This window comes from Pleuronectes platessa, chromosome 11, assembly GCF_947347685.1.
Source record: "Pleuronectes platessa chromosome 11, fPlePla1.1, whole genome shotgun sequence".
Lineage (NCBI taxonomy): Eukaryota > Metazoa > Chordata > Actinopteri > Pleuronectiformes > Pleuronectidae > Pleuronectes > Pleuronectes platessa.
This window is the reverse complement of record NC_070636.1, coordinates 14,365,716-14,506,068: the sequence shown is the minus strand read 5'-3', so window position 1 is coordinate 14,506,068 and position 140,353 is coordinate 14,365,716. Positions and strand designations below refer to the sequence as shown.

General features: G+C 41.7%; 12 protein-coding genes and 1 long non-coding RNA gene across 22 annotated transcripts in view; 4 read left to right on the top strand and 9 right to left on the bottom strand.

The window, feature by feature from the left end:
* Positions 1–1,723, bottom strand: part of LOC128450509 (kelch-like protein 28) — a 9,261-nt gene extending 7,538 nt beyond the window's left edge. Inside the window, exons 1-3 of the mRNA XM_053434004.1 lie at positions 1,566–1,723; positions 543–803; positions 1–465 (exon numbers count right to left, since the gene is read on the bottom strand). The exon at positions 1–465 is cut by the window's left edge and continues 173 nt beyond it. Of these exons, the coding sequence (XP_053289979.1) occupies positions 1–465; positions 543–803 (726 nt within the window). The 5' untranslated portion in view covers positions 1,566–1,723. The remainder of the gene's footprint in view (positions 466–542; positions 804–1,565) is intronic.
* A 1,739-nt stretch (positions 1,724–3,462) lies between these two features.
* Positions 3,463–24,655, top strand: LOC128450506 (TOG array regulator of axonemal microtubules protein 1). 2 transcript variants are annotated; one of them, XM_053434002.1, is made up of 23 exons: positions 3,463–3,481; positions 6,972–8,133; positions 9,776–9,842; positions 11,561–11,689; positions 11,843–12,106; positions 14,549–14,829; positions 14,964–15,169; positions 15,450–15,535; positions 15,614–15,772; positions 15,859–15,927; positions 16,185–16,318; positions 16,440–16,602; positions 17,349–17,579; positions 17,994–18,120; positions 18,394–18,499; positions 18,656–18,891; positions 18,984–19,142; positions 21,507–21,633; positions 21,724–21,839; positions 22,604–22,787; positions 22,900–23,119; positions 23,221–23,307; positions 23,399–24,655. In XM_053434002.1, exons 2-23 carry the CDS (start codon positions 7,102–7,104, stop codon positions 23,644–23,646), a joined length of 4,431 nt encoding a protein of 1,476 aa, XP_053289977.1. In that variant the 5' UTR covers positions 3,463–3,481; positions 6,972–7,101; the 3' UTR covers positions 23,647–24,655. The 2 variants fall into 2 exon arrangements, with proteins under 2 accessions (XP_053289977.1, XP_053289976.1); XM_053434001.1 differs by lacking the exon at positions 3,463–3,481 and adding an exon at positions 4,570–4,717.
* Positions 24,656–25,246: 591 nt separating this feature from the next.
* On the bottom strand, positions 25,247–31,971 carry ccdc28b (coiled-coil domain containing 28B). The gene is made up of 6 exons (XM_053434003.1): positions 31,842–31,971; positions 30,409–30,828; positions 29,649–29,818; positions 29,279–29,433; positions 27,397–27,419; positions 25,247–27,263 (listed from the first exon to the last, which is right to left on the bottom strand). The coding sequence occupies exons 2-6, from the start codon at positions 30,642–30,644 to the stop codon at positions 27,209–27,211; spliced, it is 639 nt and encodes a 212-aa protein (XP_053289978.1). The 5' UTR covers positions 30,645–30,828; positions 31,842–31,971; the 3' UTR covers positions 25,247–27,208.
* A 3,684-nt stretch (positions 31,972–35,655) lies between these two features.
* On the bottom strand, positions 35,656–40,502 carry tmem39b (transmembrane protein 39B). Its single transcript, XM_053434472.1, has 9 exons — positions 40,312–40,502; positions 38,727–38,946; positions 38,391–38,610; positions 38,083–38,166; positions 37,725–37,879; positions 36,954–37,278; positions 36,677–36,864; positions 36,460–36,580; positions 35,656–36,031 (listed from the first exon to the last, which is right to left on the bottom strand). The coding sequence occupies exons 2-9, from the start codon at positions 38,855–38,857 to the stop codon at positions 35,798–35,800; spliced, it is 1,458 nt and encodes a 485-aa protein (XP_053290447.1). The 5' UTR covers positions 38,858–38,946; positions 40,312–40,502; the 3' UTR covers positions 35,656–35,797.
* Positions 40,503–42,084: 1,582 nt separating this feature from the next.
* On the bottom strand, positions 42,085–47,042 carry khdrbs1a (KH domain containing, RNA binding, signal transduction associated 1a). 2 transcript variants are annotated; one of them, XR_008340036.1, is made up of 10 exons: positions 46,648–47,042; positions 45,949–46,076; positions 45,462–45,578; positions 45,211–45,357; positions 44,983–45,107; positions 44,553–44,820; positions 44,378–44,454; positions 44,216–44,277; positions 43,922–44,097; positions 42,085–42,149 (listed from the first exon to the last, which is right to left on the bottom strand). XR_008340036.1 is itself a non-coding variant. In XM_053434468.1 (9 exons), the coding sequence occupies exons 1-9, from the start codon at positions 46,811–46,813 to the stop codon at positions 43,988–43,990; spliced, it is 1,200 nt and encodes a 399-aa protein (XP_053290443.1). In that variant the 5' UTR covers positions 46,814–47,041; the 3' UTR covers positions 43,101–43,987. The 2 variants fall into 2 exon arrangements, 1 of the variants encoding a protein (XP_053290443.1); XM_053434468.1 differs by lacking the exon at positions 42,085–42,149 and having other exon boundaries at positions 43,101–44,097; positions 46,648–47,041.
* A 661-nt stretch (positions 47,043–47,703) lies between these two features.
* Positions 47,704–50,680, bottom strand: zbtb8os (zinc finger and BTB domain containing 8 opposite strand). Its single transcript, XM_053434471.1, has 7 exons — positions 50,483–50,680; positions 50,249–50,273; positions 50,025–50,146; positions 49,833–49,915; positions 49,137–49,189; positions 48,325–48,361; positions 47,704–48,213 (listed from the first exon to the last, which is right to left on the bottom strand). Exons 1-7 carry the CDS (start codon positions 50,562–50,564, stop codon positions 48,127–48,129), a joined length of 489 nt encoding a protein of 162 aa, XP_053290446.1. The 5' UTR covers positions 50,565–50,680; the 3' UTR covers positions 47,704–48,126.
* Positions 50,680–55,359, top strand: LOC128450790 (histone-binding protein RBBP4). Its single transcript, XM_053434467.1, has 11 exons — positions 50,680–50,839; positions 51,408–51,555; positions 51,657–51,802; positions 52,086–52,259; positions 52,348–52,463; positions 52,555–52,715; positions 52,836–52,962; positions 53,065–53,142; positions 53,952–54,086; positions 54,186–54,296; positions 54,794–55,359. The coding sequence occupies exons 1-11, from the start codon at positions 50,824–50,826 to the stop codon at positions 54,854–54,856; spliced, it is 1,275 nt and encodes a 424-aa protein (XP_053290442.1). The 5' UTR covers positions 50,680–50,823; the 3' UTR covers positions 54,857–55,359.
* Positions 54,916–60,363, bottom strand: LOC128450792 (syncoilin). The gene is made up of 6 exons (XM_053434469.1): positions 59,423–60,363; positions 58,103–58,180; positions 57,336–57,827; positions 56,324–56,734; positions 56,129–56,253; positions 54,916–56,043 (listed from the first exon to the last, which is right to left on the bottom strand). The coding sequence occupies exons 3-6, from the start codon at positions 57,807–57,809 to the stop codon at positions 55,998–56,000; spliced, it is 1,056 nt and encodes a 351-aa protein (XP_053290444.1). The 5' UTR covers positions 57,810–57,827; positions 58,103–58,180; positions 59,423–60,363; the 3' UTR covers positions 54,916–55,997.
* On the top strand, positions 59,479–92,314 carry LOC128450788 (uncharacterized protein KIAA1522 homolog). Of its 4 annotated transcripts, XM_053434464.1 has the most exons (9): positions 59,479–59,788; positions 64,909–64,991; positions 68,855–69,161; positions 84,733–84,876; positions 85,061–85,104; positions 85,199–85,334; positions 85,487–85,594; positions 86,007–90,128; positions 91,323–92,314. In XM_053434464.1, exons 3-9 carry the CDS (start codon positions 68,879–68,881, stop codon positions 91,385–91,387), a joined length of 4,902 nt encoding a protein of 1,633 aa, XP_053290439.1. In that variant the 5' UTR covers positions 59,479–59,788; positions 64,909–64,991; positions 68,855–68,878; the 3' UTR covers positions 91,388–92,314. The 4 variants fall into 4 exon arrangements, with proteins under 4 accessions (XP_053290439.1, XP_053290438.1, XP_053290441.1 ...); XM_053434463.1 differs by lacking the exon at positions 64,909–64,991; XM_053434466.1 differs by lacking the exons at positions 59,479–59,788; positions 64,909–64,991 and adding an exon at positions 60,448–60,587.
* A 422-nt stretch (positions 92,315–92,736) lies between these two features.
* Positions 92,737–95,533, bottom strand: si:ch211-67f13.7 (uncharacterized protein LOC565426 homolog). The gene is made up of 8 exons (XM_053434880.1): positions 95,078–95,533; positions 94,883–94,995; positions 94,683–94,789; positions 94,034–94,208; positions 93,828–93,942; positions 93,676–93,755; positions 93,505–93,593; positions 92,737–93,362 (listed from the first exon to the last, which is right to left on the bottom strand). The coding sequence occupies exons 1-8, from the start codon at positions 95,531–95,533 to the stop codon at positions 92,737–92,739; spliced, it is 1,761 nt and encodes a 586-aa protein (XP_053290855.1).
* An 870-nt stretch (positions 95,534–96,403) lies between these two features.
* Positions 96,404–112,223, bottom strand: LOC128450723 (sodium-dependent lysophosphatidylcholine symporter 1-B). Its single transcript, XM_053434347.1, has 14 exons — positions 111,953–112,223; positions 110,212–110,340; positions 109,456–109,580; positions 104,666–104,789; positions 104,505–104,583; positions 104,266–104,417; positions 104,072–104,162; positions 102,709–102,827; positions 102,401–102,484; positions 100,515–100,598; positions 100,305–100,417; positions 99,597–99,740; positions 98,562–98,738; positions 96,404–97,945 (listed from the first exon to the last, which is right to left on the bottom strand). Exons 1-14 carry the CDS (start codon positions 112,034–112,036, stop codon positions 97,891–97,893), a joined length of 1,560 nt encoding a protein of 519 aa, XP_053290322.1. The 5' UTR covers positions 112,037–112,223; the 3' UTR covers positions 96,404–97,890.
* On the top strand, positions 105,421–121,959 carry LOC128450724 (cilia- and flagella-associated protein 251). Of its 5 annotated transcripts, XM_053434350.1 has the most exons (5): positions 105,421–105,662; positions 105,781–105,834; positions 107,443–107,527; positions 119,551–119,695; positions 120,802–121,959. In XM_053434350.1, exon 5 carries the CDS (start codon positions 120,905–120,907, stop codon positions 121,793–121,795), a length of 891 nt encoding a protein of 296 aa, XP_053290325.1. In that variant the 5' UTR covers positions 105,421–105,662; positions 105,781–105,834; positions 107,443–107,527; positions 119,551–119,695; positions 120,802–120,904; the 3' UTR covers positions 121,796–121,959. The 5 variants fall into 5 exon arrangements, 4 of the variants coding, with proteins under 4 accessions (XP_053290325.1, XP_053290326.1, XP_053290324.1 ...); XM_053434351.1 differs by lacking the exon at positions 107,443–107,527; XM_053434349.1 differs by lacking the exon at positions 119,551–119,695 and having other exon boundaries at positions 105,422–105,662.
* A 2,029-nt stretch (positions 121,960–123,988) lies between these two features.
* Positions 123,989–125,324, bottom strand: LOC128451460 (uncharacterized). Its single transcript, XR_008340107.1, has 3 exons — positions 124,618–125,324; positions 124,319–124,474; positions 123,989–124,232 (listed from the first exon to the last, which is right to left on the bottom strand). It is a non-coding gene; the product is annotated as an uncharacterized LOC128451460 (long non-coding RNA).
* Positions 125,325–140,353: the final 15,029 nt, after the last annotated feature.

Below are 140,353 nucleotides of genomic sequence, written 5' to 3'. Positions count from 1 at the left end.
GTGGTTGGCTTCATATAGGCGAGTGAGGAATTTGACGCTGAGGAGTGGAAGGCGAACGCAGTGCAGCAGCTGTGCCAGATGCTGCTGTCTCTCAGTTACATCATATTTGATCCACGATTCCAGGGCGTAGAATACAGTCTCCTCCGTGACCACCTTAAGGCAGTCATTGGACACAATTTCGTCCAACTCGGCCCTCGTCAGTTCAAAAAACTCCTCCGTCTGACAGACGTCCTCAAAGTTCTCACAGATGAACTTAGTTGCAGCCAGGCACAGATCGTGACAGCCATACGTCTCTGCAAAGCGAGAGATGCCTATACAGTTCCCAGCATCGAGCTGGCTCTCCAAGAAGGAGCAGCACTCCTTAAGCACTAGCTTAACCTGGAGTAAGTTGGCAGCCGGGAGCAAAGATTCCACCGTTTCCTGGGAGATAAACACAGTACCAGTGTAGGCGTACTCTACGATGGCCTGCCACAGAAAGAGTAAACATGTCACATAAATAAAAACCAGTGAGTGCAGTTAATGACCGGCGGCTCCGAACATACCTGCAAGGCAGTCTCGTCGATGCACTGGAACTCCACCTCAGAGGTCTCCTTCTCGGACAGGTTACCCGTGAACATGGCCTTGAAGTAAGGACTTATGCTGGCCAGCACTACTTTGTGGGCATGGATCTTGGCATCGCCCACACGCAGGACAATGTCACATAGTTCATGATCCTGCCGCAGGAGCTGGAGGCCTTGCAGCAGCTGCTCCGAGTGGGGCCGCGTGAGACTGGCAAACATATAGGATTGGTCCTGCTGGTCCATCTGCGAGGAGGGGTCCACACGTTAGTGCAGTGTTGACATTGTGGTTTAGTGAGATCTGTTAGATTTACTGACATGTAGCTGGAAATTAAGCAGCCGTCATCCCGACCACAAGCTCAAAGTAAACACAGATCTGTGCGACATGACACAATAACAACACGTGTATGACTCATTCAGGGATGTTTTGAAGTAACACGGTGGTGAATCAGACGTGTACTGCTCGCTGTCTTCTAGGGAGCATGATCTTTCTTAATCCAATGCTAACGGGGCTTAAAGTTAAACAGTCGTACCGGCCAGAAAGCAAATAACTAACCGGTTAGCCTCAAATCTACGGTCTATGTGCATGTATGCTTAATGACGTCCAGAAACAGAACGGTAAGGGTTTGTTGTCTGGGGCCTTGGCTTGATTTCTGTACACGGCTGGTCCACAACTCGCTAGCTACCACTTAGCTTCGCATCAGCGGACAGTTAATGCAGCCACCACACTTTTTCCCCAGAAACAAAATCCCGCGGATGTCATGTCTACATTAACATTCATGTCGCCGTCATAATGTCAACAACGTCCGACTCAAGCAAATACACGGCGCCGACATCTGCTCCATTGCATTGCAGTGAGCGCACGTTAGCTGCTAAAAATAAACACGGTTACTGTGGCTAGCTGCATCATTGATTGATATACAGTAACATGGCTGACAGGCACTGTACGGGACTCCACAGCTCGGCTTCACGTCACATGTACACAGCGCCACACGCAGAGGGACAAACCTGTAGCCTGTGGTCCGTCTTTAGCGCCGCTGGAAAAGTAACGACGGGTTTTGCAGCGGCGGAGTTCAGCGGCGGCGACGACGAGTGGGGACCCCGGGCGGCGATGAGGAAAACAACCAGCTACCACTGTGAAGCTAAGCTCAGCGCTACTGAGAAGCTTTTATACGAAGCAGCCATTACAGGAGCACACGCACTTCCGCTGCGTTCAAAATAAAACCACGCTGTCACTGCTCCATGTTTCACACGCAGAAGAAGTGTCAGAATCCGTTGATGATCATTGGTTCTAATGTACAAACTTCAGCAGTGTTTTCATTCTTAGAGGCAGAACAACACTGTCCGTTAGACCTGATTCATAACAACAGTGTAATGGTGTACGAGTCCCAAATGCACATTTATTTTAAAGTAAAAGTTCAAGATAAGGAGATAAAATATCTCTAGATGTTGTACAGTGGAGTAAAAATGTGGACACAGAAATAACAAAAATAATACAAGTATTATGTTTGAAAGTAAGTGAAGGATATCGGAAGTGGGCTTTCACAAAAGTTATTTAATAACAACATGAATGATATGATATTAATAATAATACAATATTATTAACAATAACTAAATAAAACTCTCTAATAAGTTACATGTTTTTAATGACAATATAGATACATATCGGATTATTGACGATATAATATCATATATTTATAATATTTAATATTATATATCAGTAGTTATAAATGTATTAACATTATTTATCAAATATGAATAATTTATAATGTTATGATATCATATACAATATAAATATGAATGAAGGTGTTACATATAATACGATTTATATGATAGGTTTTATCGTGTTGTATTATTATATTGAACAAAATTTGAATATTAATTCTACAGTACAAATTGGAAATATTAACATAAAATATTTAAATGTAACATGTCCTGCTTTAATAAATATATTTTGCAAACGTAGCAATTACTCTAGATGCTAAGCAGTGGAGTAAAATGTTAAATGTATTTAATTAACATTTTCTGAAACAATAACAAAGATTGGAATTTTTTCATTTACATTTTTTTTTATGAACTTAGGTATTGGTACCCCTAAGATGATATAGCAGTGGTTTAAAGTCGAAAAAACTCTTGCTTCGTTAAGTATTTATGAGGCCCTCTTTGAGTGATATGCGACCAGGCCTATCAATCAATCAATCACATTTTATTTATATAGCCCATATTCACAAATCACAATTCGTCTCATAGGGACAGAGGATGTTACCCCATATTAAAGATGGGGTGACATCCTCTGTCCTTAACCCTCAGCAAGAGTAAGAAAAAACTACTAAAAAAACCTTTAACAGGTAAAAATATGTAGAAACCTCAGAGAGAGACACATGTGAGGGATCCCTCTCCCAGGACGGACAGAAGTGCAATAGTGATATAAATATAAATGTCAAGTGTAGGACAACATCATCAAGATTAAAGTTATCACTGGTCTCATTCTGGAGCATTGAAGACCTCTCCGGTAAACACAAATGGAGACGACCACAGCTGAGAGTCACATTATTATGTTTGGATACAGCTGTAGAAGACCAGGTTTACAGTCCTCTTTCCTCTCCAGGTGCAGCTGTAGTAATGATGCCATGATGACAACAGAAAGAGAGAATGTGCTGTAGGGAGACACACACAGTAGATTCTCAAATAATAATAATAATAGTAACCTTTACTGTAACCTTTTTTACTCTAGTCTTTACGTTGTGGTACCCAAGTTTCCTATTTTTTCTGCAATCAGGTTCTTAGGAGAATGAAGCAGCTTCAGTCCCCCACAAACTGCATGACAGAGCATCCTGGCATGGAAACTGTGTGCTTGAATCTCTGCAAAATGCACGCAACATTTATCGGGCTGACTATTGGCCTTTGAGGCTCAGGCTTCAGTGGTAAGTGAGTAATTATTTCAAAATTAATAATTCAACTTAATTTGTAAAGAACTTTTCATACAAAAATGCAGCTCAAAGTGCTTTACACATACAAAATAGATACAAAACAAAACAAAATTCAAATGTATTTCATATAAGAGAGATTTTATAAAACATAAGAGGTTAAATTATGTTTAAAAGAAAAGGACATAAAATGTATTTTAAAATGCATTAAAACAGAAAAATAAACTGATAAAAAAAAGCCTATAAACTGATTATTATTTATGGTAACTTCACTTGATGAAATGAAACATTTGAGATACTTGTATTCAGTAGAAAACATACTTTATTACAGAAAAGAAATGGTGGTCTGATCTAAATGTCGAAAATTTAATAATAATAAAAAATAAATTTTGTTTATCTTACACGTTGTTGGCCCTGTTCTGACTGTCTTTGCTGTGCAGTGCCTCTTCTTTGCCTTCAGGTATTTACTTTTTTAGATCTCAATTAGAGCTCTAGATTTAAATTAATTCATTGATTATCAGATGAAATTCTTTATAAATGTGGTCACATGCTTCTTACATTCTAAAAGTCCCCCCGTAAAATATAGATTTACAAATATTTCGGATTAAACTGACATTAACTATCCCATACATAGTAGATTTCTTATCTGCAAAACATCCGATGAAAAGGAGGATGACAGCCTTTGAGGCAAAAGTAGGACAACACTGTGGAATTCTTCCAAAAGATAAGGGGGGAGTTCTGAGGCTGGACTGGTCCCAGCTGGGTTGGGCTCAGAGAAGAGTGTAGGTCCTACTCGGCCGGAAGTATGAAAAGAGCCGTTTCAATTAAATATTTCTTGGAATGGACCAAGTGAAAAAGTCCGTGGACTGATTTCATACTTTGAGGGTCCCTGCTGACCCCCTTCAAGGAAGTCGTACAAGCCTTTAAGTAATTCACTCTCCTCCCGCAGCTGTGTGACGGTGATGCCGCCTGGAGGAGCCTGGAGCTCGCGTCACCATGGAAGCGCTCAGTTTGCGACGTGCATTCGCCATTTTGCTGCCTCGGTGTGTGCTCGTGTCTCTATGCGCGTACATGTGTGTACCCCTCAGTCCGTTCACCAGCTCCAGCAACCGGAGGGGAAACATGTCCTCACCCGGGGAACAGCCGTAGCGGCCGCAGTACGACATGGGCATTCGGACGACGTAGCGTGTAGTCTCCTCGAGCGTCGACGTAGAGGACCGAGAGAAATGCGGGGTCTGTGTTCTCTCTGTTTTTCTAACTTTGCTAGCTCAGTCCGTCAGCACCGAACACTACAACGCAATTAGCGGAGTTAGCTTAGCACCGCTTCACCGCTGTTGTACTTAGCAAATGTTTCTAGTTGCTAGCTAACTAATGAGGCTGCTTAGCGGTAACTTGTCGTTAAGAAGCTAATTGAAGACATTGTTAGGTGTCGTATACCTGACGACACTTTTTATATTAACTACGACAGCAGGGAGTCGTGTAACGTACAGCAGTGATGGTGATCTCCATCGGTGTGCTGATAACCGCCGACAGCCACAAGTGGTTGTGTCCATTCACTGCTGTGGGGATCGATCAGGATGTGGTGGTGGAGCAAGTTCCCAATCCCACTTAAAATGGTCAGAATAGGCAGTTCCAAAGCAAAGGTGACACTGACACAAAGGTGTCAGTGTCACCTTTGCTGCCCCCCTGTCTAAAGACAACTACCGCTGTTAGTGACTTATTCCCTGAGATCTATACCTAGTTTATGAATGTTTATCAGCGTGTTACTGTTCTGAGCACCACGAATAATTGATCTGTATTTCTCTTCACTTCACTCGTGTTGTGAAACATGCTCGTTTATGTGGCTTATTTCTTTGTCATGTTTTTTTTTTTTTTTTTTTACCGATTCTGCTTAAATGCTTTAAATGTGTCGCCTGTGCTTTGTGTCATTGAACTGAAACTTGAAATCCCACTGCTGCCAGGCTGCATTATGGCACCTGCCGCGGCAGCTCCCACCTTTGTTTGGAGGCAGCTGCCTTTGCTGCAACACTGTCTGAGAGCAACTACCGCTGTTTGTGCCTTACTCAGGGAGATTTGGACTAGTTCGTGATCGTTCACTTTTTATTATTATTATCAATTATTATTGTCTCGGGAATGGATGGTTGAGTCGCTGCGTAAAGCTATGGTGTCATCCCTTCACATCTGCTTTATTCTTTTCTACTTTCTGTGCTCATATATACTATATTTTAATACGGCCGAATTCCCAAATCAATATTTTCTCTACTAAATATATAGGTTTTTATCTGATTAAAATGTTTTAAGGGTTTAGTTAAACATTAACAATATTTTTTGCGCATTTTATGGGTCCATGCCACGTTAATTATTTTATTTTAGTTTACTGATCATTCATAAGCTGTGCCTGTGCCACCCTCCAGACTCTTAACAGTGACACAGAGCAAATAACATCATAACATTTTAGTCAGTGCCAAAGAAATCCAGTCTCCATGGAAAAAGCAGTTGACTAGTCGGCACATAATGTAGATGAGTGCTTGGGATACCTAGGTTTCCCTAAAGATCAGGGAGAACAAGATAAAGATGTTTTTTTCCCCTCTGTAGTATTGTGTCCTCATATTGCTTAGTAATATTTTTTTCAACTCCATTAAAAAATAAAATGATATCACTCTTGGATACATGAAGGCTATATTACATGCATTTCTGTACATTACATTTAAGGACATCGTTATAACTTTGCACTGTAACAATGTGCAAAAAGTGACAAGTGGACACTTCACTGCATCACAGTCTGTACATTACGGTATTTACATATGTATATTTATGTAGCCTATTGCACATATTTTAATGTGGTAGGACTTGGCAGTTATGTCAATGGAACATGATGCTTAATGACTAAAACTTGAACCCTGCTTTCTTTTCAATGAGATGCATAAAAATACTCAAATTTGCTCTGACTTTACTCTTCTGTCTGAAATGATGATGGTGAGAAGCTGTTATTAATCTATCATTTGCCATGAATTCATGTTTGTACATTAGTCACACTGTAACTGATGAATACAATCTTTGAGTTCTTACCTGTCCATAGACACCAAGATCATGCTTATGGATCTGATAGCTCTGGAGCTTGATTCATTTTGAGTCAAACCCCCAGAGAGCTAACAAACTATCCAATAAACCATCATAAACCAGTATATCTCATTGCATAAATTGCAAACAGCTTTAGTTGCTCTCAAACAGTGTCCCCAAACACTTGTGGCAACTGTGACAGCTGCCTCCAAACAGTGCCAAAAAAGGCAGCTAGATGCCTTGGTTGTCACACTGTTTGGCATCTGCTTCCAAACAGTGTTGCTTCAAAGGCATCTGCCTCCAACAGTTAGGCAACAAAGGCAGTTGCCTCCAAATAGTATGACAGCTTCTGTTGACACAGGAAGTGCCTCTAGGAGTAACCGTTGCCATGATTTCAGCTTTCCCTTACTGTGTTTTACATCCACAGGTTGACAAACAGCAGAGTGGTTTTCCATCACCAACCACTCCGACTAAAGAAGAGGAAAAGTATTGTCCTTGCAGAGTTGTCTTTCATCTTAGTATTCTCAGTTTTGACCACATCCATCACACCATCAATAATGATCCCTGGATTGATCTCCCAGGAGTTACACAAGCAGCTTCTGGATCCAAAGAATTACCTAAACCGCACAGATGGCGTGGAAGAACTTAAACGCGTCCTCTCAGGGGTGGACATCAAGTCAATCCCCTCTGCGAGCATTGAGGACTTCATAAATTTTCTCCCTCGACTCCTGGATGACAGTAATTTCAAAGTGCTGTATGGTACCTTACAGGTTTTAAACATTCTCATTCAGAGGCTAGGCACGAGTGTAGAGAAATATTTCAAACTGTTACTCTTGGTGGCCTTCAAGGCCCTCGGGGATGCTCGCACCATCACCAGGAGTGAATACATGAATGCGTTTCAAAGGCTGATGGAAACTGTTGCGCCGCAACAAGTGTTAAATCTTCTTGTCAGCAACTTGAAGCACAAGAATTCAAGGATTAGGGAAGATGTCCTTAACATCATTATGGCAGCTATGCTTACTCATCCTAGGAGAGATTTCAACATCCCTAAGCTTTGTAATGAGGTTGCACCATATCTGGCAGACAGCAAGAAGAAAGTCCGCCATGCTGCCCTAGAGCTGTTTGCTGTTTTTGACTACTGCCTTGACACCGGGAAAAAGCAGACTCTGATGAAAGCTGTGGACATGGTTGAGCTGAACGATGATGCAGAGGGTTTAATGGCAGCTGTACAGGCAAGACGAGCAAGGCGTGTCCTCCCTAAACTCTCCTCAGACGGAATAGTGGAGTATGGCTTAGTTGTGCCCAAACCAGGACAGAGGTGCTCACTGCAGTACGGTTCTGGAGCTGATATGGACTGGGTGATGAACAGAGGGCGCATCAGCAGTGCAGGGAGCCACCGAACCGAAACAGACTGTAACCGATTGTATGGCTACGGCAGCTTAGGCTCCCTTACTGATGACCTTCCATTCCAAAGGAGGATTGTCAGCGCGGGCAAAGGGAAAAACAAACTACCCTGGGAGATGTCGAGCTTCTCATCCACTGAGAATCACCAGCAATGCAATTCACCAAATCGAACATGCTCAGAACAGGTGGGGTCTTTCATCCTGTCAACCTCCCATATTCTTACTTATCTGTTGTTATAATTAACCTTCCCTGACTTAGCATATGCTTCTACTAATTTCGTGTTCAGTGTTTGATATTAATGAATCAGCTTTTGACACAGGAAGCAGTGTTCACCTCTTTTATTGAATTGACTTCTAAAAATACTCCTCGACATCCAAAGCATTTAGAGTGTAAATCTCAGGCATCTCAGTGGCCAGTTGGTTATATTTATTTGCCCCTGATCTTGTGATGGGGATGCAGACATTGCAAGGAGCATAGGAGTAGGTATTAGTTGTGCACTAGATTTCTCTGCCTCCATTTTAGAAATTATTCACCGTAAAAAATCTGTTATCCTTCTAGTTTCTCCCATAATTTATGCCTTTCACCTTGTTGTTCAAACAAGCTGAGTCACAACCAAAGGCACCGGTCCAAAGAGACTAAAAATATCGTAGAGGTGTAGCTGTCCTTAGAGACAGTTTAGGGGAATCTCTCATAATGCAAAATGGAGAGGGTGCAGCTGAGAGGAACACAGTTAAATCTTCCATATCTATGTATACCATATTGCTTCAACCATCGCTCACTGTATATAACATCATAATATTATTAAATACACATTTCCATTGGGACATATTCTCCATTATGCTCAATGCCTGGCTTCTTTTCATGTGTTGGCAGGGTAACAATAGGCTAAACTGTATCACTGAATAACTATTTATAAGTTGTCACAGGGGGGCTAGAGCCAATCCCAGCCAATGCTGAGTGAGAGATGGGGTATACCTTCAACAGTTGTTACTGAATATGTGGTTCTTAATTCTTTATAAGCAGATATGTATACAGAGAGAGGTATAGATGGGTGAACTCAAGGAACACTGATGTTATTTGCAGAAGAAATGCAGTAGGTGACTCAATTCCCTGCAAAATGACACTGTCCCTGCAAAGATGTGTATTGTCTTGAAAAGTCAGCTTCCCACGAATAAATGCAGAACGCATACTGCGTCACATGTTCTTACCTTACAAACACAAATGATTTGTTTATTCTAATAATAAACAATCAAGTTGCTTTGTTAGGAGAGCTGTTAATTGACCATATTGGTTCTGGAAGCTATCATCCTGCTTGGAACCTCAATTTGAAATACGTTCTGTTTACTGCAGCGTCTCGTATCCCAGCAACCTCATAATCACACAGTGCTCTTACTGAAAGGAACGTCAAACATAATTGGCAACACCTCAGCCTTATTGCTTGTAAAACATGCCTTACTTACTGCTCTGGTGTTGATTGCAATCACACCAAGTGGTCTGCAGTGAGTGTTTGTGATTGTAGAGGGAGGGGGCTGTAAAATCTATTATGACCCTCTCTCGCTTTTTGTGTTTCATTAATTTATCTCTGACCACTGTAAGATGATAGAAAAACTAAAATATGAACAGTAAACATCATGTACATTAAGTTAAGATCCACTCAAAGGCCAGTGTCTCATGTCTGAGCTGGCTAAATATCTGTTGCATCCCTTTGTTCAGGTCATTGGATGGAATTACACTGAAGTTCTTGTTATGGTTAATAGTTGTGATACTGAACTTTTATCCTCTATTGTTGCTATTAAAATAAATAATTTTCTGCCCATGCGCGTTTAGGTGGTTAGCAAGGATTTCCTTCCCCTGTCCAGGAGACTGAGTCCAGAGACCTACATACCCAGTTTTAGTAAGTGCCAACGTTTGCTCATCTCAACCTGACACCCACATTATTTCCAGATAAGTTGACGACTACAGTTGAATGGATGTCCCGGTCAAATTCAGCTGGACTCGAATTAGAGCGGCTGTAAATTGGATTGGCATGCTGAGTCATTGGAGTCACCACGCCACATGTCACCAGATGCCCTGCGTTGAGCACAGTTGTAAAGCAGATAAGTGTCACAGCAGTCTCACAAGAAGCCAAGACACTGTTGTCAGTGGTTTAGTCATCTAATTATCACTTTGTATGTGTTAAATGAGCAGATTTACAGGACCCAATAGTTTCCACTATTTAATGCTTAAATGGATGTTTTTCTAGGATATGAATGTTGTAAAAACATTTTACTATTAACCAACATTTAATGAGTGCGAAAATCTTTTATCATGATTATATTGACCAAATTACCTCGGTTATCAGTATTATTGCAATATTGTTCATATGTGTTGAAAACGTTAAAGTGCTTTATAGGCAAATTTAAGTAATATTAAGATTTAGTATCAATATAAATATTTTAGCACCGTATAACACCATTTCAAATGTGCTACATTAACATTTAAGAAGAAGCTTTAGCTTCCTAAAGAAGCTTTTTGTTTTACAATAAGTAAATCAAATGTGCATATAAAAGCATCCATTATGAATAATGTATCAGCGTATAAGAACAGCCCAACCATATGTAAATACATTTGATTTGAGCTGTTGACGACATAAAGGAGAACATAAAACGGAATAGAGCAGAGAAGATTGACAACTTGTTATGATTAGTGCAGACTTCGACCCTAAATGCCTTAGGGTCAGTGCAAAATATCAGCGTTTGTTAAACGTACATAATTTGGTGACAGTGGATGCTAGCCATAGCCAGAGCACTAGCTCATGCTGTTACAGTTAAACACAGTAATTGTAGATTGAAACGGTTCTATGTATCGTCAAGAATTTTACCATAATATACTGGGTAACTGGTAACCATTTCATCCCTGGAATTTAGTAGAGAATCAGAGAATCTTGCATAGAAAATGTGAAGCATTACTGCTGTTGTAACTTTAGCAAGGCTTTGTAGCAGGCTATTAATGCAGTCATGTTAAAGATGACCTGCCTGCAGCTGTCCCTAACTGACTCCTCCTCAGTGTCTGCAAGAGAATTAAAAAGAAGAAACTCAGTGATGTAAAGAAAATAATTTGTATAGTATTTTCAGTAAGAGAAAATACATTTTTGACTGTTTAGTAATTTGTTTCTCACATCAGATTTTAAATTGGATTGTATCTATTTGAATCATTGGCTGCTTGATGTCAACTACAAGACGAAAAAGGGATAAGACTCACTACTCCTACTATATCTTGTGTAATCTGGACACATGCTTGTGCTAATCCTAAAAAGGAGACTACCATTGTAGTATTTTTCTAGAATATTTCACTGTAGTGTTGTTTTCTGTACCCTGTGTTACTGTGATCACAGGCAAGACTGGGCTTAAAATATATATTGAGCTTCTTTGGCTGCAAAGTGAGCAAGAAGTAGTTACCAATGCAGTTCAATGTAATAATTAATTTAAACTGTTTGTGTAAGTTTTATCTAAACTTACTTACTTACTGTGTCTATAACATCTTACAAAGGACTTTGTTGCTGCCATGTTTATCATGATAAAGTATTTTATAAGACGTTTGTAATCAAAATGGAAAAATATACTTCCCATCTAGCTTCTGCAACTCCACAGAAGCAAAACGACTCCAGAAGTATGGGGCCTCCTGGTCGCCTCAGAAGAAGTGGAAGCCTCAACCTGGAACCTGACATCTTTAAAACCACCAAATTCTGTGACCCAGATGTTGGTAAGAACTTTAAGTTGCACTAAGAGCTCCAGTCACAATTAAAAGTTTGAAGGTTTTTAATCTTTAGCCAGGCATCAACCATATCTCTACCTTACTGCCCACCAATACACCCAGTTTTTCAATGTTCCTGATGTGTGATCACCTGTCTCATAGTGGCACCCAAAGGGCGCATGCTCCAGAGGAACCCCAGTGTTGAGCGCACAGTTTCCCTTCCCTCTAACCCCACCACATCTGGCTCGTTCCTACTGCCCTCCTACCCACTGGCTACACTCCCAGGAGGCATGCTTACCCCAACACTGTCCCGTCGCCATGGAGGTACCGCCCTGTCTATGTCCAACACCTGGCCCAACAAGAGGGAGAGCAGCCCTCACCAGCGAGACACCAGCCCCTGGAGTGACACAGCAGGCACAGCAAAGGGTAAATTTGTAGAATAGATTTAAGTTGATAACAGGGTTCCCACGGTACCTGGAAACCATGGAAAACATGGAATTTATTTGTTCATTTTCCAGGTTTGGAAAAGTCATGGAAACTGAGCAAAAGTTAACACTCACATTGAAATTGAAACAGTTGTCCTGGAAAATGTTATCGATGTGTAAAATAGTAATATAGTTAAACTATTGAGCACAGAATTAAGATGAATTTATAAAAACCCTTTACATGTGAACAGCTTTTCACTGTAGATAGAAATGGATGATCCCATGTTGTAGAACATGCTCTTGGCATCCTATCTGGTATATTTGATGTTGGAATTCGATGCAGGAAACCTGGTGATATGGACTTTAAAAGTATAGTTTCGGATTGGTGGACTTCGGGAATAATAACCGAGAAACATTACTCGCAATCTCAATAGAAGGGTCAAATACATGCATTTCCAGCCAACACGAAAGCCTTGACATCTACAGTGAAACTTCTTATGCAAGTTTATCCTCAAAATGTAAGTAGCTGTGTTGTAACTGTGTGGTAAACCTGGGTTTATCAACGTTAGTTAGTAAGCAGTGCAATCTTCCTAACTAGCTAACTGCAACTTGCTAGCTAGCAGCTTACACTATAATTGTTTAGGTAATTTTTACCTTGCTTTTAAAATACTAGAACTATGTTTGATCCCCATCTGTATCTCACTCATTGACTTTTCCTAAAACCGTGTTATTGACCACATTTAGGGGATTTTGTTTTGAATTTGGATTCATTAATGATGGTTAGCAAGCACATGCAGTGCAATCTTCGTAGTTGGTATTGGTAGTTAGCTTGCATTGCTAGCTAACTACCAATACATTTTCACATTAGGCTGTGACATTACTTCTATACTAGTTGACTTGACCAGTCTAGTCTTGATACATTTTTTAACATTCAATCTTATATCTACTTTTAGCTATTTTGTGATTTTTCGTTTTTTTCTTTAAAAAAAATGATACTACTAAATAGGAACATTTGGGGTGAGACATTTTTGAAAAATCATTGATCATGACCAGACTGATTCTATACATCTATACTGTTAAGCTAAGCTTACTAGTGAGGTTGCTGTACTGAGGAACCACAGGGGAACCAGCCTTATGTTTTCCCTTTTAGGTTCATTAGTTTGATTTACAAAAGCTTTTACAGAGTAAGAGTAGGCATACTACAGCCCTTCTACGTAAGACTCATAATCTCAAAAGCATTTACAATGTAGACTTGACTGTCACATCTTTTAAATCAAGTAAGTACTCAGGCAGTGTTGCCAACTCCTCAGTAAGGAAAGTAGCTATTGGCTGTCCTAAAAGTCGCTAGAAGTCGCTAAATGACGTCATAGCCTAATTTGCATAATCGTAAAAAAGTGAGGGAAAAAAAGCCTAAATATGTTTGAACTAAAAATGAGCTTTCTTCTACGGAAGCGTATTTCATTCACGTATTTCCTATTTCAAACAAACTGTTTTTTGAATGCAATACGCTTCCGTTGTCTTCTGTTGATTCTTGTTTTTTTATTTTTTATCTTGCCATTGAAATAGGCCATCACTTCTCAAAATAACGTCATGACTTAATGCTGTATCTAGACCCATATATGTAAATCAATTTTGTCCTGTATTGTTAAATGTTAGAATATCAAATTTAATCAAAAGGCTGTTAAGTGGGGTGGAATTGCGAGCTCTACATCCAAGCCTCCTTTATCCGGGCTTGGGACCAGCAAAATTATCCAAAAGAGACACTCTGGTAGATGCATCGCGATGTGGACTCTGCATCGATGAAGAGACTGAACTCAATGATCCATGTTTTCCAGTGACAGTGAAGATACATTGACACTTACATCCCGCTCTGTAAGCGCGATTCATTTGCAGTCTGGAGAACGCGGAGTGTGGGTCTCCTCTCTGCTCTGACTGCAGCTGGGACTGCTGCGCAAGGCTACTGGGAGACTGACCGCCTGTGAGTGCGTTGTGACGGCGGAGGGGCTCACGGCAGCTGCTCGTTGAGGACAGTCACTGCAGAACGATACGTGCTTTCACGTCAGTCTCCAAAACACCAGAAAGTCTCCAATATCACCGGAAAAAGTCGCTAGATTTGTCGCTAGTAGATTTTAACAAAAAAAGTCGCCATGAGGATCTGGAAAGTCCCCAGATTTAGCGACAAAGTCGCCAAGTTGGCAACACTGTAGTCAGGTGTCCTAGGGGGTTGTCTGTGTGTGAGGAAGGGGGCGCGGATGGGGGCGGAAAGCTTCAGGGGCCTATAGATCATCACTTAATATGGTACCTGGAAAATCAGGAAGTAGCATGGAATTTTTTTTCAAGGCAAGCGTGGGAACCCTGGATAAGTTTTGTGCTATATGTGAAAATGTCGTGACCTCTTTCTTTTATAATCTTTTTGTCTTTCCTCCCTGTCCTTCCCCTCCAGGAGACCTCTCCAGCAGATGCTCTCCCAGGCCTCTCCGTGCCACCCTAATGAGTTCCTCTTCCACTTCATCTTTCCGCCGGGCTCTGAGCAGCACCAGGGCAACCCTCTCTATCTCACCAGTAGTCCCTCCAGGAGAGCAGGCCCAGTCTCATAACGGCCAGAGGTACAATGCTCCAAGCAGCCCTCAGAACCAACATCTAGAAAACAGCCTTCAACTGGACCCCGATGATTTCAGTGCAGTGCAGGATCCTCAAGAAGATGATCCTCTGGACAAGCAGGAGGTCAGGATATTGTCTATTTATGGACCCTTATTCCAGTACATGAGGACACTGTTTGCTTGTTCAGGGGTTGAAGCTTGGCTCCAACCGTTTTTCCTTTCCATGTTCATATGTGCTGATTTGTGTGTTCCTCACAGATGCAGAACTCTCTGCGCTCATTGCACAATAGTGCAGCCAAGAAGAGGGCCAAAGTGAGCCTTAGCAGTCCAGATCCAGGCAGCCCTGACTCTGCTGTGAGATTAGATCTGGATTCATTATCACACACCTCTCCAAAGCTTACCAGCTCAGCCAGTGAAAGTGGTCTCTCAACTCTGAGCTTAGTGGCGAATGGCTTCAAAACCAGGTAAAAGACCTGCATTTGATGCATTTTGTTAATGTTGGGATCTTGGATAATATATAATAATTTTAGCTTTGAGTAAGCTCATACTTGATATAGAATAACTGAAGATCATGATACTACGGTAGGTTTCTCCAATAGACTAAATCATTAATTTGAAAGACTTTAAACCTCTCAGAAGCCTGTTGACAGTTGAAATGGAATAAACTGGTACTTATCTGTTGTTGTGTGATGGCAGTGTTGGGAAGTTGCACCATAATTTATCACTTGTCGCATCTGTCAACAGTCCTGAAAACTCTACAGGAATTAAACCTCGCATCGCAAGAGTGCCTTCTGCCCAACTGAAGTCCATGTACTTCAGCAGCCTTCAAGGTATAAAAGGGATAAAGAAGTGTTTTCCCCACTTCGTTAAATTGGGTTGAAACAACTTTTGTCTTTTGCTTTTTCAAGGATTAAGAAATGAACTGTCATCTGAGGTGGGTGTTGTTGGGCAGAGAGTGACTTATTCCAATGGGAAAATCCAAACTGAGATGGAGACAACAGGCACGTCCCCTCCTTTGGTCAAACCTGACTTTCGTGAAGCAGTTAGGGGTCTGGAGCCTACAAAAGGTCAGCTATTGTTGAAAATGGATTTACATGCTAATGTTTAGTGTGCTTGCATAATTAATTCAAAAATGCTCTGCATTAATCTTTAGGGTCACAGAACCATTGCAGTAGCAGACACTCACCAGGCAAAGACATGCCTGAAGGAGTCGTTGGAAAAGGTCAGTGTGTAAAGGCCATAAATCATTGTTCATCTGTCCAGTATTCTGCTTTCTTAATGATTTGGTGTTGTACATTAGTGCTGTTTTACAACAGACTCAAAGGGATGACGTCCAGTTTTTATGGTCCCAATTTTATGACCCTAAAAAGTATTTTAGATCTTATAACTGATAATCTTATTTAGACTTTAAGTCATGTACATTATTCTGGTCATATATTTCAATTACCTGCACTTATCTCTTATCTGCCTGCCGCCCAGGAGTCGTCTTGTCACTTGAGCAGGGTGAATCTATGGCCAAACCCCCCACTTATCCCTCAGCTGGTGTCTACAACCACACTCTGTATGACAATCAGATGGATAGTGATGACAGGCCACTTCCTGATGAATTTAAGGTTAGTTGTACTTTTGTCATAGTACGCCATGTAAAGGGTCCTGTTACCAAAGTAACACCTTGTGTGTGTGTGTGTTTTATTTTTTTATTATTTAATTATTTTTTAATGGATGTATGTTCAGGAGAAGGTGATAAACGCAGGCTTCAGCCGGGACAGGATGCAGCTTAATCAGCAGGAGTGGCAGTGTGGTCAGGGGAACAGCACACAAGAGAAGATTCGCCACCGTGTCAGACAGATGTTGTCTGACTCACCAACTGAGGAGAACAGACCATTAATCATCAAAGGTGATAGAAACTCTGAAAACATTACCAACAATATGCAATTTTTCAGAAATTGGATTATTGGATAAATTTTGAAACGAAAAAAGGACACAAACAATCCCGCCCCCACTCACTCACACACTGACACGCGGACAGTGAAGCAGAGATGAGAGAAGAGGCGGTGATCAAGGGAGGAAATGATAAACCATTGGGACAAAAAATGTGTGAATACTGTATTTCCATCGCAGACTGCTAACAGGAAATGATTAGCGCCGCTGGCTCAGGATAAAAAATGAAAAGATTTGGCGCAACCAATGTAAAAAGTTAGTTTGGTGCCCTGTGGTTCACTGGCCTTCATCACAGTAACTAATCCAGTAGTGAAGATTGAACAAGACACATAAAGGCCTGAGAGGTATCAGGAAACTACATTGTAGTTCATTATCACAATAAAAGGTGCAGGTGATTCAAGTGCCTTTCTATATTTGATCAATTTATTTGAGTTCCAAAAACGGGTTTAGATTTTCAGATAGTAAAAAGAAGCTTTTCAAAGTAATATTTTGCTCCTCACATAAGTAATCATTTCTTGGTTGCTTTAAAATGCATGTAAGTGTACTTTTATTCACTTTTAAGCTTTTTGTCGGTCTATATATTAAATTGTCAGATAATAGTGTAAACATTAAAATTTTATATTCATATAATAACATAGGCCGAGAATATGGTTTTAGTTGTTTGCAGCCCTAAACATGACATTTTGATCCTCTGTGTTGTAGATCTGCATTTAAACGGCAGCACGCTGTCTTCCTACAAAGAAGACTACCTCTCTACCCCTCTTAGCCCCAGCAGCCCCGTCAGCCCACTGGGTCCCAAAAGCCCCCTCAAGGGCTTCACACTGCCCCTCCAGCCGAGCCCCCCTACAGTGCCCCCAAACCCTAAAAGCCTCTCGCGGCTCCGGAGGGCTCCCAGCCTCAGCAGGACACGACCTTCACTGTCACATAGCACAGGTTGGTGGATTTCTAAAGCCAACATCTCAGCTTCATGCTGTCTCTAATGTCGAGTTCATCTGATTTAATAAACCAACTAATATCCATGTGAATTTTTTTTGATTATGTTGCTATGTGTAATCTGTTGGTCTTACATGCAATTTAGCTGTACTCCACTGCTTTATAAATAGTTCAGCCAGAGCTTAAACAGGAAAAAAAGCTGGTACGCCAATTAATTTAACTGTCAGAGCCATCAGAGCATGGTTGAATAAGATGTTTGCTTTGGCTAATGTGCCACAGTGCTTTGTTTTGACAACCTACCGTTAATGCATCGCCACCCACCCACACATACAGCATGTTTTCAGACAGATAGAGATGTAACATGAAACCTAATCTCCGGCTCTCTGTGTTGTGTGGTGTCTGATGTGCCATTAGATGAGCTTGATTCCCTCGGCACCACGGACCACAGGAAAAATAGTTCTGAGCCACCAGAGCTGTGTACGTTTTCCAAACCCAACCTGGCGCTGACGGAAAGCTTCGACCTGCTGAATTCTGTGGAATGGTGAGAAACACTCCATCCATCATAAGCATAAATTAAAACTAGGGATCTTTCATATGTTCAAGATATGAAGAATAGTTACAAAATCTGAAACTATGCAACTTTAAATCACCATCATCACAAATGTTTTGATATTTGTTATGCAACAAAATCTTAAAGCTATAGATGTATCCCTCTATATACAGTATCTACATCAAGTTCAACAAAAATCAATATATGTGAATTATGAATATATAAAAATTATGTTTCTAACTTTTGTCCTTTTTTTAACTATAGGGAGAAGAAGATTAAGGGTCTGATGTTCCTGCGCTCTCTTGCCCACTACCACTCAGACACACTCCAGGCCAGGCTTCATGATGTCTGCATTTCTCTCATTCAAGAGGTAGCATAACTTGTTGGAAAACATTCCCACATGATTTTTACATGCTTTCATTGTGCTGATGTCATCACTCCATTTGCTCATCAACAGCATCTAATTAATTAAGCGGCATATATTCTGTGCTTTGACTGCCTGTATCTTGATTTCCATCATCCTCAGGTGAAGAACTTGCGGTCAACCGTGTCCAGGCTTGCAGTGTGCACACTGGGCAATCTGTACACCAACCTGCAGAAGGGGATGGACCAGGAGCTGGAGGGGACAGTTATGGCTTTACTGCATAAAGCTGCGGAGTCCAACGCCTTCATCAGGCAAGATATTGATGTAGCCCTTGATTGCATGGTGCAGCACTGCAGCCCCTCTCGTGGCATCCACGCTCTACTCACTGGAGGACTCAGGTTTGCATATATTTGTTATATTCCTGTGGGTACATTAAGTCTAACTCACAATTTCAAATATTTGATTGCATTCATTTTACCTCCACCGATAGTCACGTCAATGCAGTGGTGAGAAAATTCACTGCTCAGCATCTGGCCAATGTGGTAGAGAAGGCTGGTGCTGCCCGTCTCCTCTCTGGGAATAAAGATGTCACTGAGAGGATTTTACCTGCTGTCACAAAACTCACACAAGACACCTCACAGGAAGTCAGGTAAAGTTTAAATTTTATTATGTGATCTTGCATTGCTCAGATTAACTTTTTTTTTTTTTAACATTATTATAAATTGCTGTAACTTCAGTGTTCATGGTTGTATCTCACTCAAACAACATGTGTGCAACAACATCCCCCCCCCTGAAGATATTCATATGGTTTTAAGGAATGGGCGTGGCAAAATAACTGACTAGCGCCCCCTAACGGGCAGCCCCGGCACTACGATTGGCCGACATGTACAAAAATCGATTTGGGCATGTGTCTTTTCATAACAATCAATTAAGTCTCTTGGATAGATATGCATGTATCTCTGACATAAACGGTCCAATCGAGTCCAAACCAGACATGTAAGACAAGAGTCCCAGCCTGATGACATCTACACAGAAATTATTACTTGATATCACAGCGCCCCCTGGTGGCTACAGGAAGTGACATGTTTTATACTTTGATGAACTGCTCCTGGCTGCTTTACGATATACAGCTCAAAAAAGCTCAGTCAAGTCATTGGATCATAGTCAGAATTGTGACTTTTCCACAAACCGTGTAAACATTGATGTGCGGCGAAGGATTTTCCTTCGCCAAACGACACGATGTTGTCATAACTCCAGTGTTCATTGTCCTATCACTACCAAATTTCTGTCACATGATTAGAGTACAAGCCTGAACAGCTTTATGTGTCAATATTTCCTCAGTATCACAGCGCCACCTACTGATTATCCATGAAACAGGAAGTACTTTGTTAATCCACTCTGCCTTATCCAACCGGCTCCAAATTTCTGACCTATGGTCACAATCGTGACCTGAACAGCTCCATATGTAAACATTAGTTCAGGGTCATAGCGCCACCTACTGATCAGTGTGAAAATTACGTTGTGGTAAAATTGTCCAATTGACACAAAATTGCTCACGCTACATCAGAGCGGCTACTTGAACAGATCTATATGTCTGTGTGTAATAATAGTGATGGCGCCACCTACTGGCAAACCTACTGCCGCAGAGTGCAAAATGGATGCAACCCGGAGACATGCGCTTGGTCATCGATAGCTCTCTCCACCGACCGCAACAGGCTTCAACGTGCGGGTGCTCGGGCCCGCCAGTGCTACAACGTAGCCCTAGTTATTATAGAAATACATCAGAGATGACAGTAGGAAAAACACAATATGAATATTTCCACCAGAATTGAACCAGAATAATAGAAAACCCTGAATAATACAATGCTGAACCACTCTCCGTTTTAGACAGAGCCGACTCAGCTCTGTGAGTTTTCATGTCATAGTTTATGGTGGTGGTACTGTATTGTTCTGGTGCTGGGTATATATATATATATATTATTGGTGCACCGATGTATCGGCCGACATTGGTAGGGGCCGATATTCACCTTGTTTACTGCCATCGGCGCATCTGTAAGAAACTTGACTTTCACCGATGGCATTGGCCGATGTTCATTGGTATTGTAACGTCCCCGCCTCGAAGACGACACGGAACTTCTTCTCTTATTTGTTACTTTATTAAAGTCAACACGAACATGTCACACTCCTTGTTCCTACTCCGACACACTCACGTCAACAACCGTCTTCGACACTGACTTCCTCATTCACCCCTGACCCCCAACAAACCAGCCAATGAGAACCTGTCATCCCACACAACCCCACCCCATTGGTCTAGAACTGTCACATGCCCACCCCATTCACTGACCCTCAGGACATCTCAATACTCCTTTAACACGGTGTCGTAACTGAACATAAGTCATAACAAAACATAAGCATAACAGGTCAATCTGAGGAGGGCTGTCTTAGACAGGGTAAAAAGGTGCTGTTTTAAATGATTCTTGTGGTATTTTGACCAAAATATGTTACAGACATTTCATTAAGACCCCAAGGAACCATATCAACTGTGGTAAAATGGGCATAATACTTCTCCTTTAAATAAGGTTTAGTTAAACTAAAGATTGTTTCATAAATCTGATTGAATTTGTGCTCATTAAAAGATAAAAGTGATAAAGGGCTGAGATAATTTAAAATAGTGCTTTTTAAATACTGATTTAATTATTTTCCTAGTACAAAGGTGTGAATGAATAGCAAAATAAACAAATATCAGTATCGGCTATCGGCTAGATTGTTGTTTTAAACATCGGTATCCGCCAACAATGTCCATATCGGTGCATCCCTAATAAATATATATATATATATATATTTCACAACACAGCACTGTGATTGCTCAGGTTGCACGACTTTGGAAAAAGTAGTTAGATCCAAAGTAGGTTTCATGCTTTCTTTTACTGCTGAGGAGTCAGAAGTCATAACTACAATCTCTTAACATTGGCCGTCAGTGTCCGAGTTGTGATTACACTGGTTCAACACACAGGTACTTTGGGCGTCGGATGTTGCTGACCCTGTCATCCCATCCTGACTTTGACAATATCCTGAAGAAATGCATCCCCACCAATGACCTGCCAACCGTTAGAGATACTGTCATCAGTCTCCAGACAAAGGTGCTCCATTTGTTTCTCTGTTTTTATAAGATTGATGTTATTGCTCAAGGCCAGGCTGTCATCTTACCTAGAGATTGTGGGTTATTTTAGGGTTGTGGCGAGATGCCCCAAGAAACCCAGTCAGCAAGGTGCAGACGCTCGCTCCAAGGCAGTGGCACATTGAGAAGCTCGTCTCTCACCAGGAAGCCTCTAAACCAGACCAACAGGTGGGTGTGACTATCAAGCAGTACAGCAGATGTGCCTGTAAACACTGATTTAGCCTTTTAAGCAGAGCTGTAGCTTTCACAATTAGTTTGATTCATATGGAAAACAATTGTTTCTAATTTGATGTTCATTATTAACTGTTAACTGACAGTATCAATCTGTCAGTTAATCGCTTAAAAAAATCCTTTGACATTGGCACCATCCAAGCAGGCAGTCTCCTCTGTGGGTCTCACAGTTCACAGACTGACCCCACAGCATGTGGACATGTTGCTATTTCTGAAAAAAATAAAATGTAGAAAAGTTGTTTGTGGAGGACTGAGTAGACTTTGCCTGTTATTGACAGGTGATAACCATGATTGCCCATAAAGTACGCACGCACTCTCATGTGCAACAAAGTGACTGCATGTCCATTGTGGCTGAGGGAGCAGCGCACAGCTTAATGCTTGATGCGTGCATGCCTGCGTTTGTGTGAGAGAGAGAAAGCACAACAGCACTATAGGTGTGTGCTATTGAATGAAACCTTATTTACTCCTGCTTAGGCTGATGTTAACAATTAACTCCTTGTAAAACAAACGCGTTGCCATTTTTCCAATGTGTCCGACACTCGTCCCTTATATACAATTTTAGTCCTGTCAGTAAATTGATAATAATCGATAAAAGAGTCCCACTTATCATTGAAAAGAAAATTCAAAAGGTACATCCCTTATTTATTTTCCCTTAGGTTTATAAGGGAAAATGTATTTGATGTATTTTGCTTCTTCTACAGGGAGTCTAATAGACAATATAGCTGTAGATCTCAGACTCAGAGTATTGCAGACAAGACTGAATACATCAAGCAGATCTCAGGTCTGCTGGGTTCAAAAGACTTCAGAGAGAGGATAAAGGGAATCAACCAGCTTGTGGACGACTGCCAGCACAACCCCAACATGGTCATCAATAGTATATTCCCGGTTAGTACAAGCCTTTGTCAAAGATTCCAGATACCAACATACTATTTGTTTCATAACATAACTGTGTCTCTTTCACCTTCTTGTTGTTCATCCTTCATTTCCCTACCGTCAGCTGTTTGATGCCTTCAAGGCCCGGCTGCTGGAGTCCAACAGTAAAGTCAACCTGCATGCCCTCGAGTCACTGCAGAAAATCATCCTCATGATGAAGGACAACTTGTCCCAAGTGGTCAACATCCTGGTCCCTGCAATCGTGGACAATCACCTCAACTCCAAAAGCAATGCCATCTACTCTGCTGCTGTTGCAGCCATTGATTCACTTATCTTAAATCTCGGTAAACACGTCAAGCCTTCAGATTATTTTATTAAAGGTGAATTTTCATGTTTGATTTAAAGAATTTATTTCATATTGTGATGTTCCTTGTTTCCATGACAGATAATATACTTCTCCTTCAGCCTCTCTGCACCAAGGCTAAATTTTTAAATGGCAAAGCAAAGGTGGATCTTATTGAAAAGGTTTCAGGTATGTGAGTTGTAATCTGTTCACTGTAGTACATTCTGACCTCCACTGTCTTATTGGATTGTATGTCTCACTTCTTCTTTTTCATTTCTAGGCATTGTGACAGAGCTCTATCCTCGCAAACCTCAGATGGTGGAGCAGAAAGTGCTGCCTTTGCTGTGGCACCTCCTCGGCACCACCACCCACAGCGGCACCATTCGTGGCCGCAGCGTGCGGGCAGCTACCGCCAACCTGTGCCAAGCCCTCTACACCCAGATGGGGACCAGCCTGAGCGACTGTGCCGCCTCGCAGACTGCCAACATCCAAATGGATTTAAACGAGTTCCTGAGGGGCTTTTCGTAAAAGGCCGAATCCAAACACAACGAAATGTTGGAAGGGAAGAACATTGACACTGACCTTACTTGAAGACAGAGATGCGCCGCATTTCTCACAGTGCCTGCACTTTTGTATCGCAACAGACAAAGTCCTTAAAGAATTCCTATCTCAGTGAGATTTCCTCTGGTACAGAAACATGAACAATCGAAACACACACTCAACCTGCTCTCTCTTGCACTTTGAAAAGGTAGCTCATCATCATGATAAACGTAGCTCAGCATCATGATAAACGTCAATTCATTATTGTCATTGCTTCTTTTTTTCCATAATCTAAACGTGTACTGTAGACAAATCAGAAACACTATCGTAGAATGTACGAATGAAATGCACAAAAAGTCGAGGAAGAAGACAGGGAATTGAAAGGTGTATATTTTTGCTGTTTCACCAGATGTGATGTTGATACTTTTTAAATGTCTCATATAGTTGTTTTAAACGTTTGTGAATTCAGAATAACAAGAATGGAACAAAATATTTTTGTACAGCTCTAAAGTGTATTTGCACAGTATTAATCGTTTGCTGTTTGATGGTACAGTTATAATTTATCTATCATGTAATGGTTTCAAAGTCATAATAATATTATGATGAGTTGATGTCTTTTTCCTTTTTGCATGACCAAATCTTACTGGCAAGATCAAATAGTTTCTATTTTTGTTAAGTAGATATATAAAGATATATATATATATATGTGTGTGCGTGTGTGTGTGTGTGTGTACACTGATGCCTCGATCACACTTGGGTTCTGACTCATGCTTCTGGATGGGGATGGCGTGAAAGAATAAAGGAGTGCAGTGTTACTCCTGCACCAGCGTGAGAAACAGTGACGCCCCCAATCTGAATCTGTCTCAGAAAAGTGCCATGCTGTGTCTTCATGTAGCCTTTTCATTCATTTATTGTTAAATTATATCAAACTTGTTTGTGAACAAGAGCAAAGATGTACTGATGTTTAAATAAAGTGTTTTATTTATGTACATTTAAACTGCAGGTGTCTCATTCAAATATTTAAGGGAAAAGACCACAGTTACATTTGAGTTTTTATGCCTTTGCAATGGCGTAAGCCAGAATCGGAAAACATTATGCTTTTGGGTTGGCCGTATTTCACTTTTGCGAACATAATATTTCAAGAGCGCCCAGAGGGAATTACTTAAAATGCGGTACAAATTTAGAGTTGGACTCAAGAATTAACTGTTTCGATTTTTGTGGTCAATGTCACTGGTCCTCACAAAACCCATTTTCTGCCTTGTGAACACATCTCAGGAACACCTTGAAAAATCCTCTAAAATTTAGTACAAACATTCACTTGGACTCACAAATCAATTGAGAAATGAAGGTCAAAGGTCACTGTGACCTTACAAAATCCATTATTTGCCCCTTTAATAATACCTCAAGTCTGCCTCACATTTTGACCAGTTGTCACTTGGACTCGAAGATTAATTGATAAGATTTCAGCGGTAAAAGGTCAAATGTTACTGTGACCTTATATGAGTCTGGGGAGAAATTCTAGCCTCAAGAAGAACTTAGAAATTTGCCCTGTCAAAGAAACACACGTCATTCTGTCTTTAACCTGATTTGCCTTTATTCATGGATACAGTTGGTGACACACATAATACACAAGTTTTGGGGTTGTTTTAACTGTGTCCAATTCATATGGCATGATGTGTAAAGCTAAGGTTGAATAAATAAATGTGAAACAACAGAAAAAGGCTCGCTTAAGGATCTTTGATGTACAAACCCAACGAGAGGTTTCACATATTCTATGGCCTTGTAGAAGAGGTAGGCTTAGCAAGCAGTGTAAAAGACTTAGATTATGATTTAATTAACAAATGTGCCAACACTTTGACATGCTATAATGTTTCAGATTAAACACTAAAATCATGCTGCAGATGTCTTGTCAAGGATTATATATCAAAGCCAAGATACATTGATGCCAGGTTTGGAATTTAATGAATCAAAGCCCCTTAATCTTAAAACTATGAAAGTAGCTGCCATTTTGAAATAGTTCTGCTCAAAGGCTTATGCTAGCTGCACTACTCTGTGGATGTGGTATCCAACACAGTGTCAAACTGCAGATTCTCTTTGTGATCTACAGGTTGCAAGAAGTGGCTTTTACAGCATCTCAGTAGCAGTGGGGACTAGTTTGTGCTTGCAGGGACGCTGCTACTGGCCGTCATTCACAAAAAATGGCAATCCTAAAGAAGCACTGACATAATCGCCGTACTTCAATTATTTCAAACCGTCAGTGTAAGCAAATACAGTAGCTGAACTGCACATTGGTGAAACCTTATCAACTATATTACATACATTTACATATAAGTTAATCAAACATACATTTTGTACACAGGTCTACTCACACTGTCCCTTTTAAAATGCACCTTTTTTCAAGAAAGGATCGTCCAGATATTGTTGAAATCCAGTCGGTATTAAACGTTTTAGCAAATATATAAAATGAGAGAGTGCATCCAGAATAATAGCAAAAGGTGAAAACTTCCTCTAAACTTTAGAGTTAACCACAGTGGTTCTGTCAAAAAACGGCCGAATACATTTTTTACTCGATACGAAAGGATGGTTCACATTTCACACCTTTACTGGCAGACGAGTTCCGTCGAAGGCCCCGTTCAGACCTGGTGTTCACATCCGTCCTGAGGGCTCTGATGGTAAGAGGTGTGACCGTACCCAGATGTGTCCTCAAGACCCCATTCTGAGGTGGTCTGAGCCCCTTTCTTTTCGTTGTGTGAACGCAAATCTATATTTGATACGAAGCACCACCTACTGACCCGCTACACTATCACAATAAATCAAACAAATTTTTTGTCTACTCACCGACCATAACTTGATTTTTCTGTAGCCACAATATCAACAATGCTTACCCCATCACGATTTCTATGTTTCTCACTCAAACATACAAAAAGAGACACAAAAGACGTAAGGGTGATTTATGCCTAGAGCGGGGAAGTGAGATCTGATCACAAGTGGTCACAGGGGACACACTTTCATACCAGGTGTGATCAGACAAACTTGACTCTGTCCACCTGTGATCAGATCCCTCAGGACGGATGTGAATACCAGGTCTGAACTGGCTCTAAAATTGAGCAAAACTCCAGGCATATGATGAAATAAAGAGACACAGTATAAGGTCTTCAACTCTCATAAAATGTGCTTTTTGTAAAGGAAAAAGGAAGCAACAACTTCACTCGCTTGGATTCGGCTGTTACCATATGATGTAACTAGTAACTGATGTTAGCTGGAAAATGTTCATGTTCTTCTTCCACTGTGAAGTCCCCCCTCTGATCATTCAGCGATTCATGAAGGAGGGGATGATGTTTTGGTTTATTTAATGCTCTGCTGCTTTCAGCTACTGTATCGTTCCCTTGGTTTCACTGACCAAATGGGCCGGGAGATGGCTCCTCCTCCTCCTGTGGGTCTTTCCATTCTGTTACTAAGGCAGCTGGATCAACGCCATGGCAACCCGGCCATGGTTAGATGCTGGGAGACGATGAGTGTGCTGTCGCCGCCCTCCACGCCTCCGCTCCTGTCAGGGGCCAGATGTCTTGGGCAGGTCCTGGTTCTCGGCCAAGTGGAGCTTTTGTCTGAACACGGACACGTTAAGGATTCGCAAGGAGGGACTAAAGTGAAAAGGGATTATCTAAATCAAGAGTTTGCTCACCTTGGAGTGCTGGCCGACTCCCATAAATAAACACACATTCAATTAGGAAAGGATACATGGAGGTGCTGAGCTCCTCCAGCTGCGGAAACAAATGGAACAGATGACATGGGAGAAAATATGAACAGCCACAAATAGCAGCGGATGTGACACTACAGGGCACTAATCACTAAACACGATCATATGACATAACAGCCAGTGTGTGGCGCTTCGATATGAACTCAATTCCCATCAACACTACAGTGCTCACGAAGGGAAATGAATCGGATTTCCTCATCTGCACAGAGATAAGTCACTTCACAGCCCGTCTGCTCTGAGGCACAGTTATCCACTCGCTTCACGTTATTCCTGGCAAGTGAGGTCTTATTGTCACCTCCCTCACACACAGCACCGCAGCTTCCCCACAGAGAGCAGAGCAGCCCCAGGCGTGAGTAACCAGGAGCCACACCACGCGCTAACAATAGAAACCCTTTACACATCAGTGTTTGTGTTGGATACTATTTAACACAGGGACACACTGGCCGTGCAGTAAAGCATATACCACTGTTAATTTATGTACTCTAGTGTTCTTCATAACATTAACTATGAGCCAAAAAAATTCATTTCACTGTACCTGTGATTTTCCTACAGTCACATGTCAAATGGACAGCCTTAAGTGATGACACTCAGATCGGATTTTTTCTCTTGATGTGATTATGACCACGGCCACAATATCAACACTGATCACCACAGAATGGTCAAATCTTTTCATTCACACTCTCCCGACTCTACCTCTCTTTCGCTCGCTTGTGCCGACACACACACACCATCAGACCCAGAAACAGACCCTAAAAACAAATTTTTAGTCTATTCACCGACCATAACTTGGTTTGTCTGTAGCCACAATATCAACACTGTTTACCCCATCACGATTTCTATGTTTCTCACTCAAACATACAAAAAGAGACACAAAAGACGTAAGTGTGACTTATGCCTAGAGCGGGGAAGTGAGATCTGATCACAAGTCTGACACAGGGGACACACTTTCATACCAGGTATGAACAATAGAAACCCTTATCGTGATGGGGTAAACAGGGTAAAGCATATACCACTGTTCACTTATGTACTCTAGTGTTCCTCATAACATTAACTATGAGCCAAACAAATTCATTTCACTGTACCTGTGATTTTCCTACAGTCACATGTCAAATGGACAGCCTTAAGTGATGACACTCAGGTCGAATTTTTTGAGTATTGCAGTCTTTCAGCACTGACCTAATAATCACTTACCTGACATAACTGTCCCTGAGATTACACAGTTTTTAAATAAATAAGTTCACCCTTGTAAACCATTGACTTTATTCCCTCTTGATTTTAGACTATATTCTTCCAAAGGGGGGAACTAAGCACTTTGGTGTTGAGCAAAGCGGAGGATCAAACCAAAAACTGAATGTAAGCAGTGAGTAGTAAAAAGTGACCTGTGGCTGTATTAAAAAATCCCTCCAGATATACTGCTGTACTGTGTCTAACAATGTGATGATAAATATATAAATATATATATTGTTATTGATATTTAAATCTGTACTCCAGGTTTCTATTATGTTACAGTTGAAGCCTGCGTTATGTTATCCACATTTTTTGTCAAATTCCCAGATCAATTGCTCTTAAATTTCCCATAATGCATCTTCCACCTAAGGTAAAAAAAATGTATGTCCAAAACTTTTAGATAGTTATGGAATCGTCCACACCTTTAGTTTTAACATATTTAAGTCATACCTGATGACATAACCCTGATGACCTCATCAATCTTATAGACACCAACTTATTTCTTGAGGTGCAGAAAGTCGTTCTTTGGTAGTTTACAGGCACTGTATATTCAGACGTTCATGTAGCTTGAGGACCAGCTGTAAACAGAGATTGTGTACTATAGAGATGAGTCCCTGCTGCTGTGGCTGCACTCACGTTACTGAGCAGGTGTTCCAGGTTGTGGTCCGAGGCGCACTTCCTCTGGTCCTCTGAAAGCTCCTCCACGTGGCTGTCGAGGCTGAAGTGCAGTCGCGCCAGCTTCTCCTGCATCTCACGCACATGCTCCAGCTGCTCAAAGGAGCAAACCTTACCTACCAAACAGAGGAGTGAGAGCAGACAGGTGGGACCTTGTTATAGCACTTATACAGCAAAGTCAAAAGTATTACCAGCAGTATTACCATGGCAGCAGATAAAAATAGCCCAGCCATTGTTTGACTTCAGTGACAAAGCCACTTTTCAACTGGCTTTGCTTTCAGCCTGTAACAGAATATTCCCTCGGTGGCCAGTCTGATCAAGCTTAGCTTACCGAACGCCTGCAGTTTGCCTGAGTGGAAGTCGTTGAGGAGATTGAGGAGGCCTCCCTCCATCTCTCTCACGTCTGAGACGTCAGTGAGGAAGGAGTGCTGCAAGGGGGAAGACTGGACGACTTTACTGGGCCCTGCTGGCTGTGGGGCCCTGGGCTTCTCTTTGTGGGGCCTGAGGAGAAACAGACAGAAAACATAAATGTCAACCGGCCTCCTGTTTCTGCTATTGTTAAATGTACCAGGGCTTGTGACGACCTTGTAACTTTGGTAGAGCTCATGCAAACTGTATGATCTCACATCATTACCTCCATCAAAGGACGTTATGTTTTAATCTGTGTTTGTTAGTTTGTAGAATTAAACAAAAACTGCTAAAAATGATTTACATGACCCAAGGACAAACCTAATACATTTTAATGTGGATCCACACACTTTTTTCACCCTATCTTTTAACAATAAGATGTCATTACTCAACATTTTCTTAAATTTGTCAGACAATAATTCACGGATCTTGATGAAAAAATAGAGGCATGTTCAGGGGACGGATATTTATGAGTGTGTGCAATTGGTGGTGCAGATCCGAATACAAATCTGGATCTAGTGAATTTGAATGTGGTTTAATGAGGGGACTGTTGGGCCTCGGCTGAGGCATGAACTGCAATTCCATATTACTTTTTGGGGAGGAAAATGGATGCTAGGACTAAATAGATGTTTATAAATGCAGGTGTTTTCTGGAGGATCTCCTTGGTACTCATAGAAACGCACCTGGTGGTCTTTGGTGGAGCTACGACGGCTGCGAACACCTCTTTGGGCTGGCCGGGCGCACCAATGGACCTCTTGTACTTGCCTCTGTTCTTGGGGGAGGGAGGCTGCGGCAGGCCGAGGGAGAAGGTGGCACTTTTGCTGGCGGGCAACACGGTGAGTTTGCGGGGGTTGATGGGGGGGGGAGGGGGCTGCGGGAGGGACACCTTTGGGCTGCGCTTCTTGCGTTTGTCTTCCATTATTGTTTGTTGTTTTTCCGAGAGAAGTTGAAGTATAAATCACTCACTGGCCAGCCGGTGCACAGGATGCAGTAAAACAACAAAAGGGTTGGGAAGCTCCAAACCAGCAGCCTGCCCCTCTGTGAGAGAAGGGCTGTGTGGAGGACTGTGCCAGAGTTAGTGATGCAGCTCAGGATTCTCCACACTGCAAAAAAAAAAGGAAAAAGGTATAGTGATGCTTTCACTAGTTCGTCACCATCCCTGTATAAGTACAAAAGTATATTTGGTATAGAGACATCCAAATCAGAGAGCAGAGGAGAATACTGCTCATCTGATCGCATCTGGATGAAAGTTGAAAATGGAAGCAATTTCCTGCTCTTGTCTCCCTGGTGTAAAAAGTGTGAGTGACACGGCAGCCGAGAAAAATATTTTTAGAGCAGCCTCGAGGTGGAGCAGCCTTAGAGAATATGTGTGAAGTGAAGGAGGGTGTGATGAGTGAAGGTGAACTCAAACCAAGGAGCCGCAGTCAGCTTCAGTGAGGAATGACTGAATTACACAAACAGGACCTCTGACATAAGCCCGTACAGTTACACTAATGGATTCCATGTGCATCACTTACAGATAAATGGCTGAATGATAAAATCAATATACTCCACCCTTAGTGTAGTTTAGCTTTACACTCATCTATTTACACTAAGTGCCTTGGAAAAATGGGAAATGGAAGCACGTTTATAATGCATAATAATCCAATAAAACGTTCAATATATAGTATTACAAGACTTGTATTGCATTGAACTGGAACAGTTGTGGATCCCTTTATTTTGATGGGTGTTTGTTATTATAAAGTTATAATAATATATCAATTATAAAGTGACTACGTTCTTTCTGTTATAGTGTCAGTATTGAGCCTAAATAATGGTTTGCACCTAATATCTAATAGAATCCCTGTTTCAGCATCTCATCCGATCGACACTGCACCAGCCGCAGTTCAAAGTAGAAACCAAAGATGGCCACTACAGTCATACACAAAGGCAACTTTACACGCATGTATCCCTCTTTACGTGGATTGTATCACTACTGTAGCGTGTGTGGTTCAAGGATAAGACGTGGATAAACAGTTTGTTACAATATCCAGTTAAATGTAACAAGGAAACGCATGTAAAGCAGATGTATCGTCTACGAATGTCACAAATAAGAATGACCGGATCAATTACGCACCACAGAGCAAACCGGCTGCGTCCAGCGTCTCATTTCTCCATCCGGGATTTAAAATGTCCACCGACACTTCATGTACATGAACATTTACTGGAACCGGCGGTAAACAATGGAGAATTGACGCAGCAGCTGGAGATAGTGGAATATAAAGCGATGCCTCAGCTCGTGCGGAGCTGTCGGCTTTATCCGTCTTAAAGGGACAGTGTCCTTCTGAGAGGAAGCAGAGAGTGCAGTGAACATGATGTTGTGTGTACACATCACTGATCAGCTGCTGGTGACTGTGTACAGTGAACCTGATGCTGTGTATAACTGATCACTGATCAGCTGCTGGTGACTGTGACTGTGTACAGCAGGCACGTGCACAGACATTTTGGGGGGCAGGTGCTCAAACCAAAAAAAGGGCACCCATCGCCAAAATTGTTTATGAAATTAAAAATAATAATAATAAATAAATAAAAAACACAGTAGGATATTTTCAACTTATATATTTATTTTTGTTAACAAACTAACTCAAATTATCAATTTGAATAAATAAATGAATAACAGGTAAAAACAGACAAAACAAGGCCATATTGAATAACCAAATAATATGTTAGGATTAGTGATGCGATGGGCTCCTCTGGACCAGGTAGGGTTACCGATTCTCCCTTATCTGTTTTACTAGTTGATGGCCTGATCCAAGATAAAAGAGAGCTGCTACCCTGAGCTGCTTGCTGCAGTTCCCTGTCCTTCTGCTTTTGGAGTCTTTTTTTTCTTGGCATTAGGCTGCAAATTTTGTAAATGAGATAAATCAATGTTGTGCATAATTATCAAGGGTGACTTAGATAATCTCTATAAAGCTGACAACACAGTACACACACATTTTTTTTACTGTTATCTGACAGAGTTGAAGCATAAGCAGCATTACACTAATAATATACCACAATATACCTCGGCAGACACAAAACTAGTGAACTTGTCTAATTTGTAGAACAGTAAAACTGCCTCTAAATTATCTGTCTGTCTGTCTGTCTGTCTGCCTGCCTGCCTGTCTGTCTGTAGCTCTCTCCCTCTCTCTCTTCCTTAAACATGACAAACGTTAGTAAACAGCTGGACAAGGCCTTTTTGTTTGTTTATTTTTTAGGAAACGTCGGACCAGTTGCGACGTAATGTTTTCAGCGGCGCTAATGTTGTGGTTCATTTATCACCAAACAACGCCGGGGGATTGCACAAACACCGTCATTACCTGTTTGTCTGATGCTGCGGGCAGTGTTGTGCAAGTTCACACCTCTCATGAACTAGTTCATAGTTCAGTTCATGTCATAGTTTTAAGGTGGAAAGTGAGAATGGAAGATTTAACTTGTTGAAGAAAACTTTATCCATCACTACCCCTTGCCTTTACTGTCGGAATCTTTATCAGACAGTGTGTAAAAATCCCTCTCTGCTTTCTCTTACCATCTGTATATGAGACCGAGAGCTGTTGTGTTGCAGGTATGGCCTGCCCTTTTAAGGAAAGTTTGTAGTGTGTGACGTAGTGCACCAGGGTATTGTGGGAAAATACGCTAAAAGTGTGTGTATAACGAGAAGTGACGGACCACCTAGAGGTGATGCGAGTGTTGCTCCTGCTGTATATCCGAGAAATAAAGTGGCCGCATTCCAAGTAAAGAAACATCTCCTCCTCCTTATTCACGGAGCGGTCCGGACGGCTGGTTACCGGCCAGACAGCGAGCCAAGATAACCAGTGACAGGGGCGGCTCCTGGTACAGGCGACATAGGAGACTGATTTATCACGACGTGACACATGCGATGTAAAACAATAAATTAACGTCTCACCGTCATCCTCTAACCCCGGGGACGCACCGGAGGTAGAAGCGCTGCGAAAAGCGGTCTGTCTCCTTTCCTCGCCCATGTTAAATACTTGGGCTGTTCGCACCGGCAGCGTAGTGCCGGGAAGAACCAGGAAGCGCCGCAGCCACACACACAAGCACATAATCTCCTGTGGGGGGGGTTACGGCTAGGTCAGTCACCTGTGAAGACCAGCATCATTTACCCCTGAACCAGCGCGGAGAAATGATGATGATGATCAAAAATGTAATATAACAAAAATATACATAATTCTTTTTAAATTAAATTAAATTAAAAAAAAATTCAAAACTGCGCGCACATCCTGCGCAGAAGTCCATTGCGCACATCCTGCGCAGAAGCCCATTGCGCACATTCTGCGCAGAAGCAAACTGCGCAGGAATTGCGCGTGCATATATATATTTTTTTTTTAATAAAATGTTTCCCTGTTTTTTTTATTTAATTAATTACAAATTACATAGTGTAATTTATTTTGCAATTAACAGGAGAGATCCTGCCAACTTTAAGAGTTCAGAATATTGTCAACTAGAAGATGGGAAAGAGTGGGATTCGTACCAGGGTCTATCTTGTTGGACAGCGAACGCCCTGTCGATTAGGCCACACCGCCTGATGGTTGCCTTTGGGAATTAAGCAAATTAATAAGATTGACAAATTATCACCAAAACTTCAGAGAAAATATTTTCTACTTTACTACATATATTTGACAGGCTTACTTAAAAGTTGTTTTTATATTTTTGGCTTTTAGATACTGGATGATTTAACATACTTAGTACTTTTCCAACCTTGTCTTCGGAGCCTTACAAGAATCACAGTCTGCTGTGATGTCCTGAGGCTGCCCCCTGCTGGTTGCTGGGTTCCTCTGCTGCTCTAGCTTGGTTGGTGCAGCTTGTGATTAACTAAAGTTGTCCATAAAAGAAAATCTTTAATATCCTTCAAGGGCAATTTGATGAACAACCAGCAATCATCAATTGATGACAGTGAGAGTCATTTTTATTCTTAAATATTGATGAATGAAGAAAAAATTGGGCCCCAGAAGAAGGGCACTTTTCTCATCCAGGGCAAAAGGGCCAGTGCTTGAGCACCACTAGGGGTCTATCTGTGCACGTGCCTGGTGTACACTGAACCTGATGCTGTGTATCACTGATCACTGATCAGCTGCTGGTAACGTGTGTACAGTGAACATGATGCAGTGTGTCACTGATCCCTGATCAGCTGCTGCTCACATGTGTACAGTGAACATGATGCTGTGTATAACTGATCACTGATCTGCTGCTGGTGACTGTGTACAGTGAACCTGATGCTGTGTATAACTGATCACTGATCAGCTGCTGGTGACTGTGACCCGGAAAGCTGAAGACTTGCCACCTCACTTTAGCATGTCATTAGCTCTGAATGGTACAAGGTTGTGCTGCATTTTATTTCCATGTTGTATTTGACTGTTTTTTATGTATCATGTTAAACTTCATTTTATTGCCAATTAATTACGTTTATTCACTGGTCTTATTGCTTTTGTGTTATCTCATGTTTTACTTACTGAGTTTGGCTTCAAACCTTTTTTCCATCATTCAATTTTCAGTTTTTATGTTAATTCTATGTATTTTATGTAAATGTAGGTTATAAAGTACTTTGAGCTGTATTTCATATATGAAAGGTGCATATAAAAAAAAAAGATTTATTAGTAGTAATAATGAAATCTTTAAAAAAAATTAATCTCATTTGGGGGTCCAACCAGTCTTGGGGGACAGACATCTGATTTTAGTATAATCCATAAATACTATAAATTGTTAATTTTATCAATATTTGAATTTCAACATTTAATAATTCACAACCAAATCAGCAATAAAAGACATTTGGTGTCAATTGTCATCTGAAGTTTACACCTATTAACCAGCTTAAGTTTATTTTTTGAAAAACAGAGGCATCTTGTGGTGACAATGGAAACAGGTTTAAAACCCAAATAAAACTCCAACAAAGCTTTAAAGTAATACAAAAATATTTCTTTTTATTATGGCAGAACAGAACAAAAACGTGACACAAAATGCAGTTTATAAAATACAGAGCTCCGAGGCATGTCTGTCTTGTTCCAAAGCGAATGTGACCAACAATAACTTAAGAATCTAACTGACTTTCTGGTCCGATGAGCTGTTTGAGTACGAGTAAGCCTTTCCCAGGACTATTCTGTCTCGCAGAAGTTTGAAGAAGGCGTAGTAGTTGCTGAAGAGGATCAGAGCCAGCGATATCGTCTGATGCCATTTCTCTGAGCATATCAGCGAGTAGAGCTGGTAGAATATCATAGCCCCTTCCAGGATGATGAGTATGTTCAGTATTCGTAAAGGCTTGTTGAAGAAGAACTAGGGGATGAAAGAAAACAGGATGCAGTCAGTAATATGTAGATATTAATGACTGTTTAATAACTCTTTAAATCAGCATAATTATTTTACAAATAGGCTACGTGAATATTGGTACTATAAAATCTCTGGAACTGCTTTCAAACTTGCACAGAACCCGGCACCTTTTCCTGAAATTTTCTGGAATGGTTATATGTGAAATTGTACATGTCTTTGTCAGTTTCTGGAACCTTTCTTCCAGCCCTTAGTAAAATGTCAGAGGGCTGACAGTGGTTCTTCAAGCAAAAACAAAAACATTTTCGGCACCACAATTTGATATGTCTGCTGCGTTGTCCCTAGTTGAAAGGCAAACTCTGTAAAATGTCTGGAGTAAATTTTCCAGAATTCACTTCACAAAACTGCCTTGGTGCTGTTCAAGTAGGAATACTCACATAGAAGCGATAATGGGAGACATCTGATGGAACTGCAACATTGTAGTGGCCCATGGCCTTGTACACATTCTTATTATGTTTGACGAGGACTCCCTGTGGCCACATGTACTCCTCTGTCCAGCTGTAAGAAACGAAGAAGGGGAGTGAAATTAGTATTTGACACAAATTCCATCCAGATGAACCTGTAGACCAGTAATAACTAAAGAGCAGTACATACATGTGCTGAAGGACGTTGGAGCAGAGTGACGGATCTACTTTCTGCCAGCAGCCCAGGTGAGCTGCGGCCTTGTGAAGCAGGTCACAGTATCGAGGGGGCAACAAGTGCCTCATGAGGATTACTGACGTGCTGACTGACACCAGGATGAACATTTCACAAGACCAGCGCTTGTCCACGTACTGTGTGCTCTGAAGGAAAATATACAGGAAGATGTTAACACTTTCAGAGTGGCGCACAACTCAGGCACACTCAATGATTACGTCGTACAGGTTCTCACCTTGACAAACCAGACGGGTACGAAGGCCACATAGTAAGCGCTGAGCATTGAGCTGACCAGGACCTCCTTCATCCTCCAGTTGAAGTCCATCTTCAGGTACTCCACCTCCTTTCGGATGAGGTCCGGGGAGAGGCAGCAGGCATGTGTCGGCATGGCCTGGACGCCATACAGCTGGCTGGTGTGCTGCTTCCACGTCTCCTTCAGCACGGTCAGGTAGTCCCGGCCCCGGCCCACCTCCTTGGAGCCAATGCTTGCAATGGGAGAAAGCGGCCCTGCTCTCCGGAAATCACAGTTCAGCCGGAAGAACGGAATATACATACCAAATCTGTGGGAAACAATGGCCCAGATGAATGTTTACTGGACCTGTCACTGTGACACCACAACCACAAGAGTAGTGCTGCCAAAATATAAGTTGACAGTGTACATGGCATAAGAAAAAGTATTTTAGTCTTATCAGTACAGAACAATTAGACTTTCATAAAAATGCTAAATATATCTTAATCATATCTTCAAAATATTGAAGCTAGGGGGTTTACTGCCGGCACCCTTTCGGAAACTGTTTACATACCAGCATCCGAACAGCGTACACTCCCATGCCACCCAGGAAGTGCATGGCACATCATCCATGCTCAATTTAAACCTACTTAAATCAACTTCAACTGATGGCAGCACTCAAATGTCCAAACACTAAACATAACACATAAAATCAAAACGATTTTCTTCCATCGTGCAGCTGGTATAAGCTGCTTTGTTCTTCCTGAAGTTACTCACGGGTAGCAGAGGAAGAGCAGGCTGAGGACAGAGTAGGTTCTGAACAGGTAAATGAGGGAGCGGCACAGGCTCCAGCCCGTCAGCGTTAGCACAGCAAACCGAGCCATCACTAAAAAGATTGAGTGGGGGAAGGAGAGTTTCCCACTCTGTGACGCCTAGAGGAGAGAAGCAGAGGAGGGAAAAGTTAAGAGTGACACATAATACACCTTAATGAATATTATAGAAGAAAACTACATGTGTTTTGAGAATTTCCATTATTAAAATTGTATTTCCATATGCTAATAACAGAGGTTGAGCTAATATCAGGATTCAAGGACAACACTGTGAGGAGTGAAAAATAGTCAAATTGAATTCTTACTTCTTTAACAATTGCTGCAATTAACCTCCTTGCCAGGATGATGACTGTGAACACCAGCATGTTATAGTCAATGAGGTGAAAATTCTGTAAATAAAAAGAATGATTTAGGATTATTGCTTTCACTGTCCACACTCATTTAAACAGCACTCTCATATGTGGCACTTTACATCACCAACATTGATATGCACTGTAACATAACATACAGCAAAACAAACAGAGATTCTCTGGTAGGCCATATAAAGACTAAAACCACAGATTAATCATAGCTATGATGACTGTCAGTCGACACCTGACCACCGAGCGCTCACCAGTGATGTGTGTGAGGGAGGGTGAGAGGGGGGGTACCACCACACAGTCTTGTAGATGTTGACATAGTGGACAAACAGGCCAACGAGGTGGCAGAAGAAAAGATGGAGCTCGAACAGCACGTTACAATCCACAGACAACTCTGGGATCTTGCTGTGCTTCAGAGGAACCACCGTCTGAGCGGCCAGGGGCGGGCTGGACATGCACGTTCCCGACCCATTCCTGCAGACGGGGCGGAGGGCATAGAAAGTCCTGATGAGTGCCATTATGAAGTATTATTCTCATGATGCAGCCCAGATGAGTGGGATCCGGGGCAGAGTGTCGGGGGCCTGACTCACCTCGTACGTGACCGCACCCCAGTTACCGGGGAACTGGTGGAGTGGTTGCCGTTGCTGACCGAGCCTGGTTCACCGCTCAGCGGAGGTCTGCAGTACGTGGTGCGGTTTGCCCCTCGCCTTCCACCAGCCATCGCAGACACACCCACGGCTGTCTTCTCTCGGCTGCGTGTCTGAGTTAAGTGATTTGGCTTCTTTTCTCTCTCCTGTGATGTCTTCTCCACTAGTTTAGAAGAAGGAAGCAGATCAGACACAGAAAAGACAGAAAGGAACATATAATATTAAGAAAAGATAGTCCTTTATCAGTCCCACTATGGAGAAGTTTAACATATCAAAGCGGGAAAAAGGGAACAGTAATAAATACATTTTAGAAATACAATACCATGTGTTTGCATATGTGTACCATGCAAACAAATATAAACAGTATTGCACATACTTGATATTGAAAATGAACAAATTGAATTTTTTTAATTGCACATCAAATTAGTTGAAAACCCGGGTGACATATATATATATATATAAAGTTGCAAGTGGTCTACTGAGAGCTGTGCTGGTTGTACAGTCTTACAGCAGCAGGAAGTAATGTCCTGTGCTACCTCTCCTCCTGATCCTCAGGGTGGATCTGTCTGTCACTGCAAGAGCTGCCCAGTTTGCTGTGATGGTATCCTGCAGGGGGTGGGACAGGTTTTCCCATAGAGAAGACAGCTTAGCTCTCAATTCGCCTCTGTCCCAACAACTCCAGTGGGTCAAGGGGGTGTCCCAGGACTGAGCTGGCCCTGCTAATGGGTCTATCCAGTCCTGTGAGGAGCTGAAATGCTGCTGCCCCAGCAAACTGAAGAAGATGGCTGATACCAGCTCAGTAATAACCTCATTCTCCTCAGCATATACAATTCCCTCTGGCCATTCTTGTAATGATCAGTCAAGTTTATTGTTCAGGTGAACATCCACTATCACTGAAAACACTAACCATATAATGATGAAAGAGGGATGGGTATGCATGGCTTCATTCATCTTGTGGCATGCCTCTTGTAAGATAGATTTGACTGACACAGCAATCAGTGCTGAAATGATCATTCGAGCCAGTGACTGTACTAGCCACAGAGCCAGTGTCACAAGGAGTGGTGCTCAGAGCCAAAACAAACAAGCAGGCCAATGCATCCTGGAAATCTCAGTCTCCAACAGAAGCAGACATCAGCATCACTCGCACACACCTGCACGAACCCATATCGGGCGAAATAACTTTGAACCGACTGCGTTGCAACCCCTAATATGGTGCAAGTTTTTTGCGGAAGCTGACATTTACAGAGCTAGCTTTCGTGCTACACCATTAGCCCACTTCCCGGTGCAAATGTCTCTTTAGGCCGTTTAGCATCCGAAGACATGTGGCGGCAGAGGGACACAGCGTGGGCCTGTACAGTGACTGACGGACCCCAGTGTGTCCGCAGAGACCACGCTCCGATACATACAGAGCACTGAGGCCTAGGCTAGCAGGGGGCTAGCAGCATCTGCAGCTAGCTCGTTAGCACTGCAGCTAGCTAGCGTCCAACACAACCGACCAAACAAGCTAGACGAGAATAGGCGAGCTTACCGGTGTCTGTGCTCAGTTAGCTGCTTTGTCGCACAGGTGAGCGTTTAAAGGCGATCAATTTCCGCCATGTTCGTTGAAATAGGAGCGTGTTTTTCACTGGAATGAGCGAGGACACCCATTGTTGATGTGTAAGTGTATGCTGCTGCTGGAGGGGGCGCGGGTGTGCTAGCAACCTGTGGGAGGAGAGAGTCATTTAAAGGAACAACCCGCCATAACACGGAGGGGGAAGAAGGACGTGTTTATGGTGGGAAATGTATTTACACGTGTTTGTGTTTTGGTTTCAATGCAGCTGCGGGGTAGTAAAGCGTTTTACACACCAGGACTGTTGCACCTCGACATATTGTGTGCGTGTGTTTTTATGCACGTGTCTGCTTGTTGTGTGTGGAACCTGCCTGTTGCAACCTGAGCATTGGTTGTCGTTAAAGCCCCATAAAGAAACGTTCAGTGGAGAAGGCACCTCCCGTTTTATTGTTGCACAAGGTCTATCATGAAGGATCCATTCAGCCGCACATAGTGTAACTGGATCTTTGGACTGAGCTTATCCCAAACATGTCTGATTATGCAATATGTTCACACACTGTTGATCCTGTGATGTAGAAAAACACAGCGAGACTAAATCATTTACTGATCCAAGGTTGGGAGAAACTTGATGGATATACACTATTTGAAATGAATGGGTTAATTCTTTGACAGGCCTGCTGGTGCCAGTACCTGAACCCTGCATTGTTACAGGATCTCTTAGGACAGTGCTTATACCAAAGTCAAATGCAATATATGCAATAGACAAAAAAAATGTATACTAATGTATATATATAGATCTATATAATTTGATTTTAGGGGTTTATACATTCACAGACCGGGTGTTAGTACTTGAAATAGTCCAAAGATCCTGTAACGCAGCAGGGTTCACTTACTATCACCAAGCATGTCAGGTTTTAACCAACTCATTGAGTTGGTTAATATACACATACATATATATAATATACAATATATATAATGCAGAATTTTATATTTGTGATTTTATTTAAGTTTAGAAATGCATGTCGGATGTTTTTCAGCCTGTCAGTCAAACACACCGACATACCAAGGATTATGCTACTCGGAACAATAGCTGCTCCTCATCAGCAATCTCCTGACTAAGTGTACAGAACAGTGTAAATATCTACAACTTAAATGAACACAAATGGCAGAGTCCTGGATCTTTCAGGAATATTAGTCAAAACCCCCCATCGATAGTTCCTTTTGGTGGATCTCACTCCATTACCAAGTGCAGAACATGAAAGGTGACTATAGAAAAAAAATAAATCAAAAGATAGGACTGAAATCCCATAGGTAGATATCTTATCCTTTATCCTGAACAAAACCCATTGCCTAATATTAAAGATCTAAACTTCCTGCCTAACTACTGTCATTTTTTGATCCTATCATATGTACAAGTAAATAAAAACACAGTTTTCCATTGAAAAACCTTTATTTTTTTCCTCAGACAAAATACCAGATCACAATTTTTCTTCAGTATAAAAAATGGTCAATCTTGAAAAATTCAATAAAAGAGCTAAAATTGCACATCATCATTGTTCATATAAAAAGGCATCTTCTTTGCTTAAGTAAAAAGCAGAGTATTTCTCCCCTCATGGGATCAGTATTGAAAAGCTGTGATCAGCCTCAGACGCTCCCAGGGAATTTCCAACAACCTGTTGAAAACATACAAATATGAAGCAGCACGAAGGCAAAATCCAGGACTAGAATTCATCTGTAATTTCTTCCCTACTCACATGAAAGATCTGGGTTAGCTGGAGTCTTTTGTGTCAACTGCACCTTCACAGTTCAGTGACAACCTAGGAGGAGAAACAGAAATGAGACCTTGGACCAACCACTGCCGACATGCACACAATGGACAACACATGCAAGACTAATTTTATGCTACACAAGTATCATGCAACTCAAGCTGAAGAGTCGATTGTGTCCACCAATGGGATGTTTTAAATCGCTTTAAGTGCAACTACTAATTTTCATTAATCTACATTCTACAGAAATAATCAATATGGAAATCATTAAGTATTGAGTGAAATGAAAGGACCATTATAGGTTTTATTAGAGCAAGAGTTGCATCACAACCATTTCTGATTGTTTTTTTTACGGCTTATTTTGCTCGGAATAACTACTAATAGCATAATTTGGTAATTCAATGGTTTTGATGTTTTGAATGACTTGGATGTTTTGCACAGAAAACAATACAAAATCTAACAAATGAGTGTTGGGGTTAGTTTTACCTTCGTGTGGCGATCTTTAGGCTTTTAGAATCCTCTCCACTGCGATTTTTTTCTTTTTTTAAAACCAGCCAGCATGACTTTGCATCAAAGTCAAGTAAGATCCCTGCAAGCTTGATTTGAAATACTGTTGAAATTCAGTTATTTCAAGCGGCTGAAGATGCACTGCTCTCTTGAGAGCTTGAAGAGATATACTAAACTAAATGTTAATGACAATACATAAAGCACTATATCATTGTCAAGGCAAACATGTATTTGGCAGCACATTACCTCAATGAATGATGAGCTCCAATTTTATTTCTGACATTACAAGTGCCATCTAGATAAGTTTTGAAAAACAGACGAAGAGGATACGTTCATTAGCAAAACACTGCTTTTTTTTTGTTTGGTGCTCTTTTTTTTTTTTTAAATCAGGCTGACGTGTAAAAAAAACAGCTTATTCAGTTGTTGAGAAACCACTGAAGACCACTTTCACAAACTGAAGGCATTCCTTTGGTACAACAAAGGCAAAATACCATATTTAGTTTGATTAAAAAGAAACTAGAAACTTTATTGAAACACGCACTGCAGAAAAACATTTTGGGATATATTTAGGATCCTATTTAGCCAAAGGGTACACAAGCATTATGCATTTTGGAGACGGCACGGCTTAAAGCATACACAGTTGTCTTTAGATTATGTACATAATATTGAGCTGGCTGAAGACTTCCTTACACACAGTAAGGATTGCTAATCCTTCAAGCTTTACAAGAACTTTTGTAACATCAGTGATCATTTTGCAAGTAAAAGCCCGACAGATGTTAATGTACCAATTGTAAGAAATGGCAAAAAATAAGGTGGCATTTCTCTTGTCAAATGGATTTCAACAGGATAGTTTATAACGTCACACAATAATAGATTTGTATTGTTGTATAAACACCTGTTAAGACTTTTGTTTTTATTCAAAGTGGTTCAGGGCTGTGTTTGAATTTGCAAATAAATCGTGTTTAGTTAATGTTAAGTTACATTGAGTCATTGTGATCCTTTTTTGTCCTGTCATGAAAGACTTTTAACATGCAGCCTATGTGAAAAAAGTTTGTCGCCACAATCACGGAAACTGAAAATTAACCATCAAATATCACTAAAACGTCACTTCTTCCTTTAAGGTTTATGTCACTAGGACCTTAACTGGCAACTACGCAACTGAAACAAACATTAAATGGAAGCAGATAAACAATGAAAAGAACTTGCATTCGTGTTTCTCCCCTGACACTATGTTACAACCACCAAAACATCAGAGTTTAAAAACAAAAAACTAAAATAAAGCATAAAAAAGAGGGAACGAACGGGAGGGAAATTACTTTTGAAAAGTTAAGCGATTTACAAATCGGAGACAGCTGCCGTAGCAACTCTCTACCAGTAGGCGTTCAGTATCTTCCATATGGGTGCTCTCTATATGATCCCTTCGACTGCCTGGATTGGGGGACTTTGCCTCCAGCCCCGGCGTTCGACCACGAGTTGTCCCAATCTTCTTGAGCTGTGAAGACAGGAAGAAAAGAAAAGAGAAAAAAATGAGTGTGGGGTAGAGACGTATAATAATACCCATGGGAATTTCTTGCAGTGGTTTTTATTTGATCGCAAATTTAAAATCTTACCATAGGGCTCGTAGGCTGGTTCCTGGGCCTCCCCGTGTCCATAGTCAAAATATTCAGTATCGCTGATCACAGATTGCAAAGAAGTGTTAGTACAATATAATTTCAATTAAATATCATTAGACTAAATGAGGAGTTAGACATTTAAGATATATTTTGACTTACGCGGGAGCAGACTGTTGATTGTAATAATTATCATATCCTTCATATGATTGTTCTGCGTAGGAGTCGTCGTACTGAGGCTACAAGGAGAACATTAAGGCTATGTTAACCACACTGCACATTTATTGGGCAACAATTTGAACTTGAAACCACAAAACAGCAGAATGAAGAAACTTACATAGTCCTCATAGCCGTCAGCTTTGGGTTGTGCTCCCGAAGAGGGAACTTGATGTTGCTGGTGGGACATGCCAGCTGATGGGAGCATTCTTTGTGCCCCAGCTGCAGGTGGCCTAGAGCGGGGAGCGGAGCCTCCTCTGTTAGGAGCAGAAGGTGGACCCCCCCTACCAGAAGGTGCACCCCTAGGAGCGTTGCCCCGTCCCAGTCCTCCCCGTGGAGCTCCACCACGCATCGCTCCTCGAGGGCCCCCACGTGGCATTCCACGGCCCCTGTAAAATGTTTGCCAGGTGTTAATGTGGTCAAACAGTTAACTGAATGAATCAGATAAGATCTTCTAATGCTTCACTCAATTTAACAGACATATTCAATCTCTATCCATATGTTGATACAACATGCTGTGGCAGATTGTCGATATGAATATGGGATCCTACCTTGGTCCCGCACCGGGGGGTCCACCTCTGCCCCTTCCAGGATGACCACCTCGCCCCCTGCCTGATCCATCCTGGGATCCGTTTAGGAAGTGTGGATCCATATACTGTTCATGCTCACCAGGCTCCTACAGAAAAGTCAACCATTTACTCTTCAATTCCCCTGGACAAGTCAGACTTAACACCTTGTACATCTGGAAAACAAATGAATAGGTTGTAATGGACACTTACAGGAATAAGGAACTTCTTGACCTCCTCCATGGCATGAGCCATGCGCATATAGGCCTCTGGGATGGGGGCCATCACCTCAATGAACACATGCAGCTCCATGCTCAGATGGGCATATTTAGCCTCACCACCCTTCCTCAGCTCCTCCTCCTGTCAAACAACATTAAATGCAATTTAGAATAACTACACAAACCAGTCACAGGATACATATGTGCAAACAGTCTGCACAGTTGTGCAGGGAGTAAAAGACATACCTTATTCTTGTCTCTCATGGAACCTTTACCCAGGACTGATATCTTGGCACCAGTATCCTCCTGGAGCCTCTTGATTGTGCTACCCTGAGGTCCCAAAAGCTTACCAACGAAGTTCACCTGTAGGGGGAAAAAAAAAAAAAAATGTATAGATGAGATTTCTTACCAGTATAATATACTTACCGTAGACCAGAAGTAAACGGTTTGTATAGTTTTACATCAATTTAAACCTAGAATACTCCCAGGAAGACCTATTTTGGGTTTGTCATTGCAGGTTTTGTTGGAGTACCTGGCTTATGGCACAACAGGAACCGTCTCTGAGACAGAAAAGCTAATGGCTGAGAGAGCTCATCATACATGTGTACCAAATTAATGCACGACCAGCTCCATTTAAAAACCGAACTGGTCAAATTTTATCAGATGGTTGCATCTGAAAAGCCTGCCTGGCATGACACAAGGAAAACAGACCAATCTAAAGGTAGATGCTCACCCTGGGGTACTGCTTGGTGGGAATGAGCACTCGCTCCTTGAGCTTGAGATTCTTGGTTGCAAACAGGTCCAGGTAGGTTTCCTTCTCTGGCTCCTTCTTGGTTTCACCCTTCTGGATCCTCTCAATTTCTGCAGAGGATTGGTTTCAGTAAGACGTGTGATTTAAAAGTAAACTTAGTTTCTAAACAAAGAAATTGTATTGCCTTGGTTATACGTAAAAAGATGTCAGCAGCAGTTTGCAAATCACTGAACGAAGCCTATATAAATTGTGGGGATTATAAAACAAATATCGCGCCAAAACACCAGATACACCCAGTATTTGTCTTTAACCGCATTTGTTCTAGCATTCAGTATATTTATGTAGTAAATGTGCGACTATAAGTATCTCCGTGTGGATCACTGATACGAATTGAATTGTGTTAATGTTATGCAGGGGCTTTACAAAAAGAGACCGTAGCACACGTAAAAACACGTTAATAAATTATTCCAACAAGTCCAAACCCCAGTGAGTTAAACTAGACATCTTTAAACGAGAACAGTTGAGCCCACATAACTGATATCCACGTGTTTGAGCGCCATTGTTCAGGCCGTTGTCTGATGGAGGGCCCCGGCTAGCAAGAAGAAACTAGGCCACGAGACGTTCTGACGCTAGCTAGCTCGAGTTAGCCCCAATGGAAATTAGCTTTTACATTTACTCTACCTGCAGAAATGAGCTTCATGGCGTGAGTGAACGAGGAATCCAGGCTGTCCTTCTCAGCCAGGAGCTCCGGCAGGTACTTGGTGTCTTCCATTTTGGCTTTCTTCGGCGCTGGGATGGACTCTATGGCGGACTCGGTGTTGCAGTTGTTAGCATCCGCAGGGTTCATAATGCAATGGCGCGGCAAGATCGCGCGAACGAAACCTCACTATGTTCTTTAGTTCGGAGCTGCGGTCGGGCAGATAACGGAGATGTCGGCGGAGAAGAAGGGTCTCGTCGCACAAACCTCGGCTGGTCTCCCGGTCACAAGACGCTCGGCTCCGGTGAATGGACAAAGGGGAGATGGCGCAGCTGCATATGAGCGTGAGGAGAGAGGAAGTACTGCTGGTGAGGACAGTGACGTCACCACCGGAGGGCTACAGGGCCCCGATACGATCCTTATTTGATTTCAATTCATCTTATGTTATCTTAACTGATTTTATTATATTTACCTGATTCCTCTGTATGCATGTTTTTCAATAAAAAAAAAAAACCGCGACCCCTGCTTCTATTGCTTTCTTTATTTTATTTCCCATGCATAAATATTTCTGTTTTTGATGTTTCTATGTAAGGAGATTGACCATCTCAACGTTATATCTGATCAAATGTTTGTTTGTTTTTTAACAAAAAAAAGTCATAAACATGAGTAGACCTCTCTTCTACCCCTGCTTCTATTTTTAATTATTACGTTCATCTTTATTTTATTATCCTTTAGAAGAAACAGAGAGATTTGAATTAAAATCTGTTAACTTTTTTATCAGTGGGTTCCTTACTTTAGTCAACCTAGTGATTGCAGTGAGCTCCAATAGTTCAATACTGATTTATCAAGAATTAACACAACTCAAACAGCTGACCTAGATTATTATTTTTTTAATAATTGTATTTTTATTCGTTCATTCAGAATCATTCAACCTAAACACTACCTTTGACAGTTGATCAAGTGTCACTTGAGTTACCACCGTTTGGTCATCTCTTCTCTTTACGTATATGTCCGCAAAATGACTCCACATCCACAAAATGTTAAAAGTTAGTCTTTATTTCAAAGCCTTAGCGACCACGTTATCAATCCCACAGGAATAATAAACATTTTATTTAACTACGATGATCAATAAGGCATCAACACAATTTCCAGTATTTTATATATTTGAATTTCCAAAAACACGGCAAGTTAAACTGGGTGGACAAAAAATAAATAAATTTTTCTTTGGAATAAAGACTTCCATTTTTCCTCTCTTATTTAAAGTTATGTGATAATTAAATAATATATCATATGAGATACATCAGTGTCATATAATTAATCTGTAACCTGTCAGATAAAGTTAATAAGCAGTCCACCCCAGTTGTAGAAAATCATTTACAAGTCAATAATATGTCCCTCATATTGGCGGAGTAGATCTTCAAGTAAAACGAACCAGAAGTGGGATATTTCCTCAGAAATTCTTGTCAGATATCAATAATAACAAATATCTCGGATTTTTCTTTATCGTGGACCTGCATTGCAGAGTATGTGATGGCTTTCACCTCTGTTCCCTGGAATGAAAACATAGGACATAACACATCGATGCACTGAACTTATGGACCTTTCATTAAGTTCCAAGAATTCTTATTTTAAAGAATCATGTGACTGTTTCACTGGCTTACCTGTGGATGCTTTTCCAGAGAGAATTCTTCACCCCATCTTTCAACAAAAGATAAATCAGGTTGTTAGAGAACAGGGGACATTAAAAGTAGATGGACTGTGTAAAAGTTAGGACTTCCTTCTATACTAATAAGGACTTCTTATTCTATATAGGAATTCATTGAGTTCAGTGAGTCCTGTGTTTGAGGCATTAGTGAGTTTTTTTTTAATCAACCCTAACCCTAGCTTTTATGAAAATTACAGATATTATGGACATTCAGTGTGTATGTGTTTTACTGTTACAATGAAAACTCTACAGGTCATATATTAAAGGTTCAGTGTGTAAATTCAGTGAAATCTAGTGGGGAAGTTGCTTGTTGCAGCTGAATATCCCTCACCCTCATTTTCAAAACATGAAAGAGAATTTGTGGTAACCTTCAATTGTCATGAAAACTTAAAAAGGTGTAAAGTTTGTCCAGTCTGGGCTACTGTAAAAAAAACAGAAAGTATTCAAATATAAAGGGCCTATTGTAAGGTAAAGAAAACAATTCATACAATATAGACACTAGTGTTTTATATTCCATTTCTGCCAATAGATCCCTATGACCTGATTCTTACACACTGGACCTTTGTGGTTTCATATCTTAATATCTGCAGTCACACTTATAAACACTGTTATTTGGCCATATTAGACTCAATGAAGGTGAATAGCATTTGTTAGCTGTAAAAATTTGACAACCCTAAATCTGATGTGCATTTTTTCAGGGTAACATTAGACAACTAACCAATCTCTAAACAGCCTGCATGTTATTTAGGAACCAGAACCCAGACTTACCCAATGGAGCGGATCTTGAAGCGCATTCTGTCTATGTGTAATACTTTGACCTCCTGATGAGAGAATAATAAGAGATTTGAAATGACAACTACAAAATTAAGACATAAATAATATGGGTTTTTTCTATAGACTGATATGGACTGGGGGGTAATGCTGACACCAGTATGAGGGAGTGAAAATATCTGATATAACGGCCAATATATATATAAAAAAAAAACATGTTGTGATTGAATCCTTATGACAAAGAAATGTAATCGAGGTTGATGTTTTACAGTTTAACCATAAAGTTTTAATGTCAGCTCATAGTGACAATATTAAATGTCTGTGAAAGGCTCATATCAGGAGGAGGAGGAAAGGATTATTGATATAACTGATATCGGTCGGGCTCAATTTTCACAGTTTATTCATTGACAAACAACCAATTACATGTTTTCAGAAAATTATGCTATGTAGTGTATAATAACTGGAAGCTTGGTTGATTTTTGCACTAGCACAGTTGTCCAGTAGCAAAAGCACACAAAGACAGTCTTTCGCCATTGTGGGTTAGCAGTCTCTAATCTGTTTGATATTATACTGTGTAGGACACACAAGTGAATGCGGGAAGTACACACAAACTCCCCTGAGAAAAGACCAGTACACCAAGTTACTAAACTGTTAGTTCTGGGGACCATATGACATGTTGGCCAGAATACTCACCCTGGGAACAAAGAAGAGATCTGCACTAAACTTGTATAACCAGTCATCTAGGAAATGGAAGAGAAGAGACTCCATATCTTCACCTTTAGAGTAGAAACAATAAGAGATAGAGGGGTAAACATACAGTTTAATGACAGCAGCACTGATAGAAAACAGTGTGACTGAGGCTTGAATCAAACAGGAAACTCTCACCTTCTGACTCCACATCGACTGTATCAATCGGTGCCACCGTCTCTGTGTCTGTCATGTAGCCGAACATGCCCATGGCACACTGCTCGAAGGCTTCTTCCAGAGTGTTTCCCCAGGAGTGAATTCTGGGAAGAGAAAATGTATGTCTCAACAACACTGACCACCACAGAAGAACAACGTGAAAGGAAATATGAATATATGATAAACTAAATCAGAAGCACACTCACTGTACGTCTGCTGTATGGTCCAAATCTGTGGAATCATACACATAGAAACATGTTCACACATTGGAAGTTGATTTCTCATTATTACGATCATCTAACTCAATGCAATAGGCAACATGTGAAATATACCCACAGAATGAAAAATAGTAGAATCATCAAGACTGTTCTTTACTTTTGTCAAACGGTTAATAAAACTAAACACAACACGAGTAGCTCGGCTCCATTAGTCAGACTTACATTCATACTTCCTGTTGATCGGCGGGTATTTAGACTTGACGACTATCTGCGCCGGTGTCAGGTCTAACTCGCGCTCGTTCATTGTGGCTGTGAATTAGTTTAAAGTCTTAACATACGAAAATAAAATCTGATCGTCACCATGTCGACGATGCAATCAGCGAGCAACTTCCGTGTGTAGCAATGTGTCGCAGTGTCTACTTCCTGTTGGCTCTGGTGAACGCTGATTGGCTGGTCTCGTTCTATGGAGTTGGCGCCATCACGGTCCTACTTGCTATCTCCGGAGCTCTTTCCTCTCAGAAAACAGGGCTCTCTGGCAAGGCCAGCGACTAGACTGCGGCGCAATGGCAGATAAAGAAGGTAGGAGTGTGGCTGAGACGACTGTACCTGTGTGTGGGTTCAGTTCATGGTGGTACAGAGTCCGGGGCGGAGCGGTGGTTCTCAGCGCGCCGGCCAGCATCCCCCCTCATTGTCAGGGAGCTAGCTGGTAGCTAGTGTTCAATGCTAGCAGGCTGGGGCTTTAATCCACGAGTTCCAAGTAACAGACTGTTCCACATGGGAAGAAGTGCGGCTCAGGATCCACCATGATTGTGTGTTTATGTTGCTAACTCCAGCTTCGTGTGCTAGCGTTATCTTTTTAGTAAAGAAACTAGTGTTGCTTGTTAATAATTTTATTTAACAAGGAAAGTACATGAACTTCAGGAAGACACTTTGTTTTGACAGCTGTTTGTTACTGTTGTTTTAACCGGTGTGCGTTGCTGTTGTTTGGACTGTTGTGTGTTGCTGTTGTTTTAACAGCTGTGTGTTGCTGTTGTTTTGACTGCTGTGTATTGCTGTTGTTTGGATTGTTGTGTGTTGCTGTTGTTTGGATTGTTGTGTGTTGCTGTTGTTTTGACTACTGTGTGTTGCTGTTGTTTCTGACTTGCAGCGGTGTTTGACGATGCTGTGGAGGAAAGGGTGATCAATGAGGAGTACAAGATCTGGAAGAAGAACACCCCTTTCCTCTATGACTTGGTCATGACTCACGCCCTGGAGTGGCCCAGCCTCACCGCCCAGTGGCTGCCAGATGTCACCAGGTGAGTGTTTGAGTCCCTCCATGACCCCCCTGACCTGCACCAAAACACGACAAGAGAAAAGACCGGGGGTGGTGTACCCATTGTTTTATTCCTCTTCACAGGCCAGAGGGGAAAGACTACAGCGTGCACAGGCTGGTTCTGGGCACACACACCTCTGATGAGCAGAACCACATTGTGATCGCCAGCGTTCAGCTCCCGAACGACGATGCTCAGTTCGACGCCTCACACTATGACAGCGAGAAAGGAGGTGAGCGGATTGTCTGTTTTGCAGGGTCATCAATGTGGCATGACGTTCTTAGATTAGGCTGTTGTGATTGACAATTCTTCTCAATTCATTAATGAACAAAAAATTCTCCAAAATCTTTAATGCTTCAGAAAACATAGGTATGTATTTTTGTTTTTGATATATTTTTTAAATTGCTGATCACCGCATTTCCATACAACATCCCATTCACCATGCATTGTAGAATAGAATCCTGGCAAAAACCACCTCATGTGTATTATGGTTTGTCATGTATTCTTTATTTCAGAGTTTGGAGGCTTTGGATCTGTAAGTGGCAAGATAGAGATTGAGATCAAGATAAATCACGAGGGAGAGGTGAACAGAGCTCGCTACATGCCGCAGAATCCCTGCATCATTGCCACGAAGACCCCGACAAGTGATGTGCTGGTCTTTGATTACACAAAACACCCCTCCAAGCCCGGTAAGATTACAGCCGGAGAAGAGGTTTCAAAAGTTAATCTTTTCATCAAACAATTTTTGTTAAACTGATGTTATTATTGTTCGTGAAGACCCGTCAGGAGAGTGCACTCCAGATCTGCGCCTCAGAGGCCACCAGAAAGAAGGCTACGGCCTCTCCTGGAACCCAAACCTCAGTGGTTGTCTACTAAGTGCTTCCGATGACCATGTAAGTAACCTGCTATTCTCTTCTCCTCTGTTCATTAGCTGCGTTTTTGTTTTTTATACATTTTCTTACCCATCTCTGTTCTCGCTGAAAGACTATCTGCATGTGGGACATCAGCGCCGTGCCCAAGGAGGGGAAGATTGTGGATGCTAAGACCATCTTCACAGGCCACACTGCTGTGGTGGAAGACGTCTCCTGGCATCTGCTCCACGAGTCACTCTTTGGATCTGTTGCAGATGACCAGAAACTCATGATGTGAGCTGCTCTTATGTTGACAACAAAATTCTCTAACTTCTGCGGTGACTTGAGAAAAACAATGTTGCTGCATGGTTTCAACTCTTTTTTTTTTAAACAAAAGCGCTTTTGTCTGCACAGCTGGGATACGCGGTCTAACAACACATCCAAGCCCAGCCATGCGGTGGACGCCCACACTGCTGAGGTCAACTGCCTCTCCTTCAATCCTTATAGTGAGTTCATCCTGGCCAGTGGCTCTGCAGATAAGGTGGGTCCATGCTCGGTCCAAGCAGCTGTTCATTAATGCCTAATCTTATTCTCTCTGTAAAATGAGGCAAATAAGTGACAGCAGCCCTTCTTTTATTTTTAGACGGTGGCTCTCTGGGACCTGAGGAACCTGAAGCTGAAGCTGCATTCGTTTGAGTCTCATAAAGACGAGATCTTCCAGGTAAGAAGGGAACTTCTGATCACTTAACTTCAAAGTTACTTAAAATAATAGTTTGTAGATGTTAATCTGTTAAATAAATTCAAGTTTATACAAGAGCAGAAAAAATTTGAATTTGTTAAATTTAAATTACATCTCAGCGATGAGGCTTAACACTGAATAACAAGAGGCTTATGTTCACATCTGTTTACAAATATTTTTGGGATGGATAACAGAGTGGCCTGCTCTGCACAAAACAAATGCCAATGTTCTCTGCATATCCCATTCAGAATTATTGTACAGGTTAACAAAAGCTGATTCATAATAGAGAGGTGCATCATCACTAGCTTCACGATTCAATTCAGTTACAATTCAGCAATTGAATTCGAATGCACAGCGGTGCCATTCAATTGAAATGCATCATTGCGCATTCAAATTCGTTGACTGCTGAATTGCTCTCCACACTGATTTGACATTGGTACAGTTTAGACGTGTGTGCTGCTCCTAAAGTTTAAAAGGACAAACTCTGATATTAGCCTTTACTTCAGCAAGGTGGCCACGCCTGGCCCCCCCCTGGCAGAGCCACTGCAATGAGGCACATTACTCTGTGCAGGTCAACAAGTGACTCGGCTCTTCTGATGTTTTCTAATCCCTCACACCTCAAACTGATCTTAATAAAAACCTGCTGACTTCTTATTTATGTTCCTGGATAAACGGGGCATCACGTCTTCTGCAACAATGAAGTTTAAACACTTATACGTCGTGATGTTGCCTGGTTATTTAGAGTATTTAGGTTTAAGGGCAGAAATGTAACATCTACTCCGCCTCAACAGGTACAGTGGTCTCCTCATAACGAAACCATCCTGGCCTCCAGCGGCACAGACCGAAGGCTCAACGTCTGGGACCTCAGTAAGATCGGAGAGGAGCAGTCTCCAGAGGATGCGGAGGACGGCCCTCCTGAGCTGCTGGTCAGTTTTGTAGTGGTTGTGTGTACACATGCAAATAAAGTGTCTTTTATAATCTGATAACAAATGCTGTGTTCACCCCTCCTGCTCTGTCGCCTTTAGTTCATACATGGAGGACACACAGCTAAGATCTCAGACTTCTCTTGGAACCCCAATGAGCCGTGGGTTATCTGTTCTGTATCGGAGGACAACATCATGGAAGTCTGGCAGATGGTAAGAGCTTAGATACACGGTCAGGGGGTGAGATACTAATTTAACATCACTAGTGCGGTGTCTATTTTAAACGTGTCTATTTGGAACAGGCTGTTTGCTTAGCCTGTGGTAATTCTGGTGCAGCTTTTTTTCCTGAAACTGTAAAAGTGACCTGCAGTAATTGAGCTGCCGCAACTAAAGACCGGCTGTCGGAATCCTGAAGCTATTCACCACAGCTGTTCACCTGTTGGGTGAAGCTCAACTCAGTATTTAGAACGACTTACAGGAGAATCAGTTGTCATTGGTTGTCAGGTTCAACAACATAAATTACGTTAATGAGTCCCACATATCTTGGTTCTCAAGATATGTGGGACTCATTAAGACAGACAGAGATATCTGGAATTATTAGAGGGGATCATAAGAACTGTAAATAAAAGACATGTGGAGAACTTTGATTTGAAGCAAGTTTATTACAACACAAGTTCTTACAGTGAATCTTTCTACTGTTTGTCCAACAGGCTGAAAACATCTACAATGACGAGGACCCAGAGGGCGCTGCAGACTCAGAGGTCCAGGCGTGAGTCCGGTCTCCACATCTCTTCGTTTCGACCTGCTTGTTAAAAGTGGATCATTTTTCCAGTGTTGGGTGCATAAGCTGTAATGTCTTTTTAAAAACACATTTTTGGCAGCAGTGGTTTTGTAGAAAATGTCAAAAGGAATAAAATGCTGTATTGTCATCATGTTGTGAAGTATTTAAAATCCAGTGTGTATCAGTAACATCTTTAGATCTTTTAGTTTTTCAATCTCCCATTTCTCCACTCTGGCTTGTTGTGATGAATCCATCACACAGGACTTTTATTTGATCTTGATTAGCTTTGCTGAAAACATTTCTACAGAGATCCATTTTTAATAAAATTGTATATATTGTAGGTTTTCATCTATTTGCTTGATATTTGTAGTAGCAATTTTCCAGATTTGTGTGTCGTCACTTGTATGTGCTTTTTTTCTATGCATTATTTTTCCTGTGCTACATCTGATCTAATGTGTACTTAAGTATATTCATAATAAAAATATTTACATTAAATCTGTTTTCCTTGCTTATTAGTACATGTCTTTCGATTATATTAGATTAGTTTGGTACATTATTAATAAAAATGAGGTCTACTTAATGACGGAATGGCTTTGACCAGATGGCAAAAATTATTTAAAAGACATTTCTTACAAAAACACAGCGACAAGACAATTTAAGTGCCGTTCTACAATTGCTGTTCATCAGCTATTAATGTCTATTGATGCATTTAATGTTTCACTCAGTGTGTGAGTACTGCAAAACCAAACCTGCCCGGCAACATTTGTTTAGCACTCATTCACGCAACATGCACACATTTTATCTTGATATCATTATTGTTTTTTTATTATACATATATTATTGTCGCCCAGGTATCATTTTCTGAATCCTGATTTTGTGTCTTTTTACATTTTTTACATTGTAAAGTGCTTTTGGAAGCTTTAATAAGTCCATTGGATGTTGTGCCGTGTAAACATTTATATAGTGCAAATAAAGAAAAAGAAAAAGAAGAAATCTTGTAAAATTATAGTAAATAAAATGAGTGTCAATACATATTAAGATTGAATTATCCTGCTTATTATCAATGTTTAGCTATTGACAGTGCCAGTTCCATGGTTTGGTCTGGTGTCAGAATATTAACTGCAAATAGAAACTTATGGCTCTTCTTCAGCAGTGTTTTTGCTGGCTTCATCACAGCCTCTGTAAAACAGGCATTGGTCAGTCATTTATTATTCTGATGCTTTATAGAGTGGTTGTATAGTGAATAGGGTGAGAATATAACTACCTGAGAAATGTCAGCTCTGTTAAAAGTCCATCTTTAAGATCAACCAAACCTTTCTTTGATTGTCTCTGAACATCAAACTCCACCTCTAGCTCTCTCAGAGTCTCTCTAAGTGTCTCCACAGTCTCCTGTAATAAAGTGGAGAAACATCTTAGATTCACATGTCCTTTATATTCATCATCATTCAAGTCACCATACCTTATATTGAGTGATGCGTTTCTCCTTCTCCCTCTCCATCAGAAGGATCCTCTGCTCCAAGCAGGCTCTCTGCAACTCCAGTCTCTGGCCGTCCTCTCTCAGGGGCCCCAGGCTGGCCCTCAGATCCCTCGCCTGTTCCCTGCTCTTTCTCAGGGCATCCTCGCCGGCCTGCTTCCTCTTCAGCAGGGCCATGAGCCGGGGCTCGTACCAGCCCTCCAGTGCCCTCACACTGCCGCTGAGCCGCCGCTGCAGTCTAGCGGAGGCCTGGCGGCACTGGCTGACGTCACTCATGGCCCTGGGCCTGCAGGGCTTAGCAGCCTGGGCCCTCAGGGAGGTGAGCCTGATATTTTGGGACTCATTGAGCTGGGACAACTCCTGAGACAGAGTATCGATGTAGGTCTTGAGCTCCTCCTACAGAAAATAATTGATGAATAACTGATGATGATTTTAAAGAAATTTTGTAAATGTTAGTAAATAAACAGTTTGGCAAAGTAAAAAAATAGTACAGAGGGAAACAATAGAACAGCACAACGATTTCCATACATGATCGTACATCTTTATTTTGTTAAATATTGAAGGTTTAGAGTTTAAACTTCAACTGTTCCCTAATAACCCTCTTTAACTTGTACTACATGTACAAATTCCTCTTAAGTTTATTGTTTCACAATTTTTAGGTCATATTTAAAAGATCTACCAGTTTTAAAGCCTTTGTGATGATGATGATGATGATAATGATGATAATGATGATGATATTTGGTATTTTTCTTGATTCAAGTATTGCTTGTGATGATTCTGGGTTTATATCAAAGTATGACAATTATATTATTATTTGTTGACCCATAATTCTGCACTTAAAGTGAAATTTAAGGTGTATAATTATGATCCACAAAACTGCAGTATAGATCATATTGTATGGGGTTCCCTACCTAATGTATATTATCATCCACAGAAATATGATTTCATCTCCCAATACTTCACAATGACCCACCAAAATAAATGAGTTGTGTCCTACCTGTGTAACAGCAGACTGAGCCACCTCATACTCATTTGCAGCCAGCGTCACCTGGCTCTTGATGCAGTCTCTGGCTGTGGTGAACAGTTTCCTCTTCACCTTCTGCACCTCCTCAAAAACATCTGTGTAGTCCATCTCAGCCAGAGTTAGCAGCCTCTGTGTCTCCGCCACCTTCCCCCTCAGCTGCTCCACCATCCGCAGCATGGGCTCCTGCAGCCGGAGGAGCTCCTGCACCAGCTCGTCCCTCTGCCTCTCCAGACGGGACACCTGCTGGATGCAGTGCTCAAAGAGGCGCCCCAAGTTGTCCATGACCACCTGGTCCAGTTGGGTTGTAGATGGTTGTGCACGCTCATCTGAGGGAATTGTCTGTGTTTCAGAGTCAGTTTGGCTTTTTTCTGAGATCTCTCCAACAAATCTAAGCTCGTCAGTTGATGCCATGTCTTTTCCATCCATTAGGAACCTTTCATTGTGCATGAGCTGCTCAGGAGTGAACTAGAAGAAAGGATTTGAGTGTTGTCATTAATCAATCAATCAAAAACAACTAATGACTGATCAGATTGTGGGTTTGAAACCCACCTACGGTATGTGGTAATTCATTACAGGTAATTTGAATAACATAGCAATTCAATTTAAATGTAATCAAGATAACAATGCTGATAGATGCAAGTCCTTAAAACTGGCTCAACAAAAACAACAAGAAGACCTTAAAAACCCTCAGATCAATGTCAAAAACAGATCAATTACAGTAACATATATGTCATACTCACTTTATTCTGAGGTGTCCAGACAGCGATGGACACAGTTTGACAACAGCGTTGAGGACGGCTACTGAAGAGTGTCTGTCTCTAGGAAAACATAGGCACACTTTGTGTTATTAATAACACTTTGGGCACGGGGGGGAGAAACTCTATCTAAGACTCTCTCATACCCCCACCACATGGGACCACTAACTGTGTCAGTGCTGAAGCCCGGCTGGCCTACATGCTCTGGATGCACCAGCTAACACCCGCCCAGCCTGGGTGCCACACACAGAACTATATTTACACAACTTAACAGCCTGGTTTTATGTGCATTTAGGAAGACTGTGGCATCATGGTCGCAAACAGCATCAGGTCTGTGCAGTTAGTTTCTGCTAATATTGAGACCGTGCTGCACATAAAGACCTCATAGCTCATATACTGTGCTTATTTACATGATGTGTGTGACAAATGGAAACAAACACAAGCTGAGTTGCAGACGAGGAATTATGTGACAATTGGAGGGATGAGAGCATCTTTTAAAGAAGTGTGCTAACACTCTAAACAGGTACTGTTTATAACAATAGTGCATCACTTGTGTCCAAGGCAACACTGTGCCATTGTCATCCATTACTTTATACTAACTCCTAAAATGTCACTTGAAAACTTTGAAGCCTCAACTTGATTATCAAAAAATATAATAATGTAAAGTCGGAAAAACAGGACAGTTTTTATTAGGTCAATAAATGTAAATATTGCTGGTGTTCATAGGGCAAAAACATGAATGCATATTGATTGTTTACAGTGTTATTTGCTTTATATTTCTTCGTTTTGTACTGTTTTGTTGTTCTGCATAATTTTATGATTTAGATATTCCTCTAGATTTATTTGTTGAACTGTTTCTCTCCATTTCTCAGTTTGAGGACATATTTTCTGGAACCAATTTTATTTGTTTAAGTGCAGATATATCCTTAACAAGTATTTGTCTTGTTGATTTTATAATTTGTGTTCCATTTTGCCTATAGCAGCATCGACAAGATATGTGTTAAAGTGGATGATGTTTTCTAAACTAATCAAATCTATTCAAATCAAATCTAATCTAATCTAATCTAATCTAATCTAGTATTTGTTTTAATAATTATATCGTACCAGTGTTGTATTGTGTGAAATGTTCCCCTCTCTGTACATATCTTTGTTTCGGTTGTGTTGCTTTGTGTTATATTTCTACTTTGATGATCAAGGGAGAAAGAAAACCCAAATCCCTGCTCTTCCGGTCTTTCTCAGCTGTGACCTGCTGTTACTCCATCCCACCGCTAGATGCCCCCACAACATCGTGTCTGTTGCTCTCACCTGAGCGCGCGCAGCCTCCTCCTGCAGGTGGGATCTGATCTGAGCCGCAGGTCCACGACTCTTCTCCTCATTTCCCCTCTCGTGGTCCACAGGAGCGTCCGCGCAGGAGGCGGCGGAGAAGTTCAACTGAGCTGGGCAACAGAAACAAAGCCTAACTACCCGGTGCTGCGGTACAAGCGAACCCAGCCTCCCCGCTTTGAAGAGATTTCCTTTTCCTTTTTTTTTTGTTGTTCACGGAAATGCCTCACCTGAAGTTTTCCACCGCACGGTGAAAGTTTGGAGCCGCAGAGGAAGGGCGCAGCAGGGGGACGCTTCAAATGGAGAGAGGCTGAATTTACGCATCCGGATCAGAAAAGTTTCGCAAAGGTATGATCGATACTTGTTTACATGTTCGTGACTCTTTTCATTTTAACAGAAGAAATTTCCTACTATGGCTCTGCCTACCAAATTCCCAAGTTAAGCACCTCTCCAAAGTAAAACAAATGTGGAAATATGATTTGACATTCTTGCAGAAAGTCAGAAACTGTAGTAAAACAACCTCACGATCAACAGTGTCAACTTTAACACAACTTTAACGATTCTAGATCAAACTGTTGCATCATGTTGTCTGATAAGTCTGTTCCAGCTTCTATCTTATGAAAACTGTATAAATCCACCCAGGATGACAGAAATTAGTGCCCATGAGAGGGGTGATCAGGCACAGTGGTGGAGGGGGTTGAGAGTAGCCATGCATGAAAAACTAGTTGTGGGACATTTGCCCTGCTTTGGCCTTGGGGGATCCTGAGCAGAGGTAATCTAAGACGAGTAGTGCTTCTCTCAGCTTGTGACAATGAAGAGTGTTGTGTTATATTTGCCGTCACTGACCCAGCAGCAGATGACAGGGTGGTGACTCTGGGTTTAATCTGTGCCAGTCAATGACAGCCGATGTGCACTTCATAATGGACCCACATTGCTTGTTGATTAACCGGAGGCAGATAACACCACCACCTCCAGTTCAGGACCTCTCCGGTGGGGGTCTCTCCCTTTCTCTCTGTTTGCCTGCTCCTGGACTTTGAATCAAAGGCAAGCTCCAAACCCAAACTCTACTGAGGACCGCGATGGGGGTGGTTTTGTTCTTCTCTCTTATGTGGCACCATGGCTTCAAGTTTACCTCATGTACCCTCTGGTAGGTGAGACTCAGACAGAGCCATTTGTTTGGAAAGGGTGTGTCGCATACTGGTGCTCCTTCCCTAGCCAGCCTCGCCGTGCCAGGGCTTGTACCCATGGAGATTACAGGTGTGTTATGTCAGCACTATAGGAGACACAGCAGAGCCTGGTACCTGAGATTCACAGAGAAGATGTTGAGGAAGGGACAGAGTGAGAGATGAGTTCACAGGACGAGGATGAGGAAGTCTTTGGAAATTGCTTTCTATTTTTGGTAGAAACACATGTGCAGCCATGTCCCAAATATTCAAAGACAAAGTTCAAGTTCAGCTTTTGCTCTGCAGAGGTTTTACTGTGTTCACTTGTGACCCATAAGTGATGAAGTTGCACCTCATTGAAGGGAAGGGGGAACTTTGAGTGTTGTAATGGTTAGACACATGACTATGAGTGTGTATGGGGGGGGGGGGGGGGGGGGGAGTTTGACAAAAGCACCTTGTTAATCAAAGAGATTAGCTGATGATTAACTCTGTGGCTCCTCATCAATACAGAATCAGTAGCTGTGAGCTTCAGTATAGGGCATGTAAAAGAAAATAAAAGAATGTGCCAGTGTCTGTTTCTCGTCTTCTAAGAGTTCACATGAGTTCACATGAGTTCCTCTACATCCAAACTTGTTGGGTTTTTCTTTTTTTATTCCGAAACTGCTATTTTGCCGACTCTCAGACCGAGTGGTTATCTTCAGACCGGAAGAAATTGGAGGCAGCTACAGTCAGGGCTATTTGTTTTGACCGGAAAACAAGAGCAGAGAGCACCCAAGGGCCAGGATGTATTTTTAAACCCCTGAGTCCAGTTGTGTTTGTCTTCTGGTCACTGCCCGCTCTGCAACAGCTTCTCTTCCTTGCCCCTGGCTGACCTGTCAGTTCAAGGGTCTTAAAGCTCCTCAGAGGCTGCAGTCCAGTCACAGACCCCTGGCAACCCCTGGACGAAAAGCAAACATTACACTTTACAGAGGAGAGCCCCTGTCTCTGACGCATCTCAGAACACTGACACATTACATTCCCCACTATTTCTATGGAAAGACACAAAAAATAAACATTGGTTACTAAGACCATCATGATGTTGGAACTTGCCCTTTTTTACTTTATTGGGTGGTTGGTTTGTTGGTAAGTAAGATTACCAAAAATAACTGAAGGGATTTTCATGAAATTTGGAGACAGGATGTGGTATGGGTCTGGGAAGAATCCAATAGATTTTGCTGGTGATCTGGATTAGTTTGTGGATTCAGGATCTGACTAACATTGTGAGATAGTGTCAGGGTGGCCATTGTGGAACGTTGGAGACTGTTGGGCCTTAGCAGAGGTGCATTCTTATAGTTAAATATTCTTACTAAAGAGTCTAAAGACTAAAGAGTACTTATTAGACATTGTGACAACTACAGTATATCAGCCACCCAGAATAATATTATCCCTTTGCTGATTAACTGTCCAGCAGAAATTACCCAGTTACAGTTTCTTCGTTTTCATTTTTTTCTTTATTCTTCTAAACATCTCTGGAGTTTAAGGGACTTTGACTGATGGTCACATATAATATGGAATTTGAAGATGCCCCATTCAATTGTGGGAGATTATTTGCTACTTTTAGCTATTTTCTGACAAGTAAATGGACAAAGTATTAATTAGTCAAGGAAATAATCAGCAGATCAATCAATTATGGAAAAGGTAATTGGATGCAACCCTAAACAAAAATGTAGATGGATGCGAGGCTTTTAAAAAGACACACACACACACACACACACACACACACACACACACACACACACACACACACACACACACACAGCATCGAACTTCCATTCACTATGCAGCCTTACCAAAACCTTATCCCAAGCGTTAACCGTTACCTCATAAATAATGCATTTCCTCATTAGGACCAGGCTTTGGTCCCCACAAGGTCCACTGGTCCTCTCAAGATCAACATGGAAAATGTCCTACAGAGGTAACAGAAATGAGTACACACACATTTATTTTTTTCCGAACATATGCAAAGATATGAAAATCTGTACAGGCTCCATCACTGTAGAGTATTTGTAACTCCCCATACGAAAAGAATTATCTCCAAACATTAACCTCAGCCAGTGCAGATAACAACATATTGCAATGTTAGCTCAAAATGACTGTCATGCACTGTCCATTATCTCCCCTTCTTTCTTTCATGGCTCGGTCAGGGCGGGATGTGTGGCATGGATGGTCGGGGCAGCAGTGAGGGAGGGAGGTAGGGGATGACGGGTAGAGGATGAAGGGGGGGGGGGGGGTGAAAGCAGATTTGGAGAGAAGAGTTCCTCAGTGGGTAATTATCAATCTCTCAGGAATGTAGCCGCTGCTCTTAGCAGACAAGCCGCTGCATGGCTACAGAGGCCTCGCAGCACGCCAACTCGCATTATCCCGTCCACGGATCTCTGCACGGTACCACCTCTCTCTCACACACTCGCACACAAACACACACAGCGTCTGCAACCTCTGTGAGTTCAGTTACACAGCATTTTGGTTGATTTGCATCATTATTGTGTTTATTTTTATCACCGTCATTACCTACCCGGTCTTTTTCTGACACTTTATCCTTCCAGCAACACACAAAGGGACCACATGCTGTCAGTTAGCCCTTCATTCATCACTGTTATGTGTTGGTATGAAACCAAACTGTTGGAAACTTGTGGCCATGATGGACGCCTGCGCTTGAAATTCTAATTTCATAACGATTTGTAGCTATTATTTATGTTTTTTTAAATCCTCTCCTTCACTATAAAAGGAACTTCACTTTGATGGAGGAGACACTTCCTTTTATTGATGCCTCACACAGAAAAAGACACCATCCCTGGTCGTGGACTATTTCTAGTTTTATCATAGCATCGCCTCCACATCCTTCAGAGTGCATTTCTTGTGCAGTAAATATTTGAACATGAGTGTGCAGCATTCTAGCCCAGACAAGGTTTCTTAAGTCTGCTCTCCTTTGTTTGATAACGCCCATAGAAGACAGCCAACGCCCTGGTTGATGCCTAAAGGTGCTGTGCAGCAACACAAGTTTTATACACCGCTAAAGACTTGCAATTTACGTATACAGTCACTGTAAGTGTAGTTTCAAAACTGTTATTGGCCAAAGCCGGCAGTTACTGTAAATCCTCTCCCCTGGTGATTTCAGCAGGGTAGGGTACTGGAGACTGGAGACGTCTCTTCCTTCCTCCAAAAACAGATTATTAACCTTCCTAATCTGTTGTTTCCTTATTAGACTAACCACATTCAGCCCGACCTTAACCACCGCTCGCTGACAGCTGAGTCGCCCGTACCCTGTGAAACCCGGACACTCAGGCGCAGATATGTACTTCTGGTTAAAACGGAGCCAGTCCTAATTCAAACAAAGGTGGCTGCCTGCATCGCCGCCTGCGGCACTCCCTCTTGGCTTCACCTTATTCCCCATGTGAGGCGGCGTCTGCTCCGTCAGCCTCCCGGTGAGTCACTGCCATCAAAGCTGCAGTTCCTGGAGCTCCCACTTCCCCAGACCACCCCCTCAACCACTGCCTGTGATATTCACAAAGTTCACATCGATAAGGATGTGATTGCAAATGAGATTAAAATGAGTATTGTGTGACTGCGTCGCAAGCTTTGTCACAATTGATGCCTGTGAAAAGCGACCAGATGAAGTTTTTTTTTTAGACCTTAAATTTCTATGAAATACTTTTACTTCCTTACTACATGGTTGCAGGTTGTCACACAAAATATAAATTTGTTTTAGAAAAACTTCCCAAACGCAGTCAGCTGTTAGGAGTGAGTTTAGTTTGAGCTTTAAATCCTGCCCTCAAGGCTGTCAGTTTAAAACAAATACTGAAACATTTTTTCAATTCCGCCTCTACACAGATCTGTTCAGGGTGTGTGCTTGTAGTTGTTGCTTGTATTTAAAGTGGTTTTCAAAGATAACAACTTCTGGTTTTCCCTCTTTTTTCTCTCACCAGTTTTTCCAGTGTAAGACACAGATCTATGGTTCATTATCTTGGATTTAGGACCCTGTACAGTAACTTGCCTTAGGCCAGACAGGAGTCAGTGCTTTGCTTTGACTCTGTTGACCTGCTAAACGTAGGAGAGGAGTCCCAGATTTCCCCTGGAATTTGTGTCCTGAAGCTGCGCAACGTGCAGCTAGCGTAGGAACATAATCAATAAATGCTGTTCCCAAGTACAATAGTCCTCAGTCTATTTCCTGACGGTGTTTAAACTATTATCAGGCCTCAGTTTGCTTTATGGTGACGTGCACACAAACACACAGTGCTGTCAATGACATATAATCGCTCTGCGCTGCAGGTATTGGCACACTGCGTTGAGGTTTGGCCTTGTTAGAGCGGTGCCTCCTGTCCGACGCGATGGACTCACGTCTTTTGTGAAGGGTAGGTAAACAGCATGTTGGAACACGTCCCCACAGCGGAGTGAGTGAGTAAGAGGAGTGAGTGAGTTAGTGTAGAGAGTGAGTTTTTTCTTGTTTGTATATTGACTTTGGGCACATGACCTGATTATGTTTTTAATGATAAATTTGATAAGAATAGAAAAGCTCTAGAAAAGTAATTGTCTGTTTGGCAGCTCTTCAAGAGGTGGTCTGTAAAAGGTAACGGCAGCGAAAAATGTATACAACAAATATACAGAAACATAAAGATAAACAATATAAAGTGACATAGGTAACAGCCTTTTGGAGAAAGATATTGTTTAAGCTGCTTATAAACTGAACTCCGTAGTTCCCTCATATTTTCTCTGGAGGATGTGTACTTGTGAAAGCAAATTGTACAATTTGTACAATTTAGAGGAAACACACTGGTGAAAGCTCATTTGTATTACTTTTTTATGCAATTTCTGCCAATAGATCCTTTTCACCTCAATGTTAAACACTGAACCTTTAACTAATGCCTGGAACCATAAAGCAGCTTTGTAATTAATATGTCCGTGCACTAACTTTAATCAAAACATTGTGAGTTTAAAACTTAGTTACAAGACAGGTGGATTGGACATTTTCTTCACAGACAACATATTTATGGAGCTGTGCGGATGCTGCATTCTTCACATCATTACATTTGTTTACAAAACTGAAAATTGCAGGTTGTCTAGTGTAACAAACGGCAGTGTGAGTCAACTCCTTGTGGCCCCACTACACAGACAGCGCTCCGCTGGGTGGTCCCCCGCCGCATCCCACAGCTCTTTAGCATGACTCTGGACTGGAGCCTCTCTCTAATGGAAATAATACGAGTAGTTGTTGCACTCCCCCAGGCAGCCTGTGGGCTATAGATGAATGAATCCAACCCGCCCCCAACTTTTTTTTTTTCCTCAGAGAGGCGTCTGGATATTGGCGAGCGTAACCAATACAGATGCACGGATCTTAGTCATGGCCAAATGACTGTAATTTAGAGCAGGAGAAACACAGGGCTTAGAGGAGGGAGAGGTCTTGTACTTTTCTCCATGAGGAGATGGATGCTCTTTCTTGTTATTGGGCTTTCACTGCAGCTCACGCCTCAGAGGACGTCAGCTCCACGTCAGATGTACTGCAGCGAATAACAACGTAAGCTGGTTTAGATAAGAAAAGAACCAGATACAGTATGAATGGAGTTTCAAATGGAATCCAGGTCCTCAGCTAAAGCCTGTCGTAATGGACTGCATTCTTCTGACTTGAGTTAGGATACAAACAGACCAGAGCCAGATTTATAGTAACTTATTTTAGCCAAACCAGCAGCGCGGCTCGAGGGATGGTATTGTCATGGCAAATATCAATCCTGCCCAGAAAGTAAATACTCGCTCCCTCCTTTCCTTCTGGGAGTCGAGTGTAAACATAAAGTCTCCGTTTATGAAGCCTATTATGTTCATGTTTTTGGCAGTGAAGACATAGTCATTATGTTGTACTGGACTGTGTGAAACACCTCATACAATTTTATCCACTGCAACACCACCTTGGTGTTATTGCAGCACTGTTATATTTGAGTGTATTATACCCCTAAACATGTCTGATCTTTATTTTTTTTATCAACACCCATGAATTATTGTCTGTGAAATCAATCGAATGGAAAATCTTGCGATAGTAAATAAATTGAGGAAAGAGATTTAATTGTTGGGTCATGCTCCAACCCTCCACAAAATGTAATGGTATTGGGTTGTGTAGTTTTTGTCTCCTCCTGCTGAATAACAAACAAACTCAGATGAAGACATCAGTTCTGGTGGAGGTCATAATAAAGGGGTCAGATCGTTGCAAGGTTTTACAAACTGATGAAAGGTGACTTTATGATCATTAGTATGTAAGGCATGTGGCTTCATATTGTCCACATCTGCTTGAACATTTTTCCACATGTTGCATCCAAACCATAGGCCTCTATCTTCTCATCACACACACACACACACACACACACACACACACACACACAAACACACACCACTCGCCTGTCTTTGATGGTGAGAGGCAGATTGGGAAAAGAAAAAATGTGTAATCCTCATAGAACATGACGGAACATAGTTTTCTGTGGTTTCTGTTCCTGTCTCGTCACGAGGGGAGTAACGTTTTCCTACAGATCGCGTTGCACTAACATCTCAAAAAAGGCAAAACATTTTTTACACTTTTTTTGTACATGCATGATCCTGAAAGAGTATAACAGCCAAAAACTGTTCGTGAACTTTGTCAACAGCACATCATCCAGGGATTTATACTTCTCTCACCCAGACTCCACTCTCCCCGTCCCTCTGTCTTGCTGCTTTTTTTACAAGCTCTGACTTCTGTCAGATCAAGAGCTCTCTCGAACTTTTAGCCTGTGATTTGCACATAAGTGTGTAATAAAGTGCGCGGCTGGAGGAAGCACAGTGTGAGCTTCAGAAGAGTTAGGCTGGGAAATCTGCCTCAGAGTAAAGAAGTGTAGCAAGGTGAAGGGTGGAGGGAGACACAGAGAAGGCGATGAGATCACTGCTTAGAATGAAAAAAAAGAAGATAAAGGATGACGATGAAACAAGAAACAGGAACCACATGCATACATCTGTGTAGACGGTTAGTTGAAACTGCCTTGTTGCACACTGGCGACTGTTTATTTTTCTATTCTTCAGCTCTTCCTAGTCGTGCCGTTGTGCATGTGTAAGAGTGCATGAGCCTACGGGTGCGGCTTTGTGAATTATGACTCATGTTATGGAATGAAGGGAGCGGTGCCAGTTCTTTCTTTGCAGAACTGTGAAGTTTGGTTTAAAGACAGTAGGGGGTCTGTGTGTAGGCCGAGCGTGCAGGCTGAATGAGCATCGCCCAAGGAGACGCACAAACACAAATACAAACCAGTGTGTGCTCACACACACCAGCGGTATTCCTCTAAAGAATACGTCTGTGCAACTGTGGACACATGTTCTTTCCAAAACAACTGGATTCATCAGCTTTTAATAAATCCTGTTGTTAGTAGTTGACATCACTTCCACACGTTCCTTAAAGTATAGTAAGTGCTTCAGTTTGATTTTAAACTTTTATAACCTCTCTTTTTTCAAGACGAAATCCACTCTGCTGAGACTTGAAACCTGTTTGACATAATCCATCCCTGTGAACCTTGTTGTTTCTGTGGTGTATTTACGGAGGAACCGGTATCTACTACATCAGCTGCGGAAATAAGAATCCTGTCCCACGTTGGTGAATATAGCAGTGGCGAACCTTCATCTCCCGTTCAATTCCAATCTGTGCGTATGAGGAAGCGAATAATACCTTCGCTTCCTGTGGCAAAGCAAATCGCAGTGTGGCTTCGCGAGGATTTGAACTTTGGTAACCTTTGATTGCCATATTCGCTCTGCATTGCCGTATGTGTGACTGTGCCCCAATGACCTTGGTTAATGGGAAATCAAAGCTGGGAGGCAGACACTTATCAGATATACTCGTATTTGAATGTGAGCTGTTTGTGCCCACTCTCAAATATCGGAGGTTGTGATTTCCATGAACGTTTTCACAATCGCTCCAGCTTAAGGTTGCACACAATGGCAGGGTAACTGTGGTGTATGATATAAAAATAAAGTCGACTTAAAGTGCATTTCTCAGTTGTTGTTGTTTATGTGCACTCTAAGGGATAACCAAGAGTAAATCTAAGTCTCTGTAAGTTGATTTTAATTCTCTACTGACATTAATAAAATCCAAGTGGTTTTTAAAATACTGCTACGTTACTTTAATACCTCTTTGAGTGCCAGCACATGTGGTGCTTGAAAATCGAATTTCTATCTTAACCTTTGTTCTCTTTTCCCTCTTTTGCTTTTTTTTCTCTTTCAGGGCACAGCTCCAGTGTGAGGCGGTATGTCTAACCGTGACTCGCTGGGGTTCGGGGAACTGCTCCCCCAGGATGTGGTTCAGATTTTTGCGCAGGAGAAGCACAGCAAAAAGGGCCACAAGAAGCGCAGTCACTCCCTCGGCCGGGCTCTGGGTTGGCTGAAGGGCAAGAAGAGGAAGGATCTGGGACCTAATGGGCGGAGTCTGGGTTTGGGTCCTGCACTCGACTTGGCCTTGGATGGGCACCATGCTGGGCACAAGGGAGTGCTGAGGTCAGGACGACATACACATCCACATGGAAACAGTCACGGTGAGAACACACGGATTGCTCCACTGCATTTGTTTATTCTCACCTTTTATAAGTGAGCTGATCTGTGGTATATTTGACAGTATTCTACGTGTGCCATAATATCCACAGCAAAGCCTTTTCTGACATTAACCCTGGAAAATGTCCAGAATATTGGGTCTGGACATTTTCCGGAGTTTGCCTTTCACATATGAAGAACGCAGCAGGAGATTGTCGGATGTTTGGGCCCCTTCTCCACAATTTGACATTATTTTACTGTTTAAAAACTCTGTTTCTGTAGCTCACCATGGGGAATTCCCCCAAAAATAGACTCTTATGAAATAAAACAATAACCTGCGGGGGGAAAGTAACAGAGGCAAATATGTAATGAATGTGGCTTTATTTAGATTCTCATCTACTAACTGAATTGATCATGAGTTGAGTCGCTTCAAGATGTGTCTGGATTAATGCCTCGTCTAAATTGTATTCTGGGAGAAATCCTGAGTCTTGTATAAGACTTGAATCCTTCTCTGGTAGCTCGTCCATTATGGTGCATGTGTGCACTCGCGCTGTGACACAGTGTCAAACACCATTGTTGTGTTTACAACCACGTCTACTCTGTTCTCTCTATACAATAAGTTACTAAAGATAATATTATATATATAGAGGAAAACACTGGCTTGTTTTAGCTTAACACACACACACACACACACACACACACACACACACACACACACACACACACACACACAAACACACACTTACTACAAGGAACAATCAAGGCCATTCCAGTTCCTGCTATGAGGTCACAGTACCTACAGTACTTATAGTATGGTAAAATACCGATGTATTAATTTCAAGAGAAGCAAATTATGCCGCATGGTCTTGTTATTAATTCAGTATTTTTGCAGAGAGCACTTTAATATTAGGATATTTTTGACGAGCAGGTATAAGTTGCTGGGAACTGGTGGAATATCCCGCTCCTTGCCTCCCAGGCATGTGTGTTTGTTCACTGCAGAAGTGTTTGCTCAGACTGACTTCCCACTCGCCTCCTAACCCTCAGCTCACTTTGTTTGCTGTGAAAAAATCTCTGTCTGTCCTGTTTTACCGTGATACCATCGCTTGCTTACCTGGTCATCGGGTTTACACGCAGGGTGAAGTGCCGTTCAGTGGCAGCAAATCCACAAGGAACATGTATTTAAGGGGAAGGTGTCTTTCATCCTGGCTTTGCACACATACACCCACACAGTCAATAGGTGACATGCACGCGCACAGTGAGCACGTAAAAAACTTTTTCACACACTCCCAAGAAAATAGGCAGCGACACTCTTGACTTTTCCCAGAGCTGCGCTCGGCAGATCTTGTTGGAGCTTGCACATGTGGGCTCATATGTCAGCATGTTTCACTATAGCAGTCCTCCTTTTGTTAACCCAGTTTTTTCTCTGTGAAGTGTAAGTAGGTTCTTTAGTTTTATGCCCTTATCAATCACACACCTGTATGCAGTCGGACAAAAACATCAGACACACAGACTTGCAAAACCTTGTTTTTACTGAGTTGGTTTATGTAAAAACACAAAAGTACCAGCAGTGTTTGGTTAGGTATGTGTTATATATGTTATGTGTTCGTCTGACAGTGCTTGTGCAGTCTTGGCTAATCAACCCGCCCGTTTTTTTAGCTGCGTCTCTTCGTGGTGGAGGTGCACAGCTCGTAGGATGTTGGGCGAGGATTTCCATGGGAATCAAATTCATTGAGTCACACAGTCAAACTATACCCACAACAGAAGACGAGTATGCATAAACACGCTTTGGTAGAAGAGGACTACGCAGACAAAAGTGCCAGTGTACTTCCTTGCACTGTATCGTGCTACGGCAGCAGTGCGAAGCTGAGGGTTATGTAAGAGAAAGTAAACTGTGACGAGAGATAAGGAGTTTCTCCTCTGCCAAGGTCGACTTAGAGAGGCTGCCTCCCACATCGAGCCGAGGCCCTACTGAAATTCTTAATTAATTTAAAGAAATGTTGGACCTCCCAGTATATCTGGTCAGGTTAAGTTAACCACAAAGTCTTTACTTCTAACTTACTTTAACTTGACTTCTAACTGACTGTCTTTACTCCTGAGCGTTGTAGTAGAGGTCCCATTCATTTTCAGACATTTGGATTATCAGCCATAATATTGTATCCTTCCTAAGTAGACTTACCACAAGCTACGTGATTGTGAAATTATATTTTATGCTCCTGTAGGAACCACTAGTTCACGACTTAAGTTCTTGATGTCGAGAAATACCCCTCTACCCACAATTCTCAGGTGCAATAGCGCCCTGTGTGATTGGTGGAGCTCAATGATACATTGTTCAGCACTGATCGTTTCATAGGCTGTTTCTACAACTAGGTTAGCAACAAGGTTTAATTCAAAAGGAAATCTGCTGGAAGTCTTTGGAAAGGGATCATTTGCAATGTGTAGCTCCTTCACTTGTACCTCCGTCTTGTACCTTCTACCTTTTTTCGTTTTGTGATATTCCCCCCCCCCACGATTTTCTAGTAGCTGGTTTGCATGGTTCAAAATGAATGGGAAATAGACTTCTGGAACCAGAGCTTTCTGTTATCATGCTCATTAATGTTTTTGTTGACGCTGGAAACAGCCAGAGTAAACTCTTCATCAGACACTACCTCTGATTAGACAAGAAGCTCCGCAATACCGAAAATGCATCCAGGGGCAGTTTACTGCAGGAGCAATGTAACGCACTCGCTCATTAAAGTGCCTACCTCCAGGCTGAGCCCCTGATGATGATCTGTAGTGATGCCCGAGGGGCCTCCTGCCCACTGAATGCCTGGCATGGCGGGCACGGTGCCAGTTAATTAAAAGCCATGCCAGGACCGTTACAGTGAGGAACAAGGGGTTCTCTTTTTTCCTGACCCCTCTGCTCACACTGTTCATCATCACACTGAGACACTGGAACCCACAGAGGATCAAATGGAGTATGAGTGTGTATGAGAACTTTGTATCAGGGCCAGACTACGTGAACGCAGCCAGGTGCAGATCAGTGTGAGCTTCAGTACAAGTCTGTTCAAATCAAAGCACGCCACACAACTCTCTTCCAGTACGCCACGCTTTATTCACCAGATGTTTTCAGCTCGGCCTCACATATATCCCTGTGCTGTTTTGTTCGTATACCAAGAGATGCAGACAAAGAGGTAAACATGCAGTACTATAATAAACTTTTCAAAATGCTCTTTGCAAAAAGCTGTATTTTGTCCTTCAGTAGTTCTTCTAAAGATTAAACATGCTTTTTATATAAGGCCTATTATAGTGCAGTGTCTGTTCTGAACATGCCTGTTTGGAATGGGCTGTATGCTTGACATGGTAATGCTGGTTGCAGCCTTTCTTTTTGAAACTCTAAAGAGTGACCTGCAGTAATCAAGCCGTGGCAAGTAAAGAACGACTGCTGGACTCAGTCACAGAACCCTGACGCTGCTGCACAAAGTGCTGTTCACCTGAAGTTGTTGTTGCCATTGTCGTGAGCATGCTCTGAAAATGCTGTTGTTGTGATCAACAAGGTCACTTACATTTAAGAGTTCAAGCCGTTTGCTGGTCCAGAGTGCTGGTCAGCTGTTTATTCAAAGTTTCTTAATGTAGAAAAAAATTGCGCCAAATTCGACTCTACATGCATTCATTCATAACAATATTGACAAATAATATCTAAGCAGACCTGTATCATCTTGTACGTCTTCTTTGGAATAATAAATTAAAGAAACCTTCTATTAACACATCAGGTAGTTGAATTTCCCAACATGTTTGCTCTTCATTGGGGATGAGGTTGAGCTGAATTTCTTGTAAGGAAGAGCATTCAAACTAAATTGTGGCTTGGGCCACAGTTTTCTGTCCGAACCTGAACAACCCAAGAGATAACTAACCGAGCCCGACCCGAACCTGACACATATTCAGTTTTTTCCTCAGACCCAATCCCAATATTTTCCACGATAACAGGCACGTACATGGCACAGTCAATGTGACCCAACCCAAGTATAATTTCAGAATTTTTGTCTGAACCTGGCTTGACTCTGGCTCAGCTTTGGTCTCCACACACAAATCCAAACTCTTTATTGGGTTACTTTACCCTTTGCTCTTACAGGAATGTATTTTTGTAAACAAGCCTTTTGGAGTTTGACCAGAGAGGGATGTGCATAGCAGCAGGTTTTTGGAGAGATAAACTCTGGCCTCCTGAACCTTCAGTGTGATCAACCCAACTCCTCATTATGTTCTCTGACAGTGTTTCATCCTGAACCAGAAGCCAGAGCTTATCTGTCTTGACAAATTAATGAACTTCTATTTGTCTAATTCCTCAGCCTGTCAATGTGGATCCTGTCACACCTGCTGGTCTGACAGATATATAGCTCCCTGCTGTACAGTCAGTTTACTCAATCTTATGCCAAACAGGACAATAGGCTCCTCTTGTGCAACTCTCAGATCCTTTGGGCTTTAAGAATAATCCCCCAGTTTATTTAAATTGAAAAGAAGGTGAAGGGAAGACAGATAAGGTCATAGAGTCGTAGAGTGGCGCTCTCGGAAGGTCACCTGTTCACTGTGAACACTCCCTGAGAGATTCCTCACATTCCTGTAAGTTATAAAGATTTTTCTGTGGAGAAGCTAAGAGAGAGCCCTTTGTGTGCGAGAGTGTATGTTTGGCTTGCATGCCAAGCTCAGATCATATGAGGCATTTTTATTTAGCTTCCATTGTTGAATATTCGGTCAGCGACTCCGCTCAAGGGAAACTGGATTTCTAGGCTTGTGTCGATCTGTAGCTTTACTCTCATGTGCCATGATATGTGAACTGATAAACAACACCTGCTTTAATACAGCTGAAGAAATTTATTGCAGCTTAAACCTGGAGTGTGTTTTTAGCTTTGGGATGGCAGACGAAGAGGCAAAAGACAGAAGGAAAAACTTGCAACACACACTTCCCTCGTTAAGAGAAATGAAAGTAAAACAATCACGCTACCATGAAGGCAACAAAGTTAAACGCTACTTAATATAGGCCAAAGACTATTTTAAGAAATGAATATGTCAATGCTAAAAGTAGGTTTTAATATTGTTTTTGACACTAGTTTAGTGTGTTTGTGGGGCATAGGTTGTCTTATTGTGTTGTGATGATGACACAGCAACAATGAAGGGCAGAAGAAAAGGTATGAGACAAAAACAGAGAAGATAGAGTTTCACCTTCTTCCTCTCATAGCAGGAAATAATTAGTGGTACTTTTAAACATACAGTAATATTTCTTTTTAAAGTCAGGTTGAAAACAAGTCTCATATGCATGTACACACACACACACACACACACACACACACACACACACACACACACACACACACACACCTCTCCTATCTCCATTTGTGATTCAGCTGTTTGCTACAGCAACAGGATGGACCACATTACAAATACTAAATATCTTCTTCTTTTAATTATTATTATGATTATCATTAACTTTAATGAAAATATAAGTAGTATGTCTCTTAAATTCGTTGTGCCTCATGATCTTTTCTTGTTTGTGCTGAAAGCATCCTGCTGCACTCTGCCTGTACATCACCTTTCAGGATTCCGATTATATTAAGATATTTGATCATGTATCAAAGGTGTAGAAGTATCCAATGTGCATTACAGAGAGTAGATACATATATAAAAAAAACACTTCTATGGTAATCTTTATCTGACAAATGCAAAATCCAACAATATGCCGTCACAAACTTCTCACACTTTCAGCAGATCCTGCATAGAGAACCAGGCTCTCTGTAGATACAAAGTTACACACCAGCACTTTTGTCTCTGCACCTATAGTCACCCACATACACTGCTTATAAAGATGGACGACACGTCTCTACTTCCCCCATTGTTCAAAAATGAAGTCCAAATATCCTGAATACGGGTGCTGCCATCTTGCATTTTGACAATGTAATAGCCAGAGTATGCGCACTAGTGATTGTAGGGTGAAGCTGCAGTATTGAGGTCCACTGACCAGTCTCATTAATGGTAATAAGGTCCAAAGAAAATATCTTTGAGAAAAAAATATGTTCATCTGCATTTTGAGATTTTTGTCAGGTCAGTGTCCAATCTGCGGACGTGAAGGAGGCAGGATTTATGACCAGTCACCAGGGGGTAATCCGTATGACTTGGATTCACTTTTTGGGTGCTGTCATGTCATCCATTTTTATGTATAGTTTGGTCACCTGTCCTTTAGGATTATTCACAATGCACATGTCAACATTCCCGAAGTTGAGAGAAATGATAAAAGCCAAATAGCCTACTACGGCCACAAGAGACCAATAAATAAAAAATGGGTTACATCAGATCCTTAAAGAGACAGAGCGCTGTTCTGAGATTTAAGAAGAGATATCACTTCCTCTTTTGTGTTGTTCTAACTGATGTTTATTTTTACCTTTAACCAGTCAAGCATGGCTTACATTGCTTGTCCTGACAGCATGCCACTGATAGTTGTTTAAGTGTTGGTACGAATCAAGTGGATACTGACGTCATGGGAATTTCTGTGTTTATGACATGACTCTGTATACTAAACAGTCACACAAATGCTTATTTATAATTACAGGGTTTTACGGACATTTACCAGGATTATATTTCAATAGGTGAAGAGTCACCACACCCAAATGTCAGAGGATCATATTTAGGTCATTCAGATGTTGAGACGGGTTCACAAAAAGTGCCAGTTTGCCCTCTAGTGCCATCTCCACATCGTACTCAAGTTCCATTTCATCTCGTTGCTTTTATTCTCTGCAATCCTTCCCATTTATGTGTCGGTGAACAGTCTTGACAGGAAAGCCCACCGCAGAAGTTTTAAATTCATGAAATCCTACATTGTTTCATGGTCCAGATATTCAGATACACCGCTATGGCTTTTCAAGAGCTGCACACGCTGTTGTCACGAAAGGAAAATGTGTGCTGACACACTGTGGTGAGAGACTGATAAATACTGTATGTGCCTGGAAAGTTCTGTGAGTCACCATTCGTGACTTTTGAATTTAAAGAAGACAGTTTGGAGCGATGTTGCTTATTGTAAAAGAGTAGATATTCACGGTGCAGTTAGTGCAGAGAACTTTGTTGGTGTTAGCCTCCCACTGTGTCAGAGTTGAGTAAAGTTGGTAAACTGTTGGTTGGTGGAGTTTCCCTCTCTTAAGAACATGCTGTTCTTCAGTGGCCTGTTGTCAGACTGGAGCTGTGATAAGGTTGAACTCTGCTTGTGTATATTAGATTTGTCCAGTGTATGTCAGCTTAACCTTGTGTTTTAGTTGTCAAGAGGTATTTGAATGCATAATTTAAATTTAATTTGACTATTTTGAATTAATAGAAAGCTATTTCCGCTGTTTCACTTTCTCTTTAGAAACAGAGGGTCGGTGGTTCGATCCCTTACTCCTCCATGACATACAGTGCCTTGCATAAGTATTCACCCCCCTTGGACTTTTTCCCATTATGTACTGTTACTAACTGGAATTCAAATAGACTTAAATAAACTTTTTCCCGTTTGATCAACAAAACATGCATAGTACTTTGGAGGTGCAAAATAAATTTTATTGTGACACAAACAATAATGAGAACAAAAAAGTTGACATCTGTTGGGTGCATAAGTATTCACCCCCCTGTGTCAATACTTGGTAGAACCCCCTTTCGCTGCAATTACAGCTGCAAGTCTTTTGGGGTATGTCTCTACCAGCTTTGCACAACTAGAGATGGAAAGGTTTGTCCATTCTTCTTGGCAAAAAAGATGAAGCTCAGTCAGATTAGATGGAGACCGTCTGTGAACCGCAATCTTCAAGTCTTGCCATAGATTCTCTATTGGATTGAGGTCTGGGCTTTGACTGGGCCATTTTAAGACATTAACATTCTTTAATCCAAACCATTCCTTTGTAGCTCTGGCTGTATGTTTAGGGTCATTGTCCTGCTGGAAGATGAACCTCCGCCCCAGTCTCAAGTCTTTTGCAGACTGCATCAGATTTTCTTCAAGGATTTCCCTGTATTTGGCTCCATCCATCTTTCCCTCTATTCTGACCAGTTTCCCTGTACCTGCTGAAGAGAAGCATCCCCACAGCATGATGCTACCACCACCATGTTTCACTGCTGGGATGGTGTGCTCAGGGTGATGGGCAGTGTTGGGTTTTCGCCACACATAGCGTTTTGCATTGAGGCCAAAAAGTTCAATTTTGGTCTCATCTGACCAGAGCACCTTCTTCCACATGTTTGCTGTGTCTCCCACATGGCTTCTGGCAAACTCCAAACGGGATTTTTTATGGATCCCTTTCAACAATGGCTTTCTTCTTGCCACTCTTCCATAAAGGCCAGATTTGTGGAGTAGACGACTAATAGTTGTCCTGTGGACAGATTCTCCCACCTCAGCTGTGGATCTCTGCAACTCCTCCAGAGTAACCATGGGCCTCCTGGTTGCTTCTCTGATTCATTTTCTCCTTGTCCGACTCTTCAGTTTGGGTGGACGGCCTCCTCTTGGTAGGTTTGCGGTTGTGCCATATTCTTTCCATTTTCTTATGATGGATTTTATGGTGCTCAGAGAGATGTTCAAAGCTCTGGATATTTTTTTATAACCTAACCCTGCTTCATATTTCTCCACAACTTTATCCCTGACCTGTTTGGTGAGCTCCTTGGTCTTCATGATGCTGTTTGTTCAGTAATGATCTCCAACAAACTCTGAGTCCGTCACAGAACAGGTGTATTTATACTGAGATTAAATTGCAGACAGGTGGACCCTATTTACTAATTATGTGACTTGCAAATGTGACTTGTGAATGCAATTGGTCGCACCAGATCTTTGTTAGGGGTTTCACAGTAAAGGGGGTGAATACATATGCACTCAACACTTTTCAGATTTTTAATTGTAAATAATTGTGAAATCCATGTAATATTTCCCCCCACTTCCAAATGATGCACTATTTTGTGTTGGTCCATTACATAAACTCACGATGAAATACATTTTAATCTGTGGTTATACCATGACAAAATGTAGAAAAGTCCAAAGGGGGTGAATACTTATGCAAGGCACTGTAGCTGTCCTTCTGGCAGTAGGGTCTTTTGGCAGTGTGTGATTGCTCTGTGCTGTACATAATGTGATAGCGGTGATGTAGTGGTGAGCACTGGTGCCTCACAGCAGGGCCGTTCCTGGTTCAAATCCCAGTTCTGTTCAACCACCTGTTTTCTCTTGGTTCTCCAGCTTCCACTGTTCAAAAACATACAGATTGGGGCGAGATTAATTGACACTTTAAATTGATCGTACAGAGACAAATGGTTGATTGACTGTATGTGGGCCACGTGATACGCTGGCGACCTGTCCTGTGTGTCCCCCGCCTCGTAGCCAATGTCTGAGCTCGGATTGGTTCCGCTCAAAAAGAATAGGTAGTATAAATAATGGATGGATGGAAAATAACTTTCATGGCGGTTCAAATGGAGAATTTTGTCTTCTGCATTTTTTTGTCTTCCTCTTCCATTTGACCCACAATCATCATCCGGCTCTGAAGTTCACCCCAGCCATACCCAGCCTATTATTAGCGTTTGCTACTCACACTCTATCTGCTACCAAGAATGCTGATCTCTTTTCTTACTGTTTTAATGTCTGTAATCACATGATGTAGTAGGAGCCTATAGCAAAGCTGTGCTTACATTAAACAAGCACGAACAGGTCTGAATATTTAACTTTACCCTGCACCGCCTTTTATGGGATTTCATTTTCTGCTTAAAGTTAAAGCTATTGAGAAATACCTTGTCTCTATGTGACATTTAAAGGGATAGTTCACCCATAATAAAAATTCACCCATTCTCTACTCACCACTATGCCGATGGAACAAAACAATTTCAGGGGTAAACAGCGTTGCAGTCAAATCTCATACAATTAAAGTAAAGGAGGACCCCTTCTTCAGACGTAATAAAGATACAGAAAAAAACCTCCAACGTCCCCGGCTCCTCCAGTCTGCATTTGGAACACCAACCGACGATTTATGAATGTGGTGATTCACTGCGTGTAAAAGTGCTTTATGAATATGTGTGAATGTGATTATGCTGTTAAATGTTTGATATGACCATAAAACTCTATAGAAGTGCATGCATGTGTGTGCTTTGAGGGTATGGAGGTATCTGATACGTGCTGATTTGCTGGCGTACAGATTGTATGGTCTGACTGTGAATTGGAGTGTATCCCTGCGTGCCGGATGATGTTACCTGGGTTGCTGTCATTGTCACACCACACCTCTTCCTTTTCCTTCTCTCTCGGCTGCGATGTTTATATTTAATTCATGGGAAATCAAGAGCGTGAAGCGCACACACCTCTGCCCACAATGCGTTTGTCCAATGTATCCAGAGTGTACCCGTATTACACTGAGCCCCTCAACCCTTTCCCCTGCTGTTATCCCAGTGTATTCATTCAGGTTTGTGACGATTATAGAGGCTTTAGCACCTGGCAGCACCGTCGAAGCTGAGAGAATGTGTCTGCATGGCGATGCAAAAACAAGACAGAGGGGCAAGTTGGGGCAGGGAGGAGAGGTGTGTGTGTGTGTGGGTATTTGCATCTGTTTGATTCCCATGGAGCGGTTCAAGGATGGGTTACATCACATGAACAGCAGTTTGTTTGTGTTGATGTGATTGTGTCTGGTTCTCAAACCGATGATTTTCCCTAAAAGTTTTAACTGAGCGACTTATCTTTGTCTCGCCTCCCCCTCCTTCCTATCAAACTGAGGCAGATTGTGCTCAGGACAGTGAAGTCACATCGTCAATATTTTTCCTCAGAGGTTTGGGTTTTTCCTGCAAATTAAAGAAAGCCTTTTTTATTGTGTATATCATATGGGTTTTACAGGCTGACACCAGTATTTTTAGAAGGACCAAAGTAAAGTAAAAGCCCCATACATTTTATTGCTTCCCTCGCACATTTTTATACTTTTTTTATTCAAAGATATTTTGTGGCCTTTTATGTCTTTATTATAAGACAGGACAGTTTTTTGTGTGAAGGAGAGAGAAACTACGGGGAAGGCTTCGGCAAAGGGTCGAATCTGTGGCCAAACTTTGATCCTGACAGTGCAGAGAGGTCTTAAACACTGATAACTTGATGTAAACAACATTTGCATAACTACTAATTAAACTGATTAAAAATGAGAAAGGAAAATCCAAACAGAGCATTTTAGAGACTAGTGACCTCAGTGTTACTAATCGTGTCGGGTGGGTTATGGAAAGTAACACTGGAGATGGTCAGAGATAAAGTGTTGTGGAGTCACAGCATGTTAAATGTTAAATGAGAAAGCAGAAAAATGATTCTGAATGATTATCTGATTATGTAGGCTTATTAAACATTTATTGATCATTATAAAAAAGATAAGTAGATCATTTGTAGATTTATTTTGCCCCTGATCTACTATCTCCACTGTTACAGGTTTATTTACAATTCTATATATTTCATCATTGGCAGGTTTATAAAATAAAAGCTTAAATTATAGCTCTTTGAGTTTACTCAAAGATTCAGTGTTGTTCATCTAAACCCAGTAGTTACAGGTAGAACTTAATAAGTATCACCATGGTTACACATGATAAATACTTGGTCAGTTCCACTATTTGTAATTTGTTTACTTCAGCTGCTGATGCTAAATATTTTCCCGAATGCTCCTTGCTTTCTGTTTCTAGAGCCTCCATATTTTACCAAAACAACAGATGTTTGCTTATTTAAAATAGTCTACTTGAAATTCCGTTTTTTTACATTAAAAAAAATGAATCGTTATTCCCCCTCAAACGCATTAACTTTTTTAAATATTGTTTTTTTAGTCGTCAAAAACTTGAATGCACTGGTCATGCAGCGTTGTATCCATTCGATTTAGTTTCTTTATCCAAATCTGGGATGTAAACATCCGTTTGGGGCTCATACGTAATCACTACCAGCGCGTTAATATCACCAGCTTCCGCACAATCCGGCCGTGACAGATGGCGTCTTTTTAATATGTCACCATTACAATGTGGTCACAGGAGCAGCGATAACATGAGCCCCTCATTAACGTGCATTCATGCCCCACCCATCACTCCGGGCCTTTGCAGTCAAGTGTGTGTGTGCGTGTGTGTGTGCTGTCATGGCAACTAGATTATGTGTTGTCCCAGACTGACTCTACACTACACATGCATATCAACTTTCTGTTTACATCTGCAGGCTGAACCACTGCAGCAGGGACCTCTGTTTAAGCAATAATCTGTTCCTTCTTGTTACTATGTACTGGCAACACATGCGACACATTTTTTCTTCTATTATTTGTCAAAGTTGCTGTTGTCTGACTCAGTCGGCAGGATCACAACCATGGGAATGTTTTCCATTTGTTCAGATGTCACACATTCCGTACCGTGTCGGCACACCAGGAAGTGACTGAACCACTCAGCCGCTGATTAGTGTGAGGTGTCTTAAATGGCGATTTAAAAATAAATAAAAAGGAAATTTGTCTCAAAACAAGTTTGGAAGAAACCTTTTAAAAATTTCAGGTCTGGATAATATCAGGCCCTGGTTAACTGAGGAATTTAAGATTTGCCAACCTCTACTATCACTGCGTTGTAATCATTTTAATGTCACATTGCTTTAAACAACAAGGAACATGTTCACATGTGTGACCATGTGCGGTGGCCCTGCAGTCCTCTTCTTCTTACAAAATTTTGAATCTTGTTTTGGAAATTTGATCATTCAATTCACTCACTCCCCCTTGTGGCAAGACAATACAGTTCTGTCTCTTTATAAGCAGATTTAAAAACAACCGCAGTGAGTGTAACGCTGCACAATAAAATGAGACAAAATGCTAGAAGGAGTAGCATACGATAAAATAAAATAAAAATGATTTGATGTGCTGTGCTGTAAAATGAAAGAAGACCCAATGCAAAGTACAAGAAATGGTAAAATGAATTTAGAATGTTATGACACTCAAAAGAGAAGAAAAGGGTCTGTTTTGAATGTGTTGACAGGCAGGGAGCCCTTAATGGTAAAATGTTGAATTTGGGCCACACTTACACTTTACCCTTAAGCCTTGAGTCTCGACAAAGGAAAAGCAAGGAGCGGCTGACCAGAGGATCTGAGCGATCGAGGAGGCAGAGAAGCTCAGAGTTTTATTTAGAGGCCAGGCCGTTTAGTCTTTAACAAACAAAATAAAAGAACCAAGAACTGATATATTGATTTGCTGTGTTGCTCGGGGCTCTGTAACAGGCGCGTGGTCAAAAGCAGTGTAGTGCGTGTGTAAGTGTTGTTTATTTACAGTGCTAATGCTGTGGGGGAGCCACCCGTGACACCGTCATAGACCTCAAATCCCTGGCAACAGCTTTCCCTTCGCTCCTAATGTTTACATGTGTGACCTCAGTGTGATCTGCGTCCCTGCTGACCAATCCAGGGGGAGCGTGCCTGCAGATGGGGAGCAACAGTGGGGATACTGGGTATCTCATCGAGCAGTGACGAGGGGGAGTGAGAGAGAGGGATGGCAGGATTTAGGCTACTGCGGATTAATGTCTGAGCTCTGATTGGCCATTGGCCGTGGAGACCTTCACTGCTCTGCATAGCGCTGAACTGACAATAACAACAACTTCATCAAAAACAAGCGAGATTATCATCCCTGGCTTCATCTGATCCCCCCAGGATGTTTATTTAACTCACACACTGCGGACAGCACCTTCTTAGATAGTTTGGTTCTCCTTTCTTGAACACAACTCGGATTTAGTTTAGATGCACTTTTACATGATACAAGAAAGAACATGGTGGTGCTTCTGACGGATAACTCGGCTAAAATCAACTGCTTTCCAACTGTCTTCAGGAGGAAAGGTGAGTGACGGCAGCTCATGGCACTTGTAGTTTGTAATTTTGAGACAATAGATCTGATTGGTTCATGACTTGACTATTTAATGCCAGAGCACATGTAATGAATGCTCTTACAGAAGAGACAAGTCGTAACAATTGGTAGTGATCACTGAGCATGTGGGTGTCGAGGCTAATTTCAGTGCGGTCTTACAGCAGCAGTGCGGACAGTAGAGTACGGTCGGGCGCTAAATGTAGAGCAGCTGTCCCCATTTCATAAGTGTCCTAGCAGGTTGTTAGCCCAGTGATCCCAGACGGCGCCCTGGAACCGTGAGGGCACCACATGTGTTAAAGAGATCCATCACATGCCAGGTGCCCTCGAAATGTAAAGCAACATTTTCACAGATTTTATCGTTTTATTTTTTGATTCAAATCAATTTTATGTTAATATACCATCTCATTTTACTAGTGTTTTTCTGTCTGTGAAATGATTCGATCTCTGTTTGTCTCTTCTCCCCTTTATTGTTAGTGGTCAAGACAAGGGTCAAATTTGGCATGATCTGGAGACAAGATACATTCAGTATTAATAAAATGTGAATAAACAAGCAACCGGTGCTCTGTAGCCATCATTAGAGTTGGACAAAGTTGAATATGTCTTCTTCTCATCAGGTTAACTATTAATCTGATCATTTTTACTTTAGCATACAAGACTGAGACAGACATTTAGGGGAGCTGTGGGTGCTGATCTCTTTCATGGCAACAACATTAATAGAATCAATTCATCCTTTAAAAGTTGTCTTCAAAATAAAAGCACAACATTCATTTTATTGCTGCAAGGCGTTATATCAAACTCAACTCCACAGCTTTTACTTTGAAAAGTTGTGAACTTGGTTCTGAAGATGGTGTCTATTACTTAAAAGACCTCTGAAATAGCTGCCATGCAATAACAGCAGGTCAGTAAATCATTCAAACCTATATATAAACCACATATGTAAGCAATAATAAAACAAATTGGCTTTAACATCTACATTGCATATAAACCAGGTAGCATGAACACAAACTTTTCTAACTTTAATATGCACCCTAGACTAAAATTCTCTGAACACAACATCCAGCACACAAACATAAAAAAGTGCCAGTATATTGTAGAACTGTTTGAGGAGGACTCACTAATGAGAAGGAATCATTCTGAAATACATCAGCTCTGGGGCATTAACACAAGAAACGAGAACAGTCCATTTCATAGACTTTCACACCTTCTGAGTAAAGTCATAACAATATAACCAGCAATCAACTTGATATTAAAATGTCAGTTGATAGAAGAGATTTCAGGTTTTGCCATTCCTATGAATTTCATCATCTACTTTGATGGTGCCCTAGGTTCATGACCTGGTATCTCAGGTATTTTATAATTAGTCAATAAAAGCTTTGACTGATGTAGTCGGCAGTCAACAAGATGTGACAGCAATTTCATTAGCGTCCTTTTCACTATCTTATTAAATGGTACTTAGGCTAGTAAAAAACTTGCAGAGGGTAGATTTTTGACTTGATAATCCCTTCTTAAGACATTGTCAGAGTCCCTGGAGGCTAATCCTGCATGAGTGGAACTGGACTTCAGCTTTTTTAATTTGCGCTCGCACCCTTAAAACTTATTTACTGTTCAAGAGCTTAAATCAACCTGGCAGACACCTGAATGTTCTTGACTTGTCCATATGGACGGACCCCCCTTATTAGCTGTTACATTAACACAGAGATTCTACTTGATCCATGCTGATCCCCTCTCCCCCTCTCTTTACTTAAAGCTTTACCAAAGCGAGATGACGATGACGAGACCCAGGCGCCGCTGCTAGTTCAGGAGAATGTGTTCATCGAGGCCAGCAGGCCCAAGCACCTGGAGGATCTTCACACTGAGGCCATGGAAGGGTTGAAAATGATGCAGCAGGAGGGTACAAAACACTATTATTATAGTCTTTACATCTCTGCATTAAATCAGAGCTGTCCCATGCCAACATGTTGATAACGATCCGCATATTGCTCAAGAACCTGTGCACGACATGAGACAGGATACAAAGTATGTTAGGTATTTGAAATGTCATTTTAAATCTGAGTTTAATGGGCCTCTCCTTGCAGAAACCAATAACGGAGTGGAGTTCCAGGATAATGAAAGCACAATTGTAAGTGACACCAAAAATGTCCTGTTTTTTTGCTTTAATAATGTAAATGTACAATCAAATTTACGTGAAAATATTTTTTCTCCTCTTTTGCCAGTCAACAAGGACGGCCCAAACAGACGGGGAGGGTGGAGGGTTTATGACAGACAGCAGCATTGCAGACACATCCTCCATCGTCTCAGTACAATCATCTGTTTCCAATAGATCGTCCCGTTCTGGACTCACCAGACAAGGTAACTTATCCACCAGAGCCCCTGCTTTTGTTTACTGTACAACATATAGTGATGCACATACAAACAATTAACGGGTGACATGTACAGATTGGATTTGTGTTAAGGACCAAAAGATCATCTTTTATCTCTTTTCTCATGTGCTGTCGACCCAGGATCAACATTCAGACCATTGAACTCTGGGAAAAAGTCAGAAAAGACAAGAAGAAGACGACACAGGAAGACTGTTGCGGGTATACCACAGCATGTCCAGAGAGAGTGGGGTATGCAGCTCATTTTTTAAATGTAATACAAAAAATCTGATGGTCTTTGACTAACTCAGTCAGTTGCAATTCGCTATGTTTACACAGCATTTGTATATCTTATACTTAGAGAATGAAAGAATGAATTTTGCATGCATAGCCATAAATCATATTAACATGGTTGCCATTTTTTAAAATTCTTAAATATCAATACGCCTCTGGGGGCAAAACTATTTACAAGTGGAATTAAGATGGTAATCTAATGCTAAATGCTCAATCCAATGCTAAGGTGCTTAAAACAAACAGTCAGTACAATGTGAGTTTCCCACCTTGAGCAGCACTCAGAGGAAACCATTTTCCTCATGTGACTATTGTCTCTTCCTGTAATTGTAATATGAACCATGTGCTAATTACTCCTGCTATCTTCTTTCAGGGTTGGACAGACAGGGCTGGTCACTGGCTAATAAGTTAGAGGAAGAACAGCTTTATAATGGTGAGACTGATGAGAGCCCCACCACCGATAGCCCACAGCTAGCAGCTCAGTCACAAAAGGGAGCCGGTGCCGGCCTTCAAGACAAAAGGATCCTCCATCCCCTAAACAAGGCCCACATCAAGCAACTCAATGCCTCCCATGCTGGACATAGGGATGACCTGGCCCTGTTGCACCGCATGGGCTCTGGCTTTTCTGATGGACAGAGGCCGCGGTCGCTGGCTGTTCCCTGGATGACCACTGCCAACAGTCTCCAGCAGGAGCCGCCTAGCCCTGTCATGTCCATGTCACCCCAGGCTAATTACATGTCCAAAATCATTCCCAATGCTGTGTTGCCACCGTCCATCGATGTGGTAGAAATCAGCCGTAAACAGAGTCGCAACAGCCTTCGCACTGTCAGCAAGAGCAGCCTGCTTCTCTCAAGCCCAGCCCCCTCCCGTGCTTCCTCTAGAGCGTCTTCGTCCAGAACCACTTCCTCAAGAGGTTCTACCATCACCTCCGCCTCCCGCAACAACTCCCACAATCTGTCTGACAGCTCTTGTTGGAGTAACTCTGAGTCCTCAGAGACCTTGGTGTCTGACTCCTCAACCATCTCCAGCAGCAGCACCCCCCGCCAGAGGTCGCAGGCTGGTGAGGCTTTTGCTAAAGAGGACAATGTCAGCAGGTCTTCTAATGGCACGCTCATTGGTGAAGCACAAGCACCTAAGAAGGAGGGACCATTTGTGCGTAGCCTTTCCGTCATGAAGTCCAAGAAGGCTCCTCCTCCTCCAAGCCGCTCCTATTCCCTCCACAATAAGATGAAGCGGCGATCACGTGATCTGGCCGAGGTTAGGGTCTTTCCAGGCGAATCTTCCCACCACAGAATCTCCACTACAGTTGAGGAAAATGAAAAAAACCATTCAGAACCTTCATCCATGTCCTCGAGTATCATAGACAGCCCTGGCTACAATGCTGACACCAGTTCTCTGGAGGAATCCACAGGGTCATTCAGTCCCATTAGAGCCCAGGCACTAAAGGCAGGGGAAGCTGTAAAGGTTGATTCTTCACAAGAGAAGCAGGAACCACCTCAGGAGAATAGGCCCAGCAAAATAATCTCACCGTCCAGTGGTTACTCCAGCCAAGATGGAACATCCCCACAGCTTTCTAAACAGCCTCAAAGTACATCTCCAAGGCACAAGATCATCTTGGCAAAGCTTCAAAAGTTCTTTCCTGGGTCCACATCTGCTGGTTCAGCTCTGTCCCCTCTCATAAAATCAGAGGCTCCTAAAAACATTAGACCCTCTGGGGACAATAACATGGACTCAGTTGACACAGTTGGTGCCAGTGCCTCTGTAAGGACATTGAGAGAACTCTTTAACATCCCTCCGCCACCTAAAGTCCACGCACCTCCACCCCCTCCACCAGAGGTATGGGCTCACAGCAAGCGAAGCTTTGAGCTGCTGCTTGGACCCCCGGCACCTGACAACCTTTATGCCATCATAAAGAAGAATCCAAAGGACAGGAGACAACAGAGGCAGTCGCCCTCTGCCTCTACAGATGGATCTGTGAAGAGCTCGGTGGAAGAAAGAAAACAGAAGAATCCAGTTGTAACAGTGGAGTCCAGTAATGGATCCTTACATGTGATTGAGAGAAGGAAAGTTCAAGAAAGTGTGATTTCGAATGAAGAGATTCATAAAGAGAAGAATGAAAGACTGGCTCAGAATGTTGATTTGAAAGGAAACGGCAAGGTGACAGAAAAAGCCAAAGTAAGTGACATAATAAATGAGATGTTAGTGAAGGCTGTAGAGAAACGTGAAAAAAGAGTGACATCAATTAAAGAAGACGCAAAAAAGACATCCACAGAAACAACAGAGGTAAAGACCAACATGGATATCTCATTAGCACTCATGTCTCCATCACCCTCGCACCATTCTCCTCAACCCCACGCTAAACAGACCACAGAAGTTACCTCTGTCACATTAGTACGAGCTGTTGTATCCCCTGAGTCGTCCTGGCCCCCTCCACCTCCACCTCCAACAATAGCACAAGTGGACGTTGCTGGGCCTGATGTGACAGATTTCCCCCCACCTCCCCCATTGTTTGGTGAGGTAGGGTTTGTCATACCTGTTCAGGTGCCACCAGAGAGGTCCACTCCTGGTGGGGAGTCTTCTGCAACTACATCTGTTGTATCAGTAGTGATAACAGAGGCAGAACCACAGAATTCCAGTTCATCCCAAGGGGCTGCCCCTCCACCACCGAATATCCCTCCTCCACCACCCTATACAGCCCCCCCTCCGCCAATTATAGCAGTCTCCCCTCCTACAATTAAAAAGGCCCATCTGCCGCCAAGAGAAATCTTTCCACCGCCACCTAAAGAATTCTCTCCCCCACCACCCAAGGAAGTCTCTCCTCCAGCCCCTAAGGAAGTCTCTCCTCCAGCCCCGAAGGAAGTCTCTCCTCCAGCCCCGAAGGAAGTCTCTCCTCCAGCCCCGAAGGAAGTCTCTCCTCCAGCCCCGAAGGAAGTCTCTCCCCCACCACCTAAGGAAGTCTCTCCCCCACCACCTAAAGAAGTCCCTCCGCCACCACCTAAGGATGTCTCTCCCCCACCACCTAAGGAAGTCTCTCCTCCAGCACCGAAGGAAGACTCTCCTCCGAGCCCTAAGGAAGTCTCTCCTGCAGAACCTAAAGAAGTCCCCCCCCTACCACCCAATGAAGTCTGTCTGCCACCACCTGAACATGTTTCTCCACCCAAACAGTCCTCTCCTCTTCTGGTTAAACATGTCTCCCCTCGACTGGCTATCAAGAACCCCCCTTCGACAGAGATACTCCCTCCATCTACTGAAGAGGTTGTTCTTTTGTCTTCACAAGAAGGTGTCCCTCAATCATCTGTAGAAGAAACCCTTGCTTGCAAGCTCAACCCACCGAAAAGTATTCCACCTCCACCACCCCTACAATCAAAGCCCTGTGTGTCAGAGCGGGATATTGATCTCCCAAAAGAAGACATCCTACCCGAACCTGAAATGAATCAAGTTTCACCCAGCAGTATTCTCCTTCCCCCACAGAGTATCCCACCTCCGCCTCCGGTAGAGCAACCTCAGGCTGTACCTGGACCAACAACCGATGAGGTCCCACCATCGCAATCATCTGAAGTGTCAATACCACAAGGTCCTGAAACCTCTCTTTCACCAGAAAATCCCCAAGAACCAGCTCCTTCTCCCTCTGTAAACATTCCTTTGCCTCCACCTTTACCTGTGCAGGGTCTTACCAGCATTAAGCTTCAGTCTAGTACTATAAGCACAGAAAACCAAAGCCAAGAGCTGAACTCTGCTCATGTTGTAGAGGAGGAACCCACTCCTGTTGTAACCCCCTCCCTCCTACAGATGGTCAAACTGCGGTCTGTCAACAGCAGTCCCGAGCCCCCTAAAGCTCAAGAGGAACTCAAGACAGAGGTCACAATGAGAAAACAGCAGCCCAGTGATCAGGCTCCAACCTCATCTGCCAACGGAGAAGCTCCTCAAAAACCTATCAGAAGGTCTCTGATAGTGACTTGTCCTACATCCACTTCTCTGCCTGTCATCGTCACTTCACAACCAGCTTTACCCAAGTCCCAGTCTCTTGTGGCTCCACCTGCATCTTCATCCACAGTACCCTCCCCTACAAAAAAGTCTCCTCCTGCTACGACTGCCTCTCCTTCCATGAAACTACAGGAGGCAATCCGGCTGAGGACAGCAGCCAGATCAAAAGAGAGCCCTGCATCTCGCCTCAGCGTGCCATCACCTACATCACCAATAGACCTCCAAAGGTCCCCCAAGTCCCCCACTAGCACAGCAAGCTTTATCTTCTCCAAGAGCAACAGGAAGGTGGTGATTGAGACCAAGCCAGTGACAGAGGCCAAGACAAGAGTGCAGAATAAGCTGGAGGTTTCCCCTGTAACAAAGGTGGTGAGTGAATCAGAGTCTTTGAAGAAAGCGAGCAAGATGCCACCACCTGTAGCAAAGAAACCCAAATCGAAGGCCAAAGAGGATGAGACCAGTGAAGGGACCGAGCAAACTGCAGGACAGGAAGCACAGCAAGAGAGTATCCATGGTAAGAGTTAATATCCATAAGAATGGGATGACGAGATTACTTTTTTGGTTTGAAAAAAAAAAAAAAGAGTTTGATTTGGTTTCAAGTGCAGCACTCCTAGGGTCCCAGGCAGAGTGGGGCAGTGCATGTTAAAAATACACATTAGATGTTCCTAATTGAAACCATAATTTGTTGGTTAGAATCCTAATATAAATTAATTAAAACTGATTAAATAAATAAAAGGTTTAAGAGGGACCTTCAATACAGGAAGAGCAGAGTATTAAGTTAGGGTGATCATCTACATGCTAGCCATTCTGTGAAGTTGTATTTGAGCTCATCGGTTCTATGTGTTTAATGTGTCAACATGCTGTCATGCTCACACTGACCCTGATACAGAGGGTGCATTTACCTCATATTAGCCAGGCCGAGCTAACCGAGTAAGCAAATAATTAATAAAATCAATAAAACTAATATGAAAAGAGCTGTGAACCATTTGTACCTGGTTTCAATCGACTGCTTTAGACTCTTTAACAGTAAACGTGGCTAATTCATATGATGTAGTAGGGTTAACATCTTGGTTTTCACGGCTTTCCTGTTCTTCACGTTCTCCTGACATGGTGTGAATACAACTTTCGCAAGTGCAACATTTCCTGTGTGAAGTTTAGCTTGTTAGCATGCAAACACTTGCTAAGTTGCACTTAACATGAAACACAGCAGAGAAGTGAAAGGATTGAGAGCTGTCATACCTGATGTTTCTCTTGACAGCTGACTTACAATTGGCTGAGGGCATGTAGCGAGGAGACCTCACATGAGGCTCCATCCCCCAATAAGGCTCTGAATGGGCAAGATAGCTGTGTTCGTATCCTGGGTATTTTGGTTTATTTTGGGATAGTTGGAGGAAGTGGAGATATGTCAGAATTCTTTAGACACAGTCTATGGTTTGGTTAGGAAACCAAAGTACGGGACAAATTTAAGAAATGGAAACTTAGGATCAATAAGATGGAGAAATTAGTCATGAATTAATGATCAATATTTCATGGCATCCATCCTGTAGGCTAGTTGTTGAGTTAGTTCACTCTGTGTCAGGAGGTGGACCAACCAAACGACATTCGGCCTTAGAGCCATGCTGCTAGCTTGGCTAAAATTCCAATCAGTTGTTATATTGCACATCACCTCTTCACACAATTAACCTAATTATTTTATCTCCAACCACAGATGGGGCAGAGAAGACAAATGGGACAGCAGGTGCGGTGGAAGGAGGAGAAACACTATCGACATGATTGTAAAGACTGAAGGAGACCGGGAAGGACTAACTAATAATAACACTGCAAGTTGATCTTTGTGAGTGACAGATATGAAACTGGATGTGGATAGATGCTTATTTCAAAAACTGGAATTTGAAACATGCTGGATTTAATAGAAAATCATTTGAATGTCTTGTTAATGGTGTGGGTCTTAAAGTACAAAGTTAGCATTTTACTAAGAATCATCTATTTTCTTTTGCTATAGGGGGCATTCAGATTTTTACTGTTGCAAGAAATGGGAATATACTGCCCTCTAGTGCCAAACAATGATTGTACCACTTGTGTCCTGCTGAATCAGAGCTTGTGGTTAGTACTTGCAATGATGGGACTTTTGGGCATTCATCTGTAAATATAGCAACGTGTTGTACATTTTAATTATCCAGTACTGATGGATCTTTGCTATCCTGTTTTTTTTCTGTATTTCCCCCCCAAAGACTTTCCACACAAATGATATTTGTTAAAAAGAAAAATATTAATTATCTTAAGTTATTTTTCCTGTAATGTTCAGAGGAGAATGTCTACTTTGCAATGTTGTGTTAAACCCTTATATCATCATATAAATCAGTTTGTTTGTGTCGATCTTAATCCTATCCAAATTTGTTTTCTCAAAATAAATCCCACTTAATTATTTTATGATTCAAAGCCATCGATGTGCATGAACACTATCACAAAAAGAAAGAAGTGGACATGACAGGTTATACTGGAATCGCTTTATATTTGGAGCATGTTTTCTGCTGCTTTTAGTTACTGATAATGGAGGCTTTGCCTTTCTTACAGTTATTATGGCTCTAACAGTGGGATATTTCTATGTTGGACTATAATATATTTCAAAGTGTTTTCAGACATCGTAATGTCAAATGATCATTTATTATGGAAAGAATAAAGATTTATGGACAAATTAAATCATTGCAGTGACTGAGTTAATATTTATTTGTCTCCACACTGGCGACAGCAAGTGACCGTAGGCATTCTGTTTTCAGGTTGTCCGTCTGTCCAATACATTAAGACTTCATTTTTCAGATTTGGCACAAACGTTCAGTTGGACACAAGGAGGATTTTGGTGGTCAATGATCAAATGTCGCTGTGATCTCACAAAGCACATTTTTGACTTAATATTTCTGAAGATTTGGTACAAATGTTCACATGGAATTAAAGAAGACCAAAATGTTATTGGTTCATCCTGTTGTTTTAGTCCAACATGTCGTGCTTTTTGAAAAATAGTAAGTTAGGACAAAAGTCATTTGCATTTTCAAGTTTGTTTTTATTGAATTTAAATGTATGAAGAACTAGAACAGTCTTTAAGTGGAGAATCCATTGAACCGATACTACCTCCATGTGAAATACCATGTCGGATCATCTAGATCTGCCAGACCATCATAGTCCTTCCTCTCTTCATCTTTACCTGTGTAGGTCTTTTCTTTATCAGCTTCAGACTCCGGCAGGTGTGCCAACTGCGCCCAGTGACTGAGCACTTCACCTTCTCTCTGATTCGAATGGATCGTATGCTGAGCATCAGAGGTCTCATCTTCTCTTCCCTCAGATATTTCATACACTACTTCACCCTCGAACACATCCTCCATGTCAGACGCTGGGCCATCATCTTCAGGCTCATCTATATTCTTCACTTCAGCCTCGCTCCGCTCCTCCACTAAAACCCCATGCCTGAAAACAAATTTCTCTGACTCGGGTTCTGTCGTAACGCCGAAGATTATCCTGCTTTCCACTTCACCGAGCTCCTCGTCTGTGTACTCTTCTTCATCATAATCGTCATATTCTACTACATCTGCACTTTCCCACACATACTCAGGACTGTGCTGCTTATCAATTTGTCGACTGACTGTGGTCTTGATGTCTCGGCTCACGCTGACCAGGGAAGGACTGATTGGTAGAAAACTCTCCTCTGCGGCGTACGGCTGATCGGAGACGAGCAGCAACTCACTGCGGGCAGAACCTTGGAGAAAAATATGTCAAATATAAATTTTGATTGATTGAGTTGAATACTCACTTACAGCAAGTAAGATATCTTAAGTAAATCCTAGTAGGAAAAAGTGATAGAATATCCTGTAATTAATGCAGAGGAGACTGCCACAGACCTTCTGTCGTGACCTTCCAGTGTTCAGAGGTCACGCACTGTGAATCACAGCATTCACATATAGAGTCGTCACCAGTGAGGGCCTTCCACCTATCATCGAAAACCAGCAATATATGCTTAGTCCAAATGAAAACGCTGAAAAATGTGGACTATAGTAGGGGAATAGGCTCACCTGTTTCCTATGTAGGTGCAGGATTTGTGTGTAGGACTTGGATCCTCTAATGTGACTGAAAATTCACAGTGAATGCTGACCTAAAGCAGAGAAGGGGGTTATACCACTATTGCAACCTGAATGTGGAGAATCTGTTGCTTCTACACTGTCACCTCAGTGTCAGGGTCAGAGGTAAAGTGGAAGGCCTTCAGGGAGAACTGCAGGGTCTTGTCCGTGCGATAGATGAACTGAGAGGCTCCCGGGTCTTTTTTGCTGTCCAGCATACAGCTATGGATGAGAAAATCAATCCACCGATTCAGGTTAATCTCAAATCAGAGAGCAAAGTCAAGAAATACCACCAAAAAAAAAACGTACAAACCCAAAATTGTCGATGATGGTGTATTTGAGATAGGATTTGGCACCACCGGATGGTGCTGCATAGCAGCTGCTGATGTATAGTTTTCCTCCAGTGGGGAGATGCAGGGCAGAGACCTGGACATTTACCGTCTGGCCAAGCTGGTACACGTGGGGCCCGGCTGGTTCGCTCGAGGAATCTAAGAATGAAATAAAGGTAATTTTTTTCAGTTTCAGAGTTGGAGGGGCTGAGCAAATGTCTACATAATGCCATCTTATTAACTACAGAGTAGATGCGCACTTTGTGATTTTACAATTCATTTGAATGACTAACATTTACACCAGTTTTAGAACATGTTACAAAACAAAAATGTCAAAGCAACCAAGCACCATATTCAGCTATAGACAGTTCACACAATGCATATCAGAAAGGCTTAATGGAAAAAGTATCAAATACTATAAAAAAAATGCTTCTATCTTGCTCTTTAGGAAATTAAATGAAATAAAGAGGTTTTCAAGTCAACTTTTTTGCCTTGCAGTAACATCCCTTGTCTGTAGAGGGTGCTGCGGGCCACCTAGTACTCCTACTTCCAGCGTCCTTGCCACGTGAAACAACTCAAATGAGATTTATCGAAGTTTGAACATGGATCAAGTCACAGGTTTTTGACGCATACCATCCATCAACTCGATCTTGAAGTCACTGGGGCGCCCTTTCAGCTTTTTACGCATCACAGCAGTTTGCCAGGTGGGTTTCACAGCCAGCTGGTACACGTGATGGTTCCTGAACAGGTGTGGGAGGACGTGGGAGGACGTTAGTGGTCGGCCCCACACATATACACAAGATGTTAGATTTCAACAAGGCTACAGGTCCAACCTCTGATAACGGCACTCAATGTCGACATCGATGGTTTGCGCACTGCTTGGGGACCGTTTTGGCGATGGCGCGTAATGGAGCACGAACTTGTAGACCAGGTAACCCCGAGGCGCCTGTCATGAGGGGCCACAGCTGATACTGCTAGACTCAAGGTACAGAGGTTGAAATAGTGTGGAAACAAGTGAGACATCTTACCTCACGCACGGCATCACAAGCTGTCACCGGATACGTGAAGAGGAGGTCCCCGTACGGTCTGAGGACCCCGTTGCTCCTGCAGCTGCGGCCTAATGTCAGCTCCTCTGCCTCGGCGCTCTGACCGTAGAAAGCTGGCTTGACCCGCACGACCAAGTCAGACGTGGAGCAGGTCACAGAGACGTCTGGCACAGCGGCAAAGTCCGACCGGGTCTGAGCAGGACGCATGGATCGGGGGTCCAGAGGAGGGGGGCGCCCTGGTGGACTGAGTTTAAACAATGGAGAAGAGCTGGCAGGTAGCTTCAGGGAGAATTCTGTTGTTGACACTTTGGATCTTGGATTACCCAGGTTCGAAACACCCCTTTTCCTTCTTGTAAAGGCAGATGTGTCGGCTGCACAGCAGAGGAGGTCAAGTGATAAAACACTCCACAAAATAAAGACATGCCACTTTGTTTTCATGGCAGCAGATTGCTCTGTTTGCACCTCTCCCTTCAACCTGCGCCTTAAAGCAGAGCTCAGCCGCGGCTGCAGGTGATTGGCGGCGGGTAAATTGACGCCCTGGTGCCAAACAGACCAAGTTTGTTTCCTTGTGTCCCGAAGGAACCAATGACTCTTTTCCCAGGTTACGCATGAACGCGTCTTTATTCAAATCACAATGGGCCCCGTGCAAGAACATGTTCGTGTTCTTATCCTAAATTTTTCGTAGGGTGAGATCGATACGAACATGTCGCGTCAGTTTCTACAAATGGCGTGTCTTCAGAAAAGTGCGTAAATGACGTGTGTAAACCTGATGAATGCCACCTGTGCGTATTAGAGTGAGCCAGGGGCTATTTCATCTAATTGTTGAGGGGACAATAAACGGAGACATTTCTGAAGCGCAGTTCCTTAGGGACATACACACTGCTGAAAAAAGTAAATATTCCATTGATCAAAATGTTTTTAAAGACACTGCATTTAAACCAACGCTTTTTTTTGTCAAACTTTATTAACTGACTTAAAAAAAAAAAAATTACAGCACATCTTTTTCTCTGATTTCACACTGCTTAGTGCTCATTGCAGTCATACTTAGAAAAAGTATTTACACACATACAGCAGACAATATAAACACAGGACAGAAGTCATGTGCAGCCTTCAATCCATTTAGTGCAATTTAAAAAGGCCTAAAACCAGACTGCTTGAATAGAATATTCGCAATTGAAATCTGTATGACCTAATCATTTCAGGAAAGGGTAGAGGATGATTTGAGGTTAAATCACATGGACAGATGTCTCCTGTATACCTTTACAGTAGGATACCTGGTCTCATTCTGCAGTATGAGTCTTACTGCTGTAAATGCAGCTTGTTTAATCACTTCCTGGCAACTCGTGATACATTTTTTTTCTCAGAAAAAGAAAAATGAAAAACATCATTTTGATGTTGTGATGCACAGGACTTGAAAATAACATTTTCATCAATAACCATCCACTGTTAATAAATTATAATACAAATGTGCTTTCATAATACAATTTAAAATCCCTTAGATACTTTAAATAAATAGATAGATAAAGCATTCAACCTTCCCCTGGGAAGTGAGAATATGCTCGATGAAATGACTTCATTTTCTGGATATGACTTCGATGCAACAGCACATTTAGAAACGTCTATTAAACCTAATGGAGATCAGTTGCACTGTTAAAGCACAACAAGAGTGTGGTGGGAAACCCCTTAGCAAGTGGCACAAAAGAAAAACAAACCAAACAATCTGAGGCGAGCAATCATACAAGATGTGTGTGTGTGTGTGTTTGTGTGTAAGGCAGTGATTCAGATTATCTTCACACAGGATTTCATGTCACGAGGAGCCGTTTCCACCTCAGAAGATTCAATTGCAATTAAATTATCTATAGGAAATCAAAACAAATTAAAGTAGAAATAGTAATGGCTTCAAACAACTCGTATCAGTGGAATGGCACTGGTATCCCCTTAATAATAAAATGATACTGTATGCTTCTTTCAGAGCCCTCTCTCTTAGTGCTGACCTCAGTAAACTTAAGTCTGATCTTGTAATCCAGCAATAAATACCTAATAAACGACATCACAAATCACGAGCGGTGTCCCAATTCACAGAGGTGAGACAAAAAGTCGAGGAGGAGTGCAACTGTCCCACAATGCAAGGTCCTTAAGAAATGAAGGCGCTGATTATTACGTCGAGGTCAGTAACATAGCTCCAGGAACATCTCATTAAACAATAAAGTGATCATCTTTGGGAAAAGAACTTGATGAGGCAAACGCGACCGAGTTAGAACATGACTAGAGCTCCCATGAGCCTCTGCTCTTCATTTATAGGAGCTATAGTTAGAGGATGCACACAGAAAATGTGATGAAGTTGTAACATTTGTCCGTCCAGTTCAGTGGTAAACCCTTTTATGTGTTAAATATGGACCGATCCCAGTGTCTTGTTTCAGCTAAAGAAGGAAAGAAAACCTCAAATCAAACCATAAATAAATCTGAGACTTTGGCTCTACACTTACTAAAACACACACTATGGAGTATTGTGTGTGTTTGTTAGTTTAAGTGGAAGCAGTGAAATGGAGGTGGATTGGAACAGAAAATACTTGATTCACACGAAAAATGAAACTGCATTGGTTGGCCACTAGAGGGCCACATGACCCTGTGTGGCCCACTCGAGGGGGACTATGGATGCTGATGATGTTTTGGCAGCAGTGGTGTCTGCAGTCACTTCTGTTAGTCTGTCGGTCATGTCCCTGGACAGTCTGTGCAAACATGTAAACCAGTGATGGTTGTTGTTGTTGTTGTTGTTGGTGGCTTGGCTTCTACTGCTACACGCTGCTCCCAAGTTCTGAAGATTCAGACTCAGAGTCGGCTTCAGAATCTCTGTTCAAAGGGAGAGAGAGCAGCCAAGAGTCACACACAATGGATTCGGCTTGTTCAGATAGGTCAGGACAGGTTTTATTCCTTTTGAATTGAGTTCAGCAGTACAGCCAGACAGCCAGACGTCTCACAAGTACACAAACAAAAGCAAAACCAACGAACGGGGGCAGATACTTCATGTCATTGTTGGGGATGAACAATAAACAGATATTTTGTCAAGTGCCATTTTTGAGGGGGACAGAAATATATACATATTAGAGTAAAAATAAATATAATAGTACCCTGCTGTTACCAGTGTTCTTTGAGGTGTTACGGTTCAATTGATTGAAGCATCCAAAAAGGAAGAACACCTTTATCATAACACCTCAAATAGAAAGCATCTCATTCTAACTGACTTGTCCAGGTTCAGTTGTGTGGCTTATGCTGTTGGGTTGTAACTTTTGCACTCATGTCGTGGCTTTTGCATTTGGGTTTTCCGTTGATGCGCTCGTGTGACATGGGTCGGCCCCCGTACAGGAGCCATTGCAGTCCTGCAGCACCACATTTAGCAGCCTACTCTTCTTGAGTTATCCTGGATTCAGTATGAACTTGTGTGTTGTGTATTTCACTTCTCACTCACAGGATTTCCTGCAGTAGTTTCTGGTTGCCTTGTCTCCTCTCCTCATCAATAGGGTAGGTCCTCAATATGAGCAGTCCCACAACAATAAGACACACAGGCACAGGAGAGACCAGCACCTTCAGGGTTAGACTGACGGTCTCTGGTTGTGAGCAGCTGCCGGTTACATAGCCGGCAAATCTGTAAAAAATGCAGAGAGAGAGAGAGAGAACTGATGAGAGAGCAGTTTGATGAGATGGTTTGTTAGAGGGTGAAGTAGTTTGGTGACCACATGACCACTGGACTGATGAGCTGTAACGTAGAACTGATGTTGCACTGTGTTAGATCACAGCTGTGTAGATGTAAGCTGTTTGAGAATGTAGTTTCTCTCATTGTGTCTGATTCCCTATGCTTCTCTTTTTCGATGCTGAGCCTGTTGGTGTTTGTTTGGCCAGCAAACAGCCCATTCCAAACAGACATGTTTAGAAAGGACACGGCACAAATTGTAGTAACATAAATAAGTTAGTTTGTACTCCTCCTGTCTCTGTTGTCTGTGTCTTCCAGCCTTCTGGTGAAACCAAACAGTAGCTGAGTGCTTTTAACATCTTAAGGATGACAGTGAGGCTGAAAACAGGAACGAACATGAGAATAGTTACCCCCGCCAAGGAGGTTATGTTTCACCCCTGACCGTTTGTTAGTTTGCAAGCAGGATTATGCAAAAACTACAAAATGGATTTCCACAAAACTTTGAGGAAGGATGACGCATGGTCCGTGAAAGAACCCATTAACATCTAGAGCAGATCCAGATCCATATTGTGAGGTAGGGTTTTGTTTTGGTAATTTTCCTCCACTTCAAAGGGAATAATCAATGGATCTTGATTTTTAAAAAATCGGACACATTTAGTTAAATGATATCTACGTGTGTGTGTGTGTGTGTGTGTGTGTGCAGTGTGGGGCAGCTTGATTGAAATTAAGGGCACTGCTGGGTCTTGGCGCAGGTATCTGCTCTACTGAGTAGCATTACAGAGGGTATAATTAAGATTGGATCAATATACTTACTTCAAACTGAGGGTAGAGATACCCAGGGATATCCCAGAGGCAAACTTAATGAAGAAAACATAGAAGGAGTAGAAGAGGGCTTCATGGCCATGCACATGTGGGTTCTTAACCTTGAAGTCATCCACTACATCAGGAAGCATCGACCTGAACAGACAAACATAACATTTAAAGGGAACCCTCAGGACAAATGTCTACTAGCACTACTTTTTACTGGTGATACATGTGTATTTGGACCATAAACTGTATATAAAGATGGAAGAAGCATCTCCACTTTCTGCCTCTATCCAGAAATGAAGCCAAAATATAAGAACACTACCATCTTGTGCTAATGACACCTTTTGGAGCCAGTGCTAACAATTGTGAGTCAGTCTCAGCTGTCAATCATGACCATTCACCTTTTTATAAACAGACTAACGGACTAAAACCAAATGTACCAGAAAAATTAACACTTGCATAAACATCAGTGTGATAAGAATTTCCTAAAGTGAGGGAAACCATCTTCAAGAAAAAAATGATATATTTTTTATTGACGATATATTTAATATACAGTTTGGTCCATGTGGGGTTTAGACCCTATACTGCAGCCAGCCACCAGGTGGCGATTGAGACACTTTGGCTTTACTTTTTGGGAGCAGTCATGTCGTCCATCTTTATATACAGTCCATGGTCAGGATCTAAGGAAGAACACAGTGATCGAATCGTTCTTACCAAGGCATGAGGAATGCAGCTGCTACACTCACACCTGCCGCCACTGAGATCAGGTAAGATGTGATGAGGCTGCTCTGGATGCAGACGATGAGGATCATGAAGGGCACTGCCCACTGTAGACAGAGAGAGAAAGGTGTGAGTCATTCCATAACAACTTGTTCTCTTTTGATGAAGACCTTATTTGTACCAAAAACAAGTATTTTTACTTACTGTGATGCCAAAGTAAACTGCTTTCTTCTTCCCAAAACGGGTCAAAAACCAATGCCACCATGGGATGCTCAGAGTCCCTGATACCTGGAGAAAAGATGTGACAATGAATTATATTCATAGTTGCGCCGTTAAACTGTTACATGCAAACAGGCCGTGTCCTAAATATAACAATGTAGTTTAATGAATGATTTTAAGCAGCACAAAGACATTAAAAACAGCCTTATGGTAGATTATTTGCGTGTTATGGATAATGTTGGTTTTTGAACCAACTTCGTTTGAGACAATAAATAAGTGTGTTTTCCCAAACTGTTGCTAGTAGTATGTCATACAAATCAGGCAAAACGTAAATCATCAGGATTTAAAATAAACTTAGTTTGAAATTATGGTCTTGGCTCAAGTCATGTCATATCCTGTGGTATATATGGTCTCATATTTCCCTGCATTTTATGTGGTTGCATGAACATAGTCAGAGGCGACACATGATTTGCCACATCCAAGCTTAAAAATATAGAGTTATAATTAACAATCAAATGAAGGGTCAACCAACCGACCAATCAGTAATCCAACTTTAAATAGCCCATATTCACAAATCACAATTTGACTCATATTTTTCAATATGTTGTACAAGGCTTTTGTGTAAAAGTAAATTGTTCTTCACTGAAATCTATTAAAACTCTACCTGTGCTTCATTAAGGATTGTGGGAATTGTAGAAATCTGAAAGAATGAAGTGCCCACTGGAGGAGGAGGAGGTTAAGGGACACAATATGTTTTTTGGGGGTCCTGACTCAACCCTGTCATGGGAATTTCTCAATAGTCAAGCACAAGTCATTACAATGTCTTTCTGGAAGTTTATTCTACATCTGCAGATGGGCATCAATGTACAAGACCATGGAATAGATTTCATACAATGAGCAATGACATACAAGAAAAGCAGCACTTTATACATCTCCAAGCCCCTCCTAGAGAGGAAACAAATGTTATCGATCAACCTCTTTCATGTTAAGCAATAGGTGACCAATATCCTGTCACCTACTCTTTCCCAGACCCTTGGAATGTAACATCTATTTTCAAGATCCCTTTCCCAATGTTTACAACCACAAATCCCCCGTGCTGTTAAGTCTTTGTTAGGTGACCCTGTCAGTGAGGAAGTCATATAACAGTTTGAGTGCAACCCTGACTTGTCAGGGATAATTTGTTATCTTTCTAAACATCAAAGTAGTTCCTCATATCAATCATTGCCCTAATAGTAAAATTTCTATCACAACCCTGACAGGGGGCAGACAACCTTTGACCTCTTGGGCACACTTGGTCAACTAATGTGAAATGACCACACAAGAACGAGACTGTCCGCAAAAACTCAACAGCATCAACGGATGAAATATTTCCATCCTGCCCCCTCCACTCTCACCTCTCCAAATATGAAAACATGGTGCCAGAAATTTTTTCCACTCCTAATCAGTGGCAGAGACCAGAGCAGAAAGCAGCAGCAGTGGGATGGAACTCACGACCCAAAAGGTTAAAGGTCCCATGGAGGCGATGACGGATAACCAGGGCAACAAAAGCATGCTGTATACGCGTCTCTCCCCTGATCTCCTGCTAACCGCGAGCCAGTGTGTGACTGGGAGAGAGGTTCCCAAGGGCCTGAACAACACCTCCTCTCACCCTGAAAATCTGACCATTCAGCTGCCGTGTCATGAATCTCCACATGCGAGGAGCGGCCTGAGAGTAAAGGCGGAAAAAAACCCACAAACACTGGGGGCTTGATTTGTGCCACAAGGACGGTCAGATAGGGTTTTCTGCTGCAGATTGTACCGACAACCACCGCATCTCTCAAACTCTATAAGGCTTTTTACATGGCAGAGAGTGGAGGAACTGAGACACTCACCATGATGACCAGCAGAATATTCTGGAAGTCATTCCTGTGTCCAAGAGCGTAGATGAGGAAAAGGGCAAAGTTTCCCTCCAGCAGCTGAGAAATAAAGAAGCATCATCTTTAAATAAACCACATAAAAAGTTAAAGGGATGGTTCAACATCCTTGTTTGCTTTTCTGCTTGACTAGCAGTTTCCCTGATTCATACTCAGCTAACTGCACGAAGAATATGCAAACAATTCCTAAAATGTGGAATTATTCCTTGATATTTAATAATAAGCTGTACATCCAATAAGAGCCAGGTAATGGATCACAACATTACCATGAAGGCCAACGAGGTGAAGAGGAAGCCGATGACCAGTTTGACGTACGGTCCGTGGCTCATCACCATCCACAGGCCCTGGCGGAAGGTCAGGAGGTTTGACTTTTGAGGGCCGCTCTCTAGAACACAAAGGGGAGCAGATAAGCCACCTGAGAATCCAATGCTGTAATAGATGTAATGCGCATTAACAGCCAATGGGATGAAAGATAATCTTCTGGTGTAATTTTTTAAACAGTGAGAATGTTGGCTTAAGTCTCAAATCCAAACCATTAAATCTTGAGGGAAATATTTATATTAGGCATTTTGTGCAGAGGTGGGGCTTTATCTGTAACAAAATGTAAAATTCAACACACGGCCTGAAAGAGGCATGCACTAGTTCGGATCTATGGTACAAAATTAAGGGGAGAAAGTGCACAACTGATCTTTAACTTTGACTTTTGTGTACCAACATTTTGAGATTGTGAGGTTGTGAATTGAATCCAGATTGTAGAGAGTAAACCATGGGTCGGTAATTCTTGAGAAGCTAGCAAAAGCCGGCTACAATTTTAAAATATGCAAGCGATACATCGCACCCACTCCAATCAGCCCGCTGGTCAAAGCGACACCAACAAAACAAATGAAGGCCGACTGTCTGACTACTGCTAAAGAAGGACTTTTACATCACTCAGGTCAGGTCTCTCTGGCTGATGACTCGGGTCATGTTAGTCACGGACAGGTACGCCAGCAAATTGTGTCTTTATGTCCGAATAAAATGATTGGTGGTGTTTATTACAGTCCTGCGAGGAACATTGACATCTGCTTTTTATTTTCAAACAACTTCATTTATTAATGCATATTAAGACTTTAAGAGGATGTCAACAAATAAGATAAAATGTGTTTCAGAAACAAATGACCAACCCCTGCCTTTTAGTGCGAGATGCATCATTTAAAATGTCATGTTGCCTCTTCACACTTAATTTCAAACAACATTCAGACCAAGCGTTCTATTTGTGCTTTTGCCAGTGAGCCATAACCTTTCAATGAGCACCTTCCAATCTTTAAAGATATAAGCCGACTCGAACCTTATCCTACTCAATAAATCATAGGGCCCTGTTCAGCACTGCTGTATTTGAGGTGTCAAGTAAATATAGACTTTTATTTGTTTTAAATAAGATGTGATTTTAGTGCAAGTCTAATGGCAGTTTTGAGTCACTGGTGTAAATCGAAGTTGAGCTGTTGATAATGTTTTACTTTTTGCAGAAGTTAGAAATTAGTCATTTAGTAAAAGTCATAAGTTCTGAGTCCACACCTAGGCTATAAATACTGTATCTCACACTGGCATTGAACACATGACAACCTCTTTTGTTCCCTCTTGGATTCGTACCTTTTTTCTCCTTCACACCCAGAAACAAGACGAAAGCACAGAGGACATATATGATGGCGATGACTCCTGAGGCCACCAAGTAAGATTGTTTCTGAGGACAGAAAAGAAAACGTTAGCTTGAACACTCGTGCAGACGCTGTGACAAATAGCTAGAAATATAATCATTTATCTGATGTCTTGCAGAGGAACCTTACCTTTTGCTCCAGTAAAACAGTGGTCAGGTTGTGTCTGGACGAGTTGCTGCTCTCAGTGACGTTGAACTCAGTGGGACAATCTGGGTCGCCACCTACGATCTGCCCCTGGATCGCCGTGCCCAGCACTGTACCCAGCACCTCCACCATCATACCTGAGGGCAACACAGGGACGTAGCATCAGAACATGAATGGCAAGATATATGTGAAACTCATTGGATCGCACGTGAAGTCCGACGTACGGTAGGCAGTGGCAGAATCCCTCTCTTTCTGGTTGTTGCTGATGAACATGGTCAGGGCTGAGTATGGCACATGGTAGCACTGTGAACATACGCACAGTTAGATATGCAGGCAGCAGAGATGAGGAACAAAGCATTGTTGGGTGTCAACATGAAGTACTGACCGTTTGCATTGATTGGAAGAGACAGTAACAGATCAGGTACCAGAAGAACTTCCCCTGCTCAAATGGAGGCACGTACCAGATCAGGAAGTACGTCAACACGGCAAACGGTGTAGAGAAAATGATCCTGAGAACAAAGAGGTGATCTTTAGAGCACAAAACAAAGCGAAAATAGTGCTTCTAATTTGAGTTTTATGCAGTACTGCTTGGCTAATAGAAATATAAAGCCTGCTTAAGAGTGCGTTTAATAGATTCTGCCCACTGTTACACAGTAAACAATGGCAACTAACAGACAAAGGCTGTTGAAGGAGCTGGAGCTGCTTGACATGGAAGAGTGCTTGCGTGGCACAAGCTTAGAGAATCGTAGTTGACTCTGAACACCCGTAGAAAGGACAGTTTTAGCTGAAATAAAGTGACAACCAGCGGGTCTAAATGCTTATGTTAATGTTTCTTAGTGCAGCGGTTCCCCGGTCTTGTTTCCAAACTGCGTTGTTAATTCAGTGTCATGACAGCCGTGGAATTAAAGCCGTGACAGCGGGTTTTTGCGCTGTTACCACCGCAGTTAGCATGGTGGCTAACCCGCTAGCGCCGTTATGACAGGGCGTTATAACCTTATGTGACCGTACACACATGCCGTTAGTGCTCTAACAAGCCACCGACAGCCGGACAACTCTGCTGGCTTAACACACTTGTCACATTAATCGTATTTGTGTTTGGGTATTGTGATATAGGAAATGAAACAGGAAGTTTGAGGTCCGGAAATGGTGTCGTTCGGAAATGCTGTGGTTAGCGGACCCGCCATGCCGAGGGCGTTCCTCTCTCCGTGTCAGTCCGTGAGAGTCAAAACGGAGAAGCATATATCGGCCTTTAGGGATGGCTGCAAGGAGGTAAAGTCAAACGCAACAAAGATATTTTAGTATCCACGGGAAACCACACGTCCCTTTTTGGCATCGATACACCCTAACTGAACCCTCATGTTCAGTTAAGAGGAACCGAAATAGTAAGTCCATTACTCAGCAAGTCTGTTAACGGAAAATAACTGTAAACTGTTTTATTAATAAGTATAATTGAAAGTAATTTTTCAAGCAAATGTGTCAATTTCTTCTATCATATTATAGGTCCAGCCACCCTGTTGACTTGCAAGGACATGCAGGTTTTCTTCTGCTATGGTGGTAGGTAGAAAAAATATTTTCTAATTTTAGATTACTGGACAAAATATAAAAAAAATGTGAAAAGAACATTTAGGGCTGGGCAATAAAACAATAGCAATAATAATTGCAATATAATTTTTTCCCCCAACAGATGTATCGATATGATAATTATGTATTCTACAAGCACATTGATCGACCTCAGATCTGTAAAATGTTTCTAAAGAGTTGTAACCACAACCTTTAAAATAAATAATGTGATATTTGCTATGATGATTATCGATAGATTGTTATAAAAATACGTTTTACCGCTATTGTTGAAAATTATTCAGCCCTAGAAAATGATGATCTTGATTTTAAATCAAGATCCATGAATTACTCTGTAAAAATGTCAAATAACACGCCATCTTGAAGAAAGTAATAAAGAAGTATTTTCTTGGCCCATGTAACATTCTTCCGCAAAGTTTCATGGAATTACATTCAGTATTATTTTGCATAATCCTGCTGACAGACAAACAAACCAACAAACGTACAGGGGTGGAAACATAACCTCCCTAGTGAAGGTAAAGATAGCTCGAGATAAGAAAGTTGTTAATAAGAGCCCTCAAGTTCACACTTTGAATTACGCCTCCTGCAGTCCGATGTCCAAATCCACTCTGTGGTTTTTGAGCCATCATACAGAGAAGATACATGCGTATAGAGATATATGATTAAACATGGAGAGAGGCTTCCCGTTTGCACTCAAACTTAGACACACGAAACCCCCCGCCCCCCTCTGGTTTGGCACGTGGAGAATAAAAAGGAAGCCCCTCCTGATTTCCTCTAATGTCTGAGCTGGTTAGATTAACTAATTTAATGTGGAAATACAGGTCAACCGGCGGCTGCTTCCTACACCGACATGGCTGGCTGAACAGAGGCCTCTGTACTCAGGTCATTAAAGCACAGGAAATGACCTTGAGGTTCATCCACTAAACACACGCTCACAAACGATGCTCAATAAACCTGCATCTTAATGAAGGATGTACTCTCAGCACATGTTCACGGGTAAAGTGTGGACATAAGAAGATATTTGTGTGTTCTCATGTGTCGTTTCATTTCAAAACGCTACACAGATGATTTTTTGACAAAGCCCCTCCCAAACAGGCAAGGAAACCACACACACACACACACACAAAAATGGACACACCCCTCATTCGTTTGAGGCTCATGGTGTGTTGTGGGCTGGACCAATCGCAGCAGGAGCCGGTAGCTCCCCTCCCCCTACCGGCAACATGCAGCTCACATGCACAGCTGGCAAATTTGACTCAAGTACCCACAGTGCTCGAGATATCACTGTGACACCATGTGGGAGGAAAATGTCTGAGTATTGAAGCAGACACTCATGACACTGTCGCAGCCAAATCTCGACGCCCTCTTCCCTTTCTTCATGTGCGTCACCGAAGCTGCAGCAATTTCCCTTTAAGAGCAGGATGTCAAGGTCGTCCTACTTTACAAACCCACTTCCACAGTGAGCTCAACTGTCAGCGTTGGTGTCTAGGTTATATACATTTGTTGGCCGGAGCCGTTTTCAGCTCTAAAGCAGCAGATTGGTATTTTATAACCTACATTTTCCTCAATCAATTTGATATCTAGGCTGTTCAAGGAGCTGAGGACGGCCCCCAGAGGCATATGGCAAGAGGACAGGCATCCTTTGACAAGTTGTGAGGGGTATCACAAGGTCAGCACATGTGCATTATACATTCACAGATTCATAGAGCTGTATAGATACAGAACAAATATGATTTGTGTACAGAGAGAAACTGTGCTGAGATACTGAACATCGAAAACATCTTGTTTCTATGTAGATAAATTAAAACAATAATCAGGATCTCTTAATGGAAGTAATTAAGATAAGATACAGTAGTGTGACTAAATACTACCATCTATATATTTATCTGGTATTTATTTTACTTAATTTATCAATATCAGAAATTGTTCCTTATTCTCTATTTATATAAATATATAAAGATAATCTATACATTATCTCTATTGTTAGTGTCTACATTGACAGGCGGGGGTCTAGTGGCAGAAACTTGGACTATGGGCAGAAAAGGTCTCTGGTTCGACTCCACGGAGAAACAACAAAAGACGAACCTGGATTGATCTGTCCAAAAATCCAAGAGTCTCCCTACCCTGTCTAGTGCCCCTGAGCAAGGCACCTTACTCCCCCAACATCTGCTCCCCGAGCGCTGTACATGGCTGCTCACTGCTCTGTGTGTACTGCACCAGATGGGTCAAAAGCAGAGATTAAATTTCCCTACCTGCATGAGTGTGCCTGTGCATGTCTGTGCATGTGTTTGGGACAAATAAATGCATCTTAATCTTAATCTTAATTAAAGGAATCCTGTTGTATTTTTGACCACTAGTAGTGCTAAGGAGCAACATTTTAATGAGTGGGTCTATGTTTAGTTTTGGCACAATATGCATGCTTTATGAGGTTAGACATGATACACATGAATACATTTGATAACTTGGAATTTTAAAAAGACAACAGTTTAAACGATTTAAGGGGGAAGCAGACAAGTTTGTCTGGACTAAAGGATTCAACTTTGATGAGTAGCACTGAATGTTTTCTCAGCTAAAGAGAAATCGCCACAGGGCACCTTTAAAAAGGTGCTGTATGGAAATGTTCTCTGCTGCCAAACAGGTTTTCTGGTGGCTGGACAGGAGCTTCATCCATTGTGGCATTAACATGAATTGGTTATAATATGTGGCCTTAACACTGAAGGCCGATTTATAGTCGGATTTTAGGGAGGCAAATTTTTCTAACTATACGACAAAGCGACGCGAGCCTCACGCAGCCCGCAAGGCTTGTGATTGGTCTGCTTACTACATCCCGTCCGGAGTCTAGTTTCCGGTTTCATGCCCCATAATACCGGCAGAAATCACAGAAGATTTAGAAGAACGAATATGGACCCAATAGAAGAGCACTTGGCAGAAGAGATCCGACAGTATGACCACTTTTATAACCCGTCACTGACTGGCGGATTTGTCCGCCAGAAAAAGGCTATGAGGAGCCGCAGTGGCGATGTAAATATACAGTCGATGAAGAAGAAGAAGACGTCTCTTCTTTGTGTGTTTTGTCTTCGACATAACACGTTACTCCCCTAGTGTTCTGGCGGGGAATTAACACGCGCAACCCTTGGGGAACCATAAACCAAAACGAGCCCGTCGATGCAGCTGCGTGGCCAGCCGCGGTTGCAGTTGCAGTACTATAATTCGGCCTTGAGACATCTTCAAAGCAGCCTTCGTGCTACAATGACTTTCTATTGGGTACATCGTGGAACGTATTCCTAATATGCTCTATGCTTTATGCTCTAATAGTCTTCATGAGGACTGGTAATGCCCACATTATAAGCAGTTTTATACAGACTTCATTCTTGCACTTGTTCATTCTTGGTAGCCACTTCAACCTTGTTGCCATGGTTACTGCCAGAGGCCCGTGAGCTGCTTTGTGTCAGTACAGTTGCCTTGCACTGTCACCCCAACTCAACATGCCACTTCCACATTATTTATTATTATCCCCTTTGGCTATCCTTTAATTTCCTCTTTGCTTTTTGCACCTGTGCTGAAACACATGTGCTGCTGTGAGATTCAGAAACTCACCAGGGCATCATGTGGCCGATGCTGGTCCATTTACTCCGGCTCACCAGGAAACCCACAGTTGGGTCTGTGACGGCGTCCCAGGCCCGGCCCACAAACAGGATGATGGAGGCATAGAAGGGATCCAGCTGGAGGGAGGAAATGGAGAGGGAGTGAAGCGTGAAACTAAAACAAAGAGAACGCTACATTCTACCTCATGTGGACAGTTCAAAAGAGCCACAACACCAACGGGCCTATGGGGACATTTTGAGGCTGTGTAACTGATTAGAATAGGGCAGCTTGTGTACGCACAGAGTAGCATTCAAAGTCACTGTAATGATCTCATCGCTTGAGCTGAACGGCCTTTATTAAGTTCCTATTGTGTTCAGTGGAAAAGTCAAATGTTCTAATTGAGTGACAAAAGCAAACCAGCAGGGGTCCTGTGTAAGCCGCTTGACCGACCACTGCAGGATTGAGACTGTTAAACTGATACGAGGCTGAGAAGAGCAGACATGAGATACGACCTTACATCTAAAGTGTGTTACTGGAACTATGAAAAGATAAGGGAGTTTCCCACTTTAAAAAAAAAAGGCTTCAACATTAAAATGTCTCTTTTAAGTACTCCTACATCTTTTATTCCTTATCCCTTACTCCGATAACAACAAAAGTCCTCTATTGCTAAAACCAATAAGTGTTATAGAAAGAAAATTGTGTTTTTCCTGTGCCACAAATGAGGCCTTCATTTGTGACATGTTGTTTGTGTATCTCTTGTCAAATTACCTGAGCCACATCCAGCAGGTAGATCTGGAGAAAGAAGCCCAGAACGCTGGCTGTGATCTGGTACGGAGCCCCACCGATGGCGTAGCATATTTTGCTGCGCACGGTGAGCTGATTCCTCTGCTCCCTTGGCTGGAAGAGAAGAAGAGGGGAGGGCACAGTAGATATGGGATCAAGATAGATTCAATTTATCACATTCTCAGGGCAGCTGTAATTTGCGGTGTGGTGATGGGGCGGTGGTGGGCTGTATACCCTCACCCAACCCTCGGTCCACAAAACGAATGCTGTGTTAAACAACCGGCGACTGTGAGGGACTTAGATTACGTCGCCCCACTTCTCAGAATGTTAGATTAGAGACTGATTAGTGTAACGATGTGGTGTTGGTCGATACACTGCAGTCAGAAAGTGGTGTGAAACTATGAGGTTACTGTAGTTCACACACACGCTCTCACTGCATCATGAGGACTCCAGCGCAGCCATTGGCTCTGGCGATAGGATGTTTGAGGTAGTGAGATTTCATGCTGAGTAGTCAGCAGTCAGCGGCCACAGCCAATCACCTGTAATAGTCGGATGATGCCGGCGAGAGGGGTTTCGCAGACTCTAAATTCACATCCGCCACACAGACACAAAAGCAGCATCACCTCATGTCGGGAGCAAACCGCTGCCCCCTCCCAACAAACAGGAGAGAGCAATGTTACTCTTCTACCAAGACCAGACTACTACTACCACAAGCTGCTGATAATAAAGGAATGCAGCCGGAAGCTTCAGAAAATAATAACATGTCTAAGTAAACCAAAGATTCTCCATTCACGGAAAATATAATGTAATGAGAGATATTTAGGGCTGCAATTTATCTATAATTTCACTATTAAGCAGTTGGCTTATTAAATACCAGGAAACTGTTAAAATGCCCATTATAGTAAAGAGTTTTCTGTTTATAAATACGAGTTTGAAACCACAACCTTCACACTGGATCCAACGTCAAGAAATAATGTGATATATCGGCTAATTTCAACGTTTTTATCGTTCTATAATTTTCTGGCCATATTGTTTAGCCTTGTAGCAGTAGGATTAGAATTAAAGCTGAAGTTGAATTCTAGACTGTATACGGATAAAATACACCTTACCATAGAAAATACGCACCTTTGGGAATAATCTGGGAGCCATTAAATAAACAGTCTTCAGTTTAAAAGCATTAAGATTACTAGACTGGTTTAATATGCATGTAAATCTGTGTGTAATCCCTCACAGGTCTTGGTTTGTTCAATATTTTTGGCATATAAAGTTGATTTCAGTCTCCAATTTGTCCAAACGGCTCGAGCATCGATAATCACGCCGCCCTGAAGCAGCAGCACCACGTCACGCTTCTGCAGAACATCTGTCTCTATGAAACACCGCTGGATCTACCGTAGTTTGAATTGGGAATGTCTTAAATTGTATTAGGACGAGGTCTCTTCCGAAGCCGGTAAAGCTCAGATTGATCAGCTGCCCCGAGGACAAACAGACTGCCGGAGGAAGCGGGTGAAATTCAAACCCCGAGGACCAAGTCAGGGGCGTGTAGGATAAAACCGAGAGGAAGTAACGAGCACATTTATACCACGTCTCTTTTATATAGGCGCGTTTTTACGCACATGGATAAAGACCGCAACAGAAGTCTCACTTGATTTCAATCCCACCACATATATCATATATAATTGACAATATGTGTGTATATATATATATAAATATATCTCTTGGCACTTACCAGTGTCGTCTTGATTTCTGTATTAATAGGTTTGACTGTTAATAAACTCGCTGCGCACTGCTCCGCGCCCTCCCCTCGTGCCATCGTGGCTCCAAGATTTTTGAAGAAATGTCTTCGTCTTTATTTGATTCTTTGGTTTTCAGTCCGATGCTCAAACCGCCGCTTCGCAGTAACGTGTGTCCGCTGTTCTCTCTTTCTCTCTGACTGTGTGTCTCTCTGACGCAACTCTCCGTGTCGTGTCCCTGATCATTACATTCTACTACGCCGCCTACGTCACGGTCTGCTATGACGTGTGACGATCGCGTGTTCCGTGTCCTTCAGGTGCTGCGGGAAATTACACCCCCAGCAGTTTGTCCGTGTATTTACACTGACCTGCAGGCTGTAAAAAAGCCTCTATATATTACGAGGAGTTAAAGCTGCATTAAAAGTCACAGAACTCACTGCGATACATTTCTCACAATGTGTTTAGTTGGTCAAGTATGAGCTACTGAGGGGGGGGAATAAACACGTCAAAACGTGCAGCTCGGTCGGGAATGTTGTTATCTGTGTATTTTAAGACTTTTGCCAAACTGTTCGATCATAAATTATGAAAAACAGCGGAAAATTATTGAACGGGAGTAAATAGGAGCCTTAATCAGGGACGGGGGACAGTGTCAGTGGTCATAGGTCAAAGGAGTCTGGATCCACACCAAAATGTAAAGGATTCATACGACATCCTTCCACAAGGTTGCGTGGAAATCCTTCACTAGTATTTGTGTAGTCTTGCCAACAAAAAAAATAAATTCAAGAAAATACACAAACTGAAATGATTCACAGCAAGAGAACATATTTGGAAGCTTATAAAAAATATTTCTTAAGAGGTTATAAGTTACTTCGAGTGGATTCCTGTTCATGGTGTCTCTGACTATGCTCATACAAATTTGTGGGTACTTTTACTGTAGAATAACTGAGAAAATTAAACGGCAAATCTGGGAAGTGGCTCAATGCAGTTTCCAGTGGATTCCTGTTCATAGAGCCTCTGACTATGCAATGTCCACATTCAAATTTAGATGGAACCTCCTGTTTTCACAGACTCATTCCACTTCAACATGATAGTAGATCATCTCTGAGTGTCAGCGACATTATATCAGTAAAGACTGAACTAAATTTTCAAAATGACTCCCCTTTAAACTGAAAAAGCATTTTATTGATTCCGCTCCCTGTCTCTGTAGCTTCTCATGCAGACTATTAATGTGGGCTATTAACAGGTTCAACTAGTGCAATCAAAGTTGACAAATGTAAAGTTGACACACTCCACCTCATATCCTTGTACATGTATTTGGAAATGCTTTTTTGAGAGTACATCGAACAACATGGAGGAAGGTAAGACACCTAAATGATATTCAGTAACAATTAATTAATTGTTTATATAATGTCGCTGACACTCAGAGATGATCTACTATCATGTTGAAGTGGAATGAGTCTGTGAAAACAGGAGGTTCCATCTAAATTTGAATGTGGACATTGCATAGTCAGAGGCTCTATGAACAGGAATCCACTGGAAACTGCATTGAGCCACTTCCCAGATTTGCCGTTTAATTTTCTCAGTTATTCTACAGTAAAAGTGCCCAAAAATTTGTATCAGCATACTCAGAGACACCATGAACAGGAATCCACTCGAAGTAACTTATAACCTCTCAAGGAATATTTGTTATAAGCTTCCAAATATGTTACATTATGAATGCATTAGGCCACTTTCACAGATTTGCTATTTAATTTTCTCAGTTATTCTACAGTAAAAGTACCCAACAATTTGTATGAGCATAGTCAGAGACACCATGAACAGGAATCCACTTGAAGTAACTTATAACCTCTCAAGGAATATTTTTTATAAGCTTCCAAATATGGTTACATTATGAATGACATTGGCCACTTTCACAGATTTGTTCTTTAATTTTCTCAGTTATTCTACAGTAAAAATACTCAAAACTGTGTATCAGCATAGTCAGAGACACCATGAACAGGAATCCACTCAAAGTAACTTATAACCTCTCATGGAATATTTTTTATAAGCTTCCAAATATGTTACATTATGAATACATTCGTCCTTTTTCACAGATTTTCCCATTAATTTTCTCAGTTATTCTACAGTAAAAGTACCCAAAAAATTGTATGAGCATAGTCAGAGACACCATGAACAGGAATCCACGCGAAGTAACTTATAACCTCTTAAGGAATATGTTTTATGAGCTTCCAAATATGGTAACATTATGAATACATTGGGCCACTTCCCAGATTTGCCCTTTAATTTTCTCAGTTATTCTACAGTAAAAGTACCCAAAAATTTGTATCAGCATAGTCAGAGACACCATGAACAGGAATTCACTCGATATCACTTATAACCTCTCAAGGAATATTTTTAATCAGCATCCAAATATGGTTACATTATGTACACATTTTTTTTTTTTTACAGACTTGCCCTTTAATTTGCACTAAAAATACATGATAATTGACATGAGCAGATACGCCATAAAGATTAAAAAAATAAAAAAAAAAAAAAATTAAGTTGTATTTGTAGTAATTTTAGGCCGTTTCAGCCAACCATGCTGTTTTACCGTATAGCCACAAGTAGACACGCAAAAAAAAACCCGGTGGCGGCTGGCTTCTTAGATGACGGCTCACTTTACTGCAGTCTCAGCTCGAGTGAAACAAAGCCCCTTGGTTGTGAGTTGGTCTTATGACATACAGTAACCTTAAACATCTTAATCCTGCAGATTTGTTTCCAGTAAAGGTGGAAGCAGCCACTCATAAATATACCACTTTGTGTAAATGAGTAAGAGACCGTAGAATGGTCAACGTGTATATTGTATATATTTTTAACCTTAAGGAGCAGCGCGGTGGTGCAGTGGTTAGCACTGTCGCCTTGAGGCAGAGTTTGCATGACCCCACCTTGTGTCCGGGGATTTTCCCCTTCCACGGTAGGAAATCCAGTTTAGGTTACTTTAAATTGCCTAAGCATGTGAATGGTTGTTGTTTGTGTGTGTCAGCCCTGTGATGGACTGGTGACCTATCACCTAATGTCAGCTAAGAAAGGTTCCAGACCCCTAAAGGATATGACATATAGGTAATGGAGGGGTTAATAAAACAGCATAATTGGGACACAAGTATAGGACAACAGAAAATACTTGATTCACACACGAGATGTCACTGGCTGGCCACTAGAGGGCCACATGACCCCGTGTTGCCCACTGGAGGGAGACGACGAATGCTGATGGTGTTTGGGCAGCCGTGGTGTCTGCGGTGACTTCTCTGTTAGTCCACAGAGCTGGTGGTCACATCCATGGACAGTCTGTGCAAACATGTGGTGGTGGTGGTTGTTGTTGTTGGCTTGTCCTCTGCTGATACATGTTTCTCTCAAGTGCTGAAGATTTCAACTCAGAATCTGCTTCATAATCTCTGTTATAAGAGCAAGAGAAAGGCCAAGAGTCACACTCAAACGGTTTGGCTTGTGTAGACAGGGTGCATGAAACATTCAAACGACAGGACAACGTTTATTTAAGGATTTCCATTGAATAAGTGAGCTGCCTGACTGGAGTTGACTGTTGTCTTTGCTCACCGAAATTTTCCGGATTCTACTTCAGGATTATTCCTTGTCATAAGTGAGTCCTCCCCAAACAGTTCAGTTCAAACAATATACTGTCACTTTCATTTGTTTGCGTTCTGGACATTGTGTGCAGAGCTTTCTCTAAACACTGTATTGTGCAGCTAGAAAACGTTGTGTTTACCCACTTGGTTTATCAGCAGGGTTAGGGTTAGGGTAGGGATTAAAGACTTTTTAATCTGTGTTTTTCATAAAATTTTGGTTAATTTACTCAACTGGTGTTATTTTTTCATACATTACATGTGGATATTACAGAGATCCGTTAAGCAATCAACACAAGCTTTAGACCGGGGCTCAGAACGTTTCAAAATAAAGCTCTGTAATAAAAAAAAAAAAAGAAGGAATATCTCTGTCATTCCGATGTGTTGAAATAAAGATAATCAAATCATCAAACTGATCTGGTGTCGGTTCATGCGGTTTGACCCAGTTGCCGCCCGCTGCTGTAGTTTATCAGAGCTAATAGAAGAAGACATGTTCAACTGGGTCGACAGACTGAAGGCACACAGCCCCATCCCCACTGTCTGCTACAGAGCACGGGTCGCCTGCTCATTCACTTTTTGTTGGAATAATTGTATATAAGTTATCATGAACTGAATATGACCTGGTGTAGGAGTTGTTATTCAGTGCTGTCTGGAAAATGTTGAAGTAAGCTTCTAAGCTGTAGGCGACATTCTTACACAAGAGTTAGCCTGACTAACCACTGCTGTGCCTTGCCTAAAGTGGATTTTTAAGGAACTGTCTGTTATGGTTATGAAACCATAAAGGTTATTTTTCCAGATAAAGCAACACCCCGAAGAGAAGGAGTTATCAAGAAATTATAATACCCCACCCACGATGTGTTGTAATTTTGAGCTGTGCAAATAAAAACACTGTGTTTGGGAAGTTCCGTTGAAGTTGGCTCCGACCTATTCAGAGGTGCGGACGTCCCTTGCAAGGACTTCCCTTGCAAGTAAAAACTGAGTACTCGTGTATATGTGGTGTTTGATTCAGTTCTTACAGCATTGTTACATGTCTGGGTGAAATTCCCTCGACATTTTTAACGGTGAAGTAGCTGGCAAATCTGTAAAAAACGCGGAGAGAGAGAGAGAGAAGGGGGAGAGAGAGAACTGATGTGAGGACAGTTTGACAAGATGGTTTGTTAAAGTATGAAGTAGATAGTCCACATGATCTCTAGACTGATGAGCTGTAACTGGGAACTGATGTCACACTGTGTTAGATCAAATAATAAACTTGCTTCAAACTGAGGGTCAAGATACCCAGGGATATCCTGGAGGCAAACTTGATGAAGAACACAAAGAAGGAGTCGAAGCGGGCTTAATGGCCATGAACATCGGGGTATGCATATGAGGTATATTTATGATTTGATCAGAGAAGGAACTTTCTGTCACAATTCAAGATGAAAACTGGGAAGATATTTGGAGGTATACCCAATCAATTTCAGTATTTAATTGCACCAAAGGAATGTAATTAAGGATTATACATCGTTGGCACATTTCTCCCAATCACAGACATTATTTTAATCTGGCTCCTTCGCCAATGTGCCTTTAATCCAAATGGACACTGCTACATTAACTTACTGTCTTTGGTAATGCTGTAAACTACAAAGGTATTGGTCTGATATCTGAAATCAGAAAAATACTGGGTTTTGGGCTGGACATAGACCCAGTGTCCCTCATGGGCCTTCCAAGTAGATCTGTACATGTGAATCTGAGCTACTGCTTTGTGTTTGCCTGTTTGTTTGCTTTAAAGGTTCAGTGTGTATAATTTAGTGATAGTGGTGAATTTGTATGTTACAGCTGAACAACCCTCAACTCACCCTCCCCTTCCAAACATGAAGGAGAACCTGTGGGAGTCTTCAAAATCAAAAGATGTTTAGTTTGTCCAGTCAGTCATGGCGGCCTCCGTATAGAGAGGACCAGGGGTGGACTGGGACAAAAATTCAGCTCTGGCATTGTCTGTCCAGACCAGCCCACTACATTATCAGCGGACACCACATAGAAGTCCAAAAATCTCGCGGCGTCTTCTCTCATGCATACTACTGTTACCACCTAGCTCAAAGATGGCAACAAGAAGGGAGGCCACACACAAACCTCTCAAGCCAAAAGTAAATTTATTTAACTCCAAATCAAGACAGCTCTAACTACGTAGTGGGATGTGTAAAATAAGTTACGCGTCAGTGGTGTTAACAGTGTTTGGATGTGTGAAAATAAGGTGTGATGTATGTTGTAAGGTGCAGAAGCAAAGAAAAACAAAGGCTGAGGGCCCCATGCCCCTGGAAGCAGCCTTTAGATCTGCAGCTGAAACCCAGCCCAAAAGGGCAGGCCCAGGGTGACGCCCCTGCCAGCTCTACCTGTGTCTGGAAAACAACTCTTCAGACTCTCACATGTCAAGTGGTCAACCTGAGAAGGACATGGATACATTATAATGTCTCTAATCATCACAAATTAAGTATGATTTCATAAAACATAAAAAATGATAAACTCACCAGACTAGAGGAGACTCAACAGACAAACGTTGGTACAGTGAAGGCAGAGAGTGGAGGCAGACAGAGAGCAAGTCCTCGAACATGGACACAGGGGGAACAACTCCTCAGGCTCTCACATGTCAAGTGGTCAACCGGAGAAGGACATGGATACATTATAATGTCTGAAAAATAAAGAAAATGTTTTCCTCTGTCCTGCACCTAGAGTTGAGAACTTTTTGGATGTGTGTTTCTTTTAAAACCTTTTGAAAATTATTATAATTATGAAGTATGAATTTATACATTAAAAAATACATGATAAACTTACCAAATTCTAACAGTGGTCCCAAATGTCCACATATAAAACAGAGGGAGAACGACTCCTCAAATATATCACTACAACCTGTAATGGAGAATAATTTATCATTTAGTGTACATGATCACACCATTAAGGATCAACACATAAGCACAATAAAACTTCTGAAAAGAATTAGCTTGATTCTGCATCTCTATTTACAGCTCAGAAAGTTTACTGTTGCTATGGCAACAGTAAACGACGTTAGCAGCTCTTAGCTAGCTTAGCTAAATCATCTGAACAATAATAACCCATAATATCACAAATCGGCATATTAAAACAAAATCAAAAACGTTTTCTACTTTGTTTTGGACATGTCTCAAAAATGTAGCCTAGCCAGCGCCAGGCCAACGTTACTTACCATGTCTGCCTCCACTCGCTCATCATTGTCGAGTCCTCCTCGCTCGTCTCCCGGCGCACCTGCTGCTGCTGGGCTGGTGAACCCGGCACCAAATAGGTCCGTCAGTTTGGCACATGTAGCAGCCTCCACCTCCAGAGACTTCAGCTTTTTTTCCCGATGCTTCTCAGCGCCACCCGGGCGTTTTTAACTCTTATTATCCATTTTAAGTTTCTGTCTCAGCAGCAGCCCGTCCCGCGACTCCCCCCGCCAATGCCATGAGGTCCCGCCCCACCCTGGTTTGTGTTGTGATTGACAGCACTGTCAGGGCTCTCTGAGCCTGTCATCCCATGATTGATTTACAATGACAAACAATAGACCAATAATGTGTGTCGATGCTGGCAACACACTGCTAGCCCTCTGTAGCCAATTGGCCGGCCCAATTGGAGGGAATTAAGAGAGGAAGAAGAGAAGAAAAAAAGAAAAAAAAAGAAACATAGCGGACCAGACCGGCCCACATTGGGTCAACGGCCCACCGGGACGATGCCCGGTATGCCAGATGGCCAGTCCACCCCTGTATATATATATAAATATATTAATACTAAGACAAGAAGGTGATAAGACAGGAGCCATTACAAAATTAAAGATCAGATGCTGCAAGAATGACGCAATTAAAAATCCACCGAAATGAAACGTCCTGTTTTTATTTATCGAAATAAATGATCGCAAAACTTCATCATCAGTAGGTTGTTTTATCACCATAACAACCAGATGCTAAGATTTGAAATATTATTTTGATTGACAGGGACACTCTCCCAATACCTCCTTTGATGCTTTGATGAACAGCATCAAAGTTGTTATTTGGATTGGAGACCTCTGATTGGCTGTTGATTGCTTTAAATACTGTTCAAGTTTAAGACAGTTGCTGTTGCACTCTGACCTTGACTGAGGTAAGTCATGTCTCACTCTCTCTCTGTATTTACCCAGCATGCTAACCAATACAATGCAGGCTCATTATTCAAGTTTGAAATGAAACCACTGTGTAATATGAAGCTGCTGCTGTTACATGTTGATAATGTGCTGTTTGCTGTTGCTTTTATGACAAATGTGAAAATATTGTTGCTGGCTTCTTTTGTGTTTTCTGCTGCTTATCTTAATGGGTGATATGTGTTAACGTGATGCTAAGTAGCGTTAGCTCGCCGAGGCCAGGCAGAGCGAGGCATTGTGGACAAAACACCTGTAGCACCAGGACATTTCCACATTTCACAGCTTATTCTACCAAACGATGTGTTTTTGTAACATTGGGAAGATTAACCTTGGTGTTTAACTTTAGTATTTAAGATAAAGTAAAAAAAACAACAACTGCCATCACTGCCAATCCAATTCAGATTCAAATTCAAATCAAAGGGGCTGGGTGCCATGGTGATTGATTTAAAAAAAACATTTACTGGTTATTTTTTGGTTAATGTGTAGTTTGAATGTGTTGAAGGACAAGTTGACGGGAGCGTAAGTTAATGCTAGGAGCACATGACATGAGGTGTGTAGCTCCTTTAAGGAAAAAAACAATCCCTCTCCATTGGGTCTAATGTTATTTCAGAGAAAACTTTTCTGCATCACCTCGCATAACTTGCTCACACTGTCCCATTTTTTTACTCTCACAAATTTCAAATATATCGGTGTGTCTGGCAAAGTCTTGGAATTCTCACGATGTCTTTATTTCACCGATAGGACTTATAGTTTTTGAATTATAGTTGTTTGAGTGGTGCACTCAGAGTTTAGATTTCTCTCTTGTCCCAGTGAGGAGAGAACAGGTGCATTCAGTTGAGTTTCCATGGCAACCAGATACACACACATAGCAGGAGGGGAGTCTCTCTCTCTCTCTCTCTCTCTCTCTCTCTCGCTCTCTCTCTCTCACGCTTAAACCAGCCAGTCTGTCTCTCTCCCTCTCTCTCCTTCTCTCTGTGTCTCTCTATCTGTGTCATTTGTTTTATATTGAATGTTTAATGGATCAAATTCACCCTAAATCTTACACACTATTTCATCCTGTCACCTGCAGACATAAAGCCTTTTGACTTCAAGTTCCAGACAAGAAAGGAAAATAGTGCATCAACTGTTCAAACAGCTTCTTCAAAAGATCGATCTACTCTCTGTGGTGAACCATGCAGAAACCAGACGTTGTGACGGCCCTCAATGCCGAACTCCTCACAGCCTACAGGAGGATTCTGGCTCTTAAGGAGGAGGTGTGGCAGCTGAAAAACCAGCTTCAAGACAGTGATGTCATAAAGATGGTTTTGGAGAAGGAGAAGGAGCAGGAGAAAGAGAAAGAGAAAGAGAAAGAGAAGGACAAGGAGCAGGAGAAAGAGAAAGAGAAGGAGCAGGAGAAGGAGAAGGAGAAGGAGAAGGAGAAGGAGACCCAGGCCTTGAAGGAGAAGGTGGAGCAGCAGGAAAACCAGCTGAAAGAAAAAGATTGTGTCATAAAGAAGGAGGTGAAGAAACGGCACGCTCGCCTCAGGGCCTACCTTGACTGCCTTGCTGAGCTGACTGTCTCTCAGGCCAAGAATAAGATGATGGAAGCAAGTCTGCTCCAGGAGCCACCCCAGGAGGAGAAGGAGAAGGAGAAGGAGAAGGAGAAAGAGAAAGAGAAGGAGAAGGAGAAGGAGAAGGAGAAAGAGAAAGAGAAGGAGAAAGAGAAGGAGAAGGAGAAGGAGAAGGAGAAGGAGAAGGAGATCCAGGCCTTGAAGGAGCAGGTTGATCAACTGCACCTTCAGCTGAAAGACAAAGACTGTGTCATAAAGAAGGAGGTGAAGAAACGGCGTGCTCGCCTCAGGGCATATCTTGACTGCCTTGCTGAGCTGACTGTCTGTCAGGCCAAGAATGAGATGATGGAAGCAAGTTGGCACCAGGAGCCTGCGACAACAAGGAGCAGTGAGGTGGAGGTCAAGAAGGAGATGGAGAACGATAAGGTGCTCGCTTCAAGGCCTAAAGGAGACGAAACTGCAGCAGGAGACAACACCAACTATGGGACTGAGCTGCAGAAAGGAGGAGGCTGAGCTGAGCTGGAGGAGAGAGAAGAGGTGGAGAAGCCCCCGCCCTCACCCTTTTCCTACTCTTAAAACAAACCCCTCCCCTGTCCCCCTTTCTATATATTTGAAATAATCTAATGATGTGTTGTAAATATGTTGAACTTTTTGAATAAATATGACTAGTACAGTAACATCTGCCTCTGTCTTTCTGAATATAGATACAGGATTCATTGATCAATTAACACAGTGTTGGAGTGAAACAAATCAGTGTGATTCATTTAGTTTGCTACTATTCATACAAACACAACACAGCAACAGAAGACAAACAATGTGTCTTAACTTTATTACATTTGGTCAAATCTATATATTAATTATGACAACAATACAATAATAATACTATCATCTCATCTGAGGGCCCACCCATCACACTGACCACGCCCATCTGACACGCACACACACTTACGCACACACACACATGCACACGCACACGCACACACACACGCGCACGAACAAACACACACACACACACGTCATTATCATTTATATATTTAGTGTATATATATACATTTATTTCAATTAATTTATGGTTGAGGTCAATATCAGATCAGAAGACGTGTTCATGGCACTGAAGTCAATGTAAAATGATTTAATTTATATAATCAATTTGTAAATTAATTATGTAAATTATATTACAGTATGGATGTGGTGGTCTAACTATAAATACATTTTATTTTCATTAAATTATATATATTTGTTGTAATTAGTGATTTTATTTTCAAATTGTTGATTTAACGATTAAGTCGTTTTCCCAATTGCACCTAAAGACTTTTTAGTTTTTCTGGTCATGATGAACCTGTGTATTGATTTTTGTGAAGATGGGTCAATGTGAACACGTTCCGGGGGTCTCGGGGGGGAACCATTGAGACATTTTGCAACGCCCATTATAAAATCCTCCAGAATTCCTAAATTTACACCACTTTCTAACTTTCTGCAAATTTTGGTAAGAATTTGAGCGTGTTAAAGCCCTCAAAAAGCCAATTCATTTGCCTGAATAATAATAATAATAATAATCCTTACAATTTCAATAGGGTCTCACCTGACCTCTGATCAGTGCTCGGGCCCTAACTAGAATGGCCACCAGTAGAGTCCATAAACCCAAACCTAACAGTTAAAGAACATGTTTGGTTTTCCAAAAACATTGAAACCACATTTAGATTCTTTAGACTTTTAATTGGATCTGCACCAAATTCTGAAGTGACATGTTTTTACTGGGATGAAATGTAAAATGTGACAAACTATACCAACACTGAGCTGAAAACAACAACAGTTACAAGTACAGTGTTTCTTCTATTCTGATTGAAGATTGAGGATCAACTCTTTACGTGGGGGGTGATTAATACAGTCTGGTGTTTACACGGGCTGACACATTTAATCAGAACAGCAGCTGCATGTCGCCATCAGAAGTGATGAACATGTCATCCACTCGTCTTCTTTAATGGCGATCTCATCTCTCATCTGTATCTCATCCCTTTGTCACGTGTTTGATCAGCTCCCAGAAGACGGATCTATTTTCTGGCGTTACCATCCAGTACTTATTATCCAATACTCTTCAGTTCCAGTGTGTACTAAAAAACAAACTCTCTGCAGAGAAACCAATTCATCTTTAAATAGGAGGAATGTTGATTAATTTGAATATTTATGGATGCACAAACACTAAATGAGACAAAGATGTAGAGTTAAATCTCAATTACAGTTCAGGAAGGAATTTTCATTGGGGGAACAAATGCCCAAATATAATTTTTTTAGAAACAGATGAATATTTAGGTGTTTAATCAGAAGAAGGACGTTTCCCTCTGCAGCTAATGGATCTGTTTCAATCTTTTATGGCCTGTTTATTGTAACTGAGGTGTTAAAGCATTTAAAATTGTACTTGCTCTTTTATAATCAGAATATTAGGCTCCATTTAAAGATACCTTAAGTCCAGGGGTGGACTGGGACAAAAATTCAGCCCTGGCATTGTCTGTCCAGACCAGCCCACTACATTATCAGCGGACACCACATAGAAGTCCACAAATCTTGCGGCGTCTTCTCTCATGCATACTACTGTTACCACCTAGCTCAAAGATGGCAACAAGAAGGGAGGCCACACACAAACCTCTCAAGCCAAAAGTAAGTTTATTTAACTCCAAATCAAGATAGCTCTAACTAATTAGTGGGATGTGTAAAATATGTTACGCGTCAGTGGTGTTAACAGTGTTTGGATGTGTGAAAATAAGGTGTGATGTATGTTGTAAGGTGCAGAATCAAAGAAAAACAAAGGCTGAGGGCCCCATGCCCCTGGAAGCAGCCTTTAGATCTGCAGCTGAAGCCCAGCCCAAAAGGGCAGGCCCAGGGTGACGCCCCTGTTAGCTCTACCTCTGTCTGGAAAACAACTCCTCAGGCTCTCATATGTCAAGTGGTCAACCTGAGAAGGACATGGATACATTATAATGTATCTAATCATCACAAATTAAGTATGATTTCATAAAACATAAAAAATGATAAACTCACCAGAATAGAGGAGACTCAACAGACATGGTACAGTGAAGGCAGAGAGTGGAGGCAGACAGAGAGCAAGTCCTCGAACATGGACAGAGGGGGAACAACTCCTCAGGCTCTCACATGTCAAGTGGTCAACCGGAGAAGGACATGGATACATTATAATGTCTGAAAAATAAAGAAAATGTTTTCCTCTGTCCTGCACCTAGAGTTGAGAACTTTTTGGATGTGTGTTTCTTTTAAAACCTTTTGAAAATTATTATAATTATGAAGTATGAATTTATACATTAAAAAATACATGATAAACTTACCAAATTCTAACAGTGGTCCCAAATGTCCACATATAAAACAGAGGGAGAACGACTCCTCAAATATATCACAACAACCTGTAATGGAGAATAATTGATCATTTAGTGTACATGATCACACCATTAAGGATAAACACATAAGCACAATAAAACTTCTGAAAAGAATTATTAAAATGACAAATCATGAATTACTACATCCATAATGATTATAAATGATTAACAATGACAATGTGTGATAATAACTGGCAAATTTTTCAAATTAAACTAATTATTCCATATAGGTTTACTTGTATTCTGTTTTCAATGGCTAAGAAAGTTTACTGTTGCTATGGCAACAGTAAACGATGTTAGCAGCTCTTAGCTAGCTTAGCTAAATCATCTGAACAATAATAGCCCATAATATCACAATTCGGCATATTAAAACAAAATCAAAAAATGTTCTACTTTGTTTTGGACATGTCTCAAAAATGTAGCCTAGCCAGCCCCAGGCCAGCGTTCCTTACCACGTCTGCCTCCACTCGCTCATCATTGTCGAGTCCTCCTCGCTCGTCTCCCGGCGCACCTGCTGCTGCTGGGCTGGTGAACCCGGCACCAAATAGGTCCGTCAGTTTGGCACATGTAGCAGCCTCCACCTCCAGAGACTTCAGCTTTTTTCCCCGATGCTTCTCAGCGCCACCCGGGCGTTTTATACTCTTATTATCCATTTTAAGTTTCTGTCTCAGCAGCAGCCCGACCCGCGACTCGTCCCCGCGGCCATTGCCATGAGGTCCCGCCCCACCCTGGTTTGTGTTGTGATTGACAGCACTGTCAGGGCTCTCTGAGCCTGTCAGCCCATGATTGATTTACAATGACAAACAATAGACCAATAATATGTGTCAATGCTGGCAACACACTGCTAGCCCTCTGTAGCTAATTGGCCGGCCCAATTGGAGGGAAATTAGAGAGGAAGAAGAGAAAAAAAAACAAAAAAAAAAACATAGCGGACCAGACCGGCCCACATTGGGTCAACGGCCCACCGGGACGATGCCCGGTATGCCAGATGGCCAGTCCACCCATGGAGAGGACCCGCTCCCTATGTTGATATAAAGTGTGTTAATATAAAGGACCCATTCCAGGGTAAATAAAACAATAATTTGTACAATTTAGATTAATCACACTAGTGAAAACATCACTAGGATTATTTTATATAACATTTCTGCCAATAGATCCCTTTCACCTAAATCTTACACACTGGACCTCTAATTGTTTTTTTTGTATGTCCTTTTTACGTATCCTTTAATGTATCCAGTTTCTATTTGTTATAAATGTGGAAAAAAAACAGTACATATATTGATAAAATGGCTTGCACATGGTCAAATCTGTACAAGTTTCACATGTCTGACAAAGATCTCATTCTGAACACATCTATCTGACAATATTAAGTTGCAGTGCCATCCAGTGGCATCAGGAAATGACTGCTTACTGGAGGTTGACCATATTCACTTCGAATTTCAAAAAGCTTTAATACCTTGATATTTCTGCTCAGGAAAGAGATTTTTTTTTGCCAATATAATGATCAGGCGGGGGGGGGGGGGGGGGGGGGGGGGGCAGACAACCTTTGACCAACCCTCTGTCTAAAGCTCTGTCAAAGACTTATGTCGTGTGAAAGAACTTGATACTGTGAGGACCCTGAGATTTGTTTATTCACGTCACCCCACGACTCAGAAAGTCCAGTTTGAGACGGATTAGTGTGGTGTTGGTCGATACACGGTGTGTGGTGGCACACAAACTCATTCACTACTGCAGCCCTTGGCTCAGACAATGGGATGTTTGAGTTAATATGATAATTCACGCTGAGTCTACAACAGTCAGCAGCCAATCGCCTTTCATGGACAGATGATGTCTGCAAGCAGAATGTTTGAAATATAGCTGTAGGATTTGAGGTTGGCCTCCTGACGATCTACAGTACATGGCCAACAGAAAGGAGGACCCTCAACTCCTTCAGAAGATCAGCAGGGAGTCACCCAATGCCTCAACCAAGGAGGTTATTGTTTTGCCCCTGTTTGTTTGACTGTTTGTTTGTTTATGTGCAAAATTAACCCAAAACTACTGAACGGATCTCAACAAAAACTTTTGGGAAAATGGGACATGGTGTAATTATCAAACCCTCATGTCAAGGAAATGTATTTGAGGCTTATTTACAATAGATCCATAAACTGTATTATTCACAACGATAGATAAAAAGAAAATACAAAAAAAAAAAAATACATAGAACTTGAATGAAGATAATACACATTTTTAAATGCAGATGTTTCTGTATTCTTTGTTTTGTAAAATAAAAGTTTTCGTATTGGACAAACAATAAACGCAGATATATGTCTGAAAGTTTATTTTTCAACCAATAATATTGACCCAGATTAATGGTTTTAGCTCAGGTTATAGATGGTTGTGCCTTAGGAGGATTGTGTCAACTGGATTCCAGAGAGGCCTGATGCATAGATCACAGATCACTGCAGTGCAGGGTGGATAAAGCAAAGGGTGGGAGGTGTGACACTGTGACGACCCTGGGTCTTTTGTTTACTCACGCGTGATCTAGAAGGAAAACACAGAGGGGAAACAAGGGACATAGTTCAGTACACTGCATCACTCCCGGACGAGCCCAACACCTTCCACGCTCGGTTCAAACAATGCAGTGCCTACCTCTCGCCCACGTGTGGACGGGGAGGCGGCCACATTGTCCCTAGGAGCTGCTGACGTAAGACTGTTCTTCAAAAGGGCAACCACCGCAAAGCCGCTGGGCTGGATGGCATCCCAGGCCGTGCACCCAGGGTGTGCGCTGATCAACTGGCAGAGGTGTTCACCAACATCTTCAACATCCCCACCCTCTTCAAGGCATCCATCATTGTTCCAGAGGCCCCCTACATGACTACCGCCCGTTCGCACTGACATCAGTCATCATGAAGTGATTCAAGCAACTAGTCAAATGCCACATCTGCTCCTCCCTTCCTGAAACCTTGGACCCTCTTCAGTTTGAAAAAGGACCATAAAGGACCACAGCCTGTTACCATCTGGAGAATCAGGAGTCTACCAGACATTTTGTATTATCAGGCCATCAGGTTCCTGAACTTGTACTAAACTATAACTGACAACCCTCTGCACATCTTTTTTTCGGCCTGTTTGCACTTTATTTTGAAATTTGAACTAACACACACACGTTGCAACAACTGCACATGCACAAGTTCAAGCACCTTTAGTTTTGTAATGTATTGCATTCAACCTTTTTATAGTAAGCTCTTTTTACCTTGCTTTTATTTTTACTTTAATTTAACTGTGGCACTGCTGAGCTGACCGGTCTCTTCTTGTCCATCACCTTTCATTGTACTATTGATCCTGTGTTAACTGCACATAACAAATAAAACTTGAAACTTGAAACAGTGAAATCAATATAATGTCTTCTTGTTTGTCCCTGCAGCGGAAAAGAGCTCCGGGTTTTAATGAAGGAACAGAGGAGAGGAGAAGAGGAGGGGGACCTCATCTGAATTTTATGGGACCAGTATTTGTTCTTTCTTTCCTTTTGGTCTGGATGAAATATGACCGGCGTAGCAGATTGAGGGCTGGTCCACTGAGTCATTATGGGATGGGAAGTTATAGGATACAAAGGCTGTGCTAACTGCCTGTCCAAGAACACCAACAGTGAAATCAGTATCTTGTCATCATATGGTCCCTTTAAAACCAAAATGTAAATCTTATAAACAACTCCCGAATGACAGACAGACTGAAGCAGTGGGTGAAATAAAAAGCTCTAGGACTCAGGCGGTGTTTGAATTCAATTTCAAACGCATCGGAATAAATATGAGCAGCACAGAAACCCCACTATATTTAAATGAGACCACACAACATACATACGTCTGGCACTTACCGTTGTATTTTTAGGTTTGACTACTTCTAACATTTCCACGTCCTGCTCAGACCCCTCTCGTGCCATTGTGATTCCAAAATAAGGAACAAAATTTTAACTAGGGCTACGTTGTAGCACTTGCGGGCCCGAGCACCCGCACGTTGAAGCCTGTTGCGGTCGGTGGAGAGAGCGATCGATGACCAAGCGCACATCATCGATCGAGCATGCACTTCTCCACGTTGCATGCGTTTTGCGCTCTGCGGCAGTAGGTTTGCCAGTAGGTGGCGCCATCACTATTATTACGCACACACATATATATCTGTTCATGTAGGCGCTCTGATACAGCGTGAGCAATTTTGTGTCAATCGGACAATGTTAACACAACTTAATTTTCACACTGATCAGTAGGTGGCGCTCTGACCCTGAACTAATATTTATATGTGGAGCTGTTCAGATCAGTATTGTGATCATAGTTCAGTAGTTTGGAGCCGGTTGGATAATGCAGAGTGGATTAACAAAGTACTTCCTGTTTCCTGGCGAATCAGTAGGTGGCGCTATGACACTGAGGAAATATTGACACATAGAGCTGTTCAGGCTTGTACTCTTATCATGTGACAGAAGTTTGGTAGTGATAGGACAATGCACAGTGGACTTATGAAAACATCGTGTCCTTTGGCGAAGGATGATCCTTCGCCAAACATCAATGTTTACATGGTTTGAGGAAATGTCACAATTCTGACCTTGATTCAATGACTTGACTGAGCTCATTTGAGCTGTATATCTTAAAGCAGCCAGGAGCAGTTCATCAAAGTATAAAACATGTCACTTCCTGTAGCCACCAGGGGGCGCTGTAATTTCAAGTCATAATTTCTGTGTAGATGTCATCAGGATGGCACCCTTGTCTTACATGTCTAGTTTGGACTCGATTGGACAATGTATGTCCGAGATACAGAACCTCGTGTTTTGATGGCGTTTAATCAAACTCAAGACGCCACGCCACGGTCACACGGTGTGACGAAAGGTCAATCTCTTAATCACTTTTTATCTCCATCTTGTTGTGATGGCACTGATCTTAATTTGAAGTTAATCTGATGAAAGCCCTGGGACAAGTGCATCAAGTAAAAATGTGGAATATGGAAAAAAAATGGCCACTTAATCCAAAATGGCGGCCTCCCTGTTTGGTCAAGCATACCTATCCAAGATATTTTTTTGTTTGTTATGAAACGACACATGTCCCGATAGATTTGTATAAATGTCGGCCATCGTAGTGCCGGGGTTGCCCTATAGGGGGCGCTGGTCAGTTTTTTTGCCACGCCCATTTCTTAAAACCATATGAATATCTTCAGGGGGGGGCTGTTGTTACACACATGTAGTTTGAGAGAGATAGAATCATGAACACTGAAGTTACAGCAATTTCTTGTTTCACGGCGAGTTGATGAACTTTAATGCCACGCCATTCATATGGCGTTTGACGAAAAGTCACGGTAATCTTATGTCTTCATTGTCAATGTCTTGGGACCCATTTGATACAGTTTGACATGGTTGAGGTCAGTGGATGAGGAGAAATTCATCCAAGTGTAAGACAAGCAAAAAACAAGACATTTCCTGTTGCCACCAGGGGGCGCTGCGGTTTTAAGTCATCATTTATGCATAGATGTCATCAGGCGGGGACTATTGTCTTACATGTCTAGTTTGGACTTGATTGGAACATGTATGTCCGAGATACAGATGCCCGTGTTTTGATGGCGTGTAACCAATTTTTAACGCCATGCCACGGTCACACGGTGTGATAAAAAAAAAATCCCTCAATCATTTTTTATCTCCATCTTGTTGTGATGACACTCATCTGAATTTGAAGTTGATCTGATGAAAGCCCTGGGACAAGTACGTAAAAGTAAAAATGTGGGATATTGCCAAAATGGCCACTAAAAGCAAAATGGCGGACTTCCTGTTGCGTTTTTCATAATGCTCCATGAGACTTTTTTTCATGACTGGTCACGATACACCTATATCCAGATTTTGATGAAAATCCGTTATGTGGAAACCTAGGGGCTGGTTCCAGGGGGCGCTGTAGAGCCATTTTGCCACGCCCAATTCCAATTACTCCAGAATACTAAAATATCCGCAGACCTTGAATTTCCTGCAAAGTTTCATAACTTTTTGAGCATGTCTAGACCCTGAAAAAGCCCCCCAAAGGGAAATAATAATAATAAATATATATCTGTTCATGTAGGCGCTCTGATACAGCGTGAGCAATTTTGTGTCAATCGGACAATGTTAACACAACTTAATTTTCACACTGATCAGTAGGTGGCGCTCTGACCCTGAACTAATATTTATATGTGGAGCTGTTCAGATCAGTATTGTGATCATAGGTCAGTAGTTTGGAGCCGGTTGGATAATGCAGAGTGGATTAACAAAGTACTTCCTGTTTCCTGGCGAATCAGTAGGTGGCGCTATGACACTGAGGAAATATTGACACATAGAGCTGTTCAGGCTTGTACTCTTATCATGTGACAGAAGTTTGGTAGTGATAGGATAATGCACAGTGGACTTATGAAAACATCGTGTCCTTTGGCGAAGGATGATCCTTCGCCAAACATCAATGTTTACATGGTTTGAGGAAATGTCACAATTCTGACCTTGATTCAATGACTTGACTGAGCTCATTTGAGCTGTATATCTTAAAGCAGCCAGGAGCAGTTCATCAAAGTATAAAACATGTCACTTCCTGTAGCCACCAGGGGGCGCTGTAATTTCAAGTCATAATTTCTGTGTAGATGTCATCAGGATGGCACCCTTGTCTTACATGTCTAGTTTGGACTCGATTGGACAATGTATGTCCGAGATACAGAACCTCGTGTTTTGATGGCGTTTAATCAAACTCAAGACGCCACGCCACGGTCACACGGTGTGACGAAAGGTCAATCTCTTAATCACTTTTTATCTCCATCTTGTTGTGATGGCACTGATCTTAATTTGAAGTTAATCTGATGAAAGCCCTGGGACAAGTGCATCAAGTAAAAATGTGGAATATGGAAAAAAAATGGCCACTTAATCCAAAATGGCGGCCTCCCTGTTTGGTCAAGCATACCTATCCAAGATATTTTTTTGTTTGTTATGAAACGACACATGTCCCGATAGATTTGTATAAATGTCGGCCATCGTAGTGCCGGGGTTGCCCTATAGGGGGCGCTGGTCAGTTTTTTTGCCACGCCCATTTCTTAAAACCATATGAATATCTTCAGGGGGGGGCTGTTGTTACACACATGTAGTTTGAGAGAGATAGAATCATGAACACTGAAGTTACAGCAATTTCGTGTTTCACGGCGAGTTGATGAACTTTAATGCCACGCCATTCATATGGCGTTTGACGAAAAGTCACGGTAATCTTATGTCTTCATTGTCAATGTCTTGGGACCCATTTGATATAGTTTGACATGGTTGAGGTCAGTGGATGAGGAGAAATTCATCCAAGTGTAAGACAAGCAAAAAACAAGACATTTCCTGTTGCCACCAGGGGGCGCTGCGGTTTTAAGTCATCATTTATGCATAGATGTCATCAGGCGGGGACTATTGTCTTATATGTCTAGTTTGGACTTGATTGGAACATGTATGTCCGAGATACAGATGCCCGTGTTTTGATGGCGTGTAACCAATTTTTAACGCCATGCCACGGTCACACGGTGTGATAAAAAAAAAATCCCTCAATCATTTTTTATCTCCATCTTGTTGTGATGACACTCATCTGAATTTGAAGTTGATCTGATGAAAGCCCTGGGACAAGTACGTAAAAGTAAAAATGTGGGATATTGCCAAAATGGCCACTAAAAGCAAAATGGCGGACTTCCTGTTGCGTTTTTCATAATGCTCCATGAGACTTTTTTTCATGACTGGTCACGATACACCTATATCCAGATTTTGATGAAAATCCGTTATGTGGAAACCTAGGGGCTGGTTCCAGGGGGCGCTGTAGAGCCATTTTGCCAAGCCCAATTCCAATTACTCCAGAATACTAAAATATCCGCAGACCTTGAATTTCCTGCAAAGTTTCATAACTTTTTGAGCATGTCTAGACCCTGAAAAAGCCCCCCAAAGGGAAATAATAATAATAATAATAATAATAACTAGGGCTACGTTGTAGCACTAACGGGCCCGAGCACAGGCAATTTCAAGTCTGTTGCGGTCGGTGAAGAGAGAACGTTCAATGAGAAGCGCTCGTCTCTGCGTTGCATGCGTTTGGGCACTGCGGCAAGGACTATCGCTTCACTTACTGTAGCCAGCAGGAGGCTCTATGAACTAGAGGTAAGTAACCTTGAAACTATACTACAACAAAACCTATTGCTTTATCTATCATCATATGCTTACATGCCGCAAGGCTTTTTTAATATAAAACTGTTATAAAAGTTACCGTTTATTTAACACGTCTAATGAACAGATTGAAGCAAGTTAGCTGCAGGGTCGTATGTTTGGTTGAGACTTTATGTTTTATTATAATAAGTTAATATCAATATGCTACACGTGTAAGTTGCATGTGATAGTAACTATGTTTCACCATTATTCTGTTGAAGGCTGGTATATCCACCATTACTATTCCCACCGCGTTTATTTAGCCTGTCATGGAGTTTTAAAGTGAATATGACAGTTTAGATATGATTATAATCTCCACACATCAGTGTTGTAAACAGTTCTCAAATTAATTATATAATTATGTTTTCAAACCGAGGGAAGTGGAGAGACTTGATGTGGACTGTTATCAATAGCTCTGTGGGAGATTATCACCTTGAATATTACAGATGAGGTAGAAAGACATTTTATCTATTTTTACAATGTTGTATTTCTTTCAGTACTTTTATCAAAAGCGACTTAAAATATGTGCATTTAACCATTAGGATACAAACCCAGACCACAGTACAACGGTTCTATCTGAAATCTGTTGTGCTTCATACACAACTCAAAACATTCTTTAACAGTGCGTTTCTTCTCTTTATAGATGAGGAACTGCAGCACCTGACGTCGTCAGCAGCAACATGGTGGTCAACACGTGGACGACTGCATCATCATCAGAAGCTACACAACACTTCTAAATTCCTCCCTTAAATAAAGATGGCCTGCAACTGTTTAGTGGTAACAGTCATTGCTCATTGTCATGGATAACAATTCATTTCTGTCTTTATTATGGTTGGTTAAAATAATAAAAACTTATTACAACAATGTGTATCTTTTGCTGTCTGATTTGATACACTTTAGATAAGAACCCAGTGTTTAATATTTCTGCTTTGCCATAAGAGACAAAACATGGTCAATTGGTCATCACAGCTGTGTCCTTCAGGCTCGTCCGTCCCTAATAAAATGAGAGGAAACATAAAAATAATCAGATCATAATCATTTCATCTTGGGAAATAGGTAGTGTACATCATTTTCAAATTCTCTATGAACACTGTCTGTTCTAGTAAAGTTACAATATATTATATCCACCATTACTATTCCCACCGCGTTTATTTAGCCTGTCATGGAGTTTTACAGTGAATATGACAGTTTAGATATGATTATAATCTCCACACATCAGTGTTGTAAACAGTTCTCAAATTAATTATATAATTATGTTTTCACACTGAGGGAAGTGGAGAGACTTGATGTGGACTGTTATCAATAGCTCTGTGGGAGATTATCACCTTGAATATTACAGATGAGGTAGAAAGACATTTTATCTATTTTTACAATGTTGTATTTCTTTCAGTACTTTTATCAAAAGCGACTTAAAATATGTGCATTTAACCATTAGGATACAAACCCAGACCACAGTACAACGGTTCTATCTGAAATCTGTTGTGCTTCATACACAACACAAAACATTCTTTAACAGTGAGTTTTTTCATCTTCATAGATGAAGAACTGCAGCACCTGATGTCCTCAGCAGCAACATGGTGGAGATCTGATTTGATACACTTTAGATAAGAACCCAGTGTTTTATATTTCTGCTTTGTCATAAGAGACAGAACATGGTCATCACAGCTGTGTCCTTCAGGCTCGTCCGTCCCTAATAAAATGATAGGAAACATGAAAGTATGTCATAATTATAGAGAAAGAGTTACATATGAACAAAGTGTGTATTCTTATTTTCGGTGGATATTCAACTATGTATTTGAATATGCTTTTGGATTAAAACGTGCACTACCATGACAATGAATGTTTAGTATGGAGCTATTTCACATTAAAAGTATTGCATTATAATTTAACACATTATGTATTATGTGCAATACTTTGTAAGTAATGAAAACAGGTCTGTACCTGGAGTCAGTGTTCAGTCTGGTTGGATTCAAGTTGTGTCTCACGCTGGACATCCTAGAGGAACATTGAACACAAATACACAGATATGTTAAGTCATACATGTGCCATGTTATCTGCTTAACAGACTTTTACATGGTAATAATAAAATATTAATTCAAAGTTAATCAGATCATAATCATTTCAGCTTAGGAAATAGGTAGTGCATATTAGCCTACAATTCTGTATGACACTGTCTGTTCTAGTAAAGTTACAAGGCTATGATTTACTCATATTTAACAAAAGAATTCAGTGAAGTCTGTCTGAGATTAACGATTTAAATACTGAAGGTGGGAGACACGGTTACTTTTCACTGTAACACGTTACAACACTACTCTGAAGAAAGAGCTTTAGGACACGTAATGCTCCTTTGAACAGCTGCTCTTGCAATGCAGATGTGACTTTAAACACTCAGGTTTCTCAGGTTTCAGTTAGCATCGCTAGCCCGCTAGCGAAACTAACTTACAAGCCGACACACAGTCTCCTGTCTCAGAGTCATCCGCATAAAGTAACGCTTATATCTGCTGGGTGGACCCGCTCATGTCGTTTCATGTCGGTGTTTGTCGGTAATAACCCCAATCGAATCGAAGGACAGTTACTGCACCCATGCGAAGATATTGTTAGCTTGCTTGTTAGCGAGCTAGTTAGCCTCCGGCGCTAGCGAAAAAGAAGCCGACACACAGTCTCCTGTCTCAGATTCATCCTTATAAACGAACGCTTATCTCTGCTTGGTGGACCTGGGTTCATGGCGGTTGTTTCGGTAACAGCTGGCATTCGCATCGAACCCGTTGATATACACTGAGCTGGTATGTAGCTCCCGGATTAGCGTCCCTTAGCTATCACGGCTGATTCAAAGGCACCCTGCGAATACATCTAAATGAAATACTCTACGTGACTTACCACAGAGCGCAGACGTCTTTGACGTGTCCCTCAGGAGAACAAGCAGAACTTCAAACCGTGTTTCTCATACGATATGGGAGTGGAAGCCGCGGACAGTCTGATGAGGCGTGTGCTGCTCACTCTATTGAGCTGAAACCGCAGCATGGCACCAGGAAGTGGGCGCGCGTCCCTGTGACGTCACGTGAATTTCAAACATCTATATCGCTTAAACGAGGGAGTTAAAATAAAATACACCCCCCTCAGAGTTGTCATGAAGGAAGAACTTAGCGATTGAGACTAAAACCAAAGTTTGAGCAATGCTGTAAAAGGTTTAATTCTCCTCTAAAGTTGGCCACCCTGTAAACACAGTCTGTTAATGCATAGATAACACAAAGCATGGTCTGACACTGCCATCTAGTGACTAAATATTGCAGCACATCTGCCAGATATAGATGTTTTCATTCCTCAAACTGGAAGCCACACCACGGTCACACAGTATTATGAAAAGTTGCAATTTCGTTAACTTTAGATCTTCATCTTGTTTTGAACACATGCATCAACTTTTTACGTTGATTTAATGAAGGCCCTACGAGTAGTGAATCAAACTGTAACACATAGAAAAACAAGACATTTGCTGTTGCCACCAGGGGACGCTGTGATTTTAAGTCACGATTTCTGTACCGATGTCTTCAGGTCGCGACTCTTGTCTTATGTGTATAGTTTGGACTCGATTGGACAAAATATGTCCAAGATACAGGAGCCCGTGTTTTGATGGCGTTTAATCAAACTTTGAGGCCACACCACGGTCAGACGGTTTTGCTAAAACTTAATCCTTCAATAACTTTAGATCTCCATTTTGTTGTGACGACGATCGTCTAAATTGTAAGTTGATTTGATGAAAGCTGTAGGAGGAGTACTTAAAACAAAAAATATCGAATATGACCAAAATGGCCACTAAAGTCAAACTGGCGGGCTTCCTGTTGCGTTATTCATAATGCACTGATGGACTTTTTTGTGCATCTAGTCATGATACACAATAGTCTTTGTTTTTTTTGAAGATCGGTGAATGCTAAATGAGGGGCTTTTCCGTAGGTGGCGCTCTTGAGCCATTTTGCCACGCCCTTTTCAAAATACTCCAGAATACGTAAATTTTTGCCGCCTTCGAATTTACTGCAAACTCCTACAACTTTTTGAGCACATTTAAGCCCTCAAAAAGCCAATTCATTTAAGCTAAGAAAAATAATAATAATAATAATAATAATAATCATTTCAATTTCAATAGGGCCTCCCACCGATTTCGGTGCTCGGGCCCTAATAAAAATCCTTACAGATTCAATAGGGCCTCTCACCATTCGGTGCTCGGGCCCTAATAATAATAATAAAAATCCTTACAGATTCAATAGGGCCTCTCACCATTCGGTGCTCGGGCCCTAAATATCTCTTCTTTGACAGTATATTTTTCAGGGTTCACAGAAACAGAGACGGATGCTTCACAGAAATCGTGTGTTGGTCAGTGCTCTGTAGGCCCGTAAAGGCCTCACCTGATCTAGAGCAAGCAACACCACACCTACCACTAAGTGAAACACCAAACACTTTACAAAGGGTCTTGTTTTAGTGCCATCGGGTGTGTATTAAGTCCTGCACTAACACTATATTGAATAACCACCTCCTGGCGTTGTTAACACGCCACAGGGCATCGTTTGAGTGCTGCTAGACATGTCATCCCAGTCATGAGATTGGGAGGGCCTGTCACATACCTGTGGACCTCAATGATTATTATACACTAGCTCACAACCTGTCCCATGACACAGCGTTTAACACTGTGTACTGATCTCATCCTAAAAGGAAACTGAATTGTTGAACCGTGGCTTTACAATCAATTCATTGTAAAGCTGCATTGACCAAGCAAAATGGCTTATAAAGTCAGTTGTGACAAAAAAGATCAAAAAGTCCTAATAAAAAGAGCTTGTGATAGCTAAATAGTATTAAGCGCAGGACTATTATTCCAGAAATGTACATTGATTCTGATATTTAACATTAAACGTGTTTTGAAATCGTGTTGCCTCATCCAGGGAAGCCGACTACCATCTCCCTTTTTTTTGTATCTTCAATTTGTATCTTGCTTGGTCGGGATATTTTCTCCTCAAATTCATGCATGGGCAGTTGCCTTGACCCTGAAAAAGATTCTACAGAGGCCAGTGGACTGTGTCTCAGTTTTTCATTTCAATTCTGATAAACTCATCAATACTATATTTGCCAAAAGGCAGTTGGTGAACTGGAATGTGTTTATCTGGTTGTAGTGTGTATTTCCCATGTATTGTGATGTGTGGCTGTTTTCATTATGATGATCAAGCCAACACCAGGCATCAGGCACGGCCACCATCAGGCGTTAAAGCATATACCTGTGAGGGGTAACTGTCTTAGCTGTCATGATATTCCACTTTGGTTTGATAATAAATAACGCTTGATCAAACTTCAGTAATTATAATAAAACCCATTTACTGGAACATACTTTTGAAGGTTGAAGAAGATTTTGCTCATGCTGTTACTTCAAAGTTCTCATTTTTACTCTGTTTGACTCAAATCCAACCTTTTTACTTGGGCTTTCAATTTAAGTTATTGTAACAATGCATCAGTCTATTTATAAATCTTGGACTGTTTTATTTGTTTTTGTTCAATTTTTTTTCATTCATCATTTACTAACTTGTTTACTTTTTGGGAACGTTTAACACTTTAATAACCTTTTTTGAATATATCTGGTTTACTCCCCACATTTCCTCTTTGCTTGCCTTTTTTTTAATCTTCAATTTCCCCCGGATGTATTTCTTACTCAGATTTTTATTAGCTTTTCTTCATGTTTTTTTTTTGTTTATTTTTTTTTGTTTATTTGTACTTTGGTTTGACCTATTGTAAGTTTAGTGGGATTTTTAATAGCGTTTGAAAAATCCTAGTGTTTTGCAGTAAAATGATCATACAAATAAATAAATAAAGTCTGATCGTTGGATTTTATTTCAATTTTTATTGTAAAGAAAGACAGTTCCACATTATCACGAGAGTAAAGAGATCAGATAGTTATTTACACAGATCAACCACCAGGTGTCAGCATAACGCAGTGTATATATGCTGCACTGAACAGTGGCTGCACCAGGTCACAGGCAGTCAGTCCAGGTTTTTGTGTCTGTGATTCACATGTTCAGGATCAGAATTCATTCTTGTTTATCAGTCAAATCTCTCGTCCAGCTCAGTTTCTTTGTGATGGCTTTGGACGGAGGAAGATCTTGTGTTGTGAGTAAAAGCTCCAGAACAGCTACTGAATGGACTCTGTGCTGATACACTCATGCTTTGTCAAATTAGCCCAAAACGAGTTGGCAATTCTTACAGAGTGAATTGCCAAATAAATCCCACAGCTTATCTGCAGGTGCCACAAATTCACACAGCGTCAGAAAGATTCACTCTCTGATAGTGTGTCCCACATACCTGGAATACACGCATAAATGCTGCAAGGTTTAATTGCTTAATTGCTGATTTTATCAATTGTAGCGCACCACTCACTTTTAATCCTTTGATTTTCCTCATTGTTTTATTTATTATTTGGTCTCATTGTAAATTCTTACACTTTGAACAGATTAAAATTACTTTTATGTTGTTTTTCCTCTTTTATTGTTGCTTGGTTTAAGTTGGATTCACATTCCTCTGACCCAAAACACAATGAGGGATCTTCCTCACCCCCCTCCTCCTTTTCTGAGGTTTTAAATGAAAAAGTAGATAAATAAATCCATAAACTAGAATGTCATAGAATTAAAAAGACCAAAAGTCCCCTTAAAACACATTCGTTTTATTTAATCAGGATTTATCAATTGTTCTTGATAAATCTGAAAACGTTGTAGAACACCCCAATACACAATGTCAAAGAAATTAAGAAAATAATTCCTGGATCCGCCCACTGATCTGGATCCAAATTGAATGGGTTCTTTCTTTACCCAAAGCACAATCCTTCCACCAAGTTTCGTTGTAATCCGTCCAGTAATTATGGCATAATCCTGCGAACTAACAGACAAATGCAGACACAAAACATAAACACCTTGGCGGAGGTGATAAATGTCTCAATTAGGACTCACTCACACTTAAATGTATAAACTATGTCCCTAATTGGCTTTCCTCAGTTTGTAAACTTTACACTTTTACCGGCAAAAACATTGCGGCAGTGAGAGGAAACGATATATTTGTGAGTTAAACATGGTCTCCGATTTAGATGTCATTTCAACATCCAAACCAATTATCTCTCATTTAATGCTGAGTTCATGTCAGGAACTGAGACTGGTCGTATCTATCCATCTTCTCAGTGGTGCAGCACTTTGCTGAGAAGGAAGTGAACAGACGAGTGAGGACATCCACAGTAAAAGCCTAATGTGATGCATGCTTCGACAGATATAGATCTCTGGTGTAAGTCACAGGTAAAGCATGCACCCTGCTGATCCCCCTCCTGGTATTTCTGCTGGGGGGGTGGGGGATGGGGTGGGGGCAGAATACGTGTTTAACATCCCTGGGGAGCATTAACACTTGTGTGAATTATTTATGTCGTCCCTCTCATCTGCATGGCTTTTCTCCAAGTGCCGGTTGACTGGTCCCATTTTCAAACCTGCTACAGATTGTGTT

Bases quoted from the DNA above. Each gene is read 5' to 3' on its own strand.
- khdrbs1a (XM_053434468.1), bottom strand. From the start codon at position 46,813: ATGAACCCTGCGGATGCTAACAACTGCAACACCGAGTCCGCCATAGAG. The intron at 45,579-45,948 runs GTGAGCATCTAC...TTCCCCCTACAG, and splicing joins CCACCAAGCAGTACCCCAGG to GTGAACTTCGTTGGTAAGCT. The intron at 44,098-44,215 runs GTAAGATTTTAA...CTGTCTTCACAG, and splicing joins ACCAGCCTACGAGCCCTATG to CTCAAGAAGATTGGGACAAC.
- LOC128450788 (XM_053434463.1), top strand. From the start codon at position 68,879: ATGTCTAACCGTGACTCGCTGGGGTTCGGGGAACTGCTCCCCCAGGAT. The intron at 69,162-84,732 runs GTGAGAACACAC...CTTTACTTAAAG, and splicing joins TCCACATGGAAACAGTCACG to CTTTACCAAAGCGAGATGAC. The intron at 84,877-85,060 runs GTACAAAACACT...CTCTCCTTGCAG, and splicing joins GAAAATGATGCAGCAGGAGG to AAACCAATAACGGAGTGGAG.
- LOC128450724 (XM_053434351.1), top strand. From the start codon at position 120,905: ATGCAGAAACCAGACGTTGTGACGGCCCTCAATGCCGAACTCCTCACA.
- tmem39b (XM_053434472.1), bottom strand. From the start codon at position 38,857: ATGGCTGGTGGAAGGCGAGGGGCAAACCGCACCACGTACTGCAGACCT. The intron at 37,279-37,724 runs GTGAGTAACTTC...TGTTTCCCACAG, and splicing joins CTGCTCTTCCTCTGCTACCC to ATTTGGTATGTATATTCCGT. The intron at 36,032-36,459 runs GTGAGTATTCCT...TTCATCCCCTAG, and splicing joins TCTCCCATTATCGCTTCTAT to TTCTTCTTCAACAAGCCTTT.
- LOC128450723 (XM_053434347.1), bottom strand. From the start codon at position 112,036: ATGGCACGAGGGGAGGGCGCGGAGCAGTGCGCAGCGAGTTTATTAACA. The intron at 104,584-104,665 runs GTCAGTACTTCA...GTATGTTCACAG, and splicing joins TCTTCCAATCAATGCAAACG to TGCTACCATGTGCCATACTC. The intron at 99,741-100,304 runs GTAAGAACGATT...TTGTCTGTTCAG, and splicing joins GCTGCATTCCTCATGCCTTG to GTCGATGCTTCCTGATGTAG.
- zbtb8os (XM_053434471.1), bottom strand. From the start codon at position 50,564: ATGAACGAGCGCGAGTTAGACCTGACACCGGCGCAGATAGTCGTCAAG. The intron at 50,147-50,248 runs GTGAGTGTGCTT...TTCTCTTCCCAG, and splicing joins GACCATACAGCAGACGTACA to AATTCACTCCTGGGGAAACA. The intron at 48,362-49,136 runs GTAAGTCTGGGT...TTTTGTTGAAAG, and splicing joins TTCAAGATCCGCTCCATTGG to ATGGGGTGAAGAATTCTCTC.
- LOC128450792 (XM_053434469.1), bottom strand. From the start codon at position 57,809: ATGCACAATGAAAGGTTCCTAATGGATGGAAAAGACATGGCATCAACT. The intron at 56,735-57,335 runs GTAGGACACAAC...TATTTTCTGTAG, and splicing joins CTCAGTCTGCTGTTACACAG to GAGGAGCTCAAGACCTACAT. The intron at 56,254-56,323 runs GTATGGTGACTT...ACTTTATTACAG, and splicing joins AACGCATCACTCAATATAAG to GAGACTGTGGAGACACTTAG.
- ccdc28b (XM_053434003.1), bottom strand. From the start codon at position 30,644: ATGGAAGACAAACGCAAGAAGCGCAGCCCAAAGGTGTCCCTCCCGCAG. The intron at 29,434-29,648 runs GTAAGCTAAGCT...TCTGTTTGGTAG, and splicing joins AGGCAAACTGCAGGCGTTCG to GTAAGGTTTGCTCCTTTGAG. The intron at 27,420-29,278 runs GTGAGTGCAGCC...TTGTTTCCGCAG, and splicing joins TGGAACACCTGCTCAGTAAC to CTGGAGGAGCTCAGCACCTC.
- si:ch211-67f13.7 (XM_053434880.1), bottom strand. From the start codon at position 95,533: ATGAAAACAAAGTGGCATGTCTTTATTTTGTGGAGTGTTTTATCACTT. The intron at 94,209-94,682 runs GTATGCGTCAAA...TTTCATTCTTAG, and splicing joins CAAGATCGAGTTGATGGATG to ATTCCTCGAGCGAACCAGCC. The intron at 93,756-93,827 runs GTGACAGTGTAG...TCTCTGCTTTAG, and splicing joins CCTCTGACCCTGACACTGAG to GTCAGCATTCACTGTGAATT.
- LOC128450790 (XM_053434467.1), top strand. The intron at 51,803-52,085 runs GTGAGCGGATTG...TCTTTATTTCAG, and splicing joins CTATGACAGCGAGAAAGGAG to AGTTTGGAGGCTTTGGATCT. The intron at 52,716-52,835 runs GTGAGCTGCTCT...TTGTCTGCACAG, and splicing joins GATGACCAGAAACTCATGAT to CTGGGATACGCGGTCTAACA.
- LOC128450506 (XM_053434002.1), top strand. From the start codon at position 7,102: ATGATCCCTGGATTGATCTCCCAGGAGTTACACAAGCAGCTTCTGGAT. The intron at 15,536-15,613 runs GTATAAAAGGGA...TGCTTTTTCAAG, and splicing joins GTACTTCAGCAGCCTTCAAG to GATTAAGAAATGAACTGTCA. The intron at 16,319-16,439 runs GTTAGTTGTACT...ATGTATGTTCAG, and splicing joins CACTTCCTGATGAATTTAAG to GAGAAGGTGATAAACGCAGG.